General features: G+C 44.6%; 1 protein-coding gene across 7 annotated transcripts; it reads left to right on the top strand.

Moving 5' to 3' along the window:
* Positions 1 to 42,618: 42,618 nt before the first annotated feature.
* Positions 42,619 to 140,193, top strand: TNC (tenascin C). 7 transcript variants are annotated; one of them, XM_028512267.2, is made up of 29 exons: positions 42,619 to 42,932; positions 77,603 to 78,195; positions 80,691 to 82,100; positions 83,363 to 83,626; positions 84,653 to 84,768; positions 85,682 to 85,838; positions 89,260 to 89,529; positions 90,327 to 90,512; positions 90,765 to 90,854; positions 92,531 to 92,794; positions 99,150 to 99,422; positions 99,978 to 100,250; positions 100,849 to 101,121; positions 104,176 to 104,448; positions 106,771 to 107,043; positions 111,057 to 111,332; positions 114,409 to 114,681; positions 116,226 to 116,498; positions 121,363 to 121,485; positions 122,593 to 122,736; positions 124,886 to 125,005; positions 126,735 to 126,878; positions 127,607 to 127,737; positions 130,923 to 131,055; positions 132,714 to 132,865; positions 133,797 to 133,893; positions 134,738 to 134,899; positions 138,200 to 138,363; positions 139,460 to 140,193. In XM_028512267.2, exons 2-29 carry the CDS (start codon positions 77,739 to 77,741, stop codon positions 139,568 to 139,570), a joined length of 6,882 nt encoding a protein of 2,293 aa, XP_028368068.1. In that variant the 5' UTR covers positions 42,619 to 42,932; positions 77,603 to 77,738; the 3' UTR covers positions 139,571 to 140,193. The 7 variants fall into 7 exon arrangements, with proteins under 7 accessions (XP_028368068.1, XP_035878020.1, XP_035878022.1 ...); XM_036022127.1 differs by lacking the exon at positions 111,057 to 111,332 and having other exon boundaries at positions 42,621 to 42,932; XM_036022129.1 differs by lacking the exons at positions 111,057 to 111,332; positions 114,409 to 114,681 and having other exon boundaries at positions 42,623 to 42,932.
* Positions 140,194 to 144,179: the final 3,986 nt, after the last annotated feature.

Below are 144,179 nucleotides of genomic sequence, written 5' to 3'. Positions count from 1 at the left end.
TGGCCCTTCCCACTCCCACTCCCAGGGCTCATCTCCCCTTTGCCCTCTGAGGCCCACACTGACACACCGTCTTTCCTGAAATTTCTGGAATGCAACAGGTTCTTTCCCGTCTCGGGATCTTTGCATCTGCTGTTCTTGCTGAACGGAATGTCCCTTCTTCTACACGATCCATATTGCTGAAACCTACTCACCTTCTTTTCCCAGCTGAGCTAACACTTCCTGCAGAGACCTTCCAGAACTCCCCAAATAAACCAAGGCACTCCAGTCACCCCACATTCTCTTCCATCATCTTATGCTTTTCTGTGACTGTCCTTATTATACCACACAAAAAAAGTATGATCTTTAACGTCTCTCCCCCACTAGACTAAGCTTCAAGAGGTCAGTATTTGTTCACTCTCTGTACCACATCTGAACATGGTGCCTGATACTTAGAACCTAGTAAATAAATATTTGTTGAATGAATTCTGAAGTCCCTTGAAAAGACTTCTTTGAGATCTTACAAAAGATTTCTTTGGCTCAGGAACTGCTGTTTTCCTAAGAGCAAATGTTTACATCTATCTCCCTTTTTTTTTCCCCTTTGGATGCTGGAGAACTCAGAGCCACGAATAAGTATCCAATATGCCAACTCTGTGTATACATGGGGTCCGCATATTAGTTTTTTTTCTTTGTCTTGATTTCCTATTTTTTATTACTATTATTTTATTAAAGTATAGTTGACTTAAATGTCAGGGGCTTTTTTCATTCAAGATTATTTTTACTAGTTTCAGGTGCATGGCATAGCAGTTAGACAATCACGTACTTTACAAAGCGTCCCCCCGATATCTCAGGGACCCACCGGGCACCACACATAGATATCGCTACTTTTAATTACACTTTCTCAGGGTGGGTGTTTGTCATCTTATTCCATGAGAAAGAATACCACATGATACTGCTGTGAAATTCCATTACAAACCTTCATGGCAAAATTTAAGACAGTAAGGCATGTTGAATCCTCCAAGGAAAGAGGTGGAGACAAATATTCGTCTCTTAGGTGTCTGAAGCCCTTTCCGAATGGAAGCATGAGAAGGGAACAGAGCAGCTGCCATGGGAGCCAGAAGGCCTGGGACATATGTCCTCACGGTAGCTCTTGGGTGGGTTGCTCCTCAAACCCTGGACTCCTCCTTTCTAAACGAGAGGAACTCTCGTGCTTACCCCACAAGCCTGTTGAAACACTGTGCGACAGCATTTGTAGCCTGAAAAGCAAACACATGCACACGTGCATGCACAAACTCACACACACATGAATGTATGGCCGTGCTCAGGGGGGGTGGGGGAGCGAGCTTTGATGAGATCACATTTGATTTCAGGACTGGCTCGTGGACAGATTTGCAAGTGAGTCAAGTTTTCCATTGTTGCATTCCTTCTCCCCAGCCTCTCCTGGGTCTTACTCACTCTTTCCAGTCTCTCCTCCTGGGTCGCACTCATGGAGCTGCTCGATACTCTCCGGCTCAGAGACCCCCACTGAGGCACAGTTGAGACTGCCCACATGTTCTCATCCTCCTTTCTATTGTCCTCCATCAAAAACGGTCAGCCCCATGGAAGGTTTCCCTTACATCTCCAAAGTCTTGTAGCTGATAAATTCATGCGGTAAACTAATTAAAGTTAAAGATGACTGACCATGTACCAATAGAATCGAACAATTACTCTATAGCCTGATGAGGGCTCTAATGGGAAAGGCCCCAAAAGGGGTATCTAAGGGGACAAAACTTCACAAAGGAAAAGGATTTACGCTGAGTCCTAAAGGTCAGTTGGAGTTTTTGAAGTCAAGGAGAAGGAGAGAGTCTGTGAACAGAAGAAAACAGTATATCCTGAAAAGGGAAGGATGGGTGTTACCTTGGGCTTGTATGTCTACCTGCCGGTTCTGGGCCACACTGAAGTCTGCGCCTCCGGGAGCCCCAGAAATATTGCAGGATGGGAATGGTCCCTCGGGAGGCCAGCAGGAGCTTCCCAAGGCCAAGAGCTGTCTGGCTGCACAGGGAAACATCGCGTAGGAAGCCTGACAAGTCCTCATGCACGAGAGTTCTCTTCCCCCTCTAGCACGTAGGAACAGAGAGAAGACGTCCATCTATGAACCAGGAAGCTGGTCTTCACCAGATACGGAATCTGCCGGCTCTTTGGTTTTGGGACTTGCCAGGCTCCAGAGCTGTGGGAACTATAAGATTGTTGTATAAACCACTCAGTCTAGGGTGATTTTGTTGCAATAGCCCCAACTAACTGAGACACTGCCTGTGAGTGTGGGAGCCCCTGGGGACCTGCACACTCACGCAGGACTCACCACTCCCTTTAATCCTGCTGTCTTACCTCCTCAAAGAAACAATTACCTCTGTATACTGAATACAGTCAGTTCTCGGTAAGTATCCATTTCTAATAATAATGGTAGCAAAAGAGGGTTAATCCCTTGGCATGTACCAGGCAGCTGGCTAAAGCATTTTATAGACATGATCTCACTTATTCCTCACATTGGCCCTACAAGGCTAGACCAGCTATCATGCCCTTATAATACAAGGAAAAACCAAGGCTCAGAGAGGTCAAGTAATGTGCTGAATGTCACACACTGGTGAGTGGGAAGCTGCACACGAAGCCTGATTCTCTCCCACGTCAGAGTCTCAGCTCTAATCACGATCTTGAACTGCCTCACATATGGTATCCAGCTCTCCCCACAGTGGGGAACAGCAAGATCATGCAAAGTTATATGACTTCCTCGAGGTTGCACCATAGAAACTGACCACTGTGCCACGTTGAGAAATGCATTCGGGTAAAGTGCCATCTCACCACGGCTAGGCAAACTCCACTCCTTTTTCTAACTGAAAATGATGGAGATTTCGAATCCACAGGAAAGTCTTAACACTGCCTGACACCACCTGTTTCTGTTGCCAGTGACTTAGCTTTTCCATTAAGACCCATGAGGGAGGGAGAGCCACAAAAGCCCAGCGTGTCCCGGCACCCGGCACAGAAAGCCCATCCCCAGGAAGGACTGAGGTGTGAGAAAATGCATTTGGGCTCTGCAGTTGGCTTGAGAATAAAGTGATGTATAGTCTGGTTCTTGTCTCACCACATTCTGTCAAAGTACATAATTTGCGGGTCGTGCCCATGAGGGACATCTGGACTGTGTCACCACTCCCAGGATCTATGCCAGTCTGGACCAGCTGTCGGAGCTAAGGAATTTTTGAATGAAAGTGCATGCAATTTCGCTGTAACAAAGCTAAGTTGCACGCACTTCCATTAAAAAATGGTGGAATGATGATGGATAGTAGAGTATCATCTCACTAGAATTTGCCGAAGCTTTGTTATACAACAGTGCCTCGGGGAAGGACTGTACGCATTCATTCTCCCATTTAGTAACGACGACACCCTTATAGAAAACACAATGTCACAATTTTATCTATGAAAACAATGAGACTTAATAATTTGCCCAGTAATTCCAAGAGTAATATGAAACTTTTCTTTAGCAGTGGTTCTAACTCTCCACCTTCTAGCAGATACTATCCATTTACTGTTATTTACAATTTCCCTCCTCTCTCCTTAAAGTTTCACCCTGGCAGGGTGGGTGGTGAGTGAAAGGCACAGGCAGAAACAAGTTTGGAGAATCCACTATTTACCAAGGCCTGTGTCAGGCATTCATTAACGTTTTCCGAATTAGTCCTCACAAGACTATGTATCATCATTTTCTTTTTATAGATAAGGACAGTGACGCTCAGTGAGGGTAAATGGCTTGCCCAAAGGACACATCTTCTAAGTGGGAGCATCCAGGCTCTTCAGATCCTATGCCCTGTTTTTTCCGCTACCCAGGAGAGCAAGCTAACAAGAAAACAAAAAAAAAAAGTCAAATAATAAGCTAGATTAGGGGCCTGAGTGGTTCACCAATTACAGGATATATCTTAGGAAAACATGGTAGTCCATTTCTACTAAGATGTCTGTCTGTTAGAGAGCAAGACCAGAAAAAGAATGACAATGTGACAAAGAACAAAGGTTAGAAAATATGTTGATCTTCCTGAATCTTTAAATGGCTTTAGATGGGAGAGGGGGCTGGTTGAGTTTGAGCTCAACCTTTCATTCACTGGGTGGCTCATTCCACCACTCATATTTATTGTTTGCTTATTTTGTGTCAGGCACCCTATTAGGCCTAAAGATGTGAGAAGCTTCAAAATACTATGCCTTGCCCAAAGTAGGAACTCATGCACTACTTAAGGAGGGAAAGAGAAAACAAATGAGACTCAGACCCTGTCTTCAGAGAGTTCAAAGTCTAGTGTCAACCTGAAAAGGAAACAGTTGATGCGTAATAGCAAACATGAACCATTATTAGAGGTCAGTTGTGACACAGGCTCTGAAGGAAGATGGGGAAGAAGGATGTCATGCAAGGCTATCCCAAGGGAAGTGAAGCAACATTCAAGCTGTGATCTGGCAGACACGTTGTAGCTGAACCTCAGCTGGAACAGAGATGTTCTAGACGGAAGTGTGCCATGCTTCAATGTGCAGGGACCCCTTCAAAGGCTCTAGAATCTCAGAAAGACTGCAGCAGAGGACACAGAGGACAGCACTGCTGGGTAAGAATAAGTGTGGCAATAGATGAGCCTGGGGAGATGGACACAGGCCAGGTTTAAATGAAGATGAAAAGAGGATCTAAAAACATGGACCTCTTGGATGAGCAGAAAGCTATGAAAAGTATAACGTCTTTAGATTTGTCTGCTGAACATAGAATGAATGTGGGTGGCTAAGGCTGGGAGCAGAGAGACAAGATAAAAGGCTACTCCATAATCCAGGTGGGAAATGTTAGCAGCCTACCTTAAGACAATTTCAGTTTCAGAAGGTTCATGGTCCAAATTGGACCACTGGAGGTTGTCAGAATATTCCAAAGCCCTAAGCAGAGATTCTGATACTGGAATTAATATACCTCCCAGAATTATATACCTTTGTAGACCCAACTTTAATTTCTTTTTGGACATAATAACTACAACAATAAAAATTCCTTATACTTACATAAATATTTCATGTTTTGGAGATTTTATTTCTTTATTTTTAGACAGAAGGAAAGGGAGGAAGAAAGAGAGAGAGAAACATAAATATGTGGTTGCCTCTCATGCGCCCTGCACTGGGGAACATGGCCTACAACCCAGGCATGTGCCCTGACTGGGAATCAAACCAGCGACCTTTGGTTTGCAGACTGGTGCTCAATCCACCGAGACACAGCAGCCAGGACACTTACATAAATATTTTAAATGGCAATGTATTCCCACTTATACCCAGATAAGTCTGCTATTTAGTAGGGATTCAGTAAATAAAGGCTGTCACTAGATTCCACAAATAGTTCTTTGGGGCAAGCAGGAGAGCTATGAATAGCAGCTCCAGTTTTCAGATCAGCAAACTGAGGCTCAGAGAAGTTAATAAGTACCTGAAGGTCCAAGAAGAATCCAGAGGCAAGAGTGAAACTAAATTCCATGTAGTCTTAGCCAGGAATTCTATCTACCTCCATGTTGGAGTCCAAGGGCACATTCTTAGTGTCTACAGACAGGAATCTGAGTTTGTGAGTAATCTCATAACTGTTGATCTTAAAACCTATTTTCCAGAAAGGGTCAACATACTCAAACACAAGTGGCAACCAGGAAGAAGGAAGGGAATATGGAATACTTTTAAGGAGACACACACAAAAAAAATCTGAGATGGTCTCCTCCCCAAAGTCCAAATAGTCAGGTTAAGCTGAGTCTTAACCTGGCTCTTTGTGTGCTTAATCCATATTTGTAAATGTTTATTCCCACTGACAACAAATAAGGATCTGGTCATTGTCCCTGTCCAGGGCTCATTCTCCCAGTGGACTCTGCAGATGCCAAGTCCCACACATGCCAGAAGTCCATCCTCACAACTGGCACGTGCGGAACCAGTGCTGGCTGACAACAAGACTTTCTCAGGAGTCTGGGCTGCCAGCCTCTATATCCTGGGAGAACTCCCCTTCAACGGCATGAGGAAAGACACAGATGGTGAAATCTGTCTGCGTACACCCTGAAAAGCCACATCCTGCTGGGATCTTCTTGGCTCTGGATCCAGGCTCCTTCCCTCAGTCTCCCTTCTTGGATCAGGTGGAGATGAAGTCAGCTTCCTGGCTCCTCCAGTTCATCTCTAATAACTCAGCTCAGCCCACAGCTCACCCACACTAAGCAAGGCTGTTGACTGGGTGCTGGAAGAGGAGAAATTGGAGGAGGTAGACCAGAAGGAGCCAGGAACACAGTTGGGCCCTGACCTGGTTCCTTATGGTAGACAATATTACTGTTCACGCATCCAGTGCCCCTCACATGGAGAATTATATGCCTTCACCCTGTTAATTTTGACAGAGTCATATCAGTTCTTTTGGTCAAGGAAGCATCAGCAGAAATGACATGTGTCCCTTGTAAGAAGCTTCTAAAATTCCATGTATGGTTTCTGAGTTCTCTGTTCCCTCTCTCAGCGCTCCAGATAGAGGCTGCACACTTAGCTTGAGTCCTAGGGGAAGGGTGAGGTGGAGGAGAGCTATAGCTAAGCCACAATGGCTACATAGCATGATAGAAAAATTAACCCTATTGTTGCACATGGAAATTTAGGGGTCATTTGTTACCTAAGCAAAACCTCAATTATCCTGACTACCTCTGACTCCCTTTTTGCCCTCCTTCTCCATCTACCCAACTAACATGGGCCATGTGCTACCACTCTAGGTTTCCTAAAATAGCCCCCAGTGTGTTTCTGTATCCTAGCATGTACATAACATGTTAGAATGTGTATATCTGAGGATCCATCCACCAGCCTTCACATTATAGGCTTCTTGATCTACATTTATATAGTTCCTAAGCATATGGGCCTCACTTAAAAATGTCCATTGAAATAAACAGAAGTTACTCATTTATGAAATCGATGTTTCATATTATCCCTTCTTTAAGGATAATACTACACTTGGCTAAAAATAAAGAGAAGGTAAAAACCAATGGTGTCTTTCTAACGCTCTGGGGAGAGCAGGGATGATGTGAAGACACGGTCGGCTGACTCACCAAATGTACTGCACGTTCCCGGAGGATTTCTCTCTTACTTACTTCCTCTATCAAAGTTGGAAAAGCAACCAAGAGTGGTCATGTAATTCGCTCCTAGACAATGAAATATAAGTGGAAATATGAGGATATTCCAGGAAAACGTTTGCTTTTCTGATAAAAAGAACTAAAGAGGACTGAGTAGAGATAATGTCACCCATCCCCCACATTCCTTCTCTGGAGATAAATGAGATGCCTGCAACTGAGGCTGCCAATGTGAGAGGGCTGTGAGGGGGGGAAATACAGAAGCCAGCCTCACATTGTTAAGGGCGAGTTTCCCGATTAGGTGAAAAAGTAAACTCAGAGTTGCTTTTCCCATTATTAGGTTTTCTGTTACTGGCAACCAAATATATACAGAAAAGAAGTCTTGGGGGAGGGTTTTTGGGGGTTGCTTCTTTGGGGGAATACCACCTTTGCCATTTGCCTTTATAGCCTAGGTCCTAATGATACTTTAAGACTCAGCTCAGTTGCTGTGTCCCTCCTAAACTCTAGTTTGTATATCGAAGCACACTCCCTGGACCTGTGAGTCTGGATCAGTGAAACAAACCCATTTCTATGTGGACATACTCACCAACATGAATTCCCTATGAAGAGGTAGTTTTATTGTCCCTATACTTCTTCCTAGTGATGAATGCTCCCAGAGCTTTGATATCTATTAGATATCAAACTAATCCATTCTCTCTGGATTACACAGAATTTGGGTTTCCATTCTGTAGGCTGCCAGGGGCCTGGCTGTAACCTGGGGCCAACCTGGGACACCAGGCCAGCAGTAAAATTTCCAAGATCTATCACATATTTCAGGTTGCTGGATGTATTGTCTGTGAAGATGGATCTTACTTGTTGTATACCTTTGCTGAATTTCTGAAAGTTCCCCCTTAAATTACCTGGCTCTAGCTCTTCCCCTTGTTCTCAGACTTGGACTAAATATACCCCCTCCTTCTGCAAAAGCTGCCAATTATAAAGCTTTCTACCTCAGCAAACCCTACCCTAGCTGGGTCATCCGGAAACCATCCCATGTCTCATTGTATAAGATGGTCTTGGGAACTCAGGACCTACACCCAACCCCTTGTACAGTCTTAGATATAGAGCAAAGAAAGGGATGGCACATCAAGAAGGGGGGAGGGATTGTTAAGACATTTTTCAGAGCCTTGTGCATGGAGATCCTGGTATAACCCAGAGCTGATGGGCAATCTATGGGCTCAGATAATGAAGGTTTAAAGGTTGGCTAGCCACTTATTAGCTGTGCAACCTTGGAAAATTTAAATAACCTCATTGTGCCTCAGTTTCTTGTCTGACAAGTAGAGATTATAATAGTACCTACCTTATAGGTTACAGTAAGAATCAGTTAAGCCAACACATGTAAAATGCTTAGCACATTGATACATGGTAGTTGCTCAATAAATTTTAACTAACACTATCAAGCTATAAAGATACAGGTAAATTTGTTGGTCTCTAGCACCAAAGCCAGGAGCTGCTGTGAACTTTGGAACACGACAAACGCATGCAGGTAGACAATCCAGCCAAGGAACCAGAGAAGAGGAAAGTGTAATGTCAAAAATACTAGACTGGTCAAAATGCAATTATGAAAACCAGATTTGTAAACTCACAGGAAATGTCTCTGGAAGGGAATCAAGCAACTCATTTTGGAGAAATAGACGGCAGATTGGAAAGAAAAAATGACTAAAAGGAAAAGAAGGTGAGATCAGCGCCACGTCGGGAGCCCTTTCTCATTGCACGACCCGTTTTCCCCGAGATGAGCTCGGTCCAGGAGGAAGAACTTGGTCTCCTCCACAGAGATGTCCAACAGCTGCAGTTCAGCTGTGATTCCTGTCAGAGAAGTCGGATGCGAGACGCTGGGGCAGAAACGCAAGGAAGTGACATTGAGAGAGGCCATGTTCCCTAGAGGGGGCATGGAAATGAGGTCCATGCAGAGGCATCCATGATTCCAAGGCTGAAATATACATTAGGAAGTCTTCACCTTGGGGAGGTGAACCATCTGAATATGTGTTTCCTCTGTTGCAACTTGGATCTGGTTAAGGGGCATCATGGTTGGGTTGGCTGGATGGGTAGGTCTCAACCCAGGCCTAGGGGCCTGCTATCTCTAGTTCACTTGGTAAGTGGCCTCTTATGATTCTTGTCTTTGAAATTACAGCAACATTGAATGAGGTGTTACCCTGGACCTTACACTTGTGCTACTTTCCCTTCTCTGGGCTTCGGTTGTCCCCAGTGTGAAGTGAGTGCGGCCACTCCAAATCTCCTTCCAGCTTTAGGTGAGCATAGTATACGGTCAAAAGAAAAATAAATAACTGACTATTGTCCAGAGACATTCAGGTAGTACTTACTGATTTACTGACAAAAAAAAATGACCAGTGCATGCAAGATGCAAGTAGACAATCAAGAAAAGGAATCAGAAAGCAGTACTATTATATCTATGCTTTATTATATGAACTATAAGAACGAATTTATGAGGATATTAGTATAATTCCTAAGGATAGCTATATTACTCTTAAAATTAAAAATAAAGTGAAATAATTTTCAGTGTGTTAACCTACAATGAAGCAGCATAGTAAACAGATGGACCAGTAGGAGGAGTCTTAGAATTCTTGTCTTTTAAATTACAGCAATGTTGAATAAGATACTACCCTGGACCTTATACTTGTGCTACTGATTTAAACAATTTTCAACCTGCATTAAAGAAACATCAAGAGGGTTAATACCTGCTGGTACACCGAGTGCTGGCAAAAGCCATTGCACTAAGAAGATCAGGATTATAGGACCACCATGGCTGTGTTTTAGTTGGGTGGCTTTGGGCATGCCACATCCCCTTTCTGACCCTCTTTGTTCATCTGTAAAAAATACCTGTAAACAACTGAAAGGTCTGTGAACTCTCGCCCTTCTCGTTCAGCCTTGAGTACTTTCCATGTTTGCCTCTACATGCTCTACGTTCATTTGGTGCCTGTTGATTGAGAGCCCTTAAAATCAAGAGACTTGTCTCATTCAGTAAAGCAGAAAAAAAAAATCATGGATGCTTAGAGAGGTAGAATGCTAGTGAAATGCTAACTGTCAACCTGGCTTTCTTTCCAGCCTAAATTGGTTTGATTAAAGGAGAAGATAAGAGTCCCTCACTCCCTCAGGTCTCCAGAAGAGCTCTTTCTGCTAAATAGGCAGCTTAAAGGAGTTTAAACATTCCTCCAGCTTTCGAGTTTCTCACAAGGTTGAATAAGCAAAATCAAATCAAAATCTTCCATCATCAAACACTCAAGAAGAAAAATTTGCATCATGAAATTATTAGGCAAGCACAGTTTCTATGCCTTATTGAGGAAATATCTACCAGACAGATTTGGAAACAGGTAAAGAGGAACCAATACATGGGTCTACATTTATCTAATGAAGCTGACATTTAGCTTCTCTTGTTTAAATATTACCCTAATTTCAATTATGCAGATGGTTCTAAATTTGGGAAGAGAGATGGGGTATCATTTCTTGAGACTCTTAAAACCGTAAGAGTAGTCAGTTATTTACTTATTTTTCTTTATGGTCACATTTCTTGTTTATCTCATGCTGGAAGGATCTTTGAAAGGGTCGGGCTCAGTTGCTTTACTCTTGGAGCAACTAAAGCCAAAAAGGGAAAGGCATTTACTGAAGTTCACTTAGCAAGTTTGCTGGAGGTAAAAGGCCCCCAGCCCTGGAACAGAAATAAGGAGATACATCAAGGGTCTCTTTAAAACCCATTTATCAGATGAGAATGAGGGTTGACTGAGAGTTAGTATTCCATGTTCACAGATAGGAGCCAGCAATGAAGTCTAAGCAGAGCATAGAGGGTTAGAAGCTATCACAGTCGGAGCCCAGGCATGGAAGAGAGACAGCATGGTAGTAAGGGAGGATGGAGGTAGGGAATGAAGACAGCCAAAGACCCAACCCACAGGAAGCCAGACATTTAAGAGACTGAGAAGGAACGGGCAGAGCTCTGCCAAGAGAGGAATGTTGCAAACATGCCGAAAGAAACATGTGTTTCTATAAGGACGAATTAACACTGTACATCTCAGTGATGAGGTCTGGTAAGATAAGAACTAGAAAGATGGCCACTGGGCTTGGTAATATGAAGACGGGTTGACCTTAGTGAAACTGACTCGGGGAAGGGGGTTGGAGGGAGATGGCTGATTCAAGCAAACTGACAGGTGACTATGAGATGAGAGGCAGTGGATACAGACTCTGCAGGGACAAGTGTAACAAAGCCTGACATAGAGTATGTGATCAGAATCATGGGAATATAGATGAAAGAAAGGGATTTTTAAAAAAAAAATTAGAGGAATGTATATCCGAGGATGAGAAGAAAATGTCATGCAGGGCACAGCAGAGGGTGAAGAGGCTAAAGTTTCCATAGAACTCTTTTAGGTAAATTGATACACAGTTATGTATTATTCAAAGACACGTATCCATGAATTAAATTACAAGCCTGATGAGACAATAAAGAGAGAGGTCTCTTCTCCCTCTGGACAGCTTCTTTGCATCTTTGGCACATTTTCCATTCAGTCTAAATATTTATGGAGACAGCTTTACTTGGAGCCATATTATTCTTTCAAAGGATGTTAGCAACATGACAAAGACCAGAGAGAGATGATGATGAATGTAGGATGCACAGGGCGTGGGTAGGAGAGCCAGGGCCAGGGGTACTGGGCACGGCATTTTCCAGGGAAACATTTTGATGGAATCTGACCCAGTGGACAGGAATGCATTAGTCATAATCCATAGCAACCTTTCAAGACAGGCAATAAGAATGATTCATTTGCTATTAACTTTGTCATGGTCTATGTATTGATGTTGTGATATTGTCAGCGATGCCTACCAGGAAGGAAAAGTTTGGAAAACCCTTCTCCATCTCACTGCCATCTACTTCCCTGTGACTTACAAGGCCTGTCATCTGGTCCTTGCCTACACCACCATGCCCATCTCTTCCCACAGTGATCCTCACTAACTCACCTCTACTTGTGCAGGCTTTTGCTCTCATTCAAATACACCGAATTGGTTCTAACTCAAAGCCCCTGGTCCCATTTTTTCCTCTTCCTGGGAAACAGTTAAGACATTTTCAAGGTTCTTCTCCATTAAGTCATTGATCAAAAAACATCTCTTTGAAGGGGCCTTCCCAGCCACTCTTTTAAACAATACCCTGACTGGTGTAGCTCATTGGATTGAGCATGGGCTGTGAACCAAAGTGTCACAGGTTCAATTCCCAGTCAGGGTACATGCCTGGGTTGCAGGCCATGACCCCTAGCAACCGCACATTGATGTTTCTCTCTCTCTCTCTCTATCTCCCTCCCTTCCTTCTCTAAAAATAAATAAATAAAATCTTTAAAAAAAATAAAACCTCAAACCTGTATCATTCTCTAGACTTTTGCCTTGTTATAGTCTCCTTGAATACTGCTTCTGTGAATATGTTATTTATATTTATAAGTATTTATTTACTTATGTATGTACATATGTGTATGTATATGTGTATGTGTGTATGAGGTCTGTCCAGAAAAAGTCCAGCCATTGTTAATATAATGAGAATTATTTGCACATCGATGTAACCTGGCACCCAAGAACAGTGGATTGGAATGTGCATCTGTGAACAATGGCGACTTCACTGTACTAGTCAGTGGGGGCATTAGATGCTGCTGAGTGAGCATTGGTACTGTGTGGCTGTTGTTGGATTCAAAATGACTGAGAGAGTACAGCAATGAATATGCATCAAATTTTGTGTTAAACTTGCACATTTCTCCACAGAAACTATTCAGATGATTCAGAAGGCTTTTGGGGACAATACAATGAGTGCAATATAAATAAAACAGTGGCATAAATGCTTCAAAGATGGCCAAGAATCTGTTGTAAGTGATCCACGTTCTGGAAGGCCTGCAACAAGCAGAACCCCTGAGAAGGTTGAACGTGTATGGGCTGCAATCAACAAAAATCAGTGACTGACAGTGCAAGAACTAGAAGCTGATCTGGAGATTCCAAAAACTACTGTATCCAAGATTTTGACACAAGATCTTGGCAAGAAAGGTGTCATGGCAAAATTCATTCCACAGCTTCCGCTACCAGCGTAGAAGGAACATCGTGCTGCAGTTGTTAGTGACTTGACTCGAACTGCTACCAATGAACCAGATTTCCTCGAGAAGGCCAAACTTTGAAGGGGACTGAGGTGTCATTGTCCTATGTGCAATGTTTCTTGTATTTTGTATCTTCTTCAGTAAATGTCTCTATTTTTCATATTACATGGCTGGATACTTTATATGTGTATATATGTTTTATCTAGCTAACTATACAGAGAAATACTTTACTCTCTTATTATTATATCCCCTACTATCTGGAAGAGTACCTGGCATAGTAGAGGTATCCAATAAATGTCATTAATCAATTTAATTTGTTAATCCTCTAAAAAGGCCTCTAATCTCTGCTTTTACATCCCTAGGCATATATTTCACATGTATTATAATAAGCTTCTCTCCTGTTTGGCTCTCCTACTGATTGGTGAGTTCTTGAAGTTCATGAATCATGACTGATTTATCTTTGCATCTCCATTGTCTCACACCACACTGCTGTTCACTGCACCAAACAAGAGAAGTTTTACACACCAAATGCCAATAACCAACAACCAGAAAAACAGCAGTGGAACTAAAAGTGAACTCTCGGGATTCCGCCATGACTTACTCAGAAAAAGGAGAGAGATGATGCTGCCATAATTGCATTAAAAAGATCAACCAGCAAAGTATATGAAGTGTGCACTCAGAGCAATATTCCCAGTCAGAAGGGAGCATTTTGAGCTGAAATTCAGCCAGCCCCTATGCTGGCCCTGGCCTCTATGTGAGTCTGAGCAAGGCCCTTCCCTCTCCCAGCCCATTCCCACCTGTACAGTGAGAAGAATAAACCGTGGGACACCCAAGGCCCTTCAGCCCTGATGTTCTAACATTGCACTTACCCAGGACAGTGAATAATGCGAAGGACTAAGAGAAATATGAGGAATACATAACCCTGCTCTCGAGAAAGGCAACCACTCAAGGTTTGAGGTCAAAAACACTTGAATCTGAAACCATACTCTGGAACTTACAAACTTTGTGAATTTAGGAAAAATCATTAATAAGTATAAGCGTCTGTAAGATAGAAACAGGAATTCCTAGCTCCATGCTCAGAAAATGGTAGCTCGCTTTGGACATCTTCCTTCTGTATCCCACGGTTAGCCTTTCAAGTCGAACTGACTTCAGAACTAGAAGATTCTTTCATAAGCACCACGCTAGCAGTCAGGTTACCTCAAGTGCCACTGCAGCCCCGTGCAGGTGCGGGTGGCCTCCCTGGCCGACCAGGCTGACGTTTCCCAGCATTCCCCAGGGGCTTCTGAGCAGACTTCATTGGTGTCACCAGGAAGTTTCTCGAGCCTTTTCTGCTGCTAGAATTCCATGATAAACATTCTTACAGATGACTTACCGCCTGTCACAACACTCCACAGCTCCCTTTCCAGAAGGAATTCCTACAGAATGAGGTCAGTCATTTACTAACCATGAATTCCATTTTTTTTTCACTCCTTTTGGTCTTGCTGTTAAGATGCTGAGCAACTGTCTCCAGTTACATCAATAGGTCGCTTCCAACAGCTGTGGGAGCAAAATGTTCCAGCAACCTAAGACAGAACCCCAAGGATCCAAGGAGATGAAGCACAGATGCCAAATCAAGTCATGGGGCCATAAGGGAAATTCCAAATTAGTAGACCCATGCAGTAAGGTTAATGAGAAGTTCTTAGATATGCTTCTAGAGCATTTGGAAATGGACAATGTGTAAAGGTGCTTGTCACAGACATGCTTTATTCATCAATGTTTCCTTGATGCCAGGAACAATGCTTTCTTTTTTTCACTGTGCATCCAAAATATTAGAAACCCTTAAAAGAATTGAGCTGTGCACACTGTGGAGCTCATATAACTCCTTTCTTGACAGAGGGACAGCAACTCCCTCTGGCCAGACACAGGAGAGCATAAACCAGGGCCTTCATTCAGATCAACATTTCTCCCACTCTCTTCAAGAGAGCTGGGAATTCTTGGGGAACCTCATACTGTGTGCAGAGGCATCTCCTTACCTCATGTTCTCCTACTGCTGGATCATGCATAAATTTGATAAATCACTTCATCTTTCATGTCATATAGCTAATGCCTGATGCATGATGGATGGTAAAGGTTGAATAGATTGAACTAAAGTCTCTCCACCAACCTGACTCCGGAAATTTCTATTTCTATCTCCGGTAGATAATAATTTCCCTATGGCTTCTTATTAAAATAACAGTTCAGAAAAAAACAATGGAGGAGTTCAATTTTATTCAATATCAATCTTCTCCTCAGTTACTCAGAGACAGACCTTTACAGAGCCCCTGGGAGAGGCATATCTCTGAAGTCTTATTACCTGAATTTCAATTCCAACCTCTTGAGCAAGTTTACATAACCTCTCTGAGCATCAGTTTTCTAAATCATAAAGTGGCAATAATAATAGAATCTATCGGCTAGGTTTATTGGAAAGACTAAGAGTCATGTAGAATATACATGACATTGAGCAAGATCTCAACTGACATTAGCTATTATTTCTGGCAGTAGTAAAAATAGTAGCATAGGAATAGTGGTTGTACAGCGGTAATGGTAGTACTAGTAGTATAATGGTATAGTAATAGAGTACTATAATAGCATAGTAGTATAGTATAAGTAATAGTACTGTGTGTGGTAATACTAGTAGTGGTCATGTAGTAATAATAGCAGCAGTAGTAGTACATTGGTAGCAACATAACAGTATAGTGGTAATAGCAGTAAGAATGATATAATAATATAGCAGTAATGGTAGACATAATATCATGCTAATATTATGTAACACTAGAAATACCATCATTCTAATACTAGGAGAAGTATTAATAACAGCATCAAAGTATGGTAGTAACAGTAGTAGTATTTGCCAGACATCAGGCACAAGGCCCTTCTCCTCCAGGAGCTCTTACCCTCCCGATTCCCTGAATGTCCAAGATGAAAGGGGGCTTAGGGATCACCTAGTTCATGGCACACATTACATGTAGAGGGAAGAAAACTATGGTGAAAAAAAGTGAAGTGTCTCACTCAAGATCATCTGAAGAGTTAATGTCAGAGTTTGGGCTCAAATTCTAGTCCCCTTATTCTCCCTCAGGACCATAGGACCATTTGTAATTCATGTACAAATCTCCTCCTGCCATCCACCCATTCACACCCAGATCCATTCTCCTCAACCACACGAGGAAGCTAAATACCACCCCCAACACTTTTCTGTATGTCCTTCTCAACAACTCCTATTCATCCACTGTTTCAAATGTTTCCGAGGGCCTCCCTCCATCTGGCTTTCAGGCTGTGTTAGGGCAGCTGTCTTCGTTCGCATAGAATCCCTTACGAGGTTTATCCTGGCATGTATTCCACAGAGTTGGAATCATTCTCTAGGTGCAGGCATTATTCTCAGTACTTTAAAAACAGCAATTCATTTAATTCTTATAAGAACTGCTGTGAGGTTCTTAAGATTGATTTGTCTTATCTGTTTTCCAGACGACATGTTGGTTCCAAAACTAATTATGAAGCACCCACTATGACTGTGCATTAGGTGCATACTTGTGAATGAGGTAACTTTGCCCCTGTCCTCAAGGTACTTACAGTCTAGTCGGAGAGACAGGAAAGGAAGCAACTGGTTATAATATAATATATTAAGTCTTACAGCAGGAGGACACTCGGAGATCACATAGGAGGGGCACAAAAGCAACTGGGGAGAGGGTGTCAGAGAAAGCTCCCTGGCATTGTGAGATCCAGGTTTGGACTTAAAGACTGAATTAGTTGGATGGAGAGAAGGTGTTGGATGGAGAGAAAACAATGTTTTAGGATATAGAGAAGTGCATGATCAAAAAACAGAAGGAGAAGAACATAGGTAGGAAAAGTCAGGGGAGTGGGATGAGGAGAACGTTAGTGCTGGGAGAAAAGAGCCATCAAACATGGGCTTGAGAGGCAGGTGGTCAGCAGTGCAGTACTCCGTAAGCAATACTGCTCAGTTGGCTGCTATCATAGACCATGAACTCCCTGAGGAATGGAGTCTACCTGACTTGCTACTTTGTTCTTCACACAATGTCTAATGCAGGGTAAATGCTTAATGATTGCTTACATGAACAAAATGATTGCTTAAATGAACGAACAATGAATGAAGGCAAGAATGCTTTAGAGAAACTTTTTCTTTTCTTTTCTTCTTCCTCCTTCCTTCCTTCCTTCCTTCCTTCCTTTCGTTCTTTCCCTCCTTCCTTCCCTCCTTCTTCCTTCCTTCCTCGCCTCCTTCCTCCCTTTTAAGATTTCTGTTTATTTTTCCCAAGGGCAAATTTCACCCCAAAATACTACAATTACAACCTAATTGGGGCTTGATAGGATGTTTCCCTAAAGAGTGCCACCAGAATTCTCTGTTTCATGGAGTGAGACTGGCACCACGTGTTTGGCATTCTGTAAATGGAGGAAATAAAGGTGATTCCAGAGAAGCAACAAGCTGAGCCCAAGTGATAACAGAAACTTAGAGAAGGAATAATATTTTTTAAACTTTTTTAAAATATAAGTACATAAATCATTCTGTAGCCATGCTGTCCTGATTAGAAACCCAACATAGAAAAAATAATTTTTTTCTTCTTCACTAATATTTTATCATAACTGACAGCTCCAAACCCCTGGGAGCCTGGAGTTTGTGGATCTTTCAGTTGGGAGCTGGAAAGACTGATCTCACAGCATTACCTTATAGCCGGTTCTCAGGAAAAAACACAGCAATGAGTGTGGGCTTCCGGAATCCCATGGACACCTCTCATTCCAGCACAGGGTTTCCAAGAGGAGACAGGGCTCCCTCAGGGGGTTGGTCAACAAAAGGAACAGTTAAAGGATAAAGTCATACCAGGCCTGATGCCAAACCTCAAGGAACCATGGGGGGTCACAGGCTTAGGACCAGACTATCAGGGGTCTGCCAACTGGTCATTAACACGGCACCCTCTGTGCCTATGACTGTACTTAGTCAACTGAGAACACCATCCCTGCTCAACACTCCGTGGAGGTGCAGGGGGTAGAGAGAGCTCTATAGGTGGTTTACAGATGTAAATATTTTACAAATGCTGGCCCTACTACTATGCATTACCTAACCAAACTAAACTTTCAAATCCTTGTGTGGAAATTGAGAAGGAAGGAGAGAGAAAGAGAGAGACAGAGGCAAAGGAAGAAAAGAATGAAGGAAGGAAAGAGGGAAAAAGAAAGAAAGGAACTGTTGTAAGAACAAAGGGAAATCATTTATTTAGAGCATGGTTCTTTGCACAGAACATGACTTTATTAAATATTAGCACCCTTCCTTACATTCACTGTCATTACAAGGCTCTTTTAGAATCTCCTCGTTACCCAGTTTAGAGGTCCCAAAATGTGTGCAATGCATATAAATTATTCCTTGTCTCCAAATGAATAAGGATTTTAATAAACACTTAACATTTTGGAAATTTTTGGAAAGCTGGGGAAGAATATGCTCACCTGGAAATGTCTTTGATCACAATGTCCCTCACTGCTTTCTAAAGTCTTTAATATTTTTGACTTTAAACTTTAAACAACAAGAATTCTAGAAGATACGTTTGGGGTCAGTCAGGCCTAAATGAAAATCTAAGTTCTACCAATTACCAGTTATGTGGTTCTGGAAGTGTTATTTTATCTCTAAGACCCAATTTCCTTAGCCATAAATGAAAATTATATCTATACCTCATAAAGTGTAAATATTAAGTGGCATTGCATGCATTAAATTGTGCAACACAAGATATGCTCTATAACTTCATTCATTCATTCATTCATTCATTCAACAAATATGTATCAAGCGCCTCCCATGTGCCAGGAGGTACTCAAAGGACTGATGATAAAGTTGTGAACAAAACAATGTCTCTGCCCTCCTGGAGCCCTTATTCTAGTAGAGAAGACAGGCAATGAACAGATAAATAGATTTCTCTCAGCTGGAATGAGTGCTATGAAGAAAAAGAAGCAGATGAGAGATAAGAGTGCTAGAAAAAAAACACTAGATTCTTTTCCCCTTTGCTCACATAGTTCCTTTTATCTTGTATCCCAGTTTCTCCCGCCCTCTGACCATGGGACTCCAGAAAGGATGAAAAAGAGGTTACAGTCTGTTGAAGTGAGTCATCTGACATCCTTTAAAGAAAGCAGTGAACACCAATAGCAGAGTACATGGTCACCAGCAGGATGGACTGTTTGAGTGTCGCTTTGGAGACTCCTGCAGACTCACAGCTATGCTGTCTCCAGGCTTGTCATCACTGACATTACAGAGCCAGTTCTCGGAGAATGGACACCCCCCACCCCCACCCCAAGTAGGCAGGCCCCAATAATGCCATCTTTGTTGCAGCGGAACATCGGTGACCTTGTTCTGTGCTGGGTCCAAATTGAGGGGAAAGAAGGGAACGGCCAGCTGTGAAAAGATCAATTTGCTTCCAATCCATTCTTTCTTACCATCCAGAGGCTGGCTCCCCACCTTGGCTGCTTCTGTCAGGGACAGATGCCAAGTAGGGCATAGACTAAAGAAACACCCCCAGTTCCCACGCAGCCAGAGCATTCAGCCTCCTGCCCAGAGCCTGAGGAGTGAGCCATCACCCAGCTGTACTGCCCTGGGTAGACACAGGTTGGGGTAGCCAAGAGGGATGCCTCAAGTCTAATCCAAACTATATTCAAATCCTCCTCTAATCTGCATTTCAAAATACCCAGTGTTGAGCTGCTGGGGGAGAGCCAGCGCTCCCATTTGCCACAGTTGGGAGGGTAAATTGGTGAAACTCTTGAGAGACCATTTGGTAGTATCTGCCTGAATTGAAAGCTTTGTTGTAACCAGCCCACTCCTAGGAATGTGTCCTTTAGGTACATTCTCAGAAGTGCACCAAGATGAATGCATTAGGATCCTTAGTGCAGCACTATTTGCACTAGCAAAGGTGTGGAATCAATGGAATATTATGCTGTACCTGAGAAAGAAGAAAGAAATAAAGGAAGGAAGGAAGGGAGGAAGGAAGGAAGGAAGGAAGGAAGGAAGGAAGGGAGGGAGGGAGGGAGGGAGGGAGGGAGGAAGGAGGGAAGGGAGGGAGGGAGGAAAATGAGATATATGTGTAGATACACATGGAACACAGAAAGAGGTCCAAAAGAAAAAGGAGGGAACACAATATGTGATTTTGTACATGTGGTAAAATCTACCTGTTACATATAAAGTTAACCCCTCTACCACTGTATGTGTCCTGCTGTGCCTCTACAGACACCTCTGCCCAGTGCTATTCCCAAAGATTCAATAATACTCACAAGGCAGAAGCGCTCACGCAGGGCTCTACAGGTGTGAAGATGCTAGGCATGAATGGGAACCATAGATAGACGGAAGAGGATGAAGCCTTGCGAGTTTTACTAACTCTAGTCTGTAGACCTGTGTTCCTGGGCCAGGATGAGGGAGAATCAATAGCCAGGTGAGTAGTCAGTTGCTTACCTGGTCTATGATTTTTCTGAGCTCCATCTGAATGGGAAACTAAGACCATGCTCCTAGTAGTTTCAGTTTTTCAGTCTCTTCCTAATCGATGACCCATTTCCTTCTTTCAGCAAATAGCACAGGGAGCAGATGTGAAGGAGCCTGAAAGCTCCCTAAGAGGAAGAACAGTTTATATGTGAACAGTCAGGATTTGCTTCTAAAAATCTCCAAAAATTTTCAACTCTAAAAAATCTCCAAAAATTTTCGGGAGTAAATGTTATCAAATGTACAATGAGCACCAAATGTTGGAGAAAAAGAAGTGTAATTCTTCCCATCCCGCCACTAATGAGCTGAGGAATTTCGATTGAGCTTCCTGCTCTCACTGGGCTTCGGCTCTCCCTGTGGTCCATGCGATGGGGACTCCGTGTACTTGGACCAGCTCAGGGACACGGAACATCTGTGCCACTTCTCTCCCTGCGTCCCCTGACAGTCATGACTAATCAATCCCAACACTCCTTCCTACGAATCCTCCCAGATGATTCTTCTCGGAATCTTTCTTACTATAAAACTCTAAATGGCAACTAACAATGAAGCCAAGTTGAAATAAAAGATAACACTTGTCTTCTCCAGATGAGATGATCTCTGAAGTTTACTCCACATTGAATGTTCTGTTTTCATAATTTAAGGATTCACCTGAATCACAGCTCATTCATGAAGTCAACCTCAAAGAGAAAGTGTTTTCCATTTCTGAGTTGTACCGTCTAGTCCATAGAAGTCAGTATGAACTTGACTTCTGGCTGCTTTGCAGTGTTATGCCTTTGTCATTACCTGAACAACACTTCTGCCTCTCTGGAGAGACAATTTAATTACAGTGATTTTCAAACTGCACAGCATTGGACACCCGGACGTGCTCGAGGGTTTTCAAAGGGCTCCAGTTGGGAGACCGTCTTAAGGGAACTTCCAGATTCTAGATTTCCATCTGCACTCTTTCTTGGGGTTGTAAGCATGAGGACTCTCCTCTTCATAAACGCTGTTCTCCCACTTTACAAAAGGAAGCCATAAACTCTCACTCCTCTTGAGTTCCCTTGGGGTATAAAAATCTCCAGGGGAACAAACAAAGTTACAATTCAAAATTCTGTTGTAACTGTTGAGAAAGTGAGTGACTAATGATCAAGTAACAGATCATCTTGCAAGTCAGATGACTTCCGATGCTTTGGTTACAATGAAACTGAAGGCAAACCTAATTAAAATGCCAATTGAGAAATCATTAAAAATGCTTTTTTGGATGATTATCCCCTTATGCATTTTAGCAAGCAACCTGGGAGGAAATTATAGGAAAAGTCTTTCTTTTCTCATTCATTTGTTTCTGTGAATGAGTTTCTCAGCACTTGCAGCCAAAAAATGGAAAGGTAGAGAGAGAATTTGCATAATACCATCTCATGCTTGCAATGATCAATATTCCTCAACAGATACATGATCTAATTGAAAAAAATATCTCAGACAAGCATTTTCAATAAAACTTTGTTTCATGTCATAGACATTTATCAAAATTATAATAAATGTATAGTGGATTGATCAATTGACTACTAACAACTGTTATGATAATTCATTTCAGGAGAAATTGTTTTATGCTAGAACTTTATACTTACAGAACATTATAGGAATATGAATTTATATGCATGTTTTGTTTAGAGGAATATGCTAACATCAATAAAATACTTTCAACTATAAAAACATGCCACATTAGGATAAGCTCCTATGGAAGAAATGGAATGAAAATACACATTTAATGATAAAAAGGAACTATGCAAGGTTTCAGCTGTTAAAGATCTTATCCATTTATTTCTGAATGGGTAAATGGTGGCATTAAATCACTATGGAATTTAGATTTCATTAAATCCATTTTAAAATTTGAGATGATAATTTTATTTTTAAATGACTGCATTTTCAATATACCTAAAGTTACATGCATTGTACCTATTTAAACATACAATAAAAATACTTGTCAACTTACAAAGGTATATGGTTCTTCTAAGATGACTTTAGAGGATACAAAAGCAAACTCTTGAAGGACCACTATAGATGGTCCAGCACAAATAAAACCCCTTCTTTATTACATAAGAATCTTTCATTATAAAATCATAATCATATAGTTCTGTAACAGCACAATATCACATTTAAGCACACCATACAATATTTTAGGCGAAATGTTCACATTGCTTTCCAACTTGCAAGAGATATTCATGTACCCTACCAACCACACTCAGTGCCGTTACTCCTGCTGGACCCTGTATTTAACCACAGTGAATGTTCTTTAACAAATACAATAGGACAGATCAAAGGGTAGGTGTTCAAGGGAAGCCCATCAGCTGATAAAATAATTTGTGTAAAGGATGTGAGTATGACACATTTTCTGAGTATAAATATTACCTGTCAAGTTGGGCTGAGATTAGGCTAGACTTGGTCCCTGTCAGCCCCAGCCCAGTATTCCTAACCCTGGACCCAGGCTACCCTTTGTACCAGGGTGCCCTAACTTGCATAAGGAAGCTGAGAGATTTTTAAATCCTGGGTCTTTATTGAGGTTAGAAAAAAACTCTTTAATTTTAAATTGCAGCGTGCACTGCTGGTGCCTTGGAATCAAAGCCTTATCTAGGGAACGCAAGCAAAGTAACCAATATTTGTATCATTTCCTGAGATGTCCTTCCTGGTCAACTCCAGATGCTCTTCTTTGGGGGCAGCTCGCTGAGCTAGGGTAAAGGCAAGGAGATAGCAGGAGGAGACAGAAAGCAGTTGTCCACCTACTGTTGCTTCCATTTTCAGTGAGGTCTATTTATCCGCCGACTCATTCAGTAAGCCTTACTGTAACACCCACTCTGTGCCAAGTTCTAGGTTAGGATCTGGGATTCCCAAGGCCACGAAGACACAGGTTGTGCTCTTAAAGATCTCGTAGTCTGCTAAGGGAAAGACAAACTCATGAACAGTGACTAAGATATTCTATAGTAAGTGTTCTATTGGAAAAACTATCAAGGTGCTAGGGATCAGAGAAGATGGGGTGGCCAGTTTTCAAGAGCTGGTGCCAGTTGAACAGGAAGTGAGAAGTAGGGGCAGTCCCAGCAGAAGGCACAGCACACACTTTGACATAGAAACATGTATGATTGTGATAGTTGAAGAATGGAAAATATATTGAGGGTAATGCAGAGGGTAGAATCATCATTTAGGAGGTGGGGCAAGGGATAAGCCAATTGGGGATAGGTCATAACAAGCCTTGAAAGTCCTACTGAGGCATTTGGAGTTTAAATTTGATACTTCGCCCTGGCTGGCGTAACTCAGTGGATTGAGCATGGGCTGCTGCGAACCAAAGTGTTGCAGGTTCAATTCCCAGTCAGGGTACATGCCTGGGTTGCAGGCCATGACCCCCAGCGACTGCACATTGATGTTTCTCCCCCTCTCTCTTTCTCCCTCCCTTCCCTCTCTAAAAATAAATAAATAAAATATTTTTAAAAAATTTGATACTTTGAGCAAGGGGAAGAAGCATGACTAGATCAATATTTTAGGATGATTATTCTGGATGGCCATGGGTTAAGAGATGGAAAAATGTCTAACCTAGCACCCAGCACTGAATACAGATTCCTAAAACAAAACAAAATAAAACTTAGTTGACTTCTCAACTCCTTTTTCTCCCTTGAAAAAAACCAGGGCTCTGAACCCATGACACACAGTGCATCCAGGGTATGTTTTATACTAAGAAGAAGAGGGAATGAACCAAGAATAAGCTAAGAACTATTCATTTGTTTTATCAATATTTTCCGGTGCCTATTCCCTTATAAATGGGTCTACACATTTTTTTTCTCTATAACGAATATGTCAAATAGGAACTATGAACCCCACTTCCTAATGAGGACACTGAGTCACAGATGAGTTAAGTAATTTGCCCAGGGTCACATGGCAAAGATTTAGATGATTTACCAACCCAGGCAGCCTGGAGTGTATGCGCTTAACCACCGCACCGTCCCTCTGTAAGCATCAAGACGGCCGTTTTACCGTTCAGGACTGTGAGAATCAAAGCACGCCAACCGGGGGAGAGCTCCTCTAGAGGTGAGTGCGGCCTCTCCTTGGCTCCACTTCAAGTGACAGGGTCGCAGGTGTGTGTGCTCACAGGCCAGGTCTGGAGGTGAAGGGAGCACGGGTGCCGTGTCCTGATGCAGTCAGGCTCACTAAGGAGTCCTTTCACTGCCACTGCCTCTATTCCAGAGCTGGAACCCCCAGGTCCAAATGGTGGTCCTCCTCATTCTCCTCCTAGGCCCATTTCGGGGAAGGATCTCCATCTCTGGGCACCCCTCCATTCAGGATGTTACTTCTCTCTAGTCAACCACCAAACTCTGGCAAATTTGTGTGTAATATTGCTAAAACCTTCTCACTTCTCTTCACTCCCTCAGCCCCCACCCTGGCCCCAAACCACCATCAGCTCCTGCTTAAATGACTATGACAGCCCCTCACGGGTCCGACTCCAGTTTGCCGCCTTCTTAACCCTGCTTCACACTGCAGCCAGGATGATATTTCCAAAGCATGAATCAATCCGTGTCTCCACCCTGCTGACACCCTGGAATGGCCTCCCTTCACCTACCTATAGGAGAAGAGTTCAAAATCCTTCCTGTGGCTCACAAGGCCCTGAACAAGAACCAGCCAACCTGGCCCCCCTCTCACCAGCCCAGCCCCGAGCATTCCGTCTGCACCCCACCCTCGCTCCACTAACATTCCTAGAATGCCATGTGCTGCTTCTCATCTCCCACTCCTGCTCCCTCCCTTCTTTCCCTTTCCTCCATAACTCTATGTCATACACAGACATCTGTTCAGGTGTGACTCTCTTTAGCAAGCTTTTTCCCTACTCCCCCACCTGCCTAGGTCCTCCACTCTCTCTATGATGCCACTGGTCCCATTGGACTATAATCGTCACTTTACTTGTCTGTCTTCTCTTCTGGGCTGCAGGCCTCATCAGGGCAAGCTTCCTAGTTCATCCAAATTCCTCATTGCCCTGAACAGTGCTGAGCACATGTGATCAGTAAATATGTATTAGATCAATGAATAAATATCCTCATTATTATCTTCGTCTCATAATGGAGGCAATACATGTTCTCATAATAGATGCTATGTGTTTGCAAATAAACTGATTACAAAGTTAAATAAACTTGAACGTTGTCATTAACTCCTCAGGGCCACCCCAGCCTCCATCTCCCAGGGATGGTAAAGACGGCTTCATCTACTTCATGGGACCACAGTCCCTTCCAGAGGGGAACCAATTCTCCCAACTAACTGGAAACAGGACCTAACAAACTCCCTCTGCAGCTTTAAAGGTCTGAACAGGCCTCCTGACCATGTATGAGAACAAGATGAATTTTTCACACAGCTTTTCCAAAAACAGAAAGGAATCCACTCCAAGCTCTGCAAAAGAAGAGCTCTTGTAACATTCCCTTTGTGGGTAGGGGGTGGATTTTCCAATACAGTGGGCCCCAGACTACTGAGTGGAAACCATTCCCTCACTCTCTCATTCTGCTCCCTCACACACACACACACACACACACACGCACACTTAAAAGCAGATGTTTGAAGACCTTCTGAAATCAGGGATTGACCCAGAAAAAGGTTGTGTTTCATAAGATGTTTCAAGGGAAAGAGACATTGGGCCTGCTAAAGGTCAAGAAAGAAGATGAAAAGGGGCAGATGCCCAGGCCCTTCCCACATTGGGACATACGGCCATCTGGGAGACGTTTTGCAAATCTGATCCTAAAATATATGTGGACGTCACTGCTCATTCTTTCTCCCGTGATGAAGCACAGAACAATGCAAGCCCTATGGTAAACGCCTATGGCAGAATCCCAAGGTGTTTAATGCTGCGGCTCCTTGGTTACCTCACCGTGGGGCTTTCCTGTGATTTTATTTCTTATACATAAAATGAGCCTTGCACGAATATTGCATTCCTTGGAGAGGGCAGAAAAGAATTCCAAAGATTTAAAAAAAAACTTATTTTGTTTCTACCGTTTTCAGGGAATGATTATGTCATGCTGGTGGAGTACATGGAGCTAGACAAAGGCACATTTTTTAAGCCCGCCAGGAGCTTAACATCTAGGAATTTTTATTAGCTCATTTTTAATATGGAACTAGTAACATCTGCCCCCAGTCAATTTGAGAAGATTCCATGAAAGAGAATGTGTAAGATGGTTATAATCCAGTGCCTGGCACATGGAGGCTCATAATAAATGTCATTCACTTTATACTTTCATGAGACAGGCACATATGGAAGCAATTACTTAAGAACCAAGTCAAAGAGGGCAGTCAAGGAACAGAGATGCAGCTAAAACATAGAGAGGCATTCTGAGCTAAATACTGAGGAATGAGCAGGTGGCATTTGGGTTGAACAGGAGAACATGAAGTGGCATTTTAGATAAGATGAGAAGTCTTTTCCCAGAAGTCTGTGTAACTGGAGTGTATGTATCACTTGAGTGTGAAGGAAAACACTGCCTGGCTCAGCTCGTTACTATTGTGTCATTTGTTAACATTATCAAATCTTTTCCATGTGGCTCTGCTTCCTATCCAAAAATAGATCACAAACGAGAAACTGAGATTCTAGTTCCCAGCACATCCTCATAGTTGGTCTCTTTTTCACACTTAACTGTGAGCTCTTCAAGAGCAGGGACTGGCTGCTTAGGTCCTCCCTGACTGGCAATATATATCGCATTCTGAAATAAATTATGTGAAATAGATAAATCAGTGAATTGCTTGCAACATCGTCAGATTCACATACACCAGTTATCTCTTACCTCAGGGGCTAACTGGGCCTTCTTCCCAAAGAGTTCTATTTTTATTCTACAAATTGGATGACCTAGACTAGCACCCAGGGGAGTACTGCTTGCCACCTTGTCCCTAGCTCCTCGCTGTCACCAGGAGGGATGTCTGTAGGTAGAAAGAATTGGTCATCAACTGAAAGGTGAGATCTGAGAAACACAGCCAGATCTGTTACCCACCAAAATTTTCATCCAATCTCTGACCATCTCCTCCAAATGCAGGAACAAGCCTCAGAGATCCCCAATGTGGCAGAGACTGTCTAGCTATTCATAAAACTCATTTTCTCACTTCCTAAGGCACCCAGAGTGACATATTTCCCAGCTTTCCTGGTGGTAAAGTGTGACTGAGCAATTGGGTTCCAGCCAGTGGGATGTCACTACTACATTTATCCGCAATCCCACCCATGCAATTCTCCTTGCTCTGTGTGTTTGCTGGTTTTCTGCAGGTAAATCCACTCTCCATGGAATCCAAAATGGTGGAGCCATCAGATGGAATGATTCTGGTGTCACTGGTTGAAGGACAGCCAACCTCTTATCAAGGCTTTACATGAGCAAGATATAATCTATTCTGTTCCACCACCCAAATTTTGCATGTGCATTTTCTATTTCAGCAGCTGTTGCTGCCCCAGTAAATATACCTTCCATTTGTACACGTGTCACTTGATCCCATGACACTATTCCTTGGATAACCAGAAAAGCAAGGATTCCGAGAGAATGGCCACGATGAGGACAGATAGCATCTGGAGCTTGAGACAGAAGGCGGCAACAGCACGGCCAGGTGAGAAATGCCTGCCCAGGAGAGCGATGGGAGGTACAGGAACTAATTTCACCCATCTGCTAAAGAACACTGCTAAGAGAAGATTCGGATCCTTCCATCACTTACTCCGTGCCTGGGAGGTCTTAGATTACTCACACTTTCCGCAAAAGATTAGCTCTCTCATCTCTGGTGAGAGGCATCTAGGTTAGTAGGAAAGACCCAGACCTCAAGGAAAGTGAGACCCAGGTTGGAATCCTGGCTTTGCCACTTAGCGGCTCTTGCCCTTGGGTGATCCAGCTTTGCTTGCCCTCTATTATATCGGCTCTCACGTGCAGATGCTAATGTACATATCACTGTTTTAGAGTTACTGAGATAATACGTGTTAAACACACAGCACACCGCTTTAATGCTATACTTGTTAAATACACAACACACTAATAATATAACCATTCGTTAATTAGTACCTATTCTTACTTTTTCATGTGAAATAACACCCTCAAGATTTCTATCATTTATGTTTCTTTTTAAAAAAAATTACTGAGTACTTACCACCTGACATGATAAGCACAAGAAATACACAAACAAAAACACCTAGTCCCTGCCCTCAAAAGAAGATACCAACATCCTTTTGGGTGTTTTCTATTTCTCACCTTTCTTAGAACGGCAAACGAACCCCTCTCCTGTCCTGCCCTGAGGTGAGTTTGGGTTCTGGGAGGTGAAAGGCCAGCCCCGAGAGCACCAGGCAACTGCAGGTCCCTCAGAGCCGGAGCTGCTGTCTGTGTAATCGGATCTGACCACAGAGAATGTGACTAAGAGAAACCCCATCTGCTGCGAGGTTTCCCTGGATTCCCAGGAGGGACTAGAGCAGGATATGAGGCGGCGGCGGCGGCGGCGAGGTGATGGTCTGCACGGAAATGGTGAGATCCCCCACGTGTAATGTGTCTCACCGCAGACCTGTGTGGGTCTCCCCCAGCATGACGTCATCCTGGAGCTCACCCGAGCTCAGGTCTGCCCACACTGCTCCCCCCATGTGGCAGGGGACTAGGACAGTACATGTGTGCAAGCATATGCATGTGTGGTGTGCATGTATGTGCGTGTGTGCACATGTGTGTGTGCTGCTGGAAGATATAAACCAGGGCTTCTTAGTCTCAGCACTACTGACATATTTGTGCTGGACAATCCTTTGTTATAGGCGCTGTCCTGTGCATTACAGAATACTCTACAGCACCTCTGGCCTCTCCCTGCTAGTTACCAGTAGCACCTTCTCCCCTACCAAGTTTCGACAGCCAAAAATGATTCTTGTCATTTCCAAATTCCCCTGGGGAGAAAAATCACTCCCCCCGCTGACATTGAGAACCACTGGCATAAACCCCAAGTGAAATGAATGAAACCCCTTTTTATTAAAAACAGGGGAGATAATGCAGGGAAAAAATAAAATACATTAAGTCTCCAACTTATCTAGTTTGAGAAATGAAGCAAAGGCTGGAGATGTAGTTTGACAGTTTGATCACATTTGTTCAACTAAGAGGGAAATCTAGAAGTAATAATCATTGCCAACTATGTGGCACTTCTATGTCCTAAGCATGGTTCTAAGTGCTTTATATCACTGACTCCTAATAGGCCTGAACATAGGTGTTGCAAATCCCTGTTTCACAAATGAAGACACTGAAGATTACGGAGGCAAACAGTCGTGCTGAGGAGCACGCAGCTCATAAGTAACTGGGCAGGGATTTTAACCCAGGCCCACACGAATTCAAGTCCAATTTCAGAGCCACTGGGTTATCTTAGTCCATTATTTTGGAGTTCATATGAAACATCATAAAAATGTCAAAGTCTATGACTTAAACCAATAACTATGTAATGAGACTACCTTCCACAACAGCCTACACAGAAGGTGGGAGGATTTGTGTGGAAGATCAGACTTTCCATGCCATTAGTTAAACAAAATGGACTCATATTTATAAATTAACATGAGATAGCACACAATTAACCTCTAAGTTGGTGAGACGTGTTGAAGGCTTCTCAAGTAAATAGTATGCCGAAGAGAATGACTATGTTTTAATGACTGCATTTCTAATCACCTGTCCCTGAATAGGGTGGTTGAAATACCACGAGGTTCCTCAGTGAGGACTTGGAGTCAAAAGCATGCACTTGACGTCAGATGGTCCCAGATTCTAATCCCAGCTCTGACACTTGCGAGCTTTGCGGCTTTCAGCAAAGCACTTTGCAGTTGAGAGCTTCAGCCAACCCCTCTGCCAAATGGAGAGGTGAATACTCCCCAGGTAGTGGGAGCCAGTGCAGAGCGTCTCGCAGCCACACAGCTGTCCTTCCATCACACTCATCCCCGTTTGTGATGTGTGCTTATTCGTGTATTTATGCATTTACTTATGCATTATGGGATGTTTCACCCATGAGTCTGAAAGTCCTGTGAGACTAGAGACTGCATCTCTTTCATTCATTGCCTGACATAGCTTGACATGGCACTTGGCACATAGTAGATACTCATTTAAAATATGCTGAGTGAATATCCACCCCCCCCCGGCATTTTCTTCTGAGGTAATGAGTTTCCTGACACTGGAAGTAGCCAAGCAATGGAAAAATTAGACTCTCTGTCCCTCTGTGTCCCTATCACATTGTCCTCCCTCGCAGCAGCTTTTACTACAGCACATATCACATTTCTTTCCAATTGTCTGTTTCTGTGTCTATCTCCCCTATGGGGCTATAAACTCCTTCTGAGCTGACAAATCACCTTTTAATCCCTGTGATTTGGTCCAATTACCTGTACCCAAGGTGTGATATAAGTCTGAGTCCAATAAATATTTGTAAAGACGTGGTGCCTTGGAGAGCATGCATGGACCAAATTAGAACCTAGACAAAATTGCCACCCTGATGTCTTCCAACCCATCAGATCTAGGCTGCAGCGTCTACTTGCTGCCAATTCTGCTCACGCAACTTTTAACAACCAGGAACAAAAAATCACGGTTGTTATTTTTATTGCTCCAGACAAGCATGGACAATCCATAATTCTGAATTGAATTCAATTGGCTGCTTATAAAAAGAAAAATTGTGAACCAGATTTTTCAGATCCAAGTTTGTACTTGAAAGATGATTAGGTTCAACCATTCACAAAACCAAATATCTGTAGAGTGCTCACTATGTGCCAGCCGTAGTGATGGTAGTAAGATGCAGCTGTGTTCCCAGCATCTGCCAGTGCAGCATCTGTGTATCCCACCCATATTTATGGAATGAAGAAATGAATAAACTGTTGAGTGAGTTAGTCAGTGAAAGTATTACCATGTCCTTTTCCTTGCTTTATTAAACAAGGAAAGCAAAGTGGTACAATGTGCTCTTTCAGAAAACACAGTGAAGAGGATTCTGTGCAAAATGAAAAGAGGTCTGGGTTCTAACCCACAAAGGGTACCAGGCTTCATTTGAGAGTAATGATATAATAGTATCTATCCATAGGTTTGTTATGAAGGTTAAATGAAGTTAGTATACGTAGTATTCTAAGTATGGTATCCAATACACAGTAAATGCTCAATGAACATTAGCAATCACCATTTATAGGAGATCCCCAGTGGCAGAAATAAAACTCTCCTCTGTGAAGGGACCTTTAGAAAGCACCCATCCACTCACACGCTTGCCCAGATGTGGACTCAAGAACACCATCCCTTTACCCATGCTTCCTGCTCACCTCTCTGGCTCTCTCTGAGCCTCAGTCTGCACTATGATGGTCAGTATCAGTTTATAATATTTCCTTAGGGGGCGTCTTCCTGATACACCTAGATTCACACATAGCTCAATATCAGCAGAATACCCACAGAAGGAAGAAAGGGATCCATTGTTCAACCATGGTTCCCAGAACTACGGGACGGGGCTACCTCACTGACCTTCACAAGGACCCTCCCTCACACCAACCTGGCCAGTCTTTCCATTGCAAGAGTGACAGTGGGTGAAGCTGCTTTATATGTAGCCAGGGTTTGGTCTGGAGTTTGTCTCTGTCACAGCTTCAGTGATAGTGCTTGGAATGTACTAAGTTGAATGAATATGTAATTGCCATTTTTGTAGGTCAAGTGTAGTCAGTTATCAGCAATTTCATATCAATCACCTATTAGGTTAACTGTGCAAACAAAATCACAACACGCTAAAGAGCTAGAGTACTTCCACTTCTTTTAAAATCAATCATTTCCTGCTGATTTCTGCTCATTAAACCAGGTTCCCGGAAGATCTCTCATTGGCAATGCTATAGTAGCTTACAGGAATTACTGGTAGAATGTACTTCAAAGTGAGCACCCCACAGCTGGTCTTCTGCAGTGCAGCTGTCTCACTGATTCATCCTGGCCCCTTCCCCCTCCCGTCCATGGGGATTATCAAGACTTCACCATCATTTCCTTATAAAGTATTTCCACGGGGTGGGGGGAAATCACCTGTCATGTGCCTCAAATAATGAGTCATACATCTAAACTGAGAGTACTCCCCATATACCATTCATCTGCAAGTTGAGTCCAATCCTGGTCTGGGCAGGTGTTCCAAAGAATTTAGAAAGCTTTTGAACTTCCCCTACAGAGGCCATGCTCTGAGACAGTGTCTGAAGACTTGCTTGGCAGCTCACTGTGGGGCTTCTTTGGTCCCCAGATACCACAGCTCCATCTGATGAGATCAGAGAGCAGAAAGGAAAGCAAAGGAAAGCTGAAGAGACAGGACTTGTGGATCTCGCACAGAAGCAGTGAGGGAGTGGGGAGCCTGGTGTGTGTCTGCTTACTCCTCTCTGTCACCTTTTCATGTCTGTTCTATCTAAGTAGAAGAACTTCAATCTGTACAAAGGATTTTCTAGGCAACAAACTCCTCTGATTCTGTGGGTCTCACAGAGATCTGGACAAGTGGCTTCCTCCATGTGAAACATTGTTCCAAGAATAAGCAGAGCTGGAGTCTAGCTTCAGCTGGTCACAATTTTCAGTGTGTGGGCAAAGCAGGCAACTGATCTGAGCCTCCTTTTCTCATCTCTCACTTGAGCACGATGATCAATTAGCCCTTTTCACTTGACAAAGTGTGCTGTGGATGAGTCCTCGGAGTTACAGATGAGCCGCTACCCAGATAAGCCTGACACTTATTACAGTCAGGCTGACTGCGGAATGATAAGGATGTAATGTTGAAGTCCAGTGTTACTCTTCTTTCTGGGCTGTATCACTCAACACTGCAAAGCTCCCACACAAAGAGGCCACTTCAAAACTGTCAGGCAAATGGTGGGGGTTGCAGCTCCCTCTAATTTCCCTTTCTTTCCCTGTCTTCCAGCAATACCTAAAGTCATATTAAAGAACCTGCAACAAGAAGGTATTTGGAAATCTAATGAGATAAATTACTATTTTAAGGCCCTGTTATACACAAGATGAAGACATCATCCCATTTTTTTTCTTGTATTAGTTTTCCTGTAACAAATTACAACAAACTCAGTGCCTTAAAACAACAGAAAATTATTCTCTTACAGTTTCCAAAGGGCAGAATCTGAAATGAGTTTTATTGGGCCAAATTCAAGTTGTCTGCTAGGCTGCTCCCCCGTGAAGACTCCAGGGGAGAATTTGTTCTTTGCCTCTTTCAGCTTCTGTTAACTGCCAGCATTCCTTGGCTTGTGGCCACATCGCTTCAGTCTCTGTTCCCTGACCACAGTGCCCTCTCCTCTTCTGCAGTGAAATCTCCCTCTGCTCCCTCCTATATGGTCACTTGTGATTGCTCCTAGGATGATCTCCTCATGTCACAGTCCTTAATTTATCACATCTGAAAAGTCTCTTTTGACATATAAGGTATTCATAGATTCTGAGGAATTGGGATATGGCTAGCTGTGTGTGGGGGAGGGGGGGGCTGTCATTCAGCCTACCACAGTCCTGTCAACTCTATGAAGTGAATATGCTCACTTTCATTATACAGAAGGAATTTGAAACATTTCACGAACTCATAAATAGTATTGCTGGGATTAAAACCAAGTCTGTCTAGTTTCAAATCATGGGCTTCTCTTTTTTGTACCATTGTACCCCGTTACACTAACAAAATAACAACCCTTATAAATGGTTTCTTTAGTGGAAGCCAAATAGCCCCATATTTGACATGTGGAGACTTTCTGTCAAACCATGCACTGGCTATGTGAGTTTATGCAAGTCTCTTGACCTCCCCTCACCTCAGTTTCCTCACCTGTAATACAGGCATAGCCTAAGGCGTGAGGGCTAAAATAATATCCATGCTTTGTAATGTCAATAGCAATTATAAGTATTATATTTGCCACCCTGCTTTGGGAAGGCTGTGGGTAGGGAAGGAGTAGGGGTAAACCTGCCCAGTCAAGACCAAGGCCCCCCTGCCCAGGGGTACTTCCTAAGTAGCAAAGTGATCCTCATGCGTCTGTGATACCAGTCAATCTCTAGGCCCTGCTGGGGGAGACTCTAGGTCTGTGGCAAGTGGTACAATCAAGCTAGAATCAGCTTGATTGGAGATATTTAGGAGAGAAATAGGAGAGGAATTTCTAGCACCACCTGAAGAAACAGAATATGTAAAGACTTGGAAGACCTGAAGTGGGAGAACAGGGCCCTGAGAGCCTGCTGTTGAATGAACAGGCAAATGTAGTTCCACTTTTCAAAGGAAGTGACTACAATGTCTTCCAGATAAATAATCTCTTAACACTAAACAGCCCTTTAGGAAAATATGTATTACAACGCGATAGTGCTTTGGAGGTGAAGGGGAGGGACATCGTGTGCATACCAGGATGGAGGGTTGGGGGAGATTTATGAAGGTTATTCGAATAAATAGAGTAATCAGTACACTCAGTTCCCTCAGCCTGTGAATCCCATGGCTGGTAACAAAAGAAGCTATGTATTTGTTATCTGCTTATGCATTTTTATTAACCCTTCTTGTTTTAGTGAGAATATTTGTGGAACATACTTGAGATTTTCTCTTTTCCATCATTTAAAGATGAGAAAATAAATGTCCAGAGCAGAGTAAGTGACCACCATTCTGAGATTACTTAGATGTGGAAGTATACACATTTGACTAAACGTACTTTCTTTAATCCCAAGAAGGACTCCAGGATGTATTAGTTCTTATTGCACCCATTTGAGAAGTGAGGACCTATAACAGAGAAGTTAAGTCATTTGCCTAAGGTCCCAACCCTTTTCCTAACTAATTGGTGGTTGAACTAGAATGGAAACCGTATCCGTGCCAGACAGCTTCACAGTCCAGCATTAGAACAGACACACATGGAGTCTTCACTAAACCCTGCAGACGTACTGCCCAAAGAAGCAAAACCGAAGCCTTTCTCGCCTCAGTAGATATTTACGCACAACTTCCATATTCATTCAGTGCAGTCTACCTGAGTCCAAAAATGCCATCTTTGTCTTCGGATCATTGTTGAATTAAATACATAAGGAAGCACCCGTCATAATAGGAAGCAGGGTCTGGAGTCTACAATGTGGGTTTGGATCCTCTTGCTGCCTTTTGTTAATCATGTGTCTAAGACAATTTACTTAGTCTCTCTATGTCTCACTACCCCTGTCTTAGAAATGGGAATAATATATGGTATAGACAGTGTCTGTGTCTACCCAATGGGCTCATGCAAACTACTTAATGTGAGCCACTGTTATCTGTCATTGAGCGCAAAAGAAATCTAACAAAAACCAAGGAGAGAAATCAGGAAAAGGATAAATTATACTTTCTCACAAGTATCTAACTCAGCTGTGGCAAATCAGTCAAAGAAATTCAATCTGCATTGGCTTCAAAGCTATGTGTTCCGCCTCTGACCTGCCTTGAGCCCAAGGTGGTTTGACTCACTCATATTCATCACTGCAGACCAGTAAATATGACCAAATCCACTCTCTCAGCCCCCTGTGGGGGAACACACAACTCCAAACCTTCTCACGTAGCACTGGCCAATGCTGGTCTTTTGAACTCCCCTTCTTCCCCTTGGCCTTGACAGACGAGAAGCAGTCTTTAGAAAGTGTTAGCGGACAAGACAGCCAGGTGGCTTCAACTTCCTTCTCTCCCCTGCTCTCCCTGCAGAGCCCAGAAATACTTTACATAGAAGCTGGGACTCCTGCTTTCATAAGCACGGGATGGCTATGCAAAGTGTGAGCTTTCCGCTGAGATTTCAGGGGGGAAATTATAATTTATTATTTTAAAAAATCTGCATAGGGCCTCAAGTTTACTGAGCAGTTTCTCTTCCAACCCTCTCTTGGTCTTACATCAACTCTGGGTGGTTCCTGAGGTAGGGATTCTTATCTGTTTCATTAACGAGAAATCTGAGTTTCAGAGAAGGAACATGATTTTCTCAAGGTACTTCACTTTGTAAATGGTCAAGCTGATTAAACCAAAAACTATGTGTGCCTATCTTATGCCTTCTTCACCATTTCCATCATTCAGCCAATCAGCTGGTCAGTCAGTCATTTCATGGGAACACTAACTGGCTTCCCAGTGCTTTGGGATAGAAAGTACAGCTCTTGCCCTCAAGGAGCACTCACAGTCCCATTGGGGAAGTGGATGCATAAATCAGTGATAATGATAAATGCTCTAGTCATCGAATAGATATTTTCAAGAAAGTTTTATTGTTTGCCTCTACCATAGATGTAGGCCATTCTAAAATCCATGATATGCAAAAATGATATTCAAAATAATTAACAAGTGGCATGTGAAGAAGCAGATAAAAAGGTACACTGCCTACCCTCAAAGTGTTCATGGTCTAATGAGGTAAACAGGCAGTTTATGCAATGTGCTAAAAATGAAAGTCTGGTACCCTGGCCAGGTGGCTCAGTTGGGTGGAGCACCATTCCATACACCCAAAGGTTGCAGGTTTAATCCCTGGTCAGGGCACATACCTAGGTTGTGGAACCAATTGATGCTGTCTCTCGCATCGATGTTTCTCTCTCTCTCTCTCTACCTTCCTCTCTCTCTAAAATCAAGAAAAATCATATCCTAGGATGAGGATTTTAAAAAGAACAAAAGTCTGGATAAGCATGGAAGAGAAGCCATTCTCTCTGCATGTAAGGTCATGGAAACTTTCTTGGAACTACTCTGAAGTAAATCTTGAAAAATAATAGAGGAATTAGCCATGTGGATGAATTGGGGTGAGGGTTATTTTAAAGACAGGAGATTGTGCAAAGCCTCAGAGGCCTCTGAATTACTTCTTTGAATGTTTTACTTAAAATGTTTAAGTTGCTAAGATCCTTACAGAACGCTCATTTGGTAACCAGGACACTGAGGGCCAGGGAAGGGAATGATTTGATCGAAGTCACACAGCCCACTGATTCAGCATCTGGACTCGACCCAACTCGAAACCAAAGCTCTTTCCATTCTGCCATGCTGACCAGAAAATCTGGTTATTGGTTGATTACACAGCTGATTTGCTCTATTCCATCAGACAGAGAGGGAAGCTCTCCTGTATCTTGCCACTCATTCAATGACCACTGTCCTCTTTGAGGGTTTTTGTTTTTTGTTTTTGTCCAAGGAAAAGTTAGAGGAGATGGAGAAAAAGAGCACTGAAGAAAGACTGGGGGAACCTTCATTCTAAAAAATGCATCTGATTGAATGATAGCCCATTGTGTTAGACCAGAGCTCCTTCACTGCTTCGGGAGAAATTTCTGGCCAAGATAGAGTCACGTGGGACTTTTGGATGGGAGTTAGCACTAGGTAAGTTCCAAGAAGAAGAGGAGGAGGAATTTTGGAACAGTAAGGGAGTAGGTAAGCAGAGATGGGAAGCAAGGGGTCCTATGGGAAGTGAGTGACAGCCTTCTCAAAGAAATAAACACTCAGCTTCCTCAGATAGGGTGAGTCCTGGCCAACATTCCACCACTGACTGATCTACCTGGGGGAAAAATGTACGACTTTTAACAGACCTTCAAGGAAATGGAAATCATCTCACCTGAGGTGAACCCCTACACTCCCTCTGGCCTCCAAACCACAGCCTCCACCAGCAACCTGTGAATAAGGATTGCAAACAAGCAACAACAAAATCAGTCTTTGGCTGAGGACTCCGTGCAGAGGTGGTGTTTACAAGCATTTACTCTGCTCTCTTGCGTGGAAAAATGCCCTTACAATACTAAGAAGGATGCAAAGTAAGAGACCAAAGCCAAGACATGTGGCCTCTGCCAACCAGAAGGATGAATGGGTGTTAACCTCATAAATATCCTTCGCTGTAATGTCTAGTATGATTGGCTTGCTCAGTTCTAACTGGGGTGACCGTCTACATGGAAAGCAGCCATGGTGGCTTTGGGTAAGGCATCTGTCTGGGCCCCCTTTTCTCATCCGCGCAATGGATGTGTTGGGTACAATAATCTAAATTCCTTTTTATGTTCTGTGGGTAAAAGGAAAGGATTTAATTATCAAGTACATCCTGTCAAACATTCTTCTCTTCCTCTGTTACTTCACTCATTCAATAAACATTTACTGAGCCTCTATAATACCCAAGGCTCTGTGCTAGGCACAGACAAAGTGAGTGTGGTCACTCTGCTCTGGAAGCCTAGAGCAGAGGAGCTAAAACTAGACACACATGGACAATTATACCATCTAGAGGCAATGGATGCCCTAAAAGAGTTACAAAATGTTGTAGTGCGTGGAAGTGTTGCTTGTGGAAGAAATCTAAGAAGCTCCATGGTGAGGTCAGATCAGAATTGGACAATAAGGCAGAGGTGGAGGTGAGGATTTTAGGTAGAGTACAGCATTAGCAAAGACTCAGGTATTACAGAACACAAGGTGGATGCAGACCCATTTGCCTGGGACAGAGCCTGCAAAAAGTCCAGGGATGGATGGAAACAAGTCCTTGTCTGGGACCCCTTTCTCAAAAGCCAACGTAGGACTTAAGATTCCACAGAGGTTGTAGAGAAAACTCTTTTTAAGTGGCCTCTTTTAAAGATATCTAAATAAAGCTGGTCATCTCTTAGGTACTTTATTGAAATATACTTTTATCATAGTTAATGCTGAGCTCTATTCTTGTTTGTTTGTTCTATTGGCCTGTTTCCTGCCCTGGGGGTCAGCCTGGTCACATCTGGCTTTGTTTTCCCTGTGATTGGCTAAGACCACGTGGTCGGCCCTAGTCCGTGATTGTGGAACACTACAAGGGTGCAGGGTCCAGGTTGGGACATTCCCAGAAGAAGCTATATTTACCACACGAGTTGTCCAACAAGCTTTTTATCTCATTTAAAGCATACATAGTTGTAAATATATATTGATTGTATATTATGTATAAATGTAATCTATGTGCCATGTGACACAGTTTATATATTATTCCTAATTGTTTTTATTGTATTGTTTTCATTATCGTTTACCCCCTTATACCCTCTTCCACCTCCACCTACCCCCCTCTCCCCCGACAATCACCACACTGCTGTCCCTGTCCATGAGTACCTTTTCTTTCTTACTTATCCCCCTACCCTGCTCCAAATACCCACCCAGAGCTCTCAGCCTGCTCTCTATGAGTCTGTCTCTATTTTGCTTGTTAGTTCAGTTTGTTCATTAGACTCCACATATGAGTGAAATCATATGGTATTTGTCTTTCTCTGACTGGCTTACTTCACTTAGCACAATGCTCTCCGGCTCCACCCTCCCCCCAGGGCCACTCTGCCTTCCCTCCGCCAGAGCCCAGGGGAGTGGCCATGCGTGCAATTTTGCGCATTTTCCCTTTAAGAAGGTGTCTGTGTCTCTAACCGTTTCTCCCTGGTGGACAGAAATCCCATTGCTTTTCACTGCCGGAGGTTACATGGGTTCCTTTCCCAGTTCCAGTACTCCAAGCTGGGGAGCCCCACTTGGAGTTTAGAGCCCACACTTCTCAGGGGGATCCCCCTTCCCCAGCTACTGAAACCTCCCTCCGGGACTTCAGCTGCCACCTTTGTGGGAACCCAGGCAGCCCTCTCGCACCTCTTCTGTAGGGCCTCAGCTATAATGCTTCTTTCCAGCTAGTCTTCGGTTGATTATTCAGGATGATTCTTCCATAATTTAGTTGTAATTCCAGGTGGTCCCGGGAAGAGGTTACTGTGGCTTCCACCTATTCCGCCGCCATCTTGAACCTGTATACACTATTCCAGGACTTTATTCCCTAACCCAGGAGACCAACTTGCTAGACACTGGAAAGCCCACAGGCATTCTCTACTGGTTGGAAACACGGCCTTGTGCTACTGCAATATGTTTTGGCTAAAACACAGAATTAAAAACTTCCAAAACAAATAGCATTTGAATTAGCCAAAATGGTTCAAAAGTTCAAATGAGCTCTTTTTATGACATGACTATTTATGGGCTTTTTTGCTGTCTGGGATGGTCACGTAAGCAGAGAACCCTAGAATACCAGCGCCAGCATCGCCACAGGGGTAATCGTGTCCCAGTTTTTTCATATGGGGAAACTGAGGTCCACAGCATCTAAAAATCACAGGCGTGGAGATGGTATCATTCAGTATTTAAAATAGGTGGCTAACCGAAGGATCTCTGAATTTGCTCTGTGGAACAAAGAAACATCTTCCATATTCGAATATGGCAGTGATTTTTATAAAAGCAGTGCTACAATCTAATAGGGCATAAAGCATCATTTAAATATCATCCTACTGAGCTCCTGGGGATTCATGTGTAACAATAGGAATTAGGGAGTCCAGCCCTGGCTGGTATGTCTCAGGGGACTGAGCATTGGCCTATGAACCAAAAGGTCACTGGTTCAATTCCTGGAAAGGGCACATGCCTGGGTTACAGGTTTGGTCCCCAGTCAGGGGCGTGCAAGAGGCAACCAGTTGACGTTTCCCTCCCTCCCTTTCTCCCCCTTCCCCTCTCTCTAAAAATAACATGTTTTAAAAAATTAGGGAGCCCAGTGTTACAATCTGACTGCTACCCAGAGGCGTTCTCTTAGCAGAGTTACATTACTCTCTGAACCTCAGTTTCTTCGTCTGTGAAAAGGGTCAGACAGCACACGCGCCTCTATGGTGGTTGGGAGGATGTCATAAAACAGCGTCAATAAGGCACCTTGTACAGCACCTAACATAAACCTAAAAAAGGAGGGCCCAACGGCAGCTACAGGTCCCATGATGCCTCATTTCCCTCCACTGTCACAAAACTACTATGTGCTGTGACAAGCTCAAGCATGGGCGCTGTGCCCTCACTTCTTCCCTACTCCCTCAAACACCTGTGTGTGCCCTGAGGACACTCCACGCAGGCTAACCACCAGACTCACGGGTGACTCACAGCCTGAAAGCAAAGCAGACTTACATCAGCACAGCAGGCAGCAAATGTGCAACTTACATCTCCGAGGTTAAGTTGTTACTGGGGGGACGTGGATGTTGCCACCCAAAATATGTCTCTGTGGCACGAGGAATATTTTAGGCTGATTATTTTTCAGAAACAAAAGACTCTGGGAGGGCTGTTTTTAAACCTCCCCCTTAATTGCCTAAAAGAATTTAAAGGACCTGGCCCAGGAGGAATACTGTCACCAGAGACTTCTACGAAGAATATGGGGGCAGGGCTTGGAGACCAAAGTTCTCTGTGTCCCATTGTCTGTGTGTGCCCCAGCAAATATTTGTATTTTCATCTCTGAGTGATTTGCTTCCCTCCCTTTTGAAACCCCACTCCCGGCCCTTCTCCTTGGTTCAGAATGGCATAGGCTCCCCATGGCCTGACCATGTGTGAGACTCGAACCCCCATACATACAAAATTAAATGTTATATTCTCCCGTTAACCCAGCTCGTGTCAATTTAATTCTTAAACAGGCAGAAAAACCCGGGGTGAAGAGAAATTTTCCTCCCCTAGCATTACTTTTTTTTCCCGTGTGGTGGACACCTTTCAGCATTGAGAATAAGCCTCAGAGAACTTCCCCCAGGAGATGCAACTTAGAAGTCAGGACCAGACACAGGGCACAAATGGTGTCAAAAAGCCGCTCCCCGCAGGGCACTGGGAGCTGGGACAAAGCAGTCTCCAGGCAGCTGGGCATGGACGGCTGTCTCCCACAGGAGAGGAGAGGGACCAATCTGTGCTCCCCGCACTGTCCCCACCTGCTGAGAACTAAGCCTGGGTTATCTGTCTGCTGGCCCAGAGAAACCCAAAACTCCCCAGGCTTCTGAAGGGCTTTATCTCCTCTTTCCAGGAACTCATTTGCTTTCTCAGAGGTGCCACTGAGCAGCTGCTGCCCAGAGCCCAGGCGAGCCCCGGTCACGTTTCCAGGCTGCCGGGGTGCAGAGCCAGCCCCCCTGATTCTGCTCCCCCTCCCTCCCTGGGCTTCTGTCTCGTAATTAGAAAATCCGTTTGGGGAGAAAAGCAAAAAAAAAAAAAAAAAAATCACACATCGCTAACAGCTGTTCTGAGTCGGGAGCAGGAGGGAGGGGAGCGGGAATTCCTACTTTCGCCATAAATTGTATGCAAATGGGCTCTTTTCCTGGAAGGGAGCAGGCAGTGAGAGCGTCTTTCATGAGCTAACCCTGCTCCTCCGCTGGGAGGGCTGTTCCTTTAATTCGCCAACTGAAAAAGTGGGAAAGGATGTCTGGAGGCGAGGCGTCCCATTACAGAGGAAGGAGCTCACTATATAAGCCAGCCAAAGCTGGCTGCACTGGCCACAGCCTGCCTACTGTCCCACGCTCTCCCGCGCAGACACACACGGCCCCTCCTCCGCGCACGGACAGCGTGGGGCGGCGTGTCTCTGGGGCGCAGCGCACCTGGGAGTCCCGCGGCTGCTGCTCACGTCCAGGTACTGATTCCATGGAGCTGGTTCATTCAAGGATCTAGGTCTTTTCCAACGCCGGAAAGGTAAGTCTGTTTCACCTCGATCGCCAAGAGATCATTATGACACACTGTTCACCGTCCTGTTGCCAAATGGGTTGCATTTTCATAAGCACAAAACTTTTACTTTATCTGGGCCGCTAGGGTCTGGGTGTACCTGGACTGTTTTCTCTTTGCTCCCTTCCAGTCTCGTAGACTTTTGTCTGTTTGTTCTATGAATAGTTACACATAGAAGGAACTTTTTTTGTAAACACAACAAAAAAAGTTTTTATCTGTGCTGCTCTTCAGAGGAAAAATAACAACATTTGTTCCCCCCCCCTACCCCCCCGCCTGGCTGACTTCACCTGTGAATCTTTTTTTTGTGAGGGTTAGGGAAGTAGGGTTTGCACCACGGAGTGTGCTCAGAGCCTCACTCTGGGAGGTGGGATGGGGGAGACTGACAGAGGATTGTCCCGGAGAGAACAAGTTCACATCTAAACAGCCCTCACCTTACAGTTGTCGGGTGTTGTGTCTATCCCCTCATTTCACAACACCCACCCCGAGCTCAGACATGGAAAGGGCTGAGGGCTGGGGGCAGGAGCCACAGGGTGACTCCTTGGCTCAGGTGAACAACTGCAGGCTGTGAGGCCCGAGTGCTGGACACCAGCCTCTGTTGTGAAGGGTGGGGGTCCCGCTGTGGGCGCCTCCTGATTTGCTGATCCCTGGACTGGGGACCCGGACATGTCTGGAGTGCTTAGAGCCAGCAGGATCCCGTATCTTTTGAGAATCACCTCTCCCTCCTCACCTCTCATCACAGAAAGCCCTGAGGATCCAATTCTCCTGGCGATGGGAATTCTAAATCCCCTGGCTGGCTGTGGAAGGAACACAGGGGTTCCTCTCCCTCATTGGTGTTGTAGGGGGTTAAGGGTTCAGCTTTTGAAGATGGGAATCCCTTTAATATCCCCGCTGCCACCACCAAACCTGTGACCCTGATGAAAATGCATAACCTCTGTGAGCCTCAGTTTCCACTTCTCCTAAATGGGCACAGTAACTTCTGCTGTCTTGATAAAGAGAAAATGAGTGATTGCTCAACAACTGAAAGTGTGGATCATTGCTGCCACTGCCAAAAACTGCTATCGCCTTGGAAGTAAAAAGAGGTACTTAGCCAACCTCCGATCATTGCTTGTACGATCCTCACCCACCTGTCCCCACCCTGTTATTTTATCTTGCCAGGCCTGAGGTGTCTCACCAGGCTGGCAGGTCAGAGTCTCGGCTAGATGTTGCAAGCAGGCGGTTGTGTTGGCACAGGTTGGGAGAGAAGGGTGCTGCCTGGGGCTGGATGTAAATGCCGGGTTCTGATTCCAGAATGCAGGAGGTTTTGAGCTTGGGCATCTGCAGATTCTAAAGCTGTCAGCTGTAATGTACAATGCTGCCGATGAGGGAGGGGGCCCCTTTGGAAATGCTTTCCATCCAGAGGGAGAGCAGGACCGAGCACCCCACTTGAAGAATGAATACTTCTTTCCCAGGTATTTGTGGATCACCCCCTCACTTTTTATGGTGCTTTTCCATATGTGCTTTAGAACTGCAACCTGCTGCCCAGCCCAGCCGGCTTTCTGCCTTGTCCTGCAATAGGACAAGCCCAGCGCAGGACTGGGGAGAGGTTCGTTCAGTGCTAGAGAAACCTGCGGGAAGTTCGCTGGCACAGGGTGTGTGCGAGCCCTTTGCGGTAGATGTGAGTGAGTGTGCTTTGACCCTGTGAGCTGCAGGAAGGTGACAGTGTTTGGGAGAAGAAGAGGGTGCACACTATGAATGTTCTCTGATTTTCTCAAACAGCCTGAACTGGATAAAGATCGAAAGGGGTGCTGCCAAACTTAACCGTTGCTAAAGTTTTTTTTTTATGCTGCATTTGAAAAACCTTGTTTCCCTATCTTATTTCCCACTCTCTCCCTAACCCCTAAGAAGTTACTGATATTGTAGCCCCCAGCTTTGTCATCCACTTAAGACAGTGACAATCTTAATCTTGTATAGCTCTGTGACGCTCAGGTGAGATCATATACGGCAAAGTGTTGACACAGTACCTGGCACACAGTAAGAGCTCAACAAATTGGAGGCTTCTCTTGGTGTTATTGCTTATCAATTTACTAGGACTTGTCCAAGACCAAATAATGTTCTAAGATGGTGGTTTCCAAACCCTTTTAGCAGTGAAAATATCCATTAAATGAAACTGAGGGCAAAACCCCAACAGGTAAATATGGGGCTGGTTGGGTTGAAATGGGGGCAGGAGATCAAAAACTCCCTGTACACCCCCAGCCTCTGGAACATCTCCATAGAGCCTTGCACTCCCCAAACACTGTTAAACGTCACGAAGCCAGGTGGTGCATATTTAGGGTGCGATTCTGCATTTGACGAGGACCCATGCCCCTCTGAATCCCCACCTGTAATGGAAGTCAGAGAAATTTCCCAAGTAGTACAGTTGACAAGAGTATATGCGGGAAGTTTAAAATGCTAAGTGGGGGTCGATCGTTTTAATTAACTTAATGATAACAATAGCCAAGCTCTGTTGTTATCACTATGAAGATAACAATGAAAACCCTACTCTCTAACATATAGGCCCTTTGCGTATGTAATCTCACTAAATAGCCACGTGTCTCTGAGAAATGGACTATACCTATTCGACAAAGACATGGCCTGAAAAACAAAGAGAATGAGTGAATCTTTCTGAGATTCAGAGGGGTGGAGCCAGTTTTCAGACCCATGTCCCCCGGATCCCCAAATCAGAAGCATATTTCAGCACATACCTGCGGAATGCAGCTGTTTCTTGAACTACCTTTAGAAGGAATGAACTTCCTTTCTGACTAAATCTGCCCCTCCAGCCAGACGGTGGCCACCCATAAATACAGCAGTAGCCTGATCATATAACCAGAATGGAATTTGGAAAGGGAATTCAAGCTGACAGAATGAAAAACACATCCCTCTTAATCCTACCCTTTCTAGTGCTCACAAAGAACTCCGCACACTTAATTCTCCCCTACCCCTGGGTTTCTATAGACACACAGCCATGCTTCCTCACGGGGAAAAAACACCCTGCCCCTTAAAACACGAGTCCCTCCATGCTGAAGTCATGTCAGTTTGGAAAGCCGAAGTACGTAGGTAACACACATTTAGTTGACTCTTAATACGCAATCCCTTTGTGATGGTACAACAGCAGAATAGTTCATGATGAGGGTCACATATTGCGTGTGTGATAGATAGAAGGGCTTGCCTATGGTTTCTCATAATTCATCATCTAACACTATAAGTTATGAATGACTAGCTCCATTTTATGACCAAAAAAAAATGAGGCTCAAGGAAGTTAAGTGACTCATCTGAGGGTTTTCCATAAGTGAGGAGCAGAGCTGGCTTTGAACCCAGAGCTTCTGACTAAAACCCTCCCATTCTTTCCACTATGCCGCCTGTCTCCTGGAGTCAGGCGGGGCTTCCCTCTTGCAGAGCCTTCAACAATGTCTGTCTCCCGGTCATTGGCCGAGACAGTGGAGAAGCCCCCAACCAGCATTGCTGTCTATTGATTTTACAGAACAGCCCGGCATATATCATTTTTCATGCTGCTCACTCAGGGAAGGTCAACTCATGGTAGGGCACTTGTCTTGCCTGGAAACAGAAAAGTTCAAATTTCAGCCCCGGGAGAGAGAAGAATGACACGAGAGGTGGCGATGAGGTCATTACTGCTGACTTTCATCGCAGACAAGTTGGCACCCATGTTGCCATGTCTAAAGGTGGGAGCTGATTGAGGAAGCAGGGCTGTCCCTGTACCCTGTGCCCTCTCTGAAAGCCAGGGGAACTGCCCACCTGGTTTGCAAGGGACTAACTGGTGTGCAGCCTTGGGGCAGTGCGCCCTGGGGCCGTCAGGGAATGGTTGTAGGCTCTGAGCCACACATTCTCTAGCATCTCAGAGATAAGGGTTATGATTCACTCATTTCTCACTTTGAGAAGATTACAGGGAATCCCCTTGAATCCAATCTCCAGCTAGAATGAGATGAACACCTTCAACGCATGGAAAACATTAGACGGTGTCTCCTTTCCAAGGAGGATAACCCCTCTCAAACCCCAGGCAATAATTTCATCCAGGGCAGAAACAGCAGTGGCCTCACCTAGGAGAAAAATCTGTATTCCTACCTGATTATAACCTTCATGACCAAACTCCTTTCATTCTCCAGTTATGCCATTAAGGCTAGAAATTATTTTTCTGCTTTTCTCCCTTATCTCATATTGCTGGCCTCTCCTTAACTTTAGCAACAGCCTAGTTCAGCACTTAATTACTCCCTTTGGCCCTGCATCAGTGAATAAAAGGAAAATATTCCTGTTGAAAGTAGATTATAAATGGAAAATCCCTTCCGTGTCTATTTTTAGTCTATTTGCTAGTGAAAAATATAAATAATTATTTCATGCCAAGTTAGCTCAAATTTTTGAAATGCCCTAAAATTCATAGGTCCTCAATTTTGCAGCCATAGTAACTCAAATAGCCTTGGCTGGCCCTTTAAACCCTCTCTAAACACTGTGTCAAGAGCCAGAAATATTTCGTAAGTTCTGAGTAGATTGCTTTGCTTCAGAATTAACCACTAATCAACTCTTACCCTGGAGGAGGTGAGTTAGCTGCTACTAACTTCTACATGAATGAGTCCAAAAAGTTCTTCTAGGAGGGATGATTATAACAGCTAATATTTATTGAGTCATCTACGGGCATTGTGCCATTCAGTCATCCACCATTGTTCCCTCAAGTATAATCGCCTCTCTCCATTTAAACCTGGGGAACCTGAGGCTGTGAAAGTTTAAGTAGCTTCCCGAACACCACGCAGATAGTTCTGGCTGGAGCCTGACCTCAGAGCCAATTCCAAATCCCAAGCAAGTGTTTATAACTAGTACGGTAAGCAAGTCATGTTCAGCACCATAATTCTATTCAGCCTCTGACACCAGACAGGGCTGGACACAGCAAAGCTAAGAGGAGTGGAAGGCTTGTCTTCCAGACCCTAGCATTCTCTTCCACAGGGTCACCACCGTTGCAATCTGCAACTTGCTCCTTGAGATTTCACTTCCCGTGAAACCTAATTAAATGGTGTATGATTTCTAGTGTCATATGTTTCCGCTTCTGAGCTCCGAGCTGGAGGAGAATGGAGCCTGGTCCACGATTCATCCCGCCTACCACCCTGAGACCCAGAGCACGGAGGCTCATACATAAGCGTGTGCTGCCTTAGTGAGGCTGCGTGCCCTGCTGGCTGGCTTACACTCCCCTTTCCTGGTTCCCGCAGACTTCTCCGCTTCTCCTACTGACCTTCTTGCATCAAAATAGATGATGGGCTCCCCCTCCACCTGAGTGGATGCCACTGAAGTCAAGTACATCAGAGAGGCAGGAACTGTGTCTGCCGAAGCTCTTTATCCCCAAAGCCCAGCCACCTGCTGGCAGGCATCGGGCCCTGGGGAGGGTATTGTTGAAGCGCTCTCCTGTCCCAGAGGAAATGGAGCAATAATAGCACAGCACCGCTTTGCTTTGTAACTGTGTTCTATGATTTATGAAGCAGATGCATGTGCCAAATAAGTTTTAACAAAGTAGGATACTCATAAATCTATAAATGTATAAAGTAACTTTTCTGTGCCTCACTCCCAGACTCTCCCAGCAACTATGTATTATCTTACACTAAGTGAACTGAGACCTGGGAATGCTGTCACCTGCACAAAGTAGAAAGTGGTAGATTGGGGTTCTTCCCCAGGCCCGACTCCCCAAATTGTGCTTTTTTTTTTCACTGTGCCATTCAGCACTCAGGGATGAGTCCCATTTTTTAGATGAGAAAAGGGGTTAGAGACAGCAGGCGGCTTGCTAGAAAAATATTTACATTATTAAAGGGTAGTTTGGTACCTAGAGCAAATACTTAACACAAATAAAAGACTTGCCTACGGTGGACTTTAGGTAAAGGGACGCTTTGGAAGAATAGGAGCTCAAATTTCATCCCCCATGATGGGTTCAGAGATAAAACCATACTTGGTGGTGAGAAAAAAAGATGGCGGAGAGTGAGTTTGAGTGCAAGTCAGTATATTTTTGTTCAAATCTCAGTCTGCCAATGCGGCGTAGGGAAATCCTGGCTCACACTTGAGCACTGTGGAACTCTGCTGGGTGTGCAGTGCAGCACGGACCCGTGTCGCCTCCCTGCAGAAGCAATGCACCACCGCCCCAACAAGGGAGCCCAGAGCAACAGTGGACTCCCTGCCAGCCAGAGTGTAGGCACCAAGATACAAAATCCTGCAATAGCATTAGCACTGACACATGTGGGTGCTTCCAGACCAGGAAGCCATGACCTTCCACCCAGGGAAGAGCTTTAATGCGACAGAGGGAGCCCCCAGACCGACGCTCAGGAAGTCAGGTGGGCAGATACACCTGCAGTTCTTCCCCTGACCCCGAGGGAAGTGGCCTGCTCTCCAAGGTACTTTTCCCCTGGGCCCTGGGATGGTCACACAGAGGTAGCTCGATACAGAGCTGTCACAGAACAGTGGTCTAACTCAGCGATTTTCAGACTTGTTCAGCTCATGGCACACATGAACGAATTACTAAAATTCTGTGGCACACCAAAACATATATATATTTTTTGCCAATCTGACAAAAATAGGTATAATTTTGATTCACTCACACTACATGGCTATTATTGTGTTGGCTGTTGTCATTTTTTTCCATCTGACAGTCTGAAGGAGAAGAGGTCAGTGACCCCAACTAAATAGTCAGGTATTGCATGTTTAAAAAATTCCAGCACCCTGGTTGAAAATCACTGATCTAACATACATGTAGGTTGTTTTTGTAAAAAATCCCCCTAGAATGCATACAATATTGAAACCAAAAGGGCTCATCAATAATCTCTAAGCCAGGGGCTCGCCCACTGGGTTTAAAGGTGCCTCGGAGGTGACTGCAGGGCTGCTGTGGAGAGGTGGGGAGGCTCGACCTGATTTCAGCTAAAAAACCTCTACTTCTATCTGTGTTATACACTGAACTTCCTCATGAAATGCCATTTAATAAAAGAGTAACAACAAAAAGAAAGTTTTGTAAACTGGTGGCCTACTTTAACTTCCTTTATTTTAAGGATGGTGAAACTGAGACTTACGAAAAGGAAAAGTCTCGGATTTCTTGCTAGTTGGCAACAGGGTCAGGACTGAGTCCTAGGTGTTTTGACTCTTGCTCTTAGAAGACAGAGACAATATAAAAAGTGTCAGAGTTAATAAATTGTTTAAAAAGGAAACATTAACAGAGTTTTATCCTTTGAATAGCTTTGACACATATCAAGCCAAGGAGTCCTCTGTATTAGCTATCTGTCACTGTATAACAAAATACCACAAAACGCAGTGGCTTCAGACAACACACATTGATTGTGTTACTGCTTCCGCAGGTGAGGATTCTAAGCACTGCTCAGAGGGCCTCTCTACCTCATGGTCTCTCATAAGGCTACAATCACAGGATTGATTGGCCAGGACTGAGGTTTTATCTGAAGGTTGAAGTGGGAAATGATTCGCTTCCAAGCTCACTCATGTGCCTATTGGCCAGATTCAGTTCCTTCAGGGCTGTTGGATTGAGCATCTCAGTTCCTTGCTGGCTGTGGGCCCAAGGCCACCCTCACCTCCTTCCACATGGGCCTCTCCCCCATTGACACTTGCTTGGTCAAAGCCAGCAAGAGAGCAAGAGGGCCTGCGAGTAAGACAGACAGCACAGTCTTGTGTAGCCTAATAGTGCAAGTGACAGGCCACCTTAGACCATCCCACGCTCAAGGAGAGAGAATTACATGGGATGTGCAGAGCAGGAAGCTTATCATTGGGAAGCATCTCAGAGTTTGCCTGCCACCGCTCCCAACACTCCAGTGTCACTGTTTTCGGTCAACTCATCAATGTCGAATTCATCCAACACACCTGCACTTCTGTTGTAAGCAATCAATAATATGGCAGCCACTAAGGAAGACGGTGTCTTACTTAATCTTCCCATCCATTTATAAAGGGAAGCCAGGTGTTTTGTATTAAATGTTATAGTTCATTAGGGAACCATGATTCCTCTTGAATATCACCCCAGGGCACTCAATCTTCCAAGGCAAGGACTTCAAATAAATGTATTTCATTCAAAGGCATGACATGCAAAGTGACCAAAACTGAAACTGATCCTTTGCCCTTCTCCCTAACCTATTCCTCTCTTAGCAGATACAATGAAGACTGAAATCTAGGATTAACTCCGTCTCCCCTTCCACATTTTTTACTAACTTACTATACACCAAATCTTTTGAACTCTTCTGTCTTGACATTAAATCACTGCTTCTTCATCTCCTCCATCATCACCCTGTTCAGGCTGTGGTATCTCACAGATGGACCACTGCAACAGTTTCCCCACTGGCCCGCATCCACCAGCCGTAGGTTGTGGATGTCACATTCCTCCTGAACCTAAAGATTTTCAAATGGTTCTCTTCAGACCACAGGAAAAATTCAAATTCTCACCTTGGTGTTTAGTGTTTTCCATGATCTGATTCCTGGTCTCCAAACAGACCTGTACTTCAGATATAATTCATGTTCTCCATACCAACCCACCATTCCCAAGTGCTATTCCCTCTTTCCTAGAATGCTCTTCCCTATGCTTTTCACCTGCTCACAATCACCTTTCAAAATTCAGCTCAGGATTCACCTTCTCCAGGTAGGTGAGATAACCCTTTCCCGTCACCGCATTCCACACCATGTATTTCTCTAACATTACTATGTCATTCTGTAATTGCCTGTTCACTCATAAGTTAATGCCTCCTGCCAGTGATGTTCTTGGAATGAGAATTCTGTATCCATTTTATTTCTAATTGAGTACAACTGGAATAAAATTAATTTTCAACCACAGACAGCAGTCCTTGCTGTTTCCCAGATTTGGACTTCCCCTTCCTCACCAGAGTTTGTTCGGGAAGCCCAGACTTTGAGGTTGTTTTCATGCTTTCTTTGCCCTCCAAGGTCTCAACTGTGCAGAGTGAGGTCACAATACGTGACAGGAGGAAGCAAGCACAGTCTGGGGGCAGGAAACCATCTCAGTTTCCTTGACGCAAACTTCAAGGAATGTCTTTGCTTTCAGAGGTGACCCCTAGAATCAAAGCAAGCACTGCCTGGGAGTTGGAAAAACCAGTACCAAGGACAGAGGAGGCCTGTCTGGGGATTTGAGGCTGAGTCACAAGAGATAGAAAAATCTGGACTTTATAAGACAGATCCGTCTACAACCAGTGGAAGGAAGGAAAGGGCTCAAGAAAGGAATGCAGACAAAGATATCCCTATCTTAGGACACGGAGAAATGAACAGCCCAGAGGAAGGATTGGATAATGACTAAAAGTATGGCTCTAGCATTAGAAAGTTCTGGGTTCCAGAGCTTGCTGTCTGCTTGTTATCTGATCTTGGCCAAATTACTTAACTTCTCTAGTAAGTCTCATTTTTCTCATCTGTATGAAAGGAAAAGTAGTAGCACCTACTTTCTAAGGTTATTATGCGTATTAAACAATGTACTGCAAGTGTATTGCTCAGCACAGAAACTGGCACTCAGTGTAAATGTTGAATTACCATTGTTGTTACCAGTTGTTGAAATGGTTCTTAGTAATAAAACTCCATTAAACAGGCAGTTCCCAAAAGTGCACCCTGTGGAGCAGCACTCTCCTGAGATGCACCTTAAAAAGTGTTCTGTGACCAAAAGAGTTTGAGGAATACCTGACATTGTGTCCTGTTCTGGAAATTCACAGTTCCTATGTCCATTCAAAATGCCCCTATGTTCTAAGGGCTGGAGATACAGTAGAAAACAAGCTATGAAAGGTCTTTGTATTCGTGGAGCTTACATTATAGTGGAAGAAGGCAGACAATGAAAAGGAATCAAATAAGTCATAGTACAATTTCAGGTAGATATTTGCTAAGAAGAAATACAAAATACGATAGGGGAATGAGCAATGACTGGTGGTATGGGGGCCCTCTTTAAGACAGGGTAGCACATTGAGGTGACACTTGAGCAGAGATTTGAGTGACATGAGGAAACAAGCTTTGTAGGCAGTGGCTAGGAATTAGGATTTTATCCTGAGTATGATTAGAAGCCACTGGGAGATTGGGGTGGAAGAATTCACGATCTGAGAAATCCCATACCAGTTCATCTATTTGGCTTTGTTTTACCCAGTATCCCCTAACCTTTGGGGCTGTAAATAACCTTTCCCACAGGACATCTACCTAACAACATCTTGGGATATAGGCTGGTAAATTCTGCACCAGAGCACAAGGCTTTGTAGATTTTAAAAGGACTATGAATTTGTTCTTCCTCATCTAGACCTACAGTAATAAGCCAAACAAACCATTTAGGCCAAAATAGGCATGCCCAGAGCAGGAAACCCCAGCTCTGGAGGAAGAGACAAGCAGGCTGTCACCCTAATTAACATCCCTTTTTGGCTAAGATGATCAATGAGTACAGCCAGGCTTCCGCCGACTCTGGAACCCCATCTCAGGCCAAAAGAAACTTGCCAACATCTTCCTAGAAGCTAATAAGCACTTGCAAACAGTACACCTTGGCTGAAGCCTTCTCCAAAGGGGAAGCGTGTAAAACTTGAGCTCCCGCCAGAGCCTCTGGGAGGAAGACAGAGGTCAAACATTTCAGTGCATACATGTGGACAGCCACTGACTGCTGCTGGAGGTGTAGGAAATGAAAGGCGAAGGGGTCTGCTAGGGCTCTAATCTCTCATTTTACCAAGCAGTGCTGATTTAAGTTTTCATCTTATATAAACTGCAGGAAGTTGCTTGATGAGTCAACTCAGTGTAGTAGTTAAAAGTCCAAAAGCTGGCTCTGCCTCTTAGGCCAGTTACTGATACTCTCTGAGTATCAATTTAACTTCTAACTAGGCATAGTAATACCTATCTCACCAGGTCACCATGACAAATGACAAGATAAATGGTGGCATATTTAACAAAGACATCTAGTGTAGGGCTTGGCAGTAAACAGGTATATAGTAGGCTCTAACAAAAGGTCACTTTCATTTTTGTCTAGTTCAATCTATATTTGGTTTTATACTAAATACTTGTCATTTATTAACTACTATATCCCAACAAAGGTCACCATATAATGTATAGTGGCCTGTTTTTTTGTAAATGAAGTTGTATTGGAACACAGCCTTGCTCATTCATTTATGCCATGTCTATGGGTACTTCCTGTACAATAGGAAAGTTGGGCTGTAACTGAGACGCAACTGACTGAAATCTAACATTTTCTATCTGGTCACTTAAAAAAAGGCTGCTGACTCCTGGCCAGTCAGTGTACTGAATTTATATACCTAATTTTCAATCACCAGAACCTAGCAAGTTAGGTATTATTATACTTATACATATAAAGAAATTGAAATAGAAGTACTCGTCTAGTAAGTCCTCCCCCCAAAACATGCTGAACTGTATACCTGAAGGAAGCATAAAAGAATGCTAGAAGCATTATTCATTTGTGTGATTCATCCCACTTTGCTCCTCACTATCTCTCTCAGGCCAAATTTCTTGATTTTCTGCCATATGCTACATGAAATGAAACTGTCTTGAAGGGACTTTCTCCCTTTCCTGATTTATTGGTTCATGTGTTCTTCTTTTTAATAGTTTATTTGTATTGTATTCGTCCATTACCATTTGTCCCCCTTATACTCTGGCCCACCTCCATCCACCCTTCTCACTTCTGCAATCACCACACTGTTGTCTGTGCCCATGAGTTCTTTTTCTTTTTTGCTCAATCCTTCCACCCCCCAAACCACTCCCAAGAGCTGTCAGCCTTTCTATCTATAAGTCTGTCTATATTTTGCTTGTTAGTTCAGTTTGTTCATTAGATTCCACTTAGAGTGAAATTATATGGTATTTGTCTCTCTCTCACTGGCTTATTTCACTTAGCATAATATTCTCCAGTTCCTTCCATGCTGTTACAAAGGGTAAAATTTTCTTTTTTATGGCTGAGTAGTATTTCATTGTGTAAATGTACCTTAGTTGTTTTATCTACTCATCTACTGATGGACACCTAGGCTACTTCCAAATCTTGGCTATTGTAAATAATGCTGCAGTGAACATAGGGGTGTGTATATTCTTTTCAACTAGTGTTTCAGTTTTCTTTGGATATATTCCCAGAAGTGCTGGGTCATAAGGAAGCTCCATTCTTAATTTTGGAGGTAACTGCATACTGCTCCCCACAGTGGCTGCACCAACTTGCACTCCCACCAATAGTGCAAAAGGATTCTCAACATTCTCATCAGCACTTGTTTTTTTGTTGTTGTTGTTGATTTATTGATGATAGCCATTCTGGCAGGTGTGAGGTGATATCTCATTTGGTTTTGATTTGCATTTCTCTGACGATTAATGACATTGAGTATCTTTTCACATGTCTATTGGCCATCTGTATGTTCTTTTTTGGAGAAATATCTATTCAAGTCCTTTGCCCATTTTTGATTGAACTGTTTGTTTTTTTGATGTTGTTTTATAAGTTCTTTACAAATTTTAGATATTAACCCTTATTACATGTATCAATAAATACATTCTCACTTTCACTGGGATTTTTTTTTATTTTCTTGATGGTTTCCTTTGTAGTGCAAAAAGTATTTAGTTTGATATAGTCCCATTTGTTTATTTTTTTCTCATTGCCTGAAAATATATATCAGAAAAAAAGATTGCTAAAGGTAATGTCTGAGATTTTAGTGCCTATGTCTTCTAGGATTTTTATGGTTTCAGGTCTAACATTTAAGTCTTTAATCAATTTTGAATGTATTCTTGTATGAAGCATAAGAAGGTGGTCTAGTTTCATTTTTCTACATATATCTGTCCAATATTCCCAACACTGTTTATTGAATAAACTATCTTTAGCCCATTGTATGTGCTTGCCTCCTCTGTCAAATATTAATTGACTATAAAGGTGTGGATTTATTTCTGGGCTTTCTATTCCATTCCATTGATCTTTATGTCTGTTTTTATGCCAGTACCATACTGTTTTGATTACTATGACCTTATAGCAGGGGTGTCAAATTCATTTTCACTGGGGCTACTTCAGCCTCACGGTTGCCTTCAAAGGGCTCAAATAATTTTAGGACTGTATAAATGTAGTTACTCCTTAACTGTTAAGGAGTTGAAATTTCATTTGTTTGATATTAGGTAGCATGATTCCTCCAACTTTGTTCTTCTTTATCAAGATTGCTGTTGCTATTTGGGGTCTTTTGTGGTTTCACATAAATTTCTGGAATATTTGGTTTAATTCTGTGAAATATGTCATTGGTATATTGATAAGAATTGCATTGAATCTATAGACTGCTTTGGGTAGTATGGACATTTTAATGATGTTAATTCTCCCTATCCATGCTATATGCTTCTACTTATTTGTGTCTTCTTCAGTTTCTGTCTCCAATTACATGTCTTTTAAATTCTTGGTTGAATTTATTCCTAGGTACTTTATTCTTTTTGAAGCAAATGTGAATTGGATTGTTTTCTTAATTTTTCTTTCTGATAGGTCATTATTGGCATATAAAAATGCAAGTGATTTCTAGATATTAATTCTGTATCCTGCTACTTAACTGAATTTATTTATCTGTTCTAGTAGTTTCTTGTTGGAATCTTTAGGGTTTTCTATGTGCAGTATCATGTCATCTACGAATAATGACAGTTTTACTTCTTTTTTTCCAATTTGGAAGCCTTTTGTTTCTACTTCTTGTCTGATTGCTTTGGCTAGGACTTCCCATACTATGTTGATTAAGAGAAGTCAAAGTGGACAACCCTGTCTTGTTCCTGATCTGAAGGGGAACACTTGTAGTTTTTGTCCATTGAGTACGATGCTCGCAGTGGGTGTGTCATAGATGGACTTTATTACATTCAGGTATGTTCCCTCTATTGCCACTTTTCTGAGAGTTTTTATCATAAATGGATGCTGGATTTCATCAAATGCTATTTCTGCATCTATTGATATGATCATGTAGTTTTTATCCTTCATTTCATTTATGTGCTGTATCACATTTATTGATTTGCAAATATTATATTAACACTGCATCACTGGAATAAATTCCACTTGATCATAGTATATGATCTTTTTGATGCATTTCTGTATTTGGTTTGCTAATATTTTGTTGAAGGTTTTAGCATCTATGTTCATTATAGCTATTGGCCTATAATTTTCTTTTTTTGTAGTATCTTTATCTGGTTTTATAATTAGGATAATGTTGGCCTTTTAAAATGAGCTTGGGAGTCTTCCTTACTCTTGAATTTTTTGGAAAAGTTTGAGAAAAAGGGATGTTAGTTCTTCTTGAAATATTTGGTAAAATTCACCTGTGAAGCCATTGATCCAGCGCTTTTGTGTGTTGGGATTTTTTTTTTATTACTGCCTCAATTTCACTAGGTGCAATCTTTCTTTCTGATCCTCTGATTCTTCTTGATTTAGTTTTGGAAGACTGTGTGTTTCTAGGAACTTATCCTTTTTGTCTGGGTTGTCCAATTTGTTGGCATATAGTTGTTTGTAATATTTTCTTACAATCCTTCATATTTCTTTGGTGTCAGTTGTTACTTCTCCTCCTTTGTTTCTGGTTGTTTTTTTTTTTATTTGGATCCTCTCTCCTTTTTTTTTGATAAATCTGGTTAAAGGGTTGCCAATTTGGGCTTTGTTATTCTTTTTCAAGTTCCTTTAAATGTCAAGTTAGATTGTTTATTTGATTTTTTTCTAGTTTGAGATAGGTCTATGACACTATGAATTTCCCTCTTAGGATTGCCTTCACTGTGTTCCAAAGATTTCAGGTAGTTTTGTTCTTATTTTCGTTTGTTTCAAGGTATCTTTTGATTCTTCCTTGATCACATTGCTAACCCACTCATTGTTTAATAATATGTTATTTAGCTTCCATGTCAGCGTGTATTTTTCAGTTTTCTCCTTGTGATTGATTTCTAGTTTCATAGCATTATGGTCAGAGAAGATGCTTGATATGATTTCGATCTTCTTAAATTTATTGAGACTTGTTTTGTGTCCTAACATGTGGTCTACATGGAAAACATTCCATGTTTACTTGAAAAGAATGTATATTCTGCTGCTTTGGGATGAAATACTCTGAAGATATCAGTTAAATCCTTTTGATCTAGAGCAGGGGTGTCCAACCTATGGCCCATAGGTGCATGCAGCTCAGGATGGCTATGAATGCAGCCCAAAATAAAATAATAAATTTACTTAAAACATTATGAGATTTTTTTGTGATTATATGTCATAGTGCATTTCATGTGGGGCCCAAGACAACTCTTTTTCTTCCAGTGTGGCCCAAAGATGCCAAAAGTTTGGACATCACTGATCTAGAGTGTCATTTAAGGCCTCTGTCTCCTTGTTGATTTCTGTCTGGAAGATCTACCCATTGATGTCTATGGGGTGTTAAAATTCCCTACTATGAGTATATTTCTGTCAGTCTCTCCCTTTATGCCCATCAAGATTTGCTTTATATATTTAGGTGCTCCTATGTCAAGTACATAAATATTTACTAGGGTTATATCCTTCTGTTAGATTGTTCCCTTTATCACTATGTAGTGTCCTTCTTTGTCCTTTACTATAGCCTTGGATTTAAAGTCTATTTTGTTGGATATAAGTATTTATACCCCACCTTTTTTTCCTTTCCAATTGCATGAAATATCTTTTTTCCAACCCTTTATTTTTTTTTACTTTTTAAAAAATATATTTTATTGATTGTCCCAACTTTACAGTTGTCCCATTTTCCCCCTTCACTCCCCTCCACTCTGCACACCCCCTCCCACCCACAACCCTCCCTTTAGTTCATGTTCAGGTGTCATACATAAAAGTCCTTTGGCTTCTACATTTCCCATACGATTCTTACCCTCCCCTTCCCTGTCTATTTTCTGCCTACCATCCATGCTACTTATTCTCTGTACCTTTTCCCCGTCTCCCCAATTCCACTCCTCTGTTAATACCCTCCATGTGATCTCCATTTCTGTGAATCTGTTCCTGTTCTAGTTGTTTGCTTAGTTTTTGTTTTTGTTTTAGGTGTAGTTGTTAATGATTGTGAGTTTGCTGTCATTTTACTGTACATATTTTTTATCTTCTTTTTCTCAGATAAATCCCCTCAACATTTCATATAATAAGGGCTTGGTGATAGTGAACTCCTTTAACTTGACCTTACCTGAGAAGCACTTTACATTCTAAATGAAAGCTTTGCTGGACAGAGCAATCTTGGATGTAGGTCCTTGCCTTTCATGACTTGGAATACTGCTTTCCAGCCCCTTCTTGCCTGCAAGGTCTCTTTTGAGAAACCATCTGACAGTCTTATGGGAACTCCTTTGTAAGTAACTGTCTCCTTTTCTCTTGCTGCTTTGAAGATTCTCTCCTCTGTAATCTTGGGTAATGTAATTATTACGAGCCTTGGCGTATGCTTCCTTGGATCCAACTTCTTTGGGATTCTCTGAGCTTCCTGGACTTCCTGGAAGTCTATTTCTTTTGCTAGATTTGGAAAGTTCTCCTTCATTATGTTTTCAAATAAGTTTTCAATTTCTTGCTCTTCCTCTTCTCCTTCTGGTACCCCTATGATTTGGATGTTGGAACGCTTAAAGATGTCCTGGAGGTTCCTAAGCCTCTCCTCATTTTTTTTTGAATTCTTGTTTCTTCATTCTTTTCTGGTTGAATGTTTCTTTCTTCCTTCTGGTCCACACTGTTGATGTGAGTCCCAGTTTCCTTCTTTTCACTGTTGGTTCCCTGTACATTTTCCATTATTTCACTCAGCATAGCCTTCATTTTTTCATCTAATTTGCAACCATATTCAGCCAATTCTGTGAGCATCCCGGTTACCAGTGTTTTGAACTATGCATCTGATAGGTTGGCTACCTCTTTGTCACTTAGTTGTATTTTTTCTGGAGCTTTGATCTGTTCTTTCATTAAGGCCATTTTTTTGGTGTTGACATGACAGTTATGTAGTGAGGGACAGACCCTTAGGCATTCACCAACGTGGGGTAACCCATGTGCCTGCATCGTGACACTGTATGTGGGGAAAGATTCCAAGAGGGAACAATGGTGCTTGCTCCACTGTCTGCCAGATTTCAGCAACTTCCCACACTCCCCACAAGCAGGTTAGGCCCTTCTGGTGCTGATTCCCATGTGGGTATGTTTGTGTACATTTTAGGATCCTGTGGTTCTCTCCAACAAACTCTCCTGTGATGTTGAAAGTCTCTCCCACTGCTGCCCCAACACCCTCAATCAGTGGTTTGAAGCCTCATTTCCCTGCACTGGGCCCCTGGGTTGCGTGGTCTGTCTTGTTCCCCCTTTGCCTCGCCTGGTCCATCTACACTTAAATGTGGAACCCCTCGCTCCATCAGCCACCACCACAGTCTTGCTGGCCAGCAGCAGCCCCATGCACCCCACTCCACAATCCACCATCTCACTGGGTCCACCAGCTGCTGCCCTGTGTGCCCCAGTCCACCAGTTGCCTCTCTGCTGCAAGTCCTCTTTGCCTGGCTGCCCAACTCTGCCCCTCCTACCGGTCTGGATGAATATGTCTTCTTTAACTCTTTGGTTGTCAGACTTCTATAGTTTGATTTTCTGTCAGTTCCGGTTGTTTTTTGTTTTTAAACTATTGTTGTCCTTCTTTTGGTTGTGCAAGGAGGCACAGTGTGTCTACCTATGCCTCCATCTTGGCTGGAAGTGTCATGCCTTTACTTTTAGTCTGTATCTTTCATTTTGAAATAGGTCTTTCGAAGAAACATATATATGGATCTTATTTTCTTATCCATTAGGCTACTTTGTCTTTTAATTGGAGCCTTTAAGCCTTTTACATATAAAATGATTATTGATAGATATGTATTTATTGCCATTTTATTTTTTAACTATTTTCCTGTTTTCTCCTTCCTCCTCCTCATTTTCCTCTTCTTCTTCTTCTTCTTATTCTCCTTCCTCTCCTTCTTTTCCTCCTTCTTCTCCTCATTCTCCTTCTCCTTCCTTCAAGCTCTTTAACATTTGTTACAATACTGGTTTGGTGACACCAAACTCCTTTAGCTTTTCATTGTCTGGGAAGCTCTTTATTTCTCCTATTTTTCCTTCCATTTTAAAAGATTGCTGGGTAAAGTAGCCTTAGTTGTAAGGCCTTGCTTTTCATTACCTTAAATATTGCATGCCAATCACTTCTGGCCTAAAATGTTTCTGTCAAGATATCAGATGACAGTCTTATGGGAGCTCCCTTGTAGGTAACTAACTGCTTTTCTCTTATGGCTTTTAAGATTTTATCTTTATGTTTAGGCTTTGCCATTTTAATTATGATGTGTCTTGATGTGGGCCTCTTTGAGTCCATCTTTTTTGGGTGTCTGTGCTTCCTGGACTTGTGTGTTTATTTACTTCACCAGGTAAGGGAAGTTTTTGATCATTATTTCTACATATTGGTTCTCAATCCCTTGCTCTCTCTCTTCTCCTTCTGGTATCCCTATGATCTATCTATGATGCAGATATTGTTATACTTCATATTATCCCAAAGGTCCCTTAAACTATTGTCATTTTTTTAAAAATGCATTTTTCTTTTTGCTGCTCTGGTTGGCTGTTTTTTCTACCTTGTCTTCCAAATTGCACTTGATTCTCTGCTTCATCTAACCCACTGTTTATTCCTTCCAGTGTATTTTTTCAGATATTACATTCTTTATAGTTCATTTTTATGATTTCTGATCCTTTTTATGATTTCTATGTCTTTTTATGCTATTGAGCATCCTTATAATCATAACTTTGAACTCTATATCTGATCATTACTTGCCTCCATTTCACTTAGCTCTTCTCCCAGATAATTCTCTTATTCTTGCATTTGGGGCCTGTGTCTTTGTCTTCCCAATTTGGCTGCCTGTGTTTATTTCTATGTATTGGGAAGATCTGCAAAAACTCTGGTTCAGACCTATGTCAGATCCTGCCTGTAACTGGCCCTGGAAAACCTCTTTGGAACTATTAGCAATCCACAGCTTGTGGCTCCCTCTGCTTAGTCAGGGTGCATGCTTAAAGAACAAAGCTATTCATCAAGGCTGTCTTTTGCCTGTACCAGGACTGATGGAGGTTCAAATAAAGTCTCAAAACTCCCAGAGATCTACCTCTGCCTGCAGCTTGTCTGTTAGGCTTTATCACTAAAAGAGCCTCTAGCAGTACCCTTCAGGAGGGCTTAAGCTTCACAGAGTGGGAAGAGAGGGATTCCTGAGGGTTGGGCTATTGCTCCCCTGCCACCCCCCCTCCCAGGCTGATCCCGCAAAGAGGGAAATGCTCTGCCCAAGAAAGATGTCTTTTGCAGAATGGGGAATGACTCAGTACAGGGATCCTGGCCACTGACCATTCAGCTCTCTCCCCTGAGCCACCAGCCCTAGACTTTCCCCGTGTGGCTCTGTTTTACCCTGCCCTCCCTCCACTGGGGCCCAAAGGAGTGATTGCAAACACAATTTTGTGCACCGACTCTTTAAAAGGGTGTCTGCCTCTCCAGCCATCTCTCCCTGGTGGAAAGAAACCCTGCTGTTCTTCACAGCCAGGTGTTTTGTGGGTTCCTTTCCCCATTCTTATGCTTCATGCTGGGGACCTTGGCTTGGTGTTTAGACCCCACATTTCTTGGGGTAACCCCCCCAGGCTGCTTAAATATACCTCTGGAGCTTCAGCTGCCACCCATGGGAGCCCAGCGAGCCCTCTCATGCCTCTGCACTCCCTTCCAGTCTCATTGTAGTGGTGTGGTTTCTTCTGTAAGTCCTTGGTTGTAGGGCTTCTCTCCAGCTAGTCTTCAGCGGGTTATTCAGGATGACTTTTCTATTTAGTTCAAATTCCTATTTGTTCCTGGGAGGAGGTTAGTGTAGCTTCCACCTACTCTACTGCCATCTTGGATCTTGTTTATTTGTTCTTATAAATCCATTCTTTCAAAAATAAAAGTTGTAATGTCTAGCCTCTCAGAAATGCTATCATGCCTTAACTAACATTTTGGGAGCCACAGTTTTTTTGCAGAGAGTACATAAAACATAGATAGTAATGAGTAGTACATAGTACACAGATAGTACATAAGGTACAATTTTCTAGGAAGAAGAGACGGTTAAGCTCCCGTCTGCTACTTCTTACTTTCTCTTTTTCTCCAGGCCAGATGCAAGGAGATTTAGCTATTTCCAGGGACTTTAAAGATTTGCCCAGACATATAATACATTTGGCTTTGTGCCTCCCCTCAAGTTAAAAATGTAAATAAAATAGTCATGTGCACCTCAGCTCCCCAACACTATTCTTCCAAGAGGTCTCACTTGAGGAATCTAACAACTCTACATACATCAATGATGTTGTATTTCCCTCTGATATTTATTGTATAAATATTAGTTTTTTTTAAATTTTTAATTGTTGTTCAGGTACAGTTTTCTGCCTTTTCCCCCACCCCAGCCCAACCCCCCAGCCCTCACCACCTCCCTCCTGTTTCCACCCCACCCCCCATTATTGTCCATATGTCCTTTATACTTGTTCCTGCAAACCCTTCCTCTTTTCCCCTGAAACTCCCTCCCCTCTCCTCTGGTCACTGTCAGCCTGTTCTCAGTTTCAGTGTCTTTGGTTATATTTTGCTTTTGTATTTGTTTTGTTGATTAGATTCCTGTTAAAGGTGAGATCATATGGTATTTGTCTTTCACCGCCTGGCTTATTTCTTTAAATTTAACAATGAATTTTGCTTTGTAATTTTGGTAACCCAACAAAATGGCATTTGTAAAGTGTCAGGCACAGGATAAATGTTAAACTGTTTACCTCATTCTTAGTTTAAATTGCTAGAGAGCCTCCATCCTGAGGTTCCGCACTTAGCCACAGACCACTCATAGGTATATCATCACTCCTGTCTAATATATAGGGTAGAGCAAATGTAGGTTTACAGTTGTAAGTATGCAAAATAACAGTTATTTTTGTATTACTATTATTAATTATTGTATTATTTTCTGTATGAAAAACTGTAAACCTGCTTTTGCTCCACCCTGTATTAGGAGATGAAAACAGAAAGAATCTTAAGAGTTGTTCTCCATTGTGTGCTGTCAAATCTAATCCTGCAACATACCTCAGACACAAAATAACCAAGTAAGTCTGGGAAACACTCTATAAATTCCCCCTTTCTTGGATATTTCCAATGAACACAAATACTTTAAGACCCTGGAAAACCCCAAAAGCTGTGTAATTTGTTTGGTTTCAAAGAGTATTTGGTTTTAAAATAGCAGTTGCCAAGAATGTTTAATTAGGAAATGTTTTTCCCTTACATTAATACCTGTCAGCAGGTTGTAGATTACACTTTAGATGTAATGCCACTTAAACAGCTAAATTAAGTCAAAGTCGAAAGTTAGAAATATCTCTGTATTTCAGGCTTATATGCAGCTCTTCCTGCTCTCTTTGCAAGCTATAATGGTCTTTCATGGCTAATATTTATTCTGGACCCTGACCACTGGGGTCCTTTTGAAGTCAGTCCTAACTTGGTCACACAAAACCACCCTTTAACATCATTAAAGGACAGCAGCAAGGCTGATGGGAAGGAATGGGGTCTCTGACTCATGACTCCGGACATATGACCTTGAGCTGTGTGAGCCTCAGGTTCCTGATCTGTAAACTGGGAAAATAAAGGAAGCTCCCTCTGTGGTCGTGGAGAGGATTCAATGAGATAATCCACATGAGACCCAAAAAGCAGTTCCTGGCACAGGTGTGTTCAATCAACATTAGTTATTACTGTAGCATCCAAATGGTCTCATTTTGAGAAAGAAAAAAGTAGATGATGAAAGTATGCCTACCTTGCCTGGGATCACACAAATCAATTACTGGAGTAGTCTTAGTTTTCCCAGAAAGTGCAGTTTCCTGCTTCCAGTCTTAGAAGCATATTTTCATTTCAGGAGTCAACTTTTATCAAAAGGCATCAGACTTTATTGAACTTGATTCATACAGGCCTTTATAATTGTCAATGACTCCCTCTAGCTCCCTCTGACAAAGGCCTCAGTCAAGCAGCATTCCATTCATTGAAATACCAGCACATTGAGGTGGAAAAGATTGCCAAAGCTATCTTTTGCTATGCCAAATATTTGGCATATACATCAACACTCCCCCTTTCTGTACCCATGGCAGACATTGCTAATCCATCACAGCATTTTCCCCACTGGAGTCCAAACATGGACAAAGAATCTTTCTCAACACAACTCTAGGAGCCTCATCAGCTAACTGAAGTTGACACATGAACTAAAACTTTATTGACCTCCCAAACCAATCTAACCTCTTAACCAATACATATTATTGGTTAAACAATATCATCTATTTTAAAATATATATTCAATGTTGTGGAGCTTCCTCATAGGGGAGGACAAGAAAAGAAGAGAGAAAAAAGGAAAATAGACACTAACATTTAGTTAGCATGTATTATTAATATCCCAGGCTTTTATAATCCATTATCCCATTCACTGTCTCCAACAACCCTGGAGAAATCTCTCTTTTACTGGTAAAGAAGCCATAATTCAGAAAAATTATAGGAGTTTGTCCAAGGCAGGTAAACAGAATTTAATCTCACGTCTTCCTGACTCTAAAAGCTGTGTTCTTTTCTCTCCCGTTGCAGTGCCGCTTTATGGCTTTTCAAAGTCTTTTCAGGACTGCATCTTTGGCACTGGGTGACTGATAACAGCTTAACAGGCCATGTGTCACTGAGCCATTTTCAGAAAATCTCTGGAGTTACGGGCCCATCTAACCTGTCCTACCTAGATAAATCTGTTTAGTTTTTTAAGCTTGGCAGAAGAGCTCAAGAACCCGTTTCCCAATACTCGTGAAAGAGCTGACTAGATTTCTTACAACTCTGGAAGAAGGCCAAAACAGAGGAGGCCTTTTGTTCCATTGGGAAATGAAGTAAAATCTATTTCTGAAACATTTTTTCCAGAATAATTCAGGAACCTATATTGATGCCACTTGGTCAGACCACTTTTTATTTTCTTTTCTGTCTAGGCAAGAAACAGACGAGGAAAAGCAAGTGCTCTGCAGAATTTTTATTTCAAAAATTAAAACCAGACCATACCAGGGCAGTTTTGTGGTCTGAATGTATCAATGGATCTAGTCATATTCCATCTGAGCTTTTCTTAGGTACACTAAACCACTAATATGAATCTCAGTATTGTGTCTGGATGGAATATTTCATGGATTAAGATTTGTGGGCTTAATTTGGTTGGTAATGAAACTTCTTTTGGGGAGATGGGAGAGAGGAAGCCACGAATCACTGCCAATATGTAACCCAAATGACTAAGAAAGAAACATTCATTACTTGAGGGGTTTTGTACTTAGTATTGACCATTGGACGTGGGTCTAAAATAAAATCCAAAATTAGGTTGGGCAGAAATATTGCTGAATTAGCAATGGAGTGTAGGTAGTTAGAACCAAAGGGATGCTAGAATTGGAGCCACACATACTTGCTTATTTTACAGGAGAATAGATGTGACTTGCCCAAAGTCACATGAGTAATTGTCAGAACCATGACTCAGGGCTCAAGAACCCTTGGGATACTGACTAGAATTTCATGGTAAGGAGCCTGATCTGTCTTGTCTACTTTCATAACCCCTGTGTTTAGTGTGGTGTCTGGCATATATTATATAGACACCAAATCACCAAAGGAGTGAAAATGAACTAATCCCAAGCCCTGGCCGGTCAGTTGATTGCAGTGTCATCCCATAAACCAAATTGATATGTTGCAGGTTCAATCCTCAGTCAAGCCCCATACCTAAATTTCCAGTTCAATCTTCAATTCAGGGAGCATACAGGAGGCAACCAATCGATGTTCCTCTCTCATACAAATGTTCATATATCTATCTATCTATCTATCTATCTATCTATCTCTCCCTCCCTTTCTCCCTTCTTCCCTCCCTTCCTTCCTCTATTTCTAAGAGCAATGAAAAAATGTCCTTGGGTAAGGCTAAAAAAATGAACTAATTCCAGGAGTGTGGTTATGATGAATTTCTTGATGTATCTTGCTTTAAAAGAGATCACAGAAGAACTAATTATTATTAAGGTCAACAGGAAAATAAGAGTATGTATTCATTCATTAATTTTATGTATATGAGCACCTGCTATATATGAGTTCAAATCAAGAAATATGTCCTACTTTATTTTATTCAATATCAAGTATTGTGAATTTACTATGTTCTAGACACAGGCTTGGTGTTGGGTATGGAGAGATGAATGACTCAGATACAGTTCATGCCTTTATAGAGTTTACAATCTACAAATAGTCTAACTGTATGTACTCCAACTATATAAGGACTAACTGTACCCACACTAACTGCTTACAGTCTAACTAACATAAACACAAGATACAATTTGCTTCTTGCCCTGAAAGAGGAAGATATACATCCATAATAAAGCCACCCCAAATCATTTTTAGAATGACATATGACAGAAAGACAAGATCAAATAGTCAGAGAATTCCAAAGAGGAACCTGAAAAAAACATCTAATAATAGATTTTTTTAGCTTTATCTTGAAGGACAGATAGGCCTGTCCACTGAGAGATAACAAAAAGGGCTTCTTAGGCGTCTTCTAGGCATCTGGAACCCTCTCCCAATAACTGAAATGTAACAGTGTGTCTAGGGCGTTGGTCAGCGTGCTTTCTCTCTAGAGCACCCACAGGATACAGACACCCAAAGTCCCTAATTCCAGGCATTGATAGCAGTCTCTGTTGAGCCAGGTGACTGGAAGTTATCCAGACAGAGCTTGGGTCTGGTCTTGAACAATAACTCCCTTCCTTGTCCTCTATCACTAAAGGCTCTATAACATGATGGTTCAGAGCCCTTATTTTGGACTCGGACCTGCGTTTAAATCTCAACTCTGTATTTAATAGATATCTGAACTTGCACAAGGTACTTAATTATGCTATGCCTCAGTTTTCTCATCTGTAAAATTAGAATCAAGATACTGCCTTATATCATTTTGTGAACATTTGAAATTGAACAGTTATAGTGCGTGGCATAGGCTCTGGTCATTCAGACCAGCACTGGGTGTTGCTCAAACTTGTATGTTCTACTTTCTGAGATTTCTGGAATCAGACAACAGGTCCTTACTGGCCTTGTCTCTCCAGTACCCAGCATATTGCACAGCACATAGTAGGTAAACAGCAAGTAGCTCTTAAAAGAATCTTAACATTTTAATTCTTGTTGCTGGCTTCAGAGCATGCACCATGTTCTCAATCTACAGTGACCCTTAAGAATATCGCAAATATTAAATCCAAGATATGTGTGTGGATTTAAAAACAATTTGATTTTGTGAGCTCTCAGGAAAAAAACTGTAAGTTTTGTGCTTATGGGGAACATGCCAATCTTTATTGTTGTATCCCTCATACCTCACATGGGGCTTGGCACAGGGTAAGTATTCAATAAAAATGTACTGAAGTGATGGATAGTTAGGTAGATGAACAGATGGAGGAATGGGTGACAGATGGAACATTGAAGAAATGTTACAGGACCAAGAAATCTGGAAATCTCTTAACACAGATGTTCTCCAAAATCCCATTGCTCATATTTCTCTCTGGAGACCCTTAAATTGACCTCAGACTAAGAATTGTTAGAAGCCTTTCACATGCACCTAATTTTGAAGCTTTCTCACTGGTGTGGGGAAAGAGATAAACTTCAATCAAATTTCTTGATCAAGAGGCAGGGTCTATGGGTTTAATATCAGCTTGATCACTAATTAGCTGGTGGCCCTCTCTGGGTGTTTCGCTTCTGCTATTGCACAGCGTGTACTCTCTCTACTGAACTGGGTGTGGCTGCCTGGAGTGATTTATTCATACCAGTTCTGAAGTGGGGCTTCTCAGAAGCACGTTGGTATGGATTAGCAATACCTGCCACATGCCCTGGAACCATGTGTGGGGGTGCTCCAGATCTGCTATCTCTGGGGTCAGTGACCTCCTACGGTTGCTTCTAGCCCTGCTCCTCCAGTCTGATTTTGATTCTGCTGTATGACCTGATGTCTGTCTGTGTCTGTGGAAAGTGCTGAAAATCTGAGCCAGACATTTCCCGTCAGGAGCAATGTCTTGAAAGATTAAACCGCAGGCAGCTTGTTCTGGAGAAAGCCCTGGCCGAGCGGCCGGGACAGCCGTCCCAGGAGCAGCGCTGCTGCTTGGCCAGGGTCTAAGCTCCCGGAAAAGAGCTCCACCCCAGGCTCGTGGGCTGGATTTTCTTGCTACTGAATTAGAACAGATAGGCTAGAGGAAACCGGGATTGTGGCTGTAGCCTCCTTCCTCTCCTAAGGATTTCAGGGTATCCCTGGCCTTCAGGGCTTCCCCAAAGTTGCCTCAGGAATTCCTCATGCTTCAGAGACCAGCCTTCACTGTCTTCTCCAAACAAAAGGCACAGCTCCTCACACAGTAACAGCACACACCAGTTACTGAGTTCTCCCTCCGATTAGGCACTGTCCTAAATATTTCTATGCATAATCTCATTTCTTCTCACTTGCAGTTGAAAGAACTTTATTGTGGGGTTGTTGTTAGTGTTGCCATTTTACAAATAGAAAACACTGAGGCTCAGAGAGGCAATGTTACATGGCCTCTAGACTGAGCCATAAGAAGTTGCCCCTATCCAACCTTTTCGGCCTACAAAAAGGGCAGTTCAACTAATAGCAAATGGCAGAACCAGGACCTGACAGTGTTTGACTGACCCCAGGGCAGATATTCTCAAACACTGCATAGAATATTCTTGGATATTTTTCCAGTGTAGCATTTATCATTCTTCCCTGTAAATATCTGTTCACATGTCTGTTTCTTTTACTGGACTCACTGCAAACAAATACACCTCATAGCCTGGTCTTAGCACTCATTCCACGGATCTCTGTTGAATGCAAGAATAAATGATTTTTAAAATAAATTCACTGTCAGGCCTCTGAGAAGATTGTTGGCTCCACTAGCATCCTAACCGGACACCCGTTAAACCACCATGCTACATCAATGGATAAATGATTTTCAGTGCTGGGATTCAAACACCTAGGGCTTGGAAGGGTTTGGGTTTGGCAATCAGAGTTTTCTCAATTCTTTTAAGACACAGATTGTGCTGGACTCAGTCAACTATAAAGATCAGATGTCCTTGGAAAAAAATCCGCACTTAAGGCTCTTTCCTGGCTCCTCTCTCTTCCTGACACATTCCAAGGAGGAATTTATGAATGTTGGGAAGGACAGGGGGTGAGGAATTCCTAGAACCTTTAAGAATGCCCGTGTAAGCAACTCCGTGCTCAACTGGCTGTGCACAAAGAAATCCTCTTCGTGTGAACCGTCTCGTACGTTGCCAAAGTGATGTGGAAAGAAATTAATCTGAATTGCTAACCAGTGAGAGTCTTCCTTGTTCCCCCGAACTGAGGATATTTCACGTGTGTGCCCAAATCAACAAGATAAATATACTCTTTGAGCTACTGAAAGTGAAGTGACCAGTAACTAATTCTGAAATATGATTCTAGCCTGTTGGAAGTTTTATCTTTATCTAAAAATGAAACTGTTTATTCTCCAGCTGTGACTAAGAAAACAATCCAAAGATTGTTGACTCCTTCAGCCAGCAATGGCCTTTGTCCTGTGGTGAGGTGCCCAAAAATAACACTTAGTTTATTCCATGCTGCTTCTAAAAAATTAGCTACCAAAACAGATCTACTGGGCAGGGGATGAAAAACTTGGTAATAAGCCAAGAGGCATCTTAGAGTATAAAAGTATTAACCAAAAAGCCCCTGGGACGTGGTTGCCATGCTACTGACTGTGGTCTCCCTGTTAAATGAAGTAACTCAGAATAATGTTCTGAATTAAAATCTATCATGCCCAAACCTGGAGAATCAGCCTATATTGACAGCATCTAATTCTAAAAAACTGATTTTTATCTTTCATCAGTAATTAAGTCCTAATACTTCAATACCCCCTACATATACCCCCCTCCCCCACAAAAGAAAAAGCCTTTAGGACCATTGATTTTATATAGTTATTATTGTCTGTTGTTGTTGTTTTTTATAGAGAATAAGCACTATAAGTGTGCCAGGTATTTGGGAACCAAAGGACTAAATACAGAAGTCTATATTTTTTCAACAGATGACACTGTGAGCAGATAGGCATGTAGCCTTAGAGACACAGCAGTGCTCCCAGGCTCAGCACCAGCTCCCCCCATTGACCCTTCATGGCCTCCTCACTACGGCTCTCCTGTGTCATGTGTCCTCTCCCTTCTGCTCCCCTCGATGTATTTTACACCCCGGTAGTACCTGACCTTTGCTTATGTCAGACAGCCACAAAGAGAAGCTGTTGTTAATATTGTCATCTTCTTCCCATGCATTTCAACTGCATTGCCTTTACTCTTGCTGTTCCATAGGCTTCCGTAGGCTTCCAATTATACCCCTTAGTACAGTTGTATCTATGTTTTAGAATTTCACCCATCCTTCAGGTCCATCTCTTTCAAGGTATCTTTCTTGAGCATCTCAAAAGAAAGTTGCCTCCCTGCACTTTGAACTTTAATAGGCTTAGGTTGGTCAGTCCCTTTTGTTACCTATCATATTGCTGTTGTAGTCATGATGTAGCTCCCTGATTGTTCCATCCCTTCCATATGCAAAGTTTCCTTTCTGATCTATTCTCTAATTGACCAGCGTTGTTATTGTTGCTTTTATTATCATTAGCTACCATATATTAAGCACCTATTGTGTATCAGGCACTGTGTTAGTAGCTCAATATACATCTTCTCATTTCATCCCATCCTCCCACAAAACTAGGAACTAGACATATGAGGTCTGTCTGGAAAAAGTCCAGCCATTGTTAATATAACAATAACAGTTTGTGTGACAGCGATGTAACCTGGCAGCCAGGAGAGTGGACTGGAATGTGCATGTGTGAACAATGGAGACTTCACTGTACCAGTCAGTGGGGGTGGTAGACATTGAGTGAACATGTGCACTGTGTAGCCATCCCATTCAAAATGACTGAGAGAGCAGAGCAACGAGTCTGCATCAAATTTTGTGTTAGGCTTGAACATTCCTCCACAGAAACTACTTGGATAATTCAGAAGGCTTAGGGGGACAATGCAATGAGTGCAGCACAAAGGAAAGTGTGGCACAGATGCTTCAAAGATGGTTGAGAATCTGTTGAAAGAGATCCACACTCTGGAAGGCCCGAAACAAGCAGAACCCCTGAGAATGTTGAACGTGTATGGGCTGTGGTCAACAAAGATTGATGACTGACGGTTCGAGAACTAGAAGCGGACCTAGAGATTCCAAAAACTACTGTCTGAGATCTTGACACAGGATCTTGGCATGAAATGTGTACAGACAGAATTCATTCTTCAGTTTCTGCTACCAGAGCAGAAGAAACATTATGTTGCAGTTGGTAATGACTTGATTCAAACCGATACCAATGAACAAGATTTCCTCAGGATGGTCATAACCAGAGATGAATTGTGGGCCTACAGCTATGATCCAGAAACAAAGGCTCAATCATCCCAATAGAATTGCCTGCTTCTCCACACTCAAAGAAGGTGTGACAAAGTCACAGCAAGATCAAGACCATTTTAACTGTGATTTTTTATTGGGAAGGTGTTGTGCATCATGAGTGTGCCCCTCCAGGCCACACAATTAATAAGTAATACTACCTCAGTGTTCTTCATTAGGTGAGAGATGCAATGTGCTGAAAATGGCCACAGCTATAGGAAGCTGGTGATTGGCAACATAATCAGAACAACACACCCGCTCATGCATCACGTCTTGTGCAGTTTTTTTGGTGAAACATCAAATCACCCAGGTGACTCAGTCCCCCTACAGTCCAGATTTGGCACCCTATGACTCCTGGCTTTTCCCAAAACTAAAATCACCTTTGAAAAGGAAGAGATTTCAGACCATCAATGAAATTCAGGAAAATATGATGGGGCAGCTGGTGGTGATTCCAACAAAGGATTTTGCAAAGTGTTTTGAACAGTGGAAGAGACATCTAGGAGAACTGTGTGAGGTCCCAGGGTACCTACTTTGAAAGGGACTGAAGCATCATTGTCCGGTGTACAATGTTTCTTGAATCTTTTGTCTTCTGCAATAAATGTCTCTGTTTTTCATAGTCCATGACTGGATACTTTCTGGACAGACCTCATATGTATAACCATGTATGAGATGAGGCAAGTGAGGCTCCGAGGGGGAAAGAGAATGTCCATAAGTAGCAGCTCCTAAGTGGAAGAGCTGGATTCTAACACAGGTCTGTTTCTTCCACATCCAGCTGCTCATCCACAGAATTGTTTAGACTTCTATAGAACTGAGTTCCTTTAAAAACTCTGGTGACAGTGACCAGAAGGGAGAGGGGAGGGGATTGTAGGGGGAAACGGTGAAGGGTTTGCAGGAACTATTATAAAGGATGCATGGACAATAACAACAGGGGGAGTGGGGGGTAGAAACAGGGGAGGGAGGTGGGACGGGCTGGGGAGGTGGGGCAGGCTGGGGGGAAAAGGCAGAAAACTGTACTTGAACAGTAATTAAAAAATGTTTAAAAAACAATACAATTTTATAAAAAATAAATAAAATATATTTTAAAAAATATTTTAAAAATAATAAAGTAAATAAAAATGAAAACTCTGGAGCAAAGTCATGCAGGTCAACAGGGTAAGAAGAGTCATGAGTTACCTTTTATAAGCTCTATCAGCTCCAAGAGAAGGGAGAGGCAGAGAAGGCCAAGATGGTAGGCGTGGCCAAAGTGGTTTCTAAAGAAGCTTATTTGGGGTTTGATTTGAGAAGAATCTCCTAAGGAACTAGAGGCTTTAAGGTACAGAGAGAGAGAAAAAAGAGAAAAACTTTCCATCCCTAGGGTAGGGTGTGGAAAGAGGATGCCTACCTGGGGCAAGGTGGAGTTCCTTCAGATTTGAGCACAATAGTCATGAAGACTATTTCCCCCTTGTACCTGGATATGTCTGAACGTGTCAGGTATGGAAATTATAGTGCATATACATACTTGCTTGTGTGTAGGTGAGTTACTGAAAAGAACTTCCTAGTCTCCTGGCACCTCTCTCTGAGGTGCTCACCCATGTTCATTAGACAGGAGACAATAATGTCGTAACTTTCTTAGAGACTCACTTTGACCTCTCTGAGCCTCAGTTTCCTCATTTGCACCATGGGCTTAGCGTGACCCAGCAGCTCTCTAAACCTGTAGTGCTTAACAGAACTTCTGCAATGATGCAAATGTTCTTTGCCCGCACTGTCTGATATTACAGACACTAGCCATGTCCCTATTAAGTACTTGAAATGTGGGTAGTACACTTGAGGATGGAATTTTTCATTGTATTTAACTTTAACTCATTATAATTTTAATAACCACTTGTGGCTGGTAGCTAACCATATTGGACAGCACAACTCTAGAGCAGCGAATTCAAAGTTTTTTACCCCTTTTAAGCCCTCTCTCATGGGGAAATTTTTATGGTAATTTTTTCCCTCCAGATTAATTGTGTTTTGAGTAGTTCATAGGAAAGGATACACCTAAAGAGTTTCACAGAAACAATTCACAGCAGTTAATTTGGCTCTAAAAATGTCTTTTGATAAAGATAGAAATTGCAGTCTGGTCCACACATGTATTTTTCTGCATTCAGCAGCAATATGCTGAGGCAGGATACAGATTGAGGCAAAATGCATGGCTTAGAAATAGACACTTTGTCCTGGACATGTGACCCCAACAATTGATGTATTAAGCCCATCCAAAAGCTATATCTCTTCCTGCTGCCTTCCTTTGAAAACACTGACTCATCTGATTCTGTAATCTGTAATCTCACTATAAAGGATAAGTATATAGGCAGACAGAGAAAAAGAGAGAAGGAGGGGGAAGAAGAGGAAGAGGATGGGGGTGGGGAAGGGAAGGGAAGGGAGAATCTCCCGGGGTATATTTACTGGGAATTCTGAGAGAGAGAAGTCTCTGCTTCACTACACAACTCTTATCCTTGCTAAAAAAAAAACCAAAAAACAAAACAAAAAAAAAAACAAGAAAAACAAAAACAAAAAACAAAACAAAACAAAAAAAACCCATATCTGAATAAGCCAAAGAAGTTTCAAGAGTTAGAAGAAAGAAAATCCTGGAAAATGTATTACGTGAAGTCCGTATTTTTTACCACAAATCTCTTTATTGAGCTCTTGCTGCTGCCAAAAGACTACACCATTCCCATTACACATGTTACCTACAGACTTCTCACAACAGTCCTGTGAGGTGCAGATAATGCCTCACTCAAGGAAGAGGAAGTGGTCGAACAGTAACTCAAAACCAAGAGTTTGTTTACAAAACCTGTGCTCTTCAATGCTACTATATCTCTTCACCACTATTCTAGCACCTTGGAGCTTACTACACTCTCAAGGAAGCCCTTTCGACTGGATAATTCTAACTAGAAAAACATTTCTCCTGCTGTGTTGAAATTTGTCTCATCGTAACTAACTCTCTTCTGCACTCTCAACATACACACACATTGCTGCTCATTCTGTCCTTTGGGGTCACAGGGACAAGCCCGCTCCTGCTTCTGCAGGATTTAGACATGGTAACCCTGTCCCTCTCAATCTCGGCTTTTTCAACCACAGGATGAACACACACAGGTCCACAATCCTTCCTCCTACAAGATATTTTCTAGACTTTCCATTGCCTGATCATTTCGCATAAAGATAAGAATCTTCTGTGCTTTTTAAAGAGTCTCTGTAGAATAAGTTGTTCATTCTGAAATTTTAAACGCCCTACTGTCAGAACATGACCCTTCACGTCTGTCCTAAATATCACACAGTGCAATCTACAGCAATTTCCCTAGATCTATCTTCAAAGGGGACATTAATCAGCCACTTGCCTGCATATGACATTTTTAAAGGTTACTATTTGTACTCTATCTTTTACTTCTCTGGCGTAAATGTGTCCAGTTCTAGCACATTTATCTTCATAAGATTTACCCCATCATCTTTTAGTGATTTCCGCAGCTCCTCTTTGTTCTAGATTCAAGTTGCTGTGGAGTTTATAGGACTAGATTCAATGAGGAGGTCAGTCTTAAGCAAAAGGAGGCTATGGGCCTAGATTTAGGCTAGGTTTTGTTCCTGGAAGCGCAACAAAATTGCAGCTACATTTTAATGTGTGTCTACTATGGTCCTTACATCTGCGCTAATCTGTAATTCCCTCGTGAAGAACTTTGACCCCCACTTTACAAAGGAGGTCATGGTTTAGACAGGATAAATAGCTTGCCCCAAGTGAGAGAGCTGGTGAGTGGCATTTAAACCCAGTTGTGTCTAATTCCAAAGCTGAGGCATTTTCTACCACACTGAAGATATAATGGGTCTTCCCCAAAGTACAAAACCATAGCTCGGCCCACCATGAGTCAATGGGAAACACAACAGCCCTCAAAAATCCCATTTCCTTCCTCCAGACAATGTAGCATTTGGCTGTGCTGATGCACATCTCTTACAAGCACAGTGAAAAATCCTCATTCAGCCCATGCTCTGATCATTATTACCCTAGGCTCATTGCCTTAGAGTCCCAACCAGCAACTCTAATGGCTTTTTAAATGGAAATTTAAGTCATTTAGCAACACACAAAAGTGTTGGCTAAAAGTCCAAAAGCATTTCAAACTGGCCCATGGCTCTTTCTCATTTAAAAAAAAAAAGCCAAGAATTGATGGGAAGAGGGTGGGAAGAAAGGAAGGACTTTGTGGAAGGCAAAGAGAGTTAAAGCAGTTGCAATAGAGCAGGCAATCAACAAATATTTGTCCAGTAAACAAATAAGATGAACCATGCTGGTTTGAGAGAAGAAAAATTACCAAGTTCTCCTCTTGATAATAATTTTGATTCACTCGGCTTGCCTCCATCACAGATCCACCAATTCTTATTTAAAAAACTACGGTAATTTGAATGAAAAAGCATACTCAGAAGACTTTTTTTGTTTCTTTTTTGTCTGTGTTTTATTTTGTTATTGTTTCTGTTCCAAGTAGGGAATAGAGGCCCTAAGTAGATATTATATGACAGTTGGTGAAATACCAAATATGAATATAATTAGGATGTAGCATGGACAGGAAGTTGATTCTATGCACAGCCAGTGCTTTCTAAGCCCCAGTTCCCTGCTCAGTCCTACAGAAATGCTTTTAATCCTATTTCCTCTGCCACCACCCCTGTCTGGGTTTTGCTGTGACTTCCTGTCGTCATGGAAGAGATGATAACTTGGGACCATGCCGATACATTTTACCATTAGGATGCATTTTATCACTGGGAAAAACAAAAGTTGTGAAACCTTTTGTAGGATTAGTAATCCAAATACCACATCTAATTGACATAAATAACTCACTTAGAGCGTTCAAGTCTAATAATAACACAGGCAAAGGGAAATGCCAACTTGTGAAAAAACAAATAGCCCTCAATCGCTTTCTTGAACTACACCCAGCTGTATTTCCTCGTAAAAGAGGTCTATAAATGACACCATACCGTGTATAGATCATTCTCATGTGCACCCAAGCCATACTTTCATCAATATTACAACCACAGATGGGTAAGGCGACTCAGCAGAGTAAGAACTGCCTCACTTTGGCACATCTCCTCCAGCCTTGCTTTGTATCTGATCCTCTTTACTCTTTTAGAGACTCCGGCATCTCAGCGCTATAGTGACTGTGGAATGAACACCAAGAGAGCTCCAAATAGAGGAGACACGAAGTAAAAATTCCCTTACAACTGCAGATAGTCAATAGAGTCGATTAGCAGAAAATACTAATAAGCTTGTTGTTTTTCTTTACTTGTAGAAGAGAATTCCTTCAAGAAGATCAGGAACAACTGATTTAGATTCAACTCTCTGCTTCCAAGTCCCCATCTCTGCCTGATAGTGAGACACCTAGGGTCCTAGAACCCGAGAAACACCCAGCCAAACCCACCTCCACCATGGGGGCTGTGACTCGGCTCCTGGCGGGCATCTGCCTAGCTTTTCTCGCCCTCAGGGCTGATGGAGGGGTGCTCAAGAAAGTCATTCGGCACAAGCGGCAGAGTGGGGTGAACATCACTCTGCCGGAGGAAAACCAGCCCGTGGTGTTTAACCACATCTACAACATCAAGCTGCCTGTAGGGGCCCAGTGCTCCGTGGATCTAGAATCAGCCAGTGGCGAGAAAGAGCTGGTCCCACCCTCAGAGTCCAGGGAAAGCTTCCAGGAGCACACGCTGGACAGGGAAAACCAGATCGTCTTCACCCACCGCATCAACATCCCCCGCCGGGCCTGTGGATGTGCTGCTGCTCCTGATGTCAAGGAGCTCCTGAGCAGACTGGAGGAGCTGGAGAACCTGGTGTCTTCCTTGCGGGAGCAGTGCACCATGGGAGCAGGCTGCTGCCTCCAGCCTGCTGAAGGTATGAGCTGGGGATAGCCCCGCCCCTCGCTGCACAAAGGGGAGCAACGAGGAGTGCGGCCGGGTCCATCCGTTGTTTCCACAGTGGGTTCCCGGGCAAACTAGCCCCACAGGGTGTTCATCACAAAGAGACGTTATGGTCAAATAAACGTAGAGAATGTAACCATCTCTATTCTGCTCTTGGTGACAAATGTTCCTCAGAGGAATTTGCAGGCCTCTGAAGTATTGCTTCAAAAAAGCCCATTTAACTTTAATTGCTAGTTTCTAAAACTTATTTGACCACAAAATATATACATTCTCTACCTCAAAACTTATGTACACATTATGAAATTCCTGACCCAAAGGCCATACTCTGAAAGGTACTGATATAGCTCCATTACCCCACTGTACAAATAGGAAGCTAAGACCTAGAAGTAGTGTGGGATTCCTCAAGAGTCTGAGATAAGTGGCCAAGTTAGGACTTCAACCACAGTATTGCACACCCTGATGCTGTTACAAATGCACAATGCTTCCCATGGCAGTACAAAGCCTGGGAGTTGGAATAAATGCCCCAGCTGAGTGGCAACCATGAGGACAATCACCACTATGGCTGAGCCCCTTTTATGTACGTGGCACTGTAACTCATTACCTAATTTAATCCTCCCACCAACCCTTTAAGATGAGGTGGGATAGTCCCATTCTGCAGATGTAAGAACTGAGACTCAAAGAAGTTGCCCAGCTGACCCCAAGGGTAATGAGAGACTGGAGCCGTGAACATGCCTGAATGCCGCCCGAACTCCCAGTCTTCTGGGCCCATACTACCCATCTGCATGCTTCACAAAGAAATGTTGCCACTTCAGAATCGTCCTCATCTCCATTCCCTGAAGTTGATAAAACTGCAGGAGCTTCAAGGGCTTTAAATCAGAGATGAAAATCTCTATTTATACCACTCAGAAAAAAATTACCATAAATTACTAGAACAAATTATTTTAAGAGTAGACCTAATCACCATAAGTACAGAATACTAAAGACATGCTCTGGGATTCTAAGGCAAAAAAATTTTTTTTCTTTATGCACAAATTAGGTTGTCTTCCACCTCTCAACTCCCTGGCAGAATAGATGAGAGCTGCACTATAGAATGAATTCTAAAAAGTGGGTGGAAATAATTGCCTAGAGAAGTGCTATCCAGTAGAAATATAACGTGAGCCATCTATGTGACCGTAGATTTTCCAGTGGCCAAGTTAAAGAAATGAAAAGAAACAGATAAGGATAATTTGAATCATCTATTTTGTTTCACCCAATAGAACGAAAATATCCATGTTTCAGCCTGTAATCCATATAAAAACGATTAAAGACATGTAACATCTTTTACTCTAAGCCCTTGGAATTGGAATGTATCTGCCACTTCAGGTACATCTCAGTGCAGATCAGCCAGAGTTCAATTGCTGAACAGCCACATGGGTCCCTTGGCCACCATACTACACAGCACAGGTGTACATTCTCACTTTTCAAATAAACTTTTTCAAAAAAAATTGCCTTCCTGCCTGCTGTCAGGAAGGGGATAAAACATATTAATGCAACTGTATTTGTGTGCAGAGAAAATGAAGTGAGTTTTATTGCTCCTCTTGGGTTCCACAGGGATCATGCCAGTGGCCCCTGCAAATGGAGCTGAGACAGTCTTTAGACTTTAAAGAGCTGAAAGCATGTCAGCGCTGACCATTCCTCAGATGTGCCACTGCAGCCTCCAGGAAAGAGAGGGGGAAAAAGATAGAGCCTCGTGAGTTTTGTGGGGGCAGAGCCAAATTGCAAGTTGTGCTGACAGAATTAGAAAGCCACGACTTAACTGCCTCATTTCAGTTATGGAAAATTAGAAAGTCTTGGTCACGTGAACCCATATGACAATGTGAGTCAACCCAAAAAACCCGTAAAGAGAACATTATGATGAGCACCACAGTCAGCTCCTGATGTCCCCATTTAACCTCGGTAGACCCCAGGGAAGTGCTCGGATGGTCCCATTAGACCGATGAAGAAACTGAGCTCCAGAAAGAGCCTAAAGCCCCTCCCAAAAGCAGCACAGAGATTGAATCAAAGAATCAGAACTGGGTTCAGTTCAACAACGATCTCTTGGATGTCTCCTATATGCCCAACCTTGGTTGGACACCAAAGTAGCAACAGAGCCCTACATAACACGTCCCACAAGGCAGTGATCCATAACCACCTGCGGTTGTGGGACGATGTGAAAATGTGGTGAAAACTAGGGATCCTCTCCCTAGGGGTGGGAGCAGACACACACACACATACCTACAAACCAAAGCACACACTGTCTTTGCATGGAAGTTACAAATTTCAGAGAGGTCAAGTTAAGAATTCCTACCATCTGATTTCACACACTAAGCTTCTAGTTTTCAAGCCAGATGTGGCCCAGGGGTGCAACCGTGCTCTGGCTGAATTTGATTCTGGGTTTCGCAGGTAGAAACTGAGAAATTGGGCTGAGAGCCTCTGTTCTGTTTGTTGCAGGCCGCCTGGACACCAGGCCCTTCTGCAGTGGCCACGGGAATTTCAGCACCGAAGGATGTGGCTGTGTTTGTGAACCTGGCTGGAAAGGCCCCAACTGCTCTGAGCCCGACTGTCCAGGCAACTGCCACCTGCAAGGCCAGTGCCTCGACGGGCAGTGCATCTGCGATGAGGGCTTCACCGGGGAGGACTGCAGCCAGCTGGCCTGCCCCAGCGACTGCAATGACCAGGGCAAGTGCACGAATGGGGTCTGCATCTGTTTCGAAGGCTATACCGGCGCTGACTGCAGCCGGGAGGTCTGCCCGGTGCCCTGCAGCAAGGAGCATGGCAGGTGTGTGGACGGCCAGTGTGTGTGCCAGGACGGCTTTGCCGGCGACGACTGCAACGAGCCCCTGTGCCTCAACAACTGCTACAACCGTGGGCGCTGCGTGGAGAACGAGTGTGTGTGTGACGAGGGCTTCACCGGCGAGGACTGCAGTGAGCTGATCTGCCCCAAGGACTGTTTCGACCGGGGCCGCTGCGTCAACGGCACCTGCTACTGCGAAGAAGGCTTCACGGGGGAGGACTGTGGCCAGCTCACCTGCCCACACGCCTGCCACGGCCAGGGCCGGTGCGAGGCGGGGCAGTGCGTGTGCCACGAGGGCTTCGCCGGCGTGGACTGCAGCGAGAAGAGGTGTCCCGCCGACTGTCACCACCATGGCCGCTGCACCGACGGGCAGTGTGAGTGTGACGATGGCTTCACAGGAGCTGACTGCAGTGAGCTCCGATGCCCCAACGGCTGTAGTGGCCACGGCCACTGTGTCAACGGGCAGTGCGTGTGTGACGAGGGCTACACTGGGGAGGACTGTAGCCAGCTGCGGTGCCCCAACGACTGCAACAGCCGGGGCCGCTGCATCGAGGGGAAGTGCGTGTGCGAACAAGGCTTCCAGGGCTACGACTGCAGTGAAATGAGCTGTCCCAATGACTGCCACCAGCACGGCCGCTGCGTGAATGGCATGTGTGTCTGTGATGACGGCTACATGGGTGAGGACTGCCGGGATCTGCGGTGCCCCAAGGACTGCAGCCACCGGGGCCGCTGTGTGGAGGGGCAATGCGTGTGTGAGGACGGCTTCACCGGCCGAGACTGTGCAGAACTCGCCTGTCCCAGCGACTGCCACGGCCAGGGCCGCTGCGTCAACGGGCAGTGTGTGTGCCACGAAGGCTTCATGGGCAAAGACTGCAAGGAGCGAAGGTGTCCCAGCGACTGCCACGGCCGAGGTCGCTGCGTGGATGGCCAGTGCGTCTGCCACGAGGGCTTCACGGGCCCAGACTGTGGGCAGCGCTCCTGCCCCAATGACTGCAGTAACTTGGGACAGTGCGTGGCGGGCCGCTGCATCTGCAACGAGGGCTACACCGGGGAAGACTGCTCGGAGGGTGAGTACCGGGGCTCAAACTAGCAAGATAAAGGCCACAACATCTGGTTTGTGTTGGAGAACTAAGTGTTATATTAAAACACACACATGCAAACTCTTTGAAGGGGCCCTGGTTATTCAACTGTTACAGGACTACCTATTTGAGTCTAAGAGGCTCCGAAAGGTCACGGAATTGTTCCAAGGACACACAGCGAATACATCACAGAGCTGACATTTGAGACTGCCTAACTTATCTGCACTGAGTTTGACACCTAGTAGCCAGTATGAAGTAGATGAAATGATAACCTCCCTTTTGCTAAGTATCAACCTTCTTTCCTACTTCTCACTGACATTGAACCAGTCATAAACCAGATTTCTCTATTTGGCTGGGAATAAAAATTCAGCTAAATTAAATGGGCAGTGAGATTATATAAAACAAACTATCACAATGATGATAGTTAAATTAAATGATGCACAATCAGCTAAAGACTGAATGCTGACTATTTACAAGGCAGGCCTGTCTCTTAATTCATCTTTTCTGTGTTGTCTTTGATCCCAAGAAAGGTGAGCTCCTTAAAGGAACACTACCCCTGCAGTTAGCACAAGGCATGGTCTGCAGTAAGTGCACAGTAAAACATTGGTTGAGTGAAAACACAAGGAAGAGTGACATGTTCATGCTTAATGAGGACCTTCTTCGTACTTCTCTCATCCACCCATATTATGATTGTCATAATGGAGAACTGCTACCTTGATTAAAACTAATGGCAGACAAGAATAAATACATGGCTCTGAGTTTAATGTCGCCAAGGCAGAGAAGCTGGGTAAGAAGAACCCCAGGCTGGGAGGGAGATGTGAGTCCAAATTTGATGAGATGTGCTAAGCTGGGCAGGTCCTTCTACTTCAATCACATCTAGAAAGTGAAAAAGTTGGGCCAGGTAAGCCCAAAACACCCTCCCAGGCTTGAAGTGCAGAGCAGGGAGCTAAGATCAGGCTGCCCCTTCCCAAGCAGATGGCCTGAATCTGAACCAGGGTCCGGGGAACGGAGAAGTCAGAGAAAACAGGTCACAAAGACCCCTCGAGGCCACACGGCTGACCTAGAACTTCAGCCTGATGGCAATGGATGGCCACCAAAGCTTTTATAGACGGGTCACAGCAGCCATTCCTTCATGAATTCTGCATCTGAGAAGATGGAAGCTAGATTTCAGACCTCTGTGGACTACCAGTGGAAGAGAGGATTTATAGGGAACATGACTGACCCCAGCTGTCCTTTCTCATTCCCATCAGTGTCCCCTCCCAAAGACCTCATTGTGACCGAAGTGACAGAAGAGACTGTAAACCTGGCCTGGGACAACGAGATGCGGGTCACAGAGTACCTTGTTATGTACACACCCACCCACGAGGACGGCCTGGAAATGCAGTTCCGGGTCCCCGGGGACCAGACGTCCGCCACGATCCGGGAGTTGGAGCCTGGTGTAGAGTACTTTATCCGGGTGTTCGCCATCCTGGAGAACAAGAAGAGCATTCCCGTCAGCGCACGGGTGGCCACTTGTGAGTGAGCACAACCGCCCTGGGCGGCCTCAATTGCCCCGTCTTGCCCAGTGCATGACTGTTCCCATGAGTCATCGCCTTTCCCCTGTCCCCCAAACTCCATGGCTGTCCTTTCATAGTTGCACCAATTAAGGCCCTGGAATCCAGTGAAGCCCACTGAATGTTTTTGTAAAGAAACTCCTCGTATACTAACTCATTTAAGTCACAATAACCCTGTAAGATGGGAGCTATCGTTAATCTATTTTACAGATGAGGAAACTGAGATTCTGTGATTATCTCATCCCACATCACACAGTTCATAAGTGGCAGAGATGGGGTTTGAACCCTGGCAGTCTGGTTGCAGATTTATGCTCTTAAATGCTAGATTCTACTACTACATTCCTATGCAGCTCACTGTCTGTATATCTATTTTAACACTGTAAACACAGGGTTCAAGTTTTTCCTTCAAGAGTCCAACATCAGTATAATTTTCTTCATACCTGAAAAGCAAGTTGGGCTAGAAAACGGTCTTTTTTTATTTAATTGTAATAACATTGGCTGCCATGTTAGACTCATCTCCATGCCAGGGATATGCCCATGAGTCTACATGCCACATACCGCACAGCCCCCAGTGCATTCCCAAGGGGCAGGCATGCTTACCTCCTTCTCTCAAGTGAAGAAACCGAAGCTTGGGGCATTTTGTGCAATTTGCCTAAGGACACAAAATTTGTAATTGAAGAAATTAAATTCTAGCCCAAGTCTGCCTGATTCCAAAGCCAGGAGTTTATATTATAAATCCTAATATATGTGCACATATTAGGTTTAACCCTATAAAATTTCCAAAAATTAATCATGATTTGTCCTAATACTCCTTTCATAGTGCCTCGCAGTAGACAGCATCCCAGAGGAGCCCTTGAATAGACTCCAGCTCGAATGATCAGCCCTTGACTGTGGCAGACACCGCCCTTGGGTTCAGTGGAGCAGGGCTATGGCGCCTCCACCATACTCGCTGCCATCCTTACCTCCTCTCTGTGCTTTCCCTGACAGACTTGCCTGCACCTGAAGGCCTCAAATTCAAGTCCATCAAGGAGACATCTGTGGAAGTGGAGTGGGATCCTCTGGACATTGCTTTTGAAACGTGGGAGATCATCTTCCGGAATATGGTAGGGAGCACAGAGCAGTGGGCATGCAAGAGTCTAAAAGGTGGTCAAAGGCCACTGTAAACTTTCATATCAACTTTAGTTCCTTGGCTTTAGGTGAGGGACAAGGCTGCATTGGCCCTAATGTGTTTGCATAGACATTTTAAGTGAGTTTAAGAAGTCAATAAGCATAACACTTAAGGCTGAGAGCCTAGACCAGGGGCATCAGGCTCATTTTCACTAGGAGCCACATCAGCCTCACGGTTGCCTTCAAAGGGCCGAATGTAACTTTAGGACTGTATGAATGTAACTACTCCTTAACTAGGGACAAGGAGCCCTGGGTAAAAACTAGGTGCAGGGCCAGATAAAACAAGGTAGAGGGCCAGATTCGGCCCACAGGCCTTGTGTTTGCCACCTGTGACCTAGACAAAGAGACGTTAACTCTAGGTTTTAATTATTTCTCATAGTCTTGAAAACCTCTACCCAGAGGCAAAGAAGAGAGGAAATGGTCTCTGTCTCAGAATGCCTCTGGGCCTAAAGTACATGTGAAGCAGGGTAGTGGGTTCCTGAGTTCAAGCCCAGGCTCTGCCACTAACTAGCTAGGTGACTATGGGACAATCACCCAACTTCTATGATGCTGGCTTCATATTCTATCAGGAGAGAGAGTAAATCTGTGGCTCCAGAACTGCTTTGGCTCTCACATTCTGTCACTCGACTTGAGTGTCAAAGGGGTGATCCGGGAAGTTTATGAGAGAAACACACTTGAGAAATGTCTTTATCATTTCTGTATCCTCGGCACCTACCAAACTGATGAGTAACTGGTTAGTGGATAGAAGAAAGAATAAAAGAGGAATGAATGAATATGAAATGAATGCATTGTATAAGTGAAGAGGCTGGCACCTTTTATAGGTCTTACCAGGGGGCCTCTATGTTTCAGAATAAAGAAGATGAGGAAGAGATCACCAAAAGCCTGAGAAGGCCAGAGACCACATACCGGCAAACAGGCCTGGCTCCTGGACAGGAATATGAGATATCTCTGCACATCGTGAAAAACAATACCCGGGGCCCAGGCCTAAAGAAGGTGACGACCACCCGTGAGTATCGCCTTTAATATCACCAACACCATGATAAAGCTGATTGTAACTCATAGGATTTCTGGTTAATAACATGCCCTCTTCCTAGTGCCTGTATCAAGTAGCTTTTGCTATGGAAAAACCAAGCCCAAATCCAAGTGGCTTAAAACAATAATTCTACACAGTGATGATTTGTGGTTGGGCTCCACTGAACAGATTTTGTGTTCTTGACTGGGCTCACTTATGCACCTGTGTGGGCTGGGGACTGGTGGATCCAGGATGGCCTCATCCAGAGTGATGCCTTTCTGCTCTACTGGTCCCTCAGCCTCCAGGATGCTACCCCAGCCCTGCTCTTATAGTAGCCAACCAGGTTGAAAACTGGCACTAATATTCTCTCAGAGCAAATCTCAAGGCCAGTCCAGGTGTAAGGGATAAGAAAACAGGTCCATCTCTTGAGGAGTGGAGCTTCAACCTGATATTGCAAAGTGGCCAGGGTACAGGAAAATTGAGACCACTGCAAACAATCTACCACATCATTTAATTTAATATTCACACCAACCTATAAAAGAGGTTGGGAAAATATCAATGGTATTATTTTTCAAGAGTAGAAACTCAGACTGAGAGACATTAAATTAATTTAATCAATACTACATGGTCAATACTGTCAGGACCACCATTTTAAGCCAGGGTCTCATTTTACTACATGAACCCCATTACCACCAGCATTGACTAGGCTCAGGTTTACGCAGAATGTTGACTCCGTGTCTTCAACAGGAATCTAAACAAAAGGTCACTCGATCCTAATCAGGTCAGAACTTCTTGGGGGTAGAATAGGATTCGACACTGCTAGATCATTTGATGGGGGAAAAAAATCCAAACTTGGAGTTGTTCTACCAGAAAGCAAAGTTTTAATAAATAAATAAATAAATAAATAAATAAATTTCTTTTTCATTGCCATTAGATAAAACCTGTTTATCTTTTTTTAAAATAACATATGTCCCACCTGCTTAAGGAATTGACTCTTCTTGGCAGGGTGTTGTTGGAAAGTTAAATCTTTCCACCAGCAGACTGCTGTTGGCTAATGACAAGAAAGAATCTCTTGCATTTAAATACTTGCATACTTCGTCTAGCTCAGAGCCAACTCATGGAATTGTCTCCTTTATAAACAAGCATTTCCATCATCCTGACAACGTCCCTCTGTGGTAGGTATAAGGCAGGTACCAGCAGGAAAAAAATCATTAGATCATCAGAAAGGCATAAAAAAGATCAAGCAAATACTTATTTGCTATATAAGACACACCGAGAATACAAAAGACCTTTCTTTCCTCAGCCCTTTTCTTTGTAATTTAAACATGGGGATTGGCTGCTTTATTTTCGTCTCACTGCAGGACAAACATCCGAACGTTTGATGTTCCATAATCACATAAATATCAACACTGAGAGGCAGATATTTACCTGTTCACTTTGCTGCTACCTGAGCAATTTCTTTTGTTTAAAGAACCTTAAAGTTTTGGTGCCAAAACATTTTTGACTCTTTCCCTCTGATCTTTATAGAGGTTGTATTACAACCATTTTTGGCCCATGAATTTTTTTGAGAGGCCTTCGCATTTAGAGGAGAAAAAGCTTGGGCTTTGGACCCAAACAGTCCTGAGTTTGAATTCCAGGTTTACCACTCACTAGGACCTTGAGCAGTTTCACTTCTATGAACCTCTGACCCACCATCTGGAAAATGGGCTCATCGTATCCTACTTGTGGAGTGGTCATGAGAGTCAAGACGTGAATGACAAAGCACTATGCTGGGCACATGATAAGCACAGGGCAACGCTGGTCTCCTCTGTTCAAGCCTCCCAAATCTAGGGAGAGATCAGTGCCCTTGGCTGAATCCCAGCTTCTTTAGTAACAGAGCTGCTAAGGTAGATAGTAGGTGTGACGGGGGTCCTTGCTAGCCCCTGTCAGAACATGGGAAAGGCAGCTTCACTATTGAATTATAGCATCATTTACACTGTGCATTTTATGGGCTCGTTATCTGTGAGCTGACACTAAGATGTCAACAACTGGAATTAAAGAAAAGAGATGGTAGGTTTCTCACAGTCAGCTATGAATAATTCCTTCTTTTCATTCCCCTTATAAAACCAAGCTCCTTTCATTTGCTATTGTTTCCTCAACCGATATTGAAAACACAAACTTAACTACTTTTTAAAATGAAGAAAGAAGGAAACATTGACTGAACGCCTAGCAAGTCTTCGTTTTAGGTATTTACTGAATGCCTGGAATGTTTTAGTGTTTGCACTGAAATTGTTTATGTAATTAAAAGAAATAGACTTAAGACATAAATGACAGAGCGTGACTCTATGCTGGGGATTAAGAAAAATCAAAGACCCTTTGTCTGAATGAATGAATGACCCTATCTAAATTGAATAATAAGTATACTTTGAATAAACTATATAGAAATCTGTTGCATACAGAAAGAAAATTACACTATTAAAATATTCTTCCTTTTAATTGTGGTAAGAACATTTAGTATGAGATTTGCCCTCTAGACAAGTTTTTAAGTATATAATACAGTATTGTTAACTATGGGTACAATATTGTACAGCAAATCTCTAGAACTTAATCACCCTGATTAACTGAAGCCTTTTACCCTTTGGAGAGGGAATATCTGTTTACCTGATTGTAACAGGGTCAATTAAGGCTTCTCATTAGGAAATGACCTATACTAAGTAGGAGATTTTTAGATGGAGGACAAGCAATTGTGGGGAGCAGGAAGTGAGGAACAGCCAGTGGAGAGGCCAGGGGGGGAGAAACAGCATGAACTGCTCTCAGAGCGCTGAGCAGCCTGCTGTCAGAGCTCCCAAACCAAAGGGTAGACAGAGCAGGAGGTGAGTAGCAGGGCAGGAGGAAGGCCACGCTGAGGAGACAAGGACAGGCAGCCATGACTTTCCTTCCTGAATCCTTTTCATCAAAAACAATGTCCCATATGCTGGTGAGACAGTCATGGCCTCACTTTCCGGTGCCATAATTCTAATGGAGAAGCTACCGACCATCCAGAGTGTTGCCTAGTTAAAAAGGCAGAAGAGACTAAGTCAATGGTTTTTAAATGAAGTAGCCCCAAGCTTGTTTCTTCAACTTATGAAAACAGTAATAATACTAACCGAGTAACAACCACCTATGACGTGGCTGCTGTGTCCCAGACTGCCTGCAGGACGCTTTGCAAGCATTGTCTCCTTTACTTTGAGAAAAACAACAAACCCTACCAGGTAGCTGTCATCGTCCCTACGTACAGCCTGTCAAACAGGCAACTGAGGCTCAGAAGAGAAAGTAAGGTTGAGTGGTCGGTACTACACCCGACTACACAGAGGTGGATGGCGACAGCCGCCTATGTGCTCCGCCCCGGCACAGCCCCCGCGGTCTCTGAAACAGCTCTGTCCTTTGCTGGTCACAGGCTTGGATGCTCCCAGCCAGATGGAGGTGAAAGACGTCACGGACACCACAGCACTGGTCACCTGGTTCAAGCCCCTGGCCGAGATCGACGGCATCGAGCTCTCCTATGGGATCAAGGATGTGCCAGGCGACCGCACCACCATCGATCTCACGGCCGATGAGACCCAGTACTCCATCGGGAACCTGAAGCCCGACACCGAGTACGAGGTGTCCCTCACCTCTCGCAGGGTCGACATGGCCAGCAACCCTGCCAAAGAGACCTTCACAACAGGTAAGGACACTTCCGTCCCCCTCTGCGCTGGGGTGTCTTCCCAGCTCCTTTTACGGCAAGAAACTAGAAAGGGAATTTTCATTCCTTTAAATTTTATTTTCGAATATTGTACTGGTTGACTGATTAATTTTTCAGAGAAAAAAATACCCAAAGTAACCTTTCATAGCAATATATATACACACATGTGTGTGTATATACAAACATACACATACATACATTTATGTGTATATACATATACATACATATACGTGTATATACACACACATAGTTGCATACATAGAAGGTGCAGGTCTGACATTCTCAGACAAAAGTTCTAGTAACAAAAATTTAAATATAATTTTTAATAATAAAATATAGTATATGGGAAACATGAATGACAAAGATGCCTCCTAACCTCTTAGCCTATGGTATCTTTTTCAACATACTGAAGTGTCATCAGTCATCCGGTACACATTTTTTCAGAGCTCAGTAAGCACTATGTGAGTTATTGGAAATGCATTGATGAACTCAACAGACCAGTTCTTACACTCATAGAGCTAATTTGTAAGTTTCTGTATAGTTTTTTTAGGCACAAAATCTGAGGAAAGCACAAATGACTAAAGTATCACATACATTAATAATGGGGAAAGGTGCCAAATAAGTCATATTTGTTTGGATTGCACATCAGCTATTGAGACAGGTATGTGGGCAATTTTTCTCCAATGGTGAGAACGTTCATGTCTCAGCTTGAACTGTGAGACGCCCCTCTCCTGGAACCCGGTGATTCCAATACAGATGTCCCTCCCCCTCCCACACAGGGCTGGATGCTCCCAGGAACCTCCGCCGTGTCTCTCAGACTGACAGCAGCATCACCCTGGAGTGGAGGAACGGCAAGGCCGCGATCGACAGCTACAGAATTAAGTACGCACCCATCTCTGGAGGCGACCATGCTGAGGTCGAAGTCCCGAAGAGCCAACAAGCCACAACCAAGACCACACTCACAGGTGAGCTCCATCCACATCGCAGACCCAGCCAGCCCCGGGACACGGCCCTGGGACACGGCCCCATGTGGCAACCCTCCAGTGACAGAACACGGTACAGTTCCCAGCAACTCCTCTCCCTGGGATGTCAGCTAGTCTTGAGAGCATTCCAAACACTGAAAAGTCACAGCCTCCAGAGAAGGGGGTGCATTTTTATGATCCTCTGAAAGGCTTTCCAATTTGAAGCTGAATTTCAACCTGTACGTTCTCTCTTAGGCCTGAGGCCAGGAACTGAATATGGGATTGGCGTGTCTGCTGTGAAGGGGGACATGGAAAGCAATCCAGCCACCATCAACGCGGCCACAGGTGAGGCGCACCTGGACTCCTACCACACCCCTCCCCCCTGCGCTGGCACTAGCAGACACAGGGCTCCGGAGGCAGAAAATCTGCTTTAAAAGAAACAGTAGATGCTCCAATGAGAAAGGAACCCCTAAGATCATCCAGCCCAGATGTCTAACTCCACAGTAACGTGAGCACACCACTCCCAAACGATGCCGACACTGCTCTCTCAGGAAACGGAGCAGCGGGTTTCTTTTTAGGAAAAATTGGAACCAGACTTTATAAGAAATCTACAAACTTTTTAAAGTTTGTAACTCGTTCCATGTTTTGTTTTGTTTTTTTAATGCCATCAACTAATGCAAACACATCCCCAGGGTTTCTGTTAGAACACACTAAGTTACTTTAAGTGGCAGGAACACAGGTTAAGTCAGAATTTGCTCTCACCCGTTGCATCCCGAGGCTCTGACTTCTGGGTAAGGATGGTGAAGAGCTACCTGATTCGAAGCCCTTGCTTCTTTCTTCAAGGTTTTTCTTTTCTTCTGGAAAACATAAAAAAAAAAAAACACTTTCCTCTATCTCTCTGCCAGTCTCCTCCTGATGTACCCCTAAATATTGTGAAGAAAAGGGAGGCCGGAGTGCAGGGGGACATAATTCATGCTTCACTGAGCTTCCTCATTATGCAGGAGCCAATGCTGAGCACTTACATATTCTTTTTGAGCTTTTTATTTTAAGGTAATTGTAGATTCGCATGCTGTAAAATAATACAGAGAGACCCCCTAAGCCCCTCCCCCAGCTTCCCCCAGTGGTAACAACTGTTTAATTATAAAACAGTATCACCTGGCTGGTGTGGCTCAGTGGATTGAGTACTGGCCTGTGAACCCAAGGGTCACTGGTTTGATTCCCAGCCGAGAGCACGTGCCTGGGTTTCAGGCCAGGTTCCCAGTTGGGGGCTGCACAAGAGGCAACCACACATCAGTGTTTCTCTTCCTCTCTTTCTCCCTCCCTTCCCTCTCTCTAAAAATAAATGAATAAAATCTTTAAAAAAACCCTAACATTAAAAAAAAACACAATATCACAACCAAGAAACTGACAAAGATATATTCAGATGTCACCAGTTTTACACGCACTCATCTGTGAGTGTGTATTAACTTCTATGGAGTTTTATCACATGTAGATTTTTGAATGGCCTGCTACAGTCAAGACCTGGAATAGTTCCATCATTGGGATCTCTTTTCCTTTTTCATAGCCATGACACCTCCCTCCCCATCCTCAACCCTCGGCAATCAGTGATCTGTTCTTTATCTCTATAATTTTGAGAGGTTTCAAGAATGCTACATAAAAGGAATCATATAGTAGGCAACCTTTTGAGATTGACTTTCACTCAGCATAATTCTCTTGAGATCCATCCAAGTTGTTTTTGTATCAATAGTCAATCCCTTATAAATGCTCTCAACTGAGTAGCATTTCATGGTAGGGACATCCCACTATATTCTTTTCAGTCTTCCACAAATCGGGTGAGGTAACGTGCAACAGCACTTCCACAGGTGAAAGCTGAGACCCAGTTAGGTGAGTCTTCTGAAGCCACCCAGCCAGTCTACCGGGGGGTGTGGGGCTGCAACCCAGAGCCAGGTGACTTTCAGTTCCGGAAGCAGCCTGCCTCAATCACAGCCTGAAGAGGGTTCACCTCTGTGTCTTCCTCCCAGATATGGACGCACCCAAGGACCTTCGGGTTTCAGAGAAGACGGAGACCACCATGACCCTGTTCTGGAAGTCACCGTTGGCCAAGTTTGACCATTACCGCCTCAACTACAGCCTCGCCTCAGGCCAGCCGATGGAGGTGCAGCTTCCCAGAGACACCACCTCCTACGTCCTGAGAGGCCTGGAACCTGGGCAGGAATATTCCATCCTCCTGAGAGCAGAGAAGGGCAGGCACAGGAGCAAGCCCGCGCGGGTAAAGGCGTCCACAGGTGAGGTTAGCCGCTGAGCTCCCTGCAGACATTCTGTTGATTGAGAGGTTGGCAGACTCAGCTGCTAGGCTGTCTTCACACAAGAACACCAGCTGGTGCCCTGGCTGGCATAGCTCAGTGGATTGAGCGCGGGCTGCGAACCAGGCATCGCAGGTTTGATTCCCAGTCAGGGCACGTGCCTAGGTTGCAGGCCATGGCCCCCAGCAACTGCACATCGATGTTTCCTTCTCTCTCTCTCTCTTTCCCCTTCTCCCTCTCTTCCCTCTTTAAAAAAAAAAAGAAGAAGAACACCAGATGGGAAGTCCTGCTACTTTCTTTACTCATATAGCCTCTACATGCCCCTTTAAAAGAGCTATTCACTTATCTATTCCTTTTGTCGACTGACTAGGCAAAGTTCCCTTGCTGGGCAGTCAATAGTGGTTTTCAACTATTTCTCCCTAGGAAAACTGAAACCATCGGGATTTCGGCTTGTTTTTGGTTCTAAATTTTATTTTGTGCACTGTACAGAGTCTTTTAAATTGTTTGTTGTCCCCCTCCCCGTTTAGCCTAAAAATTAATTTACTTTTCATTTTATTCCTTTTCAAGATGACCATGATGTTGGTAATAATTCTTTGGTTATTTTTCATTAAATGTTTCTATTCCAGGTCTTTTGCTTTCCTCTAAGGTTACTGCAAATTTACATATGGTCCTTGGAGCCTTCCAAGGTACCCTTCTCATTTTCTCTTTTCTCTTCAGTCATTAAGAGGGAATTTCACGGCCCCATGGCGGCTAATCTGACCTCCAGTGTCTCTTCTCACCCAGTCATTCCATACTTTGTACCTGCTGCCACACTTCCTCAGTAGCAAAAATGAAAAATAAAGAAACACATCAGTTCTTCACATGTGAAAAATATGCACATATAATTTTAGCCCCCAAATATAAAAGATGTACAGTTGGAAAATGTTAATTCATCAGGGTTTGACAGATAATAGTCTGTAGTTTCAATGTAATTATTTCTTGAGAACCCACTTGAATACACTGTAGTGTGCTGATATTGGAGGGACAAGTGGGTCACGTACTTGGCATTGACATTCTAGCTCCCATGCTCCTGCTCACAGACCTGAAGGCTAGACATTCAGAATGCTAGATGGGACTCAGTCAAGGCAAGGGAGTGATGAGAAGAGTCAGGAGCCACAAGAGAAAGTGTCATGGCAGAGCTGTTATTCCAGCTGACGCTCCAGAAACAGAAAAGAGGTCGTAATGGACAAATTTGGAAATACCTCTGAGTCTTTTCCAAAGGTAAAAGTCCCTTTTTCTGTACCTTTTGAAGGTACATTTACAAGTACCTTCGCCGCCATATTATATAAATCTCAAATAACAGTCACTTCAGCACAAGTTGGTCTCCTCTCTCATAAAGTCAGTCTGAGGTTCAGTGATTCAGGGATAGTTCCAAATTATCAGTGACCCCAGCTCCTTCTCTCCTCATTTCTCCATTCTTGGCATCCATTCTCAAAGTCACCTCCATGTCACAGCATGGCTGCTGCAGTACAGCCTTCACATCTGTGTTCTAGGCAGCATAAAGGGGGAAAAAACAAAACCAAAAAGGAGTAGCTACTAGATGAGTCTTTCTGGAAACCTCACCAATGACTTCACATTTTATCAGCCGTTCCAAGCTGTAAGAAAGATAGTCTTCTTGCTGAGCATGTGGCTGCCCACATGAAAATATGGCTGTTTATAAGTAAGAGAGAGAGAGGGAAGGACTATTTGTCAGGCAAAAGGTAGCCCCTTCAGAGAGTCTAAAGTGAGCTCTGGTGGTCAACTCTACGGATTGTGCATGGACTGCTTCCCTCCCAGCTCTGAGATGATCATCAAGGATCCTGTGGAAAGGAAGCTTAATCACAGGTGAGGAAGGGGCAGAATAGAACCAGGAAGGATTGAATCCATGGTAAAGAGGTGAATGTTTCAGCTTGTTATAAGGTATCAAGGGATAATAAAGAATCAGAAAAACAAAAAATAGGAAATCCCTCCAGCTCTTTTTCCTCCTCTTCTTCCTTCTCCCCCTCTCTTCCTCTTTCTCTTCTCTCTCTCCTTGCTCTTCCCTGAGTTCGACAACTACTGAATCATAGAGAGTTTCCTAGCTCCATCTAATCATATTACCCTGTAGCCACATTATCCCCTATCTCCAGTAGGGAAACCCAGGCCTCAGAGGCTCAGAGAGATGAAAGCTTCCAAATGAACCACAGGCTGGAACTACTTTGTCTCTGACTGAGAGTCCAGTTTTGGCACCCCAAAGGCTCATGATTTCATCTCCCAGGCATGCCTCCTTAATGCTGTTTCACAGAAATCATGTTAGATATTTAAATACATTCTTCATTATAGAAAAAAAAAGGGTGCACAGTCCCTTTTATTGGTTCTTTACCCATTGTCTCCATAATATTTCTCTATAGCTTTCTCCATAGAATTATTTTATTTTATTAAAAGTGAAGGGGACATTTCTTTCCTTCTCCTGAATTCTGTCTTCCCAAGTCTCTTAACATTTACTATAGCCAACAGTACACTACAAATATGCTCTGTGCTAAGTTCTGGGGATGCTAGAGCAATTAAGACAGGTTTGTGCTCTGGGGAAGTCATGATCTAATAAACAGAAAACACGACACTCCACTTGCTGTAAATGGGAGGCAGAGCATGCAGCAGGAACACAGAATGCCTTTGAGAATCAGGCCTAAAATGGGAGTAAGCTTTTGGACAGACACAGAGAGGCAAACAGGACTGTGTTATGGAATATGTAAAGAAATTGGAGTCCAGGCCCCCGGCCTTTATAAGCATGTGGGAAAGAAAAAGAGACAGGAAAAGTGGGAGCTCTTAGGTAGATGTGTTATGTGGTTATGAGTCCTGAAATGTCAAAAGACTATAGGTTCAAACCTCAAAAGAAAGGGACTCCCAGTTCTGCATCACTAGATTCTTAAAAGCAGAAGTCTGCAAAGTGCCACTCATCATCTGTGGATTTTCCACAGAAGCTGTGGAATTGGCTTCCCCAAAGCATTTTTCCCAGGGAATTCCAGGGTTCTAGCTGTGGAATTGAGCCAGAGTGCAAACCTTTTCCTTGATGTGGCACCAAATTAAAAGTATGCAGAACCTAGCTGCCAATCACACATGTAATAACATCCAAAGACCCTACCACAGACCGCACAACCCAACAGACTCTGGCCCTTCGCGTCTCTCTGACCCGGTTACCACCATTCATTCCCTTACTCATTTCCCCATTGTCACCTCGGCCTTCTCACTGTTCCTTAAGTGTGCCAATCCTGCTGCTTCCTATCTTAGGGCCTTTTCACATGCTCTTCTTGCTGCCTGGTTACCACTGTTCTCTTAGTTCTTCCCCTGGCATCTTCCTCATTGCATTCAGCTCATGTGTTATCTCAAAGAGACTTCTCTGGCCACTGATATAAAATGGTGCCCCCATCCTGATTTACCCCTCCATGCATTCCAGGGTCCCTCTTGACACTTACCTAGCCTGATATTACCCAGTAATTGGTTTACTTATCTATTGTCTGGCTCCTACTACCAACCAAAATGTAAGGACTCTGCCTCTATCCAGCACTATATCCTCAGGGCTTTGGACACAGGCAAGCACAAGGCATGTGCTTTATGAGCATGTAGGGACCGCAGTTATTTAAGCAGCTAGGGAAAAGGTCAAAGCTTCTCTTTGAGTGTTTTGTTTCTTAAAAATAACCAGCTTAAAATAATAAATTTTCCAAAAAGGCATATTTTAAAGGCGGCAAACTACTTAACACTTTATCATCTACAAGATGTTGGGAATCTAAAGATCTGAAATTGGCACAGCCAGAAATTCCTTCAGGCCAGCTGGTCAACCCACCATCAGCCCAGAAATGGGATTTCGAAATTCTCATTTCCCAGGCCCACTGACATTGTTCAGAGGGTAGATGCCAGTGCACAGCTGGAAGAAAAAGACAACAGCCTTTTCATAAAGAAATGCCAGGAGATTGAGTGTGGAACTATACAACAGAAATGCTGGGCTCCCTGGGCAGTGAGCCCCCAGTGTGTCATTTGCTGTTGAGATGTAGAGTCAACATTTACTGTGGGAAGCCTCTTGGTCCCCACCTCAGCCCTTGTCTGCTGAATTTTATTAATATCAGTATATCCCTTTTTCTTATTCTGATCCCTCTTCTTTTAATTTATCTTTGATTTTATTCATTGATAAACAAATACTTATCTGACTAGGACCGGTTTAGTGAAAAGGTTTAGGTGGGATACCAAGGGCACATGCTACAGAAACAATCGCAGCATCATTCACTAAGTAGAAACTTGATTTTAAACTTGAAAGTATAATCTTCCTTGATTTACATACCTCCCTATTCAAAAGACAAAAGGATGGAAGAACAGCCAGAAATTTTGGTGGAAGTACCGTTACCATGATTATTAGTATTCACCAAGAAACGTAACATTAGGTGAAATCACTCTCAACTGTATGAGCAGATGAAGCAGGATGTGGGGGAGGGGAGCACGGCATAATGCAGTGCTGGTGGCATATAAAACACTGGTTCAAGGAGAAGAGATGGCTCTCATCAGGAAGAGACCTTTTCCATGTGGGTCTCCTCCCCTCCCTCCATCCATCTGCACTGGCACAGTTTAATAGATAACCTGTAATCCCTTCCTCCCTGCCCAGTTAGGTCGCTCTCATATCTCTTACAACCTGGTACCTGAAAATTTCTTCCATGGGGGAAAAAATATGTTTTATGTCAGAACTAGAGAGAGAGGTTTAAAAGCTGCAAAGGAAAGAGTGACTTGATTCACATAAAGGGGGAAATCATCAATGTCAAGTTGTGGACCAGCAGTTTTGAGAGGAGGAGGTGAAAAAAGAAGAAAGTGGGATAAGGAGGAGAGTTTATGAGCTATTGGATCAATTTCCTTCACCTTTAAGGTTTTGGTGAGGTTAGATTTGTCCCATGTCCCGTCATGCAAGAGGACTGCTGGGTTACTGTAAAGGGCATGCTCCTGAGTGTGGTTGTGCTGAAATCCTAAGGTCAAGGACATGATTGTTATGTCTGGAGCTCTGCTCCTGGCCTCACAAGGGCCAGTGCACTTAAGGCTGGTTTGAGCAGCCGTCAACACTGCATAAATGAGCAAGCACGACTACATTCCAATAAAACCTGAATTTCATATATTTTCATATATTTGAAGTATTTATTCTTCTTTGGATTTCCCCCCAACCACTTAAAAATATGAACACTATTGTCAGTGTGCCCATTACTGAAATAGACAGCAGACCAGACTGGACCCTCAGATCATAGTTTGCAGACCCATGTTCTAGATCAAACAAGATCTGAAGGAGTATACACTTTGCCAATATTAAACAATTAGAAAGAATAGTCCCAAGAACTGGGAAAGTCTGAATTCAATAGATTCTTGAAAAGAAACATTTTCCCCTCTGAAAGGATATCTTCAATACAATTGCAAACTCAGATTTTTAAGTTAGAAGCCTGCCTTAATGGACACAGAGCTCATTTAAAACTAGCAAACAGTGTAAGGCATAAATAGAGGAGGGAAAAGATCTTTTAAGCAAACTCAAAGCAGTTCTGACTCTGTTTTTACAGGATCCATTTCCAGAGAAAGTCCTTTCTTCCTAGATCATGCAAAGTCCATTTAAGCTCAGCCCTGGGCATGTTGTAACTCTGAATTGTATATATTCAGACAAGAGAGTTAAGCTGCACTTCGTGTGTGTGCTCAGGAGGTGGAACAGAGGGCACATCCCATTTTAACTGCTTCTCCTAGGGCCTCAGTCTTTCTGTCTAGTAAGGGACGGTTTTCTACAGAGGCACCGCCTTGCTCAGTTCAGCCTTACTTGTACTATATTCATTTATCTCTCAGCTTCTTGAAGTTGTTTATGTAAGCCAATCTGAACCCCGGAAACTGACAAAAATTCCAACACAAGGAGACAATAATATAGAGGAGTGAAGGAAGCATGAGAAGGCAGGACATCTAAGAGGAGCCAAATTTCTAAAAATACAGGAGGCTGGATAGTTCAGACCAAGAATCCAAGGAATAACTGAAGAAATGGAGGAATAAACTGAAACCAAGAGCAGTAATAACATAGACCACAGGTCAACAGGAAAATACCATTTCCAAAAGACAAGACCAAATATACAACCAGGCAAAACAAGTATTACATTGATGTTTCTGTTGTTATTTTGCAACAGCACCTTTTGAGGACGCATTCAGGGACACAGTCGGTGACACACAGCACTCAGGCCCCTGTGGCCTTTCAGCACTGGCAGCCAGGGTGCCATTTGGGGGTTCCCACGAAGCAAGCACTTTGAGACATGGTTTAACTGACCCCATCTCTGTCATTATTCAGACCACACCCCTGAACTGGAAAACCTCACCGTGACCAAGGTTGGCTGGGATGGCCTCAAACTCAACTGGACCGCAGCTGACCAGGCCTATGAGCACTTTGTCATTCAGGTGCAGGAGGCCAACAAGGTGGAGGCAGCTCAGAACCTCACGGTGCCCGGCAGCCTGCGGGCTATGGACATCCCGGGCCTCAAGGCCGCCACCCCTTACAGAGTTACCATCTATGGGGTGATCCGGGGCTATAGAACACCAGTGGTCTCCACTGAGGCCTCCACAGGTACCTCTTACCTTTCTGTCTATAGCTTCTGTTTTTTCCAACAGGAAACTGCCCAAGGATAATCGGTGGCAACTTGCTTTTGGATGGACTTGTTCTGCCCCAGGTTATAGCGCTATGGTGTGTGAGAATGGGGAGCTGTGAGGCTGCAGGGCTCCAGGGGCAGCTTGCACACTCACCCCCATGTGGGCAATGCCCTTTGGAGTTCCACAGAGTCCAGCCTGCGGGTTACACTCTCAGCCCCAAAGGCAAGGACCATCAGCTTCACAAACAGACTCCCTCCTGCTAAGGGGCATTAAGGCATTTTATTTAAAAGGAAAAAATTAATTTCCTTGTCTACTGGAGGTTAGGGCTATTCCTTAATGAAATAAGATAACGAATCTTTTCCTACACCTTACCTCCTTTGCTCTATTTCACAAATTTAGGAAGCTGCATGATGCACCTTTACGTAAAGAAAGTCACTTTTCTTTTTAAGTCACATAATGCCTGTTCTTGTGTTACAGAGCCCCTGGATCATGTGTGATTTGATTATTAAACTGGTTCTTTGTCCTTTTCCAGGGGAAATTCCCAGTTTGGGAGAGGTCACCGTGTCCAAGGTGGGCTGGAACAACCTCAAGCTCAACTGGAGTGCTCCGGAAGGAGCCTATGAGCAGTTTTTTATTCAGGTGCAGGAGACTGGCTCGGCAGAGCCCGCCCAGAACCTCACCGTCCCGGGAGGGCTGAGGTCCGTGGACCTGCCTGGGCTCAGAGCAGCCACGCATTACAGCGTCACCATTCGTGGGGTCACTCGGGACTTCAGCACAACCCCTGTCTCTGTTGAAGTCTTGACAGGTATTCTAAACTAACTCATTAATTTTCTTCCTCCCATTGTCTCTTCTCAGGAGGGATCAAAACTCTTCCCTGCTCTAAACAGGGTTCAGCACCCCCCCCCACCACCTTGGGGAAAACCTGTGAATCACCCCTGCTTCTGTCTCAGTGTCATATTCCTTATATGGCCAAGTCCAAGTGGTAGCATGGTAGCCAGTCCCATGGGAAGTTCCATGTACTTTTCCTTTACAAAAGTGAGAGGTGACTTTTCTTTCAAAGCAAGTTTCAGTGATAATATTTAAGAAGTTGGAAAGCACAATTTGCAAGTAGAAAAAAGTTTGAGCTCATTTTAAGAACATATCAAAAGACTCCCCAAAGCCCCATGGGTATGTCAAAAATAGAAATTGTGAACAATCCCTAAAGCTCTCTTTCATCCCCAACGCCCGAAGAGGAAAAGCTTGGCTTTAATGCTGGCTATTCGAGTGTGCTCAGCAGCTGCTGTGAAGAGATTATGTGTCTGTAACCAACACCGTCTAGACAACTCATCCCAATCCTCACCAAAATGCCATCCAACGTGCAACAGGCTTTTCTAGTAACTCAGCAATTCTATGTCCTTATGCAGAAGAGGTTCCAGATCTGGGAAACCTCACAGTGACCGAGGTTAGCTGGGATGCGCTCACACTGCACTGGACCACCCCGGAAGGGCTCTATGAGCAGTTTGTCATTGAGGTCCAGGAGGCTGGCCAGGCCAAAGAAGTTCACAGCCTCACCGTTCCTGGCAGCCTGAGCTCCGTGGAAATCCCAGGCCTCAGGGCTGGTACCCCTTACACAATCACCCTGCACGGCGAGGTCGGGGACCGCAGCACTCGACCCCTTGGTGTGGAGGTCACCACAGGTATATGAACCCCCTGTCTGACCGGGACTGTGATTGAGGCAGCCTGTCTTTGGAACAGAGAAAACGCCCCACGTGGCAGAGCCTGTCTCGGTGTTGCTGAGAGGCAGCGCAGACACAAGCTATAACTCAGGAAGGTCTGGGTTGGAGTTCCACCTTACTGGTCGAATATTCTGGGGAGGGCGGATCATGTCCCATCTCTGAGCCTGCTTTTCTCGCCTTCCAATTGGAGATAAGACCTCTACTGCAGAACACTGTCAGGGGCGGTAAATGAGATCATGAAAGTGCTCAGCGAAGTGCCCACCCTCCAATAAATACTGACTGGCAAATACCTAAATTTATCAAGTAGCAACATACCATAATAAAAACAGCATAAACAGTAGGGCCGGGGCACAAGAATAAGGTCAGAACTTTCTAGAGAACTCTAATCGTCCGTGGCCTTAGCCATCCAGCTTATAGCCAGGCCTCTACAGAACCACCTTGGAAATGATGTAGTCATCTTCTAAAATTACCAAGCCTCTCTCTTCTCCAACAGCCACTCAGGGCAGGAACATTTCCCCGAAAGGGCAGCCACATTTGACTCCCATGTTTTGGAGGAGGAAAATCAATTTGTTTCAATTTGTCCCCTGAAAATAGGCTGCTTCATCTGTTACCAAAAACTTCACACTGGTCATGAGGTTTCTAGAAACTTCTTAAAAAGGAGCTATGGGAAAATGGGCCACATATTTGGTAGGAAGGTTTTTATGGTGAGCCTTAAACTCATGATATTTTCTAGACTATATAGTCTGTTTTGATACCACCATCCAAATAATCTAATTTTAAAAACTGTTTTTTCTTGTGCACATATAACCCATATATTTAGTCTTTGCTAGAAACTGCATGCAATTCCAAAAATAAGAAAGGCAATGTTGCAGCCCCACAGGCTGACCAGGTTGTCCCGGTCCTATGGTTCCTAGAGCAGCTTCAAACCAAACACGTGTGAAAGGGGCCTTTGAGACCTGTGCAGGACTGGATGCAGGATGCTAATGGTCTACATCTGTAGTTTGCAAACTTTTGCTTTTAGCAGCAGAACTCCTTTGTACCTCAAATCTTACAAGGAACCCCATTTATGACAATTAAATGACCAGCTTCCTTCCTAGCTCTTGGTGAGCTGCCTAGACCCAGGGCCCCAACCCAGTTTTTGCAAAAAGATACCAGGTCTATGTGGAACACCGCTGGAACACAGTCCCTCTGAATGGACAAGTTTGCTCAGACTCTCACAGTAAAATTCCTGCAGTTATTTTCATTTCTAACTTTGAATCCACAGCCACTTCAGCTTTAGAAAGAGAGACTGAGAGATTTCATTTAACCTTGAGAAGCAGGGGCTTTTTCACATTTGAACCTAAACTTCCTAAATAAGCAATAATAACTACATTAAATTCCTTCCATACATTGTAGAAAAATAAATAGCAGGTTCTGTTCTGCACCATTTACCAAGCAATGATCACTTGGAAGTTAAAGTGAGCCCTCACTTCCCACAAAGGGCCTGGCTTCAGGATGCAGGCATTCTTCATTCAGACACAAAGTACTAGCAGAAGACGGTGGAAGGGAAAGCACCAGTCCAAGAATCCAGTACAGAACCTTTGATCAATGAAAGCTGAGAAAAGTCCAGAGAGAAAACACCAGACCTGTCCAAACCTGAAGCTTTATAAACCCAGTCAGATAGCACATGTCCAGCAATGAGATGATCTCTTCAAGGTCAAGTAATGAAATGAAGCAGGGAATTCTCTCCAATATAACCAAGAATTTGCAACGGGGAAACACTGTTAACCACACTGAAGGGAGTTGTTTGCCCATGCATGTCAAAGCCCACTAAGAGACAAAAGGGGGGTTGCAGCAAAGAAAGTCAGGGTTTATTTAAGGAAACAGCACCAAGTCTATGAGCTAATGCTCTGAAACCTGGCTCCCCGTGGCTTGTAGGGGATGGGTTATGTGGGGGGGGGGGGGATCATCAATCATAGCGACTAATGGAATCAGGATTGTGGGCGCACCTGATTGGTCAGGGCCAGGGTAGGGAGTAGCTGATCAGTGCATCTGGTGCTGATGTCAGCCGTGGCATTGTTCTGTCTGGCTTCGAAAGGATGTGGGCAGTAGGGTTGTTCCACCGGCACGGGTCTGGGGCTGACACAACACCGAGGTCAAGATGTTATCTTCAGCAGAAACTCTGTTCTCCTGATCAACAAACCTGGGGCTTTGTTCTTTAAGGAGGTTTGATGCTGACCAGAACCTAACTGTCCTGAGGGCTTAATGAGAAGGGAATGAATGGATGAGCAGTATGTGCGGAGGAGGAAGATCGGTCAAAAGAAGGCAAATGAGTCATAGTGCTATTAGACAGGGCAAAGCTGCTTGAATTAAGGAAAAAGTCACATTAAAGAAATGAAGTTCCTGTGCAGTTACATCAAAACAAGGATGTGTCTGTTAGGCTGTCACTTACTTACCAGGCACTCAGGATGTGTCAGGTAGGATACTCAGAGGTTTATAAATAGCACCAGTTAATCATCGCACAATCCGGTGAAATGGTACGGTCAGCTCCTTTTAAAGGTGGGAAAAGTGAGGCTCAGAGATGAGTTGGTGACCTGCCAAGATTACGCAGCTAGCAAGCATCAGTGTTGGAATTCTAACCAAGGCCCAGCTGCCTCCAAAGCCTACACTTTTAAACATCCCTACCTCCTTTAGCCTGACCCACAGTCCCAGCTTTTCGAATTGTCCTTTAAGCTCTGGCTGTGCCCGCTCAGAGACAAACAGGCGGGTTGTGCAGTGGTCCAGATGGCACTGTCATCTCGGGGACGGACAGCACAGATTTTCAACTCCTGAAACAAAAAGCTGTGGCCAGGTACCACAGTTCTAATTGGAAATACCCAGAGACCAAAAAGGACCACACACACACACACACACACACACACACACACACACACACACACTTCTCTCGCCCCTTTCTCTCTTCGCTGGGCTGTGGGACGTTTGGTTTCTTCATTTTTGGTTTACAGAACTGACAAATACCTCTCTGTCCTTCTTCAGAGGAGCTCCCCCTGCTGGGAGACTTAGCCGTGACTGAGGTTGGCTGGGATGGCCTCAAACTCAACTGGACCGCAGCTGACCAGGCCTATGAGCACTTTGTCATTCAGGTGCAGGAGGCCAACAAGGTGGAGGCAGCTCAGAACCTCACGGTGCCCGGCAGCCTGCGGGCTATGGACATCCCGGGCCTCAAGGCCGCCACCCCTTACAGAGTTACCATCTATGGGGTGATCCGGGGCTATAGAACACCAGTGCTCTCCACTGAGGCCTCCACAGGTACCTTCCTCTCCATGTAGATGCCCTCCCCCCGGTCTCTTCTTTCTCTCCAAGAGATCAGGGAGGCAGCTTCTCTCCAGGTCTGAATCCTTTCCATGCGCCCTGTAGCTGCTGGCCGTGCATGGTCAGAGACCTCCTTATGGGCTGTGCCTTGGTCCAGATGCCTTTGCTGTCTCAAGAATGAGCAGTATAGGTGTTACCTTTTCTGAGCTTCAGCTTCCTGCCTCTCCCAGACTTTATCTGCTTAATTCTACAACTACATCTCTCATCTCTATGGAATGCCTTTCTGGTTTAGAAGACAGCCTGAAAGTTTTAATTCTCTTCTCCAGTGCTTGGATATAACTAAAAGCCAACCCTTCCCCTGTGTGAGTGCTGGTGGAGTGCAGGTTGTTTACTTCAGAGAGTCTTTTTGCTGCTTGGAAATGGTGCTTTACCATCCAGAACACTTCAAGGGTAGGAGCACTGTCATTCTTGCATTAAAAAAATGTTTTAATTCAAATGTTTCTTTAAAATGCACTGAGTAAAATAAGGCAACTGAATTACTCTCTGCTGGGCAATTGTCTCAGTTACTGAGTCATTGTTAGAACACCAAATTGGCAAATAGCTACAGCAACAAGGGAGGGAAAAAAATATCATGCAATTATGACTGGAGACAGTACCAAAGAAAAAGCCATTCATTAACAGAAGTACATGCAGCAGCATCTGAAGCAAGGAACGTCTCAGGCTATGAATGCCAGAGATCCAATGCCCATTTTGCTCTTTTAATCAAGAGTCGCTCCCCGGCATGCTGGCCTTTGGACGGCACACTCCCAGCTCAGACCCAGGACAGTGCCTTGTAATTTACTCATCCCTCCGCAGAGGGACAAGGCGTTCAGTGTTTCCCCGGGAGGCTGCAAAAGTGAGCAGCCTTGCAGCACTGTTTGCCCTTGTCCATCTTCCTAGGGGCCACTGTGGGTTTGGAGCTCAGTAGAGAATGTCTTGTTGGTTCTGCATATGCTACCCCATTTTTAGGTAGTTATTGCAACTGAACTCTCATGCAAACCTATATGTCCTAGCTGGTTCTACCAAAAACACAGCTCCACTTTTTAGCTTCAATCATTTTAGTATCTCTTGCTGAGATAAACATACTGCACAGGCAACCACTGAATGAACGGGGATCCCAAATGCCTCAAAATTGCAGCTGAGGCTGCCCTGGGTGTACCTGGGCTCATTCCAGCTCATATCCACAAACCGTCCCTTCTCAGAAGGCAGGGAAATCACCCTCCACTTCTGATCTTTCCTGCAGATCTTACGGTTTGGGTGTTCTTAGTAGTTTTATGGGGATTTTTTTTCCATTTTACTGATAACAACATTCTTACTTCTGATGTGTCAGTATGAGGGGAGGAAGGCCCATAACCCCATCTGATCTGTATTTCACCAAATCCGTTGGGACAGGAAGGCTTTCTCTTTCCTTGCCAGAGTGAGAGAGAGAGAGAGAGACAGTATTAGCTTTTCAAACCCTGCTTCTGCCTGCCCTCTGCATGTATTCTTCCTGTTGCTCAGAAAAACTTGGGTAGGACCATCTCCAAGGCAAAATGTCATTTCTTGGCTGAACAGGGTTGCCTGACTGCCTTGTCCTGGCACAGCTCTGCTGGTTGGCAGCGCAAATACTAGCCTTCTTGGCCCACAGAGAGCAGTTAAGACAGGACAAGCTATTTTAACAGAATATGAGAACGGCTGGCCCTTGTCAGAAGTTTACAGAAAATATCAAGAATTACACTGACAAGTTGCCAATTTCTTTCAAGTTGCAAAATCAGAAGCCTGCAGGTACCATCTAGGGAGGGTATTGGCATCGGAATTATTTAGTTTTCATTTGAATAGATGGGAGCTCCCTTGAGGCGAAAGATGCCTGTAGGAGCTAGCCAAGTAATCTCGGTCTATTGAGTGCAATTCAGGAGACTGGAAGCTGCCAGAACTCATATCTTTTGACCAGTGGCCAGCATCCTCGAGCTGGGGCTCCCAGAAGCATCTGGCTCAGGCGCAGCCAGTCCAGCCGCTGTCACTCAGCGCGTCTCCTCACATGCTGGTCTCCGCCAGCCTGATCCTGTGGGGCAGCCCCTGAGCAGGGCAATCCAACCGCCGTACCCGCCTTGCTGTGTTTTCTTTTAACAAACTTCCTCCCTCAACGGCATTGATTAATAACACTTTCATTTCGCCATAACTCTCAGGTATCAGATCCTTCTCCCCAACTACAGTTCTATTAACAACTTCAACCTTAAAACACAGCCAAACGATTAACTCAAATTTACTTGTTTCTTCTCCCCTACCCATTGTTTTTTTCAGCCGGAGAACCAGAAATTGGAAACTTAAATGTTTCTGACATAACCCCTGAGAGCTTCAATCTCTCCTGGACAGCTACCGATGGAGCCTTCAAGACCTTTACCATTGAAATTATTGATTCCAATAGGTTACTGGAGACGATGCGATACAGAATCTCTGGTGCTGAACGAACTGCCCACATCTCAGGGCTACACCCTAGTAATGATTTTATTGTCTACCTCTCTGGACTTGCTCCCAGCATCCGGACCAAAACCATCAATATCACAGCCACCACAGGTACACGCACATCCTCCCACTTCTAACGTGCTCTCTCTCCAGGGTCTTCCTTGCAGGGTGAAGCAGCTCCTTCTCGCCCACCGAAGCAAGGCCCCAGTGCAGTAACTCCTCTGCGATGCCAGGCTGGAGCACTGTTTACACACCTCTCCTCCAACAGCAGCCCAAGTAGTGGATCTCCACTAAGACCCTTGCCTGATCTGTCGCTGACCAGGACGTTTGCAGCATTAAATGTAGTTTGGTCCAGATTGCCACATAGAATCTGGAGAAGAGCACCCTCCCCTTCAGTAGCAACAACAACAAAAAGCCATAAGCCATAATGAGCATTCTCCCAGAGTTAGAAAGACATCACATCAATCAAGCAGGCCTCAAAAGTCATATTTTTTGTTATCCTAGTATCTTTGTCTTCCTAGTGCCTTTGACCTCCTAATACTCAAATACCCTGACGGTCTCATGAAATTGTGGGGGTTTTTTTTTTTCAATTCAGAAAGCAATAAAAAAAGAGCAGATCCCTCATCAGATGAGTGCAGAAGGAAACCATGCCAGCCAGGACACCCCAATTCCAATGCCACCTCAAAGAGAAAAGACCAGAACATGTTCTTGCCCCCAGAACAGCAAGTGTTAGATGGTAAACATGGAAATAAAATAGTCACGTTCAAACAAGGAGCTTGGTTAGCAGAAGAGTAAATGGCTGTCACTTCAAATTTGTAACACCTGTGGCATGCATCCTACGGCAGACGTTCGGTGGCATGCAGCAGAAGGGAATGTCTGCATGAATTTAGAAAGGAGAGCCTTTTCCGTGCAAAGTGGCCATCAGCACATTTGGGACAATGCCTCCTCTTGACAGATAAAGTAAGACATCACAAACTGAAAAAAAAATAGTTATGGAATAAACAAGGGAGAATTTCTTCTAATAGTTCGCAGTCTCAGGTTCTGGGGAATTCAAGAAAACGATGGCCATGGTAGCATCAGAGCTACCTATTATATCAGTCGCCGAGGTTGAGGCAGGGTCTGTCTTCAGTCCTCACCATCAGGGCGGCCCGCAGAAAAGCCTGAGGGCCAGCATTCTCTCATTTTCGTCTCAGCCACATTAAACTACACCACCACCTAGGGAAGAAAACTGGTCAGCCCTACATGTCTGATGGCTCAGATCTGTTCCAACAAAGGACAAGTTCCCTAACCAGAGGGTCAAGTCTAAAACTTTATGGATTTAGTCTTATGTGTTTTGATTTTGAACCTATAATGGTGTTTTAAATTGACACGCTTTCCTATTTTTTTTTCCCCTCCTTGCTTTAGTAGCTGAACCTCTCCTTAGCCACCTCACTATCTCAGATGTGACCTGGGGCAGTGTGTCCCTCTCGTGGAAAGCTCAGGAGTCTCCCTTTGATAGCTTTCTTGTAGAGGTTAGGAATTCTGACCACCTCCAGGAGACGGTGGTGCGCATTCGGTGCCTGCGGCGTCACGCAGCTCTGTCGCCGCCAACCTCAAAGCTTCTTCTAATTACACGGCCCACCTTCACGGGCTCGTGGGCGGGCAGCATGCTCAGACCCTGACGGTCCAGACAACCACAGGTATTCCCCACGAGGGGGGTCTCCACTCTCCATCGAACTTCCTTTGAGGAGCATTCCAAAAATCCACTCGCTCCCCATTTTTCATCCTCTTAGTTCTTCCAGATCTCTCTCAAGTTTGATAGAGCCCCCCAAATCAGAGCTTTAAAGGTTTTTTAAAAAAATGCACTCACCCCAAATTAAGTAACTTCAATATCAACCTTTTTCCTAAATATTCATCCACATCTGGAGTTGCTCTGTTTGTATAGCGTTAACCTGACTTGCTTTGGTTGGATTTCTAAACCATCCTTTCATCTGATCTTGAATAATTGTTTCCAGTTCCTCTCATTATCATCTGCCTGCGGTCTTTCTAATCAAAGTTTACCCCTGTCACATTCAAAGAGGTGTATGCATGCTGTTTTTGTTTCCTTAGTCAGAATGCTCAACACTCTCTTCCTCTCCATGAGGACTTTAAAAGTGGGCCACTAACATGTGGAGAAAAGAGCCTTAAAACACACCCCAAGAACCACATGGGAGCACCCAGTGGTCTCATCTCGTCCTTGAGACTTTCATTTGCCTGCATGCCCTACCAAGAGACTGCTCTCTTATGACATTTACCCTACCGAGCATGTTTTGTCACCCACTGAAATCTGTCACAAAGGTTTAGAGTCTTCCTTTCATCCATCATCTTGTCCAAATCTTGGTGCATGTGGTGAATATCCAGAGCATTCAATTTTTGAGAAAATGTCTATTTCCTGGAAGCAGGCAGCATGTCAGGAAATTGTTTCCAAGGGTTAGAAGTGGTGGGAGAAAAAAGTTCCTAGCTCGCATGGAACACTAACTACCATTCTCTTTCTGAGTTTTTTCTTGCACCTCACTTTTCAGCTTGGTTGCGCCCTTTGGGAGACAGACAGCTGGCAGTCCACCTGGCCTCGAGCAGCCAGGCCTCATCCAGCATGGTGAGCGTGTCAGCACTGCTGGTCTCTGGCTGGTAGCATGAGAAGAGCCCTAACACGCATCCTTAATTCAGGAGATTGCTTCCACAGCCAACGATAGGACAAACAGAGTCCCATTTGGAGGATTTTACCTTTTGTGGGGTTGAGGTAATTTGCCACTGCTGTGGCTGAAAATCAGACCATCAAACTGACTGCTAAGTAGGAAATCCCATGCCATTATTTAGGGCCGTAGTCTGCTTCTGAGCCAGATCCTTTTTGTCCTGAGAGGCTTTACGGCATTGGGTTATGCTGTGCAATCATCCAGCTAAAGTTTATCCAAATGAGTCCTTTCCTTCCTGCAAGTGCAGTGGCTGCAGCAAAACAACCCCTGAATCCTTGGGAGGATTAGTCTGCTTCCTCCCAACCCCAAATCCTCATCTGCGTATCTCAGCCCTCCAGGATTCTTGCCTCTCTCTAAAATACAGTCTGGGTTGAACTTACTTTAATGTTCGTGTTTTTGGTAAATGTGCATGTGGGAAGCCAGATCATATAGTACATCTCTGTTGAAAGTAGCAGCATAGGACCCCCTACTTTAAAAACAAGTTGCTCTTATCACCGATTGTCTAGACTTCAAGGGACAAGAGAAGCTTAACCTTCATGGAACCGTCCATCTTTCCAAATTATCTGATAGGTGAATTTCCTAATCAGAAAAATGCAACACCCAACTTCAAGTTTTTCTGTAATGTGTGCATACACCAGGTGTTTTTGGTTTTTTTTAGTGAAAGCCATTTTCACATTTACAGCATTGACGGTGAGATGTGGGTTTTCCTAAGGCATATACATTTGGGTTTCTAACTACTGTCAAGAATTTGTTTTGTATGGGTACTAGCCTTTAATTGGTGCAATCCAAATCGATATAAAGAAGACTAAGCAAGGAAACTTCAGAGTAAATTTTATAAGGTGCTCAGTGGCACAGTCGCTCCTTGAGATGCTCAAAGAATGTTCCTCGTATAGGGTATCCATTGCTCAATCAGTCTATGCAATGCTGGGCTAAATAAAATTAAATAGGTTTCTTTCCAGGGACCAGCATTTCTGAGTCTCTAAAAGCTAGACTGTCCCTAAAAGCTAGTGTGAATGCTAGACCGTTTTGTGAACCTCTAGGGTGAGAGATAGTCTTCCATGTTTAGCACACATGCTTCATTAGGAAGCTGTCTTCTTGGAGCATCTTACAGAGCTCAGGCCTCATTACAAAACTTAGAGAATGTACCCTTAATGCCCTTTGCATTAATCCTGCTGCTCTCATGGCTTGTTTACTCTTCTTCATACATGACTAGCACATGGTCACGTCTACACTTAAAAGAATGCAAATCTATGCCTGCAGACAAAGCAATGGAGCCTAATATACTACCTTTCAGCAAATAATTGGAGGGATTGACACTTTCATGTTCTATGGCTACATTCTGGAAATATCCACACTGCTTCCTCTAATGATGTCTCTCTCTCTCTCTCTCTGCCTATGTTCCTTCTTCTTCAGAGCCAGAGCCACAGTTGGGCATGCTAATCTTTAGCAATATTACTTCTGACAGCTTCAACGTGTCATGGACCATTCAAGCTGGGCCTCTTGCAAGGATTGTTATCAATGTTAGCGATTCTCATTCGCTGCATGAGCCCCAGCAATTCACAGTCTCAGGAGATGCACAGCACGCTCACATCACCGGCTTGGTGGAGAACACCGGCTATGACGTTAGTGTGACAGGGACCACCTGGGCTGGGGAGCCCACCAGACCCCTCACTGCCTTTGTCATGACAGGTATTCTTTCAAAGGTTCTCACTTGTCTGCTTAGAATTCTGAGATGGGAAAAGGGGGGACAGGTGATAGACATTCTAAAGAGAAATTGAACCCACAATACAGTCTTCACTCCATATATAAACTTCTAAATGAAGAGAGAGCAGATACTGTTGCAGAGAGGGACCTTCCACAGCCACCCTTAGGAAGTGGACACAATGTGGTCGAAAGTTGTACAGAACTTGCAGATTTCTATGTGCAGTTTTACAGACTCTCCGGTTTACAGTTTGGAGATTCTGGCTAAAGAGTGAGTTCTAACTTCATAATGACCTAGAGTGGGAATTTTGTCCATAAATCCTACTATGTAAGTCAGTCGGTCCATAAACTACATGCCCCAGAAATATAATAATTTATCTTTTTCTTCTAAGAAGTACTTCCTTAAAATTGACCTTATAACAGATTAATGAAGGCTCAACCTAGAAGAGCACGTAAGTCCCATGTTTAATTTAACCTTACCCATTCCTTAAACTTGACTTCTAATTTCTCTTTGAATTATGTGAAGAAATGGTTTTCTATTTCCTTTCCTGAGATCATCCTAAATCAATGGTGAAGGATGCCAATAGTGTCGATTTACCAAATATCTAGTCTGAAAAACAGGAGCACCAACTTTGCCATCTGATTTTCACATTAAACCAGAACTCTCCTAGGGCCTAAATTGCTGTAAATAAGATATATTAATACGTTCAAGTAAGTATTGGAGGCAGCATAATGTCCTATAAGAGGGAGGATTGTGAGACGGGGCCTGAGTGGTTTCTCACCCTCTCCCACATGCTTTTCAGTTACATAACCTTGTCTGGTTCCTAACTGCTCTGAACCCCAATTTCCCTATTAAGAAGAGATGGTGCCCATAGCTCCCTTGGGCAGCCTTGTCCCAGGAACTAAGTGGATGTGATGGAAATTAACTGCCCGGCATCCAGTTGGCATTTGACAGGTACTGCTGGGTCCTTCCTGCTTTCCCCCAACACTGTGAGGAAAGTGGTGTGCTTAAAAATTAGCAGTAAGCCTGGATAGAATCAACAGACCTCTGCAGCTGTGACTTTCCTGTTATTTTTGAGAGAATCTTGGGCATGTTTTAATGTGAGATCAAAAAGTGGTTGTATTTTCTGTCTCGTGATCTAATGTAAATTCAGCCATTCACACAGTCTTCAGACACAGACCATGGTAATTCCTTAGTGGGGCACGGGGTAGCCATGACCTGAGACTCTCACTGCCAGGGAGGACAGACAAGGCCAGCCACAGAGCCCGTCAGGCCCCGACTTGTAGCTGCTGGCAGAGCCTCCCGCAGAATAGAGAGAAGAAAAGGAGGTCAGGAGAGCTGGTTTTGGGAAGCCTGGATCCAGTTACAGCATTGTCTCAGCTAATCCTTGATTCAAAGAGAAAAGACTGCATTTAAAAGAAGCATATTTTAAAGGGGGGGGGACTACAAATAACAGACCCTGGATTGACTAATTAGCCCAAACGCCCTCCTTTACATCAGAAGGCACTGCTTTGATGGCGTGGAGGTGCGATGCAGCCAGCTCTCCCAGTGAGGCGGGCGGGCGCCGCTTCTCTAAACAAAGCCCAGCAACAGAATCTGAGACTCTTGTCTTACAGACAAGAGAGCCTGTTTGCACAGTACATGTGATTTCATCTTTGCCTTTGATAGAGTTGTGATTCTGGGGAGATCTTTACATGGTAAAAAAAAAAAGTCTCAAAATAAACACCAAGTGTTTCAACATAAGTACAGAAAGTCCAAGCCACAGTAAAATTTAAATCTCCGCTTAGAGGATGAGGACATCCATTTACTTGTTCATTCAGTCACCAAACACTTCTTTTTAAAACATTTTTCTTTACATCCTGTGGATTAGACTGTGGGCATTAGTGTATGGTCATTTATCTCTTTGAAAGTTTCCATTTAGCTGCGATGAAAAAAGAAGGCTCTAAACTAGATGCAGCTCAAGCAGCCTTGGGCATGAAATTCCCACCCTCCTGCCCCCTCTGATAAAAAAAATACATTCACCACTACTGTTTTGTTTTGTAAGAGGGGATGCTTTGGACCTTCACTCATCCTGCTTATGTCTCAGGACTTGCCAGCACTGATGGCTTGACTAATTAGATGTTGGCTAAGGGTGTGGAAAGAACATTGAACTTGGAGTCTGAAGACCTGAGTTGGATCTCAGCCTAGCCACCTAGTAGATATGTGATCTGGGACAAGTCATTGACCTCTGTGTTTCTTTAGATATGATGGGGGAGGGTGGTATTGACAGAAGCTCAGTCCTTATAAGCTCACTCCTCCTGAGAATGCCAAGGTGTGAAAAGAACCCTTGGCACCTAACGTGTAAGTGCTTGAGATGTAGATGTTGGTGAATGAATGAACAAGTGATGATGACAGAACTTACAGAAGATCCAGGTGTGTCCTTATCCCCTAATTTTATCCAGAAAAAAAATAAATATCAAAAGAATTAGCAAGTCTTAGTATTCTTTACTGGCCATTGCCATAATGTGTTAATTTTGACACATGAAAAATCTTCCTTTTTCTCAACTTGAGAACATGTGTCACTCACTGCCTAATCGACTTGATTCAAAATGCGAACTAGAAGTGGAGTAGAAACACATGAAGTATAGCAACAAGGAAATATATTTGAAGGGGGTGAAAAGCTGATTTGCTTTAAGATGAGAAGAAAGTGGAAAGTAGAGAAAGGGCCCAAACACAACACGAAATGTCTGACTTTATAAGAAGTTCCCAGCCACTGGAGTCAGACCCTGCTAAAAAAACCTTGCTCTATCCCACACTAGCTTTGCGACTTTGGCCAAGTTAATTAATCTCTTTGAAGCTCCATTTTCTTTCCTGTATAATGTGAATAGTATCTATCTCATAGGCTTATTATGAAATTTACACGAGACCCCATCATCTGGCACCTAATAAACTCTTACTAATCTGCTAAGCATACAACACATTTAATGGGCGACTGGGTATCTGTCAGTGTTTGTGCAGACCTACGCTATCCCGGCAGAGTCCGTGCTGCTAACCTGCGTTGTTTTCACTCCTCCCTTCTTTCAGAGGCTCTGCCCCTTCTGGAAAACCTAACCATTTCCGACATTAATCCCTACGGGTTCACAGTTTCCTGGATGGCATCGGAGAATGCCTTTGACAGCTTCCTAGTCACGGTGGTGGATTCAGGGAGGCTGCTGGATCCCCAGGAATTCACACTTTCAGGAACCCAGAGGAAGCTGGAGCTCAGAGGCCTCATAACCGGCATTGGCTATGAGGTTATGGTCTCTGGCTTTACCCAAGGGCACCAAACGAAGCCCTTGAGGGCTGAGATTGTTACAGGTATTTTGATTCAAGTGAGCCATTTTCTTCTCTGCCTGGTTTCCTACCATGTAATCCATTGACCATATCACCATGGTTTTAACATCCTTGTCCGTGTTCTCTACTTAATCCGTAGACGTGGCCTGTACTTTTATGCTCCCCCACCACGTTCTCCCTTGTCTTACGTCTCTAATGAGCACTCCCCTTCTCCCACCCCAGAAACGAGAAGGTCGAAATGTTGCCACTTGGTGTTCCAAATCCATCAGACCATGTCTTATCTGTAGCTCTTTGTGTGTTTACTCCACATCACCTTCCCCTGTGTTCATCCTGGCTGGTCCCCAGCTACATTTCAGCCTTCTCAGAAGAAATATACCAATGAGTATGTTTCAAAAACTTACATCTGCCATCTCCAAGTTTCAACTATAACCTTGACAAACTTACCAGGTGGGCTTGTCATTGCAAAACCAATTATCAACTTACTATGTCGGTAATCACTAACATCATGGCTATTCTTGAACACAGACTAAATCCATAATTTTCTCAAGACTAGTAACTCCTAGAGAAATAGAGCATTAACAACGTGAACCTTCAAACAAATCTGTGCTTCCCAAAGTCTCTCTAGAGACCATTACTTCTGTGGAATATTCAAAGGTCCTACATGGTGAAGAAGTTCCATGTTCAAACAAGTTTTGGAAACACTGACTTAAACATAGTTTAAAAGGATCCCTGACCACAGGACTTTAAAGAACATCCTAATATGCATGTGTCTCTCCAAGAGGGACTTACCCAGGCAGCATTTCCCAAACTTACTGGACAGTGGATACCTTTTAAGGAAGAAGATCAAACAGGAATGGTTTGCTGTGAGTACACTTTGGGAAACACAGCTGTAAATTTACGTTGACATTGAGTTTTGTCTAGTTCAGGCAATCCAAGATAATACCTTGAGTCCAAAGCATTCAGCACAAGAGGTTCCAAGCATCAGTTCTACCATCTTAACACTTATCTAATGGTTAAAAAAAGCAAGCAAGTCAAAAGAGTGGGAGCCTTCTTTAGTAAAACAGCTCCAAGAAAAAAGCAAGAAGATCATAACATTTATATCATTTTAAAAGCCATTTTGCTCATGATCAAGGGAAATATAATCAGCAGTATCATCATGGGCAGCTCTACAGATCGTTAATGCTGGTTTATTTGTTTTTTCAAAAAGAAAAGAAAAAGATCTCACAGCGGATGGGCACTCAGCCACTGGAAGACAGAGAGCAAATGTAAACAAGTTACTGGCTTTGAACTTGTTTAATAATGCAGGGGAGGGCCAATGTTGAGTCCAGATGTGGATTTATAGAATTGCTTTTAGACAAAACTCACATATGCACTTGGTTTGTTTGAAATGTGTCAACGCCATCTTTCCCTTCTCCTAGGCCTGCTAGACTTTTTCACGTTGAATCATTTTACTTTCGGTATCCCAGGATGGGACCATCACTGCATATTGACATCCCATTGGAGAGAAGCTTGCACATGCTGATAATTGATGTTGTCTTTCCTCCTTCCACTCTTTTCTCCCCTTCTAGAAGCCGAGCCAGAGGTTGACAACCTTCTGGTTTCAGATGCCACCCCAGATGGTTTCCGTCTGTCCTGGACCGCCGATGAAGGGGTCTTTGACAGTTTTGTTCTCAAAATCAGAGATACCAAAAAGCAGTCTGAGCCACTGGAAATAACCCTCCTTGCCCCCGAACGTACCAAGGACATAACAGGTCTCAGAGAGGCCACCGCATACGAAATTGAACTCTATGGAATAAGCAGTGGAAGGCGCTCCCAGCCAGTCAGTGCTCTAGCGACAACAGGTACCGTACAGAAACAGGCAAGAACCGAGAAAAGTCACTGCCTGGGGTCTCCTTCTCACAGGGCTAGGAACTTACAGGAGCTTTGGGTGCAGACTTCAGCTCTTGGCAGTTTCGACTATAGACGGGGAGACTGGACAATTTGGCTGAGGCTCTACACACAAAAAGTATTATGTCATTTATTTAATAGCATTGTGAGGATTAAATGAGATAATTTGTGGAAAGCCCAGAGCAGGACTGGCACATAGTGAGGGCTCAGCAAATGAGATATATTTCTGTATTCATTATTGTCATTAATACATCACCATCATTACAATTATCGCATTTTTTCATTCCAAAGATTTTTTTCTTTCTACCCATTATCTCATCATTTTTTATCCAGTTATGCAGTTCCTTGTTCTTTGGTCAAATGTTTGAATTATGCTATGCAGGGGTAACACAGAAGTGGTACCTCCACCTATACAATTAATATTTATAAAACGCTATGTGTGACAAATCCAGTACCATGATCAGGAAGGAAAAAGAGGAGGCTGGCATGGTTAAGGCCTGCTCCTCCTGACACCCACTAATTTTATTCAGTACTTACAGTGACTCTAAAGGACGCCAGAGGAGGAAATGAAAGGCCTATCCATCTGAGTTCTTTCAAGGAGAATAAAGGAAGATGGTTAATAACATAGCTGCTAATAATAATAATAATAGGAAAACTAAGATGACTCTTTAGAAGGAAAAGGAAAGACCTACAACAGGTGGGGTGAATTTCTTCACAAAACTGAGAGAAACAGGCAAACACAGCCTTAGCTAGAGACAGCTGCTTCAAAGCGGAACCAGAGAAAAGACTCATCAAATCCCAGGAAGAGGTGAAGGGACCACAGAAGTGATGCAGCGCAGCCTCTTCTGTTTGTGCAGAAAGAACCCGAGGCCCAGAAAAGGCCAAGGTATTTTGCCTAAGGACGCACAGCCAGATTTGGGGTAGAACCCAAACACCAACTTATTTTAATACCATTAACTATAAGCATGTTGGATGACAGATAACCAATGACTATACCAGGGTGGACAAACAGTAGGTTCACAGTTACAAATACATGAAACACAGTTTATTATTGTATTATTATTTACTTATTATTGTATCATTTGCTGTACAAACAACTGTACATGAACTTTTGCCCACCCTTGTACAGACTTTCCATCTGGGGCAAGTACAGAGAATACCACTAGCCAAAACTTCTTTGTCCAGGGATGGGCATTTTATTATGTCCAGTTTCAGGACCTCGTGAGCTCCAAAAAGCCACCTATAGAAATCATAGTATTTGTGGACGTGGAGGAAATGCTGAGAGCCAGGCAGTGACTCAGTGAGGGGGAAAACCCTGCTCCTCAGGAACAAGGACACCCTCTCCCGGGCTGCAGCTCCTCGCCGCCTCCCCCTGGGGCTGCCCATAAAACAACAGCAGCCCAGAGACAGAGCCTGATTTTGACCTTGGTGTATAAACACTGGTTTTCAAAGTTTACTTCTAATTACTGATTTTGTTTTGTTGGACTTTTTTTCTCGAGGCTCGGCAGTTCCAAAGCCAAAAGGAGAATGAATAATCATGTTGGTTTTTTTTTGGTTGTTTTTTTTTAAAGAATGAAAGACAAGAAAAGATAGACTCTGCTTTTTTAGAAAGCCCTGTCTTTGATTTCTGTCTCTGGGGCCTTGTAGTTCACACAGAGTTGTGTGTGCATTGTGTGTCTGCGTGCCTGTGCTCTGGTACTGAGAGGCAACAGGAGAGGTAACTCTGTCATCAACTTTATAAAGTTTCCCTCTGTTTTTTCATCCCTTCTCCGCCCTTTCTTCCCTTGCACCATTGTAAACCACCTCTGTGATGCTCCGTGCCTCTTTCTCCTTATGAAGCTGCTGCATATCTTTCTCTTACCCCCGAGTGCCAGCTGCCAGCCCCGAGTGCCCTGGTGGCAGAGGGGGTGGTTAGAAGCCGTGTAGCCTGGTGGTTAGCCTGCAGTCTCTGGGTGGATTCCGTGTAGTCTGATCTGGGCTCTGTGTCTTTCCGGCTGAGTGACTTTGGACCAGTCTCCTTTTCTCTCTGAGCCTCAGTCCCCTCGCTTGGCAGATAGAATTTACCTCAAAGGTCAGCCATCAGGTTTACATAAGATCATGAATGCAGAGTATTTAGCAGAGTTCCCTTGCCATTGTAACAAAATTAGCTATTATTATTATTATTATTTAATAAAATATAACATAGCCTAATGTAACAACATGATATTAGGTAATTTAGTATAAATTTTATTTTTAACGGTCCACTTGGTTCAAAATTCAAAAATTACAGAAGGCTTAGAGTGAAGTTTCTATTCTACATCCCTTCCCCCCAGTTGCTCTATCTGGAGGAAACCAGTATTACCACTTCCTTCTGTATCATTCCAGAAATATGCTATACAAACAGACAAAATTAGTCATAACTCTACATTCTCTTCTACCCTTTTCTGGCACAGTGGTTAACAGACCCTCTGCTGTACGCACTGTTGTTGATGTGCGTGCGTGTGTGCGTGTGCTCCTTGCTTATTCACAGATCTCGGAGATAACGGCATACACATTAATTTGACCATTTCCCTACTGACGGACACTTAGTTCGTGACTTTTTTTCCTCCTTCTATCCATCATTCCCTGCATTTCCAAGGGCACCTCTTCCCTTCTATAGTTTAAGCCACTTCTTCCTAAGAGCCTTGGCCCCCTGTGGGATGCCTGGGGTGCCAAGAGCTTCTTTTGTCTCTGGGGAGTTCAATGACAACACGTCTCTGAGGATCCCCTGGAGGGGCCCCAGAACAGACAGAAAAGAGTTCAAAATCCAGCAACAGAGTAAAATGATTTTGTCATTCTCTTCTGGAGGTTCCTTAAACTGTCCCCACTGGGAGTCCCAGTCATGTACCCCTGAGGCCAATGGGGGTAATCAATGCCCCTTTCGCCAACTCCCAGAACATGCTCCCTCCCACCCCATCTCCCTTTCCAGCCAAACAGCCTTTTCACCCCTCTGTTCAGTCCCAGTTCAGATGCATTTGAAACTGCACACCACCATGTCGCAGTGTCATTGTGTCTGGCAGTGAGTGTCTAGGTCAATGAGTCTGCAGAGACACTTGGCTGTCCTCCTTTCCATGTGAAGCAGGCTCTTCATTGCCAAAGGAGGCATGCTAAAATGACAAATGGCCTTCCACACTTAGCTAGGTCTACAGTCCAAAACTATTATGTACATGGACCCTGCAATTCCACTGCTCCTGTACACTCAGGAGTGCATGGTGGATGAGGCTACTGAGTCCTATGGTTGCTAAGATAGTGTGGATAATATCGCCAGTTTTCAGATGAAAAAACTGGGGTTCAGAGAATTTGGCTGTGGCCTCAAGGCACACCTTCTAAAATGGGCCAGGACCTGCACCAACGAAGTTTGCAGGAGAGCCTGAGTTTACATACCTCCCTGGGAGTTTTTCCTCAGTTGGCCTCATCTAGACCTTTCCTGGGGGCTACTTCAAAATCCAAGGTGGCCCATGGCAGAAAGAACCACATGGCAAATAAAAGAAAGAGAGGGCAAATCATGTTTGCTGACTTCTTTACTGCATGCCAGATTCTGCACTGGGGCTTTATACCCATTATCTCTGCTAATCCTCAGAACATTCCTTCCTGAAAGTGAACACCATTTATCACCGGACAGCTGGAGCAACTGAGGCTCACAGCAGTGAAGGGATCTGCCCCAGGTTGCCCAGGCTCTCTGTGGTATTTGGACTCTCACGATCTTGTAGGCCCCAGAGCCCTTGTGGTTTCCAAAGCTCTTCCAGCAGAGGGTAAAACGTCAGGCAGCCACAGAGCCTGGGGGTGGCTACCAGGTTGCAAGAGAACGCTGTAGGAGGAGAGAAAAAGATAGAAAGGAAGAAAAAAAAAACACCCTCTACAGAGTGGTCTGTGGGTTTCAGAACTTAATGATCCACGTGGGTTGGAACAGGGAAAAGATGAAGTGAGGTCCCTGGAGACCTGAAAATTGTTTCCTGAATTCTCTGGTTAAGCATGGTCAGCTAAAGAGGGCAGAAAGCTACGCCAAAACACACAGAGAGAAAGCCAAAGGACACTGGGTTTGCAGGGGGAAATGTTTATGTAGCAGGAACGGGCCCCTGGGCGTGGCTTTCTCCACAGGTAGAACCCATGTCCTTGCTGTGTTTGCTTTGGTGATGGGCCCAAGGTTACTCCCCTGACTCTGGACCTCTGTCCAGTTCTGGGAATGGGTTTGCCGAGGTCAGTTTCCATGCAAACATTATTTTCAGGATCCTGGGGTTTTCCTCCGTTCCAGCGCCCAGTCCTGGGACCCAGAAAGGTCACACCACAAGAATGTTCACTGGAAAACCAACCAAGCCTCAGTTTACTCCTCCATCAAATGGCTAATCATACCCTCTTCTCAGGGTTTTCTAAATGAGAGTCCTTATAAATTGCTAAGAACTATGCTATTGTCAAGTCTTGGTATCATTTAATAAAAGGGACTAGAAAGCCAAGGTTTGGGAAAACAAGTGCTAAAAATCCCGAATCAAAGGAGGGTGTGTCTCAAGCTGGGAATCCACTCACCCACACTTCCTTCCATGTCAGCCAAGGTGCTAACATTCTTCTTGAATAAAACCAAATGGCAGCTCCACAGCCCAGGGCCCTGAACCTGAATGAAAGACTGGGTATTTCCATCAAAACAGTAACTTGACCACAGACCACCACATTCTCCATCCCAAAGGCTTGGCCCAGAGACAAACTAGGGGCTGACTTTTCCTGGATAAGGAATCCAGGAAGAATCTTTGATGAGCAACATAGTTACCTAACTGTTTCTGGGTCTTTTCTGTGTTTTCCTCTCCACAGCCATGGGCTCCCCGAAGGAAATCATCTTCTCAGACATCACTGAAAACTCGGCTACTGTCAGCTGGATGGCACCCACTGCCCAGGTGGAGAACTTCCGGGTCACCTACGTGCCCATCGCTGGAGGTAGGAGGCTCGGTGAGGCCACAGGGAGGAGGTGCCTGGGGGTCTGGGTAGAATAGCGAAGAGACCCTGGTCACTCCCGTCCTCCCAACCATCTTCATGTTGGAGAGCATCTGGATAGACTCCATTGTAAAGTGCTATGAAGTCCGAGGAAGAACCTACCATGGGAGGGTCATTGTATGAAGATCCCTCCCAGCCCTGACATTCTAAACATCTGTGAGAAAGAGATCCCAACACTGTGTTCACACAATGACAGAAGACACAGAATACACTGGCCTTTCTCTTTGAGCATGCTCATCTGAAAAGCTGGTCTTGACCTGGACATATGTGAGGTTTTTGCCATTGGGCCCCCAAATCTGTCTGTCTCGGTAAAGGATGGGAAGTTGTGACCTAGTAGAATGGAGAGTTCTAATTCAGAGTACATGGGCTGTAAAACAAATGACTATGGAGGAAGCACAGTCAAATCCGTCTAAAAACATTCTGACAGGTAGTGAGCTCCCTGTTAGGGGAAGTGTGTACAGAGAGAAGGCTTGACAACCTCTTCAGAGGAATGCTGTAGCATCTCTATGAGGTGCTGAGTTTAACTAGCTGATGTTCAAGCTCCTCACCAGTCCCCAAATTCTAAGAAATATAAATTTTGGGCTTTTTAATAGCTGTCAGAGTACAGACTTGATTATCACCATCTTCTCTTCTTAAAGAAGAGAATCCCTACTGGTAAGGGAGCCTATATATGCCTAACCTAAAACAATGGGTTAAATATGTTACATGGGCATCACATGGTGAGCTTCCCATATTCTTTGTGAGAAAAATAAATAAAATTTGTACAACATGACAGCTCTCTACCAAATGGAAATTGACCATTTTTAACACATTGTGACTTCATGCTTTTTCCTCCCCTGGCTTGGATTTTGGCATCTGCCTGGATGGAAAATTACATTATACAAAAAGTAAGACCTCTTCTCTTATGCCAGAGGGCAAGAGCAAACGAGAAGTCAAGAAAATGGCACTGGTATGGTGTCATCTCCGAGTCCGGCACACCCATTCTTGGGGCAACAGTGAGTGCGTTTCGGCGAGGCTCCCCAGCCCCGACGCTGCTTTACTGTGTTGCAGGTACACCTCAAGTGGTCACTGTGGACGGAACCGGGACTCGGGCCAGGCTGGTGAAACTCTTACCTGGATCCGAGTACCTCGTCAGCATCATCGCCACAAAGGGCTTCGAGGAGAGCGAACCCGTCTCGGGAACCTTCACCACAGGTGGTGCTGTCGCCTTTAGTATTACCACTCGTGACTCAGCAGCTGGGAAAATGTTTCCATTTAGGAAATCTTAGTGGGAAGTGGACTGGATTTGAAGCATCGCGTGCCTCATTTCGGGCCCATCCCCTTCCTCCTATGGGCTGGGGAACCCTAATTTTATTCTTAAACATCCTGGACCTCTGTTTCCTGGGGCCATATGGAAGGAAAAGGCCAAGCTGGGGAGTCACGCTGAGCTGGGTTGAAATCCTGGATTGACCATTTCTAGATACATGAGCAGTCAATTCATTTCTTTAGGCTCTAGCTTCCTTCTCTGTGAAATGGGTACAATTCTGCTTCCTCTGCTGTAAGAATCACGTGAAACAACATAGGTAAAGCACCTGTATATAAGATGACTGTGTACAATCAGCCTCCACCCCCTTCCCCACCTGGTGCCAGCAAATCACGAGGGTCCTTTCAAGCAGGTGCTTCACACAGACATGATTCAGTGACAGCTACCAAGTTACTGCTCTCAACTGAGCAGCCACTGAATTCCCGGCTCTGTTACTAATCCCTTCACATTTAAACCATTCAAATGGCTACTGTCACTCCCATTCTACAGAGGAAACAACTGAGACCCGGAGCCCTATGACTAGTAAATGCTGGAGACAAATTTCAACTGAGGTCAGTCTAGCTCTGTGTGCTTCTCAAATAAAGGATTGTTTTCCTGTTACAACCTGATTTGGACAGCACCCAGTGAGGAGGGGGAAATAATGAATTGCATTGAAGAAGAATGAATTGGGAAATTTCTCTTCAGGCAGCCATGTCTCTAAACAATTTATCCTTTGATATATGAGCAATTATCCAGTCTAATCCATTCAAGGATGCAAAGAATGGGCCTTGTAGAAATTTTAAAAATATCCTAATAGCCTCAAAGAGTTTGTAACATGCAATTAAAACACCCTATCTGAACCCAGAGTCCTGACCACCCTGCCACATAAGCCCTTGTTGCCCCCACAGAAATTTTTCATTCACGGATTCTCCATGGCAGCAGACAGCAAAAGCTGGATGCCTTTCTCCCCAAGGCACCCGTGTCCTCGCCAGTTAAAGGAGATTCTGTGCAGGCGTGATGAGGCAGGAAGGAACTCGGAGCGGAGGATGTGGGTCCCCCAAGTCACTCGGCCACTCCTGACTGTCAAGTCCAGTCATTGCCTCCCTTGGGACTCAGGCATGTCATCTGCAGAAAGAGCTCATGACAGCTGCCCTCCACCCTCCTGGGGCTGTTGTCCTGAAATAATTAAATGGTAAATGGGGACACAAGAGGAAAATAGTCGTAAGTAGCTTGGTTTCTAAAAAAGCAGTGTTGGGTGTCAGCAGTGGTCAACCAATCGGGCCAGGGCCCTGTATCCATCCTTTCCCAGACCAAGTCGTTGGGAAATTGTATCAATGACTCCAAGTAACTTGAATGCTCTATTGATAACACCGCCATTATTGAGTGCTGTCCCCAGCACACATCACACACAGCACCAGGTTCATCCTTGCAACAGTCCCCCTTTGACAGCTGAAGGAAGTGAGGTTTGTAGAGGGAAATTACACAGGCCACACAGGCCCCAGACAGAGAGGCCAAGGCGGAGCCCAGCCCCCAGCCCCCAGCCCCCAGAGCCCATGTCCTCGACAAGCCACCTAACCAGAGCTCTCACTCAAACCCCAAAAAGCCTCAGGCAGCCTTCACTCCATAAGTTTCCTGTGTGTGTGTGTGTGTGTGTGTGTGTGTGTGTGTGTGTGTTTTAAGTTCTCTCCCTTGGGAAAGCAACAGGAACTATAATGATAACCCTTGTCACGTGTCCAGCCCTTTCCATTTGATACAGCATCTTTCCACCTATGATATCATGTGACGATCAGAATAACATTGAGGATTCCACCAAGCAGAATGAGTATCCCCATTTTACAGACGGGGAAATAGAGACCCAAGGTAACACGTCCAGCAAGGGAGGACTCAAACCCTGCTCATACTGGCTCCCAAGTCAGGACTCCAAACCTTCCATGCAGCTGGCACTGTGTCCCCAGCCAGGAGTCCAGGAGCAGGGTGGACAGCAGAGGTCTGAAGACAGCTGTGGTCTGAGGTCCTACCCATGACTGCCTATCTCTGACACATCACCATCTTTCTTTGCAGCTCTGGACAGCCCCTCTGGCCTGGTGACAGCCAACATCACCGACTCAGAAGCCCTGGCCATGTGGCAGCCGGCCATTGCCCCCGTGGACAGTTACGTCATCTCCTACACAGGGGAGAAAGGTGAGGCTGTGTCCAAGACCCTCCCCACCATGGGGAGCATCTGCTCTGCTGAAGCTCTCCCTGTTCTCCCTTCTCCGGCCGCCTTTGGTGGAGGATGACAGAAATGCATGGGGAGGCTGGAAGGCCAGCAGTGTCCCTGTGGCTCTCCATTCCCACCTCAGAACGAGGGCTGGGGCGGGGGTGGGGTGGGGGAGGTGTGGCAGGGCCTGGTCGGGGAGTGGCAAGGAGGCCCTGCCTGTGTGCCGCTGCCTGTTGTCAAAGAGCTTGCACGTTGTGGTTGTGGTTTTGTTGAGGAAGTCCAGTCGTCCATTTAAAAGAAAATTAAAGGCAACATCCCTAGCCTGTTCCTCCTCTCCTGCGAGGGTCTGCACCTTCCGGCATCAGCCACCCTCTCTTCCTCTCTAGGAAGCAGCTCTCGTCTCTTAGAAAGAAGGGCTTCAGAAGCTTAATCTTAAAGGGGCTACTTCAGGTGATGCTGGGAACCTAGGCTTCCCAGGGGCCACAGAGGGGCCTGCGGTAGCAAGTTTGAGAAACCAGAAGGCATTGTTCCTCGTCTTTGCAAGCCTCTTTGCTAAGATGCTCAGTTGGCAAATTAAACACCTGTTTTATTAAACTCCAATGCAAATAAGAGAGGAGAGGGATTCCTTTCCAATGAATGAGCCATACGTTTGTAATGAGCTCCTCTAGAAAGAATGTTACTACATTAATCTCAAAGCATATGCTAGTTTTATATTTGATGGTTCAGTAGGGTTTTCCTTTCAGTGACTGGAGGACAAGGCACCATGACCCGTGTCTGGGGCCTCTGAACATCTGAACTCAGGCGGCACCAACCTGAGAGAATTCTTTGTGAGGACGGAGCCTGGGGGAGGGAATGGGGAGGAGGACAGGTGTGTGCATTTATTCTTTTTATTCTTCAATTCGTAAATATTCTCTATGCACAAACGCTTCTGAGTCTGAGAAGATGGTGTTGTCTCACCTAAAATACATCAGGATATAGCTCACGGGAATCATGGAAATTTTGAGTGCCTAGGAAAGGCGTGATCTGGGGGTGCAGAGGGGGGCTCATAGATGATGTGGTGGGGTGGCCAACCCGTTCCAATTTGCCCAGGACTTTCCCCGTTTTAGCACTAAAAGTGCCACACCCTGAGACACTCCTCTGTCCCTGGCAAGCCAGGATGGCTGGTCACCAGCGATTAGGGAATAAACACATGCGCTCGGGCACTAATGTTCGGTTTCCACCTTGGACCTGACCCAGTGGGTCCCAAAGGCAGGACCCGACTCTGGTGCGTCTGTCGCCCGACTGTTGTGGTCCTCCAGCCTAATGACTTGACAACATTTGTCGAAGTATAAAAGGCCATGTAAGTAAGTAAAAAGGAGAGGGACAACGAGCCCTGAGACAGATGAAGTGCAGGCAATATTTAAAGATGCTCCAGCACCACTCCTCCAGCTGTGCCTGCACCATCTGGAAAATTCTCCTGACCCCCAGTTCCCCTTCCTTCTGATTTGGTGCCTGGAAAAATTCAGTCTCCATATGATGAATCCTTTGTACATGGGCTGAATGCTCAAGAGAGAGAAAGGGGCGTGAGTCATTTCAGGAACTCAAACGTGCTTGTCTGCAGGGCCAGGGAAAGTGTCTGTGTGAGAAGGAGGTGTGTGCACTGCTGGCGGAGTCTGCTGGTGGCTCAGACCAGCAGAGGTAACTGCCTCGGTGTGTGTGTTTCATGTACAGTGCCAGAAATTACAAGAACGGTATCCGGGAATACGGTGGAGTACGTGCTGACCAACCTCGAGCCGGCCACGGAGTACATGCTGAGGGTCTTTGCAGAAAAAGGGCCCCAGAAAAGCTCGACCATCAGTACCAAGTTCATGACAGGTACAAAGACGCCAGGAGCCCCTACCTTAGACAGTCCCCTCCCCAGCATCCTTCTTCAGTCCGATCTGTGCAGTGTCACTACTAGCCAAACTCCCCAGCGCCCACTCCATCTGGGCCTGAAGAAGCACACGGCTTCCTGTTGACCTGAGATGACCTGTTCTCCCAGTGGACCAGAAAATAATTTTAAAAGAAGAGCTTATAAGTAGAAAACCAGCCCCCACTGGCCCTCAATTCAGTATTTAGTGATCCATGTTCTAGACAAGGAAATATTGTGAGAGAAGGATTGTTCAGGCAAGTTTGTCTAAATGTCTGTTGGGTTTTTATACATTGAGATCTTTTCACAAACTGTAGCAAGCAGGGGAATGGAGGAAGTGCCCTCTCAGTAGGGGTGAGCATCGATATGGGTATGCATTTGTCCTCTTGTTTAGGAACAAGGGACATCAGTGACATGTTCACAGCTGTGTCTTTCTCTCCCAGTCCAAGGCCCATCAAGGCTGGGTTGGGCTCGGGAAAACCTGGTCCCTCGGATGAGGTGGAGCCCAGAGGACATATGCCTGTGGAGATTATATGGCTCAGCCTCCTCATTTACAGATGGGGAAGGCTCCATCCAAGGTCATGTAGAGCAATGGTTAGAAAAGGACTTAGACCCAGGCCTCCGGATACCTAGCCAGGGATTTTCGTCTTACACATGCCGACTTATTTGCTGTTGGATGTCTTATCTTCTCCAGACCTCGATGCTCCTAGAGACTTGACTGCTACCGAGGTTCAGTCGGAAAGTGCCGTCCTCACCTGGCGACCCCCCCGGGCATCTGTCACCGGTTACCTGTTGGTGTATGAATCTGCGGATGGTACAGTCAAGGTATCTTGAAGTATATAAACAAGTCTCCACTGCTAATTGAAACCTTCCTGTTATTCTCAAAGTAGGGAAGAATTATCTGGGTGTGTTTCTCTATCCCAGTGCAACTGAGAAACTGGAAAAAAAATTTACAGGGGCTGGATGCCGTGCCTTCTGAATCATATGCTCCAGCATCTCTCATTTCCATCAGACTCCAGTTTTGGTAGCTGGCCAAGGTCAAGAACCACTGCTCATAAGACTTGAGAACAGTTTGGGAGCTGGATTCTTGGTCTGTTGACATTTCGTTGAGCAAAGGCCAAAGGCTTCTTCTGCATTTTTGCCACATATACGTACATTACCTCCCAGAGGGCATCTCTCTGTTGTATGTCTGAAATACGTATCACCGTGGTCTTATGACTTGAACAGTGGGTACTGTTCACAGGAGTAGTTCGTGCTATTTATTATTTCTCTACCCAGGAACATTTTCCCTTTTACTTTGTAATTTGAAATAACTTTAGACCTTCACTTAAGTGAGATATTCCTAACTTAACCTGCTAAACCTTGCTAATGAATTTTTAATTTTGGTCATCATCCTTTATATTTCTGGGGTCTCTTACTTAGTCTCTGCACATTCATCTGTTCCTAGCATATTGTTCACGTTTTGTGCATCATCTTCTCTTTATCTCTGAGAATGCATGTTATTTTTTTATTCTACAACCTGCAGTGTTTCTTCCAAGTTCTTTTCTGTTTCACTACTGTTGGTTTGGTTTAGGTCTCCATCTTTCATGCTGGAGACTTCTACCCAATGTCTGTTGGTCCTTTTGCCCTGGAGCCAAGAATGAAACAGCTGATTGGGAATTCCAGTCACACAGACAGGGCCTGTCAACTATGGGGAAAGTACCCAGCAATTTGGGGGGGGCTCCCAAGTATCAGTGCTGTAAGCCTCCAACTCCTGCAAACCAGGCTGCCGGGAGCCCAGCTAGAGAAAGAGTGTGGGGCCCCCCTGTGCACAAACTTTCTGTTTCTGGTGTGATGCCCCAGCCTCCCCTGCAGCTAGCCCTGCTGGGTTTGGACAAGAGCCCCTTCCCTGGCTCAGCCTTTCCGGAGGCTCGACTCAGCCTTCCCTCTGGGCTGGGAAGGACCATCACGCAGACTGTCAGAGCTGGGGGTCCTTCTCTCACACAGAGCTTTTAAACAAACTTTTGCTCAGCCATGCCCCACACTGACCTTCAAAGGCATCTTTGCCCCTGCCTGCATTCCATTCCTGAACTCCCCGGGTGCTGGGGCATTCGTCATCAAGCCTCTGAGGGCTCGGCCAACTCAGTCCCCAGCATTCTCCATTCTGTCCCGCAGTTGCCACTCCCCTGCACACTTTCTATCTACCAGGGTTCCGCTGGCACCGCGTGCCTGGGGCTGTCTCCTCTGCCATGTCCCTCACTGTGTGGGTTTACACTGTATGTCCCTTCACGCTCATTTAGTGGGCATCAGAGGCCAGTAGAGATAAACCGTCATGTCTGGTCTTCCGTGCTTAGCCAGAAGCAGACACATGCTTCTAGTTACCATCATGGCCCTGCTTGGAGTTGGTATAACAACGAACTAACCCCCTGTGTGAACAGAGGCAAGTCCCTTACTTTCTCTGGGGGGCAGTGTTCACATCTATAAAATGCGTGCACTGGACCCACCAATCTCTAAGGTCCCTTCCTGGCCCGGCAGTCTAGGATTTGGTGTCCACCTAACGTCATGAGTCTCATTTCAATCCATCCTAGTTGCCTAGAAAATGACTTTGCACAGCAGCCTAGAGAGCTCATAGGTAATTGTATCCCCAAGTAATTCAATGAACCCAGCTTTATATCTGATCCTTCCCCAAGGGCCAGACCTGGGGGTCATGCAAAGGTCACTGGGTCACTGATATCAAATAGGCACTCACCCTGGTTTACTTTCCTGCATGGTCAGTTCCCAGCTTTATGCGAGTCACTCCAGAAAATCAGCCCAGTGTAGGACAGAAGAGTCCTGGACAGGATGCCGGGGGGCCATCCTCTGCCACCAATAAATTATGGAGTGAGAGCAAGTCTCTTGGCTTCTCTGAAACCCCACCCACATTGGAAGAATCAGGATAACTTCACCTGCTGAGTTGTGAGGGTGAAGAGGACCTCCCAGGGGCCTCCGTACTGAGTCATCACTGCCTAACCCCGGTCGGCTGTGTCTGCAGCTTGTACAGAGCACTGCTGTGTTTGGTTAGCTAGGAATGCAGGTTGAATTCCAATCTCACACACCAAGGTTGTTTGCTAAAAGGTGACTTCACAGGCATGGGAAGCTAGAAAGAAGATTTGAAAAGAAAGAGAATGTCCTGCACATTGAAACCGATCACCTCTGGGCAGCAGCACAGTGACCAGTCACAGACTGCAAGCATGGTTAGCTTGCAGGTGTGTGCCGCAGCTGCACACGTCTGCCTCTCCTGGATGCCTTTGCTCTAGAAGAGAGGCGTGCTGGGTCAGCTCCGGTCTTCACACGCCCTGCCTGCCATGCACTGCAATCACCTCCTGGCTGAAGAGAGCCCCAAACCGACTGGGCTTTAGAGTCATCTGGGGAGTTTCTCACATAGGCACCTGGTCAGGCCCCACTTCCAGCCCTTATGATCCCGTCAGTCTGGGATGGAGCCCAGTGTTGCATTACTCTAAAGCTTTCCAGAGGGCTGTGAAAAAGAGCCGTATTTAGGGACCACTGATATGACTGTCTCAAAGTCTAAACCTTTTGTCCTTCGTGTAATTCACCTTGCTACCGTATTAAATTGGGCTCATGTCATAAACCTTTTAGGAATCTCCACTTCTTATAATGACAAACTTTAAATTCCACAGCATGGCATTTAAGTCCCCTTGTCATCTGGTCTTTTCCTACCTCTTCTTGCACTCCCCCACCAAGAACCAAGGATGTCTGGGGCGGGTTGTTGCCTTTTCATATTATTTTAATTAGCTCTGCCTCTCCTGGCCCCAAGACCTTAGCTCATGCTACATTCCCCCATCTCTGACATCTGAGGAGTGAGCATGGAGCGTGGCACACATTGGGACCAGTGGATTCTTGTTAAATACAGAAATAAATGGGAGTAAAAGGGAAGAAAAAGAAACAAATGGATGGTTGAATGAATGAATGCATCATGTGTACCCAAGGATTTATGTGGCCAAAAGTTATTCTATTCTTTCTTCTGCCCTTAGGAAGTCATTCTGGGGCCAGACACCACCTCCTACAGCCTAGCAGAGCTGAGCCCATCCACTCACTACACAGCAAAGATCCAGGCACTGCGTGGGCCCCTGAGGAGCAAGCTGGTCCAGACCATCTTCACCACAAGTAAGCAGCTCAGGGATCGAACTCTGTGAGCTGAACCAACCCTCCTCTCCTTCTCTGACTGCTACATTAAACCTTTCTACCAACCTCTAAAAAGGATCAGTTCCCTGCTACTACCTGAAAGCCCAAGGAATGTGAGTGCAAGGGATAATGGGGCTTGTGGCAAAAGGGAAGGAGGGTCAGTAAATAGAACATCTGGACTCAATCCTCATCTCCACCACTTGCTCTGCGTGACCCAGGAAAATCGCTGCCATTCTACAAGCCTCAGTTATTCCATCTATACTGGTCTCAGTTATTCCATCTATACTCAGTTATTCCAACTATACATCTATGGGATTAATAACCATCCCTTCTTCACAAGACCTTTGTGAGGGTCCTTGCATTGCACTTAACATCCTAGCCCATTGTGTGGTCCATTCTCAGGGCTCATTGTAGGTTTAGGGTCCCTCTCTTTTTTCTCAGGATGTCAGCGTTTACAAAGTCTGTCCAGATTCAGAATCATACACTGTCTTCCCACCAAGCTGGTGCGGTGAGCCAAAAATAGAATACCCAGTCTTTGGTGGGGAAACAAAGGTTCCCAGAGACTCAGTGACCTGCTCAAGGCTACACCATGAGTTAGAGTCAGATTTGGGCTCAGGTGTTCGAGGACCAGGGCACCCTCTCTGCACCCTGCCACTGGGTGTCTTCTGCAGATGGCAGACACGCAAGGTGTTCCACTGGTGAATAAGAGGAAGCAGCCATCCCTGGGAAGGGAGGCATCGGTCTTTGTACAGCCTTGAACCTGCCCTTCACGATTCACTCTGGTCACTCTGCATACACCTGCTGAGGGACGTGCACAGGCAAACGTACCCCTGACAGAACTTACGCCAGGTGCTGAGAACACAACAATATGAGTGTATCCTACAGATGCTCTCGGAGTAGGGCTATGAAATAGACAACAGCTAATGCCGCAACCTCAGGTGAAGGTGAAGTACAGCGGTCCAGTGAGGAGTCAGATCAGAAAAAAACTCCTCTGGCTGCCAATTCTCTGTGCCGCCTGCTAAGCACAGACCCAAGACGGTCTGTATCCACCATGTTTTTAATGTTTTCCATCACATTATTGCACTTGGAGATTCCCCAGGCATTCTCGTGTTCCCCCATCTAAGATTCCCAGGCTCAGGGCAGTTAAATGCCTTCTCTGGCACCCCAAGGCAAGGAAGGGGCAAGTTGAGGACTAGAACCCTTTAGTTTCTGAGTTATCTGATGACACTGGGTACATCCAGCGTAACAGCGTGCCCTGATCCACAGCAGGCCACCCGCAGGGTGCTAGGAATCCAGCCATCCTGGCCGGTATATGTGCTCATCAGGTGCTGCCTGGCTGCTCCAGGCAGATCAAGGCCAACCTCCTACATGCCCACCCTAGTGGCTTAGCCCTCCTCCTGCTGCCATCACTGACGGCTTCCATCCATCCATCTGAGGGACTGAGACAGATGTGTCCCTTACATCCATAACCTCTGCACCTCATTGCACCCTCGCAAAATAGGTTCTGTCCCCACCTTGCATGTAAGGGAACAACGTCTCAGAGAGGGTAAGTATCCAGCCAACAAACAGTAGCACTGAAATGTGCAAGCTCCACCCCAGGCCTCCCGCTCTGACAGCCACCCTTTCCTCTCACCCTGCAGTTGGACTCCTGTACCCATTCCCCAGGGACTGCTCCCAAGCAATGCTGAACGGAGACACAACCTCTGGCCTCTACACCATTTATCTGAACAGCAATAAGACCCAGCCTCTGGAAGTCTTCTGTGACATGACCTCTGACGGGGGCGGATGGATCGTGAGTATCAATCACTGAAACCTCAGGCAAGGGGCCTGGGAGTGGAGGGCACGTGGGGTGGGAGGGGCGGAGGTCCTCTCCCTGCACTCTGACCCCAAGGCACATGAAGCTTTGTCAGATATCACCTGTCACACAGAGACATTCAGGGGTTAGCTCTTACACCAAAGACTGGGAAAGAAGCTGTGGGTTAAAAAACAGAAGAAAATCATTTTCTTGTGACTTACCTCCTCTGATCCTCAGCTGTGTGATGCATAAATATGACAGTAGTTACATACCTACTCTGTGTATTAATTTGTACCTGCTCTCTACCAGGCACTGTGCCAAGAACTTTATATGAATTATTTCAATCTCTACCATGTGATCTAGGAAGTATTTTGCAATTGATAAACTTTATTTTTTTTATTGTTCAATTACAGTCCCAATCTTTTCCCCTGTTGCTCTCCCCTATCCTGCCCATCCCTCCCCCCACTCCCTCTGTCAATCCCCACCCTGTTGTTCAAAGACTTATTCAAGTCTTATTTAAGTCTTTGAACAACAGACTTTAAGAGTTTATTTAAACTCTATTTTTTAGAGCAGTTTTAGGTTTGCAACAAAATTGAGCACACGGTACAGTGAGTGCCCACATACTCTGGTCCCCACATGCAGCCTCTCCCACTATCATCATCCCGCCCCAGGATGATGCATTTGTTACAGCGATGCCACTGCACTGACACATCATTGCCACTCAGAGCTGGGTGGTATTGTTAGTCCCTATTCTTTAAGTGAGGACACCAAGGCTCAGAGAGGGGAGGTGACCTGCCCAGAGTTACCTGGCAAACTGTGACAGGGGGCTGGTGCTTTTCCTGCAGTCCAGCGCTCTTCCCCCCAGGAAGATGCCTTCTCCCTCCTTCAATAGCTTACACGCACCCAGCTTCACTGGTTATGTTTGCAGGTATTCCTGAGACGCAAAAACGGGCGTGAGGATTTCTACCGAAACTGGAAGGCCTATGCTGCTGGCTTTGGGGACCGCAGAGAAGAATTCTGGCTTGGTAACGCAGCCCTGCATGTCTGTGACCCAATGTCCATATCTGCCCTCCTTGTCACTGTCCCAGCCCACAGCAACCTATGGGAGAGAAATGGATGAGGAGGAGACAGCTCTGGTGGTAGACTCAGAATTTCAACTCCTCAGTGGAAAATACTTCAAATTCTCTGGATCATTAAAAATAAAAATCTGGTCAAGGGAAAGCCAACAGCCAGGCCTTAAGAATGAGCTTAGCCTTAAGTCATTCACTGAACCATTTATAAAATCGTCCTTATTGATACCATTAACTGCTTCTGTTCTGGTCTCCTGGGGCTGAGATGGGCTGTTTATAACCATCACCTCTAAGCACCCCTGCAAGGTACAAAATCCCCATCTTGCCCAAGAGTCTAGCCAACACTATAAGCATTTGAGCTGCAATTTGAAATCTTCCAGGCTAACATTACATCCATACACCCACACAGCTGACACTTTCCCACAACCTACCTGCAGAGGGCACTGTCCTGTGCACCAGTGCCTAGGCGGGGAAGGTGGATCCTGCTGTCCTCCATTGTCCTTCACTTGTAAGGAGCTTTAGAGTTTACAAGTTGTTGTTTCCACCTTACCTCCTTTGATCTTCACAATACCCTAGGTGGTTGGCAGGGCAACGCTTGTCACCCTGATTTTACCTGAGAACAACATCAGGTAAAACATCATCTGTTTTGCCTGGTGTTGCACCAGCAAGGATTGAGCCTGGGTCTGTGTGTGACCGCAACTCCCGTTAGCGTTTACAGCCACTGCTCTGACACGGTGGAGTAGAAGTAATGGCCTCAGTCACTTGTGCTTCTGCATCAACCCCTGCCTGTCATCCACAGGGCTGGACAACCTGAACAAAATCACGTCCCAAGGGCAGTACGAGCTCCGCGTGGACCTGCAGGACCGCGGGAAGACAGCCTACGCCGTCTACAACAGGTTCAGCGTGGGAGATGCCAAGACTCGCTACAAGCTGAAGGTGGAGGAATACAGTGGCACAGCAGGTAGGAACCCACAGGACCGGCTCGTGTTTTCGGCTGATCCCTGTGCTCATCATCCCGTCCTTCACGAATCCATCCATAAATTGCATCAACATGTGAATCCCTACTGGAGCCAGTGCAGAAGAACTGCTGTTGAACAGGGCTGGGTAGATAGGTATTTTGGTCACTGAAACAGAGGAGGTTAGGACGCAGGACATCCAGGACTGATCTGCAGCTGCCATCACTTAAAAAGGTGCCTTCTTACCCACTTTTAGATACCAGTTTTAGACTGATAAAAAAACAGTCTCTCAGGCTTTAATACTCACGTCAGCCAGTGCTTCTAGGTATCCTGGGCATGTGCAGTGCTGACACCCCGAGAGCCAGCGTTTCTTCCAGGTTCCCTGGTGGTGCCGCCCACTGTGGGTGGTGTTGCTGGTCTGTGCAGGCAATCCACTCCATCACCCAAGTGCCTGCATCTCAGACGTCCCTGTCACACGGTCATCCCTGTCACACAGTCATCCCGACACTCTCCAGCAGCCTTTTCGTTCCTTGTCTCATCCATAACCTAGTTCAGGTCTCGAAGATTTCTTTGACTTGAAATGACCTTTGCATGGTTTCCTGGCTCCACCCTAGGGGAGAAATAAGGAGGGAAACCTGCATTCAGGCCTGGTAGGTAATACCCTCTTTCACAGACATTCCCCACACATGACCCCCATTTAAGTCTCACGAAAACCATGCCAGGAAGACACAGGGGAGAAAACCAAGGCTCAGAAAAACTCGGTGGTTTGCCAAAGATGAAACAGCTCGTAGCAGGTGGGCCTGTTGCAGAACAGGGCCAAGGGGGGGGTGTACAATACACTAGTACTGAAAGGACCCCCCACTAGGTTTGCTTGTCTGCCACCAAAGGAAAGACATCTCTCAATGCCAGATATTTGCAAAAAGGAAAGGAAATGTTTATTTAAAGCTATACAGACTTAAAGTAGTGACCTAATATCTTCATCAAAATACTAAAGTCTTTTAAGATACCCACAGACACACACAGTCTTTCCTTCTCCCCCTGCCCTTATCTGGGGTACCGTATCTCAGGAAAAGTTGTAGTCCGTGATTCAGGCTCTCAGCACCATCAGCTGTGTTGCCACCAGGATCTCCAGTTAATCCAAAACCATGTAGCACCTTCTCATGGCCCACCAACAGAAGTCCTTGCACCCCTTTTCTTCCAGGCAAAGTCTCTCCTACTTCTTAAGCCATATAGCCAAAGAGAGCACCCCAAAGCCACATGGTTCTCTCCCCGGCAAAGCTGTGCAGGCCCCCACTCTGGCTAAAACCACGTGGTTCTCTCCCAGCAAAGCTGCAGAGGTCTCCACTCTGCCAAAACCACGTAGCTCTCCCTGCACTGCCACAGCCGTGTGGTCCTCTCCTCAACAGCTATCGAGTATGCGTTTAAATACCTGTACCAATCTTCCTATGCAACATCGTTTTCAACTCCTCCTACAATCGGTTACACATGCCAGCATTCCCGTATCCTTCCAGCTTTACTGGGCTGCCATTGTGAGTCCGGGCAGCTGTGGCCGTATGGTGTGGAGCCAATCTTCTCCAAACTCTCACACAGGTGCTATAACCAGGGGAGTTGCCTCCCAGCTACATCTTGGGTGGAAGTCACTTCCATTCACCTGGCTCAAAGCACAGCCACAGCTATTTAACATATCCATGAAACCAGTTAAAGGTTACAGACATGTTAAATGACCGTGTCAGAGGTTAGCTGCAAAGCTGTTCCTGTACAAAATAGTCCTGAATGTTCCTGCTCTATGTGTCCCTTCCCCCCACTCACACCTGTGCGGGGAAGGGTGAGGACATCCTAATATTTCCTGGATACCTTGAGTTCTGGACCCCATTCCAAATCCCTATTTGGGCTCCCCCTCTGGGCTGCACCCTGTTACAGGCCCAGGGCACAAGCCTGGCTGCAGAAGCTGTTCTTGGTATCAAGGCAGATCAGGTCTGAGAGCATGCCCAGCCCATGCCCCCCAGGCCCACTTTGGGCAACGCTCAGTTATGTGCATGAAAACAGAAGAGAGAGATGCTGTGTTACTGTCCAACCTCTCTGAGCCCTCCAAGGAAACATCTATAATGGGGAAAAAAGTCTCCTGGTAAAGGTTCACCAAAAGCCAGGCTCAGTCAAAGAAGAGAGGGAGCAGTTAGAGAAGAGGAAGACCTGGGGGCAAAAACTGTTTTTGTTCTTGCATCCCTCAACGAATTCTGATGGCTTACTACCTGGCAATAAATACCTCTTTGATTGAGATGGCTTCAGGCAAAAAGGGTCTAGTTACAAGGCAGACAAAGACACGGATGGAGCCTCAGGAATGAGGGAGCCTCCGCCCACCAGTCTCTCGGTATTCCCACCCCAGATGAGCTGGGATGTGCCCCTGCACACAGGCAGCCCTGACAGGGAGCATCTCATCAGCTCCTGCCTGCCGTGTTCATGCTCTTGGCAGCTTAAAAGGGCATCTGAGCCCTCTGACAACCTGCTCCAAATATCAGGCTCGTGTGCCGTGGCATTTCATATTTTTATGCACAGCGTTGACCGGGTGGGGAGTGAGGTACATGGAAAGAAAGGGCACTTAAATGTTCCTAAAAGTCAACGTATTAAGTTACAAAGTAGATTCCCAGAAAGCACTATCTATGAATGGACTTTTTGTCTAAGAATCAGGGAATGCTGGTCCCATAAACACTATGAAAAATATATGATACGCAGGCTATTTAGTGACATCTACTATCTGGAGGGTTTTTGTTCTAAGTATGGCTCTAAATATTTGTATTTGGGGAAAGCATTCTTGAATGCAGATTTCTCATATCACTCAGTGAGCTCCTTTATGGAAAGATGCAAAAAACCGTAAAAAGAACAACAACCCTAACTATTTGCTCAGCACTCTGCCTTTATAGCATACACCGTCATACACGGTCCCGACAGCACCCTGAGGTGGATAGAAGCAATACGCTGGCTCCATTTTTAAGATGAGAAAACAGGTTTAGCAAGAGACTTGACTTGTGCAAGGTCATGGCTAAGGAATAGAAGACATGGGCCTTGAAGTTGGACCCTCCAAAGCCACCCACAGCCCTCTTTCTACCAGATTATGCTGCGTCCATCAGAAACGCATCCTTGGGTGACACTCATAACCCACCCAGTCCTGTATGTGATCCTGAATCTGGGTCCAATGTTCAAGGCCAGCCCACCCCAGGACCTTTCCATTGTCACCCCTGGTTCTGCCCCTCACGGCCCACAGAAAACTCCAGCTGGGATCTCTCAGGCACGTCCTTTCTCTCTCCCAGGTGATTCGATGGCCTACCACAATGGCAGGTCCTTCTCCACCTTCGACAAGGACACGGACTCAGCCATCACCAACTGTGCTCTGTCCTACAAGGGGGCCTTCTGGTATAAGAACTGTCACCGTGTCAACCTGATGGGCAGATACGGAGACGATAACCACAGTCAGGTGAGTAGATCGTGAGGCCGAAGTCCAGGCTTGGGAAACTGGTTGGGGTGAGACTGGGAGGCAGGGACCTCAGGTGGATGGTGTGTTTTTCCCAGCACCTCAAGGAGAAACCCCAGTGGCACTGCAGGTCAGGGGAAATCATAGAAACAGCGTGTGTCAGCTCCTGAAGTTCCCGAGGGGAACCACTGGTCAAGTGGGTTGCAGAATAGAAAGCTTTTCCCGGACAAAATCTTTGAATGCCAAAGGGAGAGCGGATTCCGTGGGGACCATCCAGGGGAAGCGGGCGAGCCCAGGTGTTCCCTCCGTCTCGTTATGTTGCTGGTTACACTTCACTGCCTTCCCCCCAACATCAGTGTAGTACAGTCTCCTTGAAAAATGAAAAAAAGCTACATGCCAAATGGAAACCACTTTTTTCATCCTCCCAACCAATTGGGGAGAAGAAGGAGATCATGTAAAAGGCCACCAAAGAGGGGCGGGAGCTCGGCCCTAACTCTGACTCTGCTCCAGCCGCCGTGACAGAATTCGTTTCACCTTCATAGCACCCCTCCAAGGTTGGCACTGTCAGACCTTTAAAAAAATAGTCAAACTGAGGCCCAGAAATGTTTGATAACTTGTTCAAGACTGTTTATGTCTCAAGCAAAAGCACTAAGATTTAACACTATATTCCAGGTTCCAAAATGTGTTACATCTGTGGTCTTTCTGCCATTCCACACCAACCCCTATTAAAGTACTTTGTAGGAATCTTGTGGATTATAAACTCCCCTGCCTGTAGCTACTCAATCCTGTGATGTCCAATTGGGACCTGAATTCCGTTAGCACCTTTCCTAACGATGGCAGGTTTCATCAGCCACCACTTTGTTTAAAGATGGCAGATCAAACCTCAGTGGCTTCTGACTGAAGTAAAATAACCGAGTCAGAACCTGCCGGCACCTTTGAAAGCTTTCACTGCACAGATCAATAGACACAGGGGCAGCAGACAGCTGTGAGCTACCGAACAGCCACGTTGAAACAGAACGTGCTCCGTCAATTAAGTAGCAACGGTCAGTGAACACCTTGCCTAATGCAAACCAACCTGGAGGTCTTCTCTTTTTTGCAGGGTGTTAACTGGTTCCACTGGAAGGGCCACGAACATTCAATCCAGTTTGCCGAGATGAAGGTGAGACCCAGCAACTTCCGAAATCTCGAAGGCAGGCGCAAACGGGCGTAAAATTCAGGGACAACTGGGTGAGAGAGGTGTAGGGCCCAGAGGAAGACAAGAATTCTACCAAAGTATCAGTACAACCCATCTGACCGTCAAGCCACACCTGGGCACTTGGCAGGAGTTAACATTGACCATGGAGCAGTGGGGCCGCTGGCAGGAGCGCTGGCCTCCAAGCTCCGCAATTCCTTCTTTCGCACCAAAGACGACAGTCTCCAGCAGGTTTCTGTTTTGTTGTTTCGGATCAGCAAAACGCTCCCAGGGACAGCAGCACGAGGGTTTCCGGTTTCCCCTCTCGGGGTGGCTCTGGGGCTGGGAGAGGGGTGGGCTGTACAGTGGTAGTCTGTTTTAGAACCAGCTGTATTTTACACAGAGCTGTGTAATTAATTATCACTATTTTTGTTAGCAACGATTCAATGTGTGTCATTGGGAGCCATGCCTGTGTTTTACATTTCATACTGCAGAACCCAGACAAGCAATGCCGTTTCCATGTCAAGGATGTAATTAATGTTATTAATATAATAATGATGATGAAAGCTAAGGACTTTTAAAGACATCTTCCTTTCCAAAACACATGTGGACAGTACCTGATTGTATTTTTTTTAATAAAAGCACAAGTACTTTTAAACAGAGCTGTCATTTTGCCTTTTGTTGCTGAGCCTGAATCCCGCCTACACTAGTGCGCTTGAACCGGGCGGGTGCTGGAAAGCGAAGGTGAGGAGGGGTGTGGTCACATGGGAGATGAAGGGCCGGAAGGGAGGGGAACACATTTTTGGACAAAGTTGAACAAGGTTGGGAAAAGCTGACAACTTCAGATTTGTCTTCTTGCTCAGTATTTCCAAGACTAATCGTTTATGGTTTAAAAGATGTTTTTACACCCATTTTCTAAAGTAATCTCCTAACAATTTTATGACATAGGCGAGGTGAGAATTGTTATCATGCAAGAGTTAAAATTCCCGGAAGCAGAACTGCCTGAGTTCAAATCTTGGCTCCACCATCCCCTCATTCCCTAAGCGCTCTGTGCCTCAGTTTCCTCACCAGTGAAATGGGGATGCTCACACTTCTTAATTTCAAAGCATTTCTGTGAAAAATAAATGATATTATCCATGGAAAGCCCTTAGCATAGTGCCTGGCATATATTAAATGCTAATAAGCATTAGTTATACTATTCCTTTCTAAATTTTATTTATTGATTTTAGAAAAGAGAAGGGAAGGGAGAGAGAAAGAGAAGAGAAATGTCCATTTTTTTTGTTCCACTTATTCATTCATTCGTTGATTCATATATGGGCCCTGACCAGGGATCAAACCCACAACATCGGCACATCAGGACAATGCTGTGACCAACTGAGCTGTCTGACCAGGGCATACTATTACTCCATGTATGATGGATCGAGCTTCCTAGAAGCACAATGACTTGTCTGTGGCTACATACCCAATTAATAACAGAACTAGGATTTAGACTCTGGCCCTCTGGCCCCAATGTTCCTGCTCTCCCCTGGGCCCCTGATAAAAATCTCTCCTTCCCCAGGAAAAGGGGTGGGTGCTATGGCGACAATGTACAGGTTGCAGAATGAGGAAGGTCCACTGGATCCTTCATCAGGATCCCACAATCCCCAAGCCTTGGAACTGAAAAGAATACCTGTTAGAAATATCTCCTTCTCCCCTACTCGAAGCCCCCAAAAAGGGCAGGGCCAGTGTCCCCCTGCCCTACCCTGAATACATCTGTAATGGGGAGAGCTCACTGCCCCGCACAGCAGATCTGTCTGTGCTCGGGGAATGTGAGTCAGAACCACACATTATACATTTCTCTTTTAAAACAAGGGTATTGGGAGGATGGGGAAAGCAATTGCTGGTTCATTCCCTTAGGAACTTTCAGCAAATTGACTTAGTTAATGAAATGGTTTGGGCTGATAGGCCTCATTCAAATGGAATGTGATGGCTCAGAAGTGAGGATCAGAGGAATTTATGGCTCTGGCCAGACCCCATGCTGCTGAGTTTATCATGCGTTAATAAGTACTGTCATGTTATATCCACAATTGGCCGTTCCAGATCACAAGACTTGTTGCCTGCAATCCAGCCATAGCAACACTCGCCTTGCTCTGTAAACCCAAACAAACTGGTGCCCTGCAACCCCCAGGCCTCAGTGGGAGCTTAACCCTCTCCTGCCTGCTGCCTTGGAGGTCTCTGAACTCCAGCCCCCTCCCCTCCCCAGAAAGTCAGATACAGCTGAGCCAGTAAGGCATCCCCCAGAAGCTGCTCAAGAATCAAATTGTGATTCGTGAAGAAGTCACATCAAACAGGAGACTTTCGTTGTGTCCTTGGGAAGGTTGTAGGTACCCCCAGAAGAGGCCGAGGCCCTGACATTCTGTGCTTCACAGCTGGTTTCAACCCGCCTACACACCCCAAGCTCTGGTCGAAAGTGCGAGGTCACCATGTCTCAGATGCATTCCAATCCAGTCACTGACTCTGTGACTTCATTCAAGCAACCTCCTCCTTCCACAAAGGTCTCCTGAAATTCTACTCCACCCTCAAAGCCCAAGCCCACATCTGACCCCAACCTTCATGAAACACTCAGTAGCTTTCCACTGAGAATTAATTTCCAGGGTGTTTGGTGTTCCCTTTGCCCCTCCCCATCTGCCCGCCTCCCTTCTCCCTACATTGTATCCTTCAAGGCCCCCATATGTGAGTTATAGCAATGTACCCCCCTGCCTGGGGCAGGGAGGAGTCAGGGTACTTAGTTTCCAGCTTTATCTCTGTGGCATCATGGTGGGCTGTTTCCCTCATAACAGAGATACAGGACCAGTCAGCTGAGCATCTCCACGCAACCCCCCCACATCGGGTTTCAAATAACTGCTCTTGCCCTTGCCCCTCAGGCCCAGGACAGTCTCTGCACCTCAGCTGCTGCTAGACCTGGGGGACCATGCTAGCCCATGCAGTTCTCCCCCACCCTGCCCACACCACTGGGAAGAGAGCCCCTCGACTCACACCACACCCACTCCTGTGAGTACCTCGCCCTCAGAACCACTCACAAGGCTGCCCGCTTGCCTGGCCTCACTGTGTCTATTCACGCCTCTCTCCCTGCTGCGGACATTGGTCATCTAATGCCTTCCCAACATCCAAACTCCTTTCTAGTTTTGGAGCATTTCCCATTGGGCAAGGACCCTGTCTCCCACCATGGAAGCCAAATGGAAAACTACTCTTTCCTCCTCCCCAGGGCAGCCAGAGTGTAGGCACATAATTTAGGCTTTGCCTGTCGGGTAACTGCAGAGGGACTTTTACTTAGCCTTGAGCAAGGAATGCAAACCAAGGAGTCCATAAGGCTGGCTTGCCCACCTTCACAGTACCAACCACACAGCTCCGTCCTCTGGGACTATGATCTATCCCACCTTCTCCCCTGCTGGGCTTGCCCTCTCCCTTAGCCACTCTCCTTCCCACCATGCCTCGCCAACCCCAGAGTATCCAGAGCTCCTTGTGGGCTGAGCTGATCGGATCTCTCCTCCCAGGGTTCTTAATTTCCTTTCCATTTCAAGTCAGCAATGAGCACCCCCTACGTCCAGCACTAAGTGAATAAAATAACCATATCCGCCCCCTTGCACAACCTCCACACCGGGGGCCAGATGGCAACAGCCACCGCATCAGACAAGCCAATGGGAAACTGGAAACTGAGGTTGTGCTATGGGAGCAAGTACAGGACAATAAGAACGGCCATTGGGCATCGGGCCAGGAAGGCTTCCCTGAGGAAGGGCATTGGAGTCATGATCTGCATGACAAGGAGGAGTTAAGCAGGGGAGGATGCAGGAGAGGCAGAGGGCAGAGGCTCTGTCTCTGGAGGCCCTGAGGCTGCCAGGCTGCACGGAAGGAAAGCCAGAGGTCCAGGAGGAGCAGGGCCACCCAGTCCTGCAAGTGGGTTCCCTTGGTCCAGAATAAGGATTTTGGTCTTTTTCCTTAGTGCAATAGGAAGCTACTCAGGAATTTTAAGCAGGGAAGTATTATGACCATGTTTTTATTTATTTTTAATCATCTTTTTGTGACAGTTTGGATTTGGGCAAGGAGGTGCAAGACGGGAGAGGCCTACATGGAAGCCACTGCTGGAGCCAGGGGAAAAGGTTTGCGTGACTGTGGTGCCCTGAGGTGCAGTGTATGATTCTGAGAGAGGACAGAAGGTAAAAACCATAGGACTTGGGGGATCCAGAGAGCTTCTCCATATCCATACCCCTGCTCCTGAGCTGCCCTGTGCCTACAGCGCATCTTTCCCAGACATGGATGTCATTTCAGTTAAGCCAGACTAACTAGGGACCTGGGGAGCCAGAGTCAAGGCCCCATTAACTCCAGGAGTGGGGAGGGCCGCAGGGTCCTGGAGCACTAGGGCATCGCTTCTGCTCGGATTTGGGTGAGGTGGGAGGGGGACTAGGGGAGCCTCCCTTGAGGTTTCCATGGTTAGAATGAGGGCGAGGCTGTGGCTGGATGCAAAGGTTGAAAGTGGGGCAGGGCCTTGCCTTGAAGGCTTTGTGTCCTCAGAGCACAGCTGAGAATTTCTGAAGACATTTAAGGCAGAAGCGACATCATCAGCATTGCTCTTTAGGAAGCCCACTGTCGCACTAGAAAGGCAACCTCCCCC

This window comes from Phyllostomus discolor, chromosome 3, assembly GCF_004126475.2.
Source record: "Phyllostomus discolor isolate MPI-MPIP mPhyDis1 chromosome 3, mPhyDis1.pri.v3, whole genome shotgun sequence".
In the NCBI taxonomy this organism is placed as follows: Eukaryota; Metazoa; Chordata; class Mammalia; order Chiroptera; family Phyllostomidae; genus Phyllostomus; species Phyllostomus discolor.
Note: the sequence above shows the minus strand (reverse complement) of the source record. Positions and strands in the feature narration are given on the sequence as shown.

What these genes read in the sequence shown, in the direction of transcription:
- TNC (XM_028512267.2), top strand. Translation starts at nt 77,739, where the DNA reads ATGGGGGCTGTGACTCGGCTCCTGGCGGGCATCTGCCTAGCTTTTCTC. An exon ending in CTGCCTCCAGCCTGCTGAAG is followed by an intron (nt 78,196 to 80,690) that starts GTATGAGCTGGG and finishes TGTTTGTTGCAG; the next exon opens with GCCGCCTGGACACCAGGCCC. An exon ending in CTCGGGAACCTTCACCACAG is followed by an intron (nt 122,737 to 124,885) that starts GTGGTGCTGTCG and finishes CTTTCTTTGCAG; the next exon opens with CTCTGGACAGCCCCTCTGGC.